Source organism: Aristolochia californica, unplaced genomic scaffold, assembly GCF_029961685.1.
Source record: "Aristolochia californica isolate CCGP_79_NKW_82.1479 unplaced genomic scaffold, dmAriCali1.0.hap1 SCAF_15, whole genome shotgun sequence".
NCBI lineage: Eukaryota > Viridiplantae > Streptophyta > Magnoliopsida > Piperales > Aristolochiaceae > Aristolochia > Aristolochia californica.
In genome coordinates this window covers 25,432,561-25,551,576 of record NW_027181826.1, presented here as the reverse complement: position 1 = coordinate 25,551,576, position 119,016 = coordinate 25,432,561, and the positions used below count along the sequence as shown (strand labels likewise).

Below are 119,016 nucleotides of genomic sequence, written 5' to 3'. Positions count from 1 at the left end.
CTGGGGAATGTACTGCAAAATTTGCCAAAGAACATTTGGTTTTTTTTAGCCGGCGGCGCCTAGCCTGTCCAAAATATTTCACATGAGATTAGGCAAAACATGATTTTTCCAACCCTAACTCAGAAGGTATTGTTATTATACTTCCCATCATTTTATTTTTTTAACGGACTCATAGGGTGCCAACCAACCAAGCTAGTTCCCGAGGAGCTCAAGCTCGTCGTCTCTGTTTGGTTTGGTTCCGTTTAGCTCGATCTTAAATTTTGTTTAAATTAATAAGTCAAGTTTGAATGAACCATGGTTCAACTCAGAAGCTCGGATTAGTCAATATTCAACACTGGCAGGTGAGTTCGAAAATTAAACATGGGGATTTGGGGCTCAGGAAGTTCGGAAGAAAATCGGCTTTTGGCAAGAAAAATTGGACTGCAATTTGCTTCTTTCGGTAAGTTTTGGTTTTTTATTTGATTTTATCTTATTTTTCTTCGATGTTCCTCTCCTATTTCTTTCTCTCTAATCTTCTTCCTCACCAACAAAAGTAAGTTCTTTTATTTTTTATCTTTTGGTTATATTTTGTTTTCGTTGCTGATAGAACAGTGATTTTTTTTTTGCATTTTTATCTTGCAGGTTTTGGTCCCCTAGATATGCTGTATTCCATTCTTTTTTTCGATCTCGCATTAAAACTGATATGGACGAATGCCTCATGCAGTAATGGCTCTTACTATTATGTTATTTTTTCTGTTTTTCAACTCTAATACTTGAAGCTTCTTTAGTAGCCCATCCATTGTTGATAGTACGAATGACTCTATTTCATCTAGAACATAACGTACTTGAATATATGGAGTCGTAGAAATTGGAGGTATAGCCATTTGTTATTTCGTAAATATGTATATGTATCATTGAGTTCAAGATGGTATCCAATCGGCCATCTTGAACTAATTTTGGACTTTATGCTATCTTGGACTAATCTTGGACTGTATGCTATTTTAACCTTGTTCAAGATATTCGGCCAGCCAGCCATCTTGGACTGAATGTTATATTTTTCTTTTTTTAACTTCATTCACAAAATTCACAAAGCATTTTGGTGGCACATCATTTATTCATAAATAGATCTATACCTACATCTATTTGGCATATATGGTTGGTTGACATGGATATAGATGTTATATTGTTAAATAACGAGCCCTCCTTTAGATCATCAATATATCCATTTATAGGTAATATGTGTGCTTGGGAGTCCTTGATAATTGAATAAACCAAGATTTTACCACGATTGCAATTTTAAAGAGACGTGTTTTTTCTTTCATGGAGCTGATGAAAGCAAAATTTTGTCATTGTTTATTGACTTGATTTTGAATATCCAGGAAACATGATGGATCTTTTGTTTTGGTTGTGGTGTTTTAGCCTTGGAGATATTGGGGCAGAGGTGGCGAAAGGCGGAACTTTTAGTTTGCTTGAATTTGATGGTTGAAGCTTCGAAGCTGAATTACCACTCAATTGAAGGTACTGACTAACTTTTTCAAGGATCCATATTTTAGTGATCAAGACAAGATTTAGGATAGTGTGCAATTAGGAATTTAAAGTAGGAAAAATAACTAGTAGTTTTCAGTACTAATCGATTTTTTTGTTTGTATTCGGTTCAATTGGGGCTTAAACCCAGTTTGCATGGAATCACCCATCGTAGTATGTGACACTAGGCCATTGGTGGATAAGTTCTTAATAATTTGGAGAAAAATAAACAACCAATTGGTAGATAATTTCTTTATAATTTGCATGGAGAAAAATAAACATCGGACTAATGAACCAATGTCTCACTCTCTTTATATAATTTACATTATAGAAATTAGAAACTGTTTCTATCTACTCTCTAATCTATATGTCTAGGATTTACCTTTGTTGTTTGGATTTTTTTTATTTATGTTTTTAATTTTTAATTTTTTTTTGTAGCAATAAGAATGTCAACATCTCCTGCTCAATTGATATCAATAGTTAACACTAGTTCTAGTGTAGCCATAGATAATGATTCAACTCCACCAGAGTCATATCTATCTAAAACTATTAATGTGTTAAAAGTGAGCCTAGATGAAGGTACTCTAAATGAGGAAGAAGGTGACTTTATCCATAGTTAAAACAAAAAAAACAAAAAATGTCTCATGTGTAGTTGGAATTTAAAGAAGTCTCACTTATATGGTACAAAAAAGGATCAATGTATTCATTGTAAAACCAATTTGAGTATTATTAGTAGTGGAGTAACCACACATATGAGTCGACATTTGGAACGTTGTCCTAGTAGAAAAGTGACAATGAGAAAACAAAAAACCATAAATTTTCAACCATTGTTGTCTAATGTTGATAAGAGTCCATCTAGTCTTCCTTTTATGGATTTTGGAGGTAAATATAATCAAGATAGAATGAAAGTACTTATTGCTCATTGGATTCTTATGCACGAGCATCTATTCAAGATAGTAGAAGATGAAGGATTTAATTTTGTAATGAAGATGGCAAATGTGAATTATAAAAAAAAATATCTCATAAGACCATTAAGAAGGATTGTATGGAGGTGTACGAGGTAGAGAAAAAGAAATTTAAAACCATTAAAAGAGATTAATAAGATTGGTTTTACCACGGATCTTTGGAAGTCTCAAAATAAAAAGATTTAATGCATGGTTATTACTGGGTATTTTATTGTAATTGGAAACTACAAAAAGAGTTTTGAGCTTTGAGCATATTTTTCCTCCTCGTCATGGTGTTGACATAACATATGCTATTTATATCTATTTGAAAGATTGGGAAATCTAAAATAAAATATTTAATATCTCAATTGATAATGCTATATATAACGATGTTTGTTTGAGAGTTTTGAAAGATGATTTTTCAAGAAATAGGAAATTGGTTTGCGGTGGGAAATTATTTCATGTATGTAATTGTGCTTATATTCTAAACTTATTATTCAAAGATGGTCTTGTTTAGATTAAAGATATTATTAAGAATGTGCGTGAGAGAGTCAAATTCATAAATCTATATGAGGCTATACTTCGTACTTTTTCTGAAATTGTGCAACGACTACAACTTAGTGAAAAAAGGTTGGTTATTAATTGTTCCACTCATTGGAACTCCACTTATGACATGTTGGCTTCTACATTACAATTCAAAGATATATTTCCTAGATTTCAAGATAGAAAACTTATGAAATCTTGATGAATGGGGAAAAGGTAGAAATGGTGTGTGGGATTCTTGAAGTTTTTTATGTAGTCACTAATATAATTTTTGGGAGTGACTATGATACTTCTAATTTGTACCTTAGTGAGGTATATAGGATAAAAGAAGTTTTAAATTTTCATTCTACAAATGAAAATGTTTAAATTAGGACCATGGTTAATAGAATGAAAGAGAAATTTGAGAAATACTGGAGTTGGTGAATACAATTTGTTGATGGTTGTTGCTTCAGTTTTGGTTCTAAGGGTCAAATAAAAATTGATCAAAATGTGTTTTCCAAAGATATATTATGAGGAGGATTCTATAATGAATATAAACTTAGTTCGATGAGCCGTATGTGAGATTTATGATGAATATGTATCCATATATAATGTGGAGATTAGCAATAAAGGGATTACTTCAAGGATTAGCTCTACGGGTGTTTCCACAAGTCGTAGGTTACATTCTTCATCAAGTTCAGGTTGGTCAAAGTCAATGACTTATGTGAAACAAGTGGAAGTAGTGAATTCACCAATATTAGAATTAGAAATTTATCTTGAAGAATGTGTGTATATTTGCGAGGAAACTTCACAATATGATTTTGATGTTTTAGAATGGTGGAAATTGAATAATTTAAAATTTTGGTTATTATATAAGATGACAGTAGATATCCTTGTAAGTCTCATATCTATAGTAACTTTATAGTCTACCTTTAGTATTGGTGGTAGAGTAATAAACTCATATCATTCTTCCTTCGCACCAAATACAGTTCAAACTTTGATTTGTTGTAGTGATTGAGTTCGGCCTCATCACTGTGTCAAGAAAAATCAAAAGGTGAATTACTTTTAAATAATTATTTATTATGATATTTTTTAGTTTTATTTATTAAATTTTGTTTGATAATTACAGCCTGAGAAGGAATTGTGGAGATAATGCTACCAGTTACCTGTTTTTTCATCTTTATCTCATCTTGCTAATTTTAATATTTTCATTGCATTAAGTAATTAGTAGTGGAAAAATATATTTTCATCACACAATAATAAGTTTTATTCTTTTGTTTTTGTCATAGGCGGAGATTTTGCTCATGCGAACAAGGACGACATATATTGTTTTCTAGCATGAAGATAAAAAAGCTAGAGTTTATAGATTTATATTGGATGTATAGTTTTTATTTGGGTGATTGTAAATTGATATTGATATTTTAATGATATTTTTGTGTTTAATTATTAAATAAATTTTATGCATAATATTATGCAATGTTTATGATCAATTTTATGCAGAGTGTATAAACAATTTTATGCAGGGTTTACGTACAGAGGTTATGCCCAATTTTATGAAGAGGTCATACTTAATTTTATGTAAGATTTGTGCAAAATTTTATATACAGTTTATTTGACATGTATTTTATGCAAATTTTTAAATGTAGGTTGGAACTCGAACTCAGCTCAAGCTCGAGTTAGAACTCGATTAAATTTATTGGGTTCAAGCTCAATTACAATTTTAGGTTTGAGGTTGGGCTAGAATCGAACTCGACTTTAAATTATTTAAATCAAGCCTAGATTGAACATAGCCAGGTTCGAGTTTGGCTCGATTCGATGCCACCCCTACGAGCTCATACCCTATTACTTTTAAGCTTAAAAAGGAGATTCATACATCCCAAAGGAAACTCAAGTCTTATTAACATGGGAAGAAACATTATTTGGACCTTTTGAACAACCAATAAAGGGACCACTATGTCAAAATCTTGCATTAGAGACACTTAAGAACACTCAGTGATTCTGGACTTCTAGAGAAACAAAGGTTTATATTCAAAAAAATAATATTTTTAAAGAAAAAACACTATTTTTAAAAGAAAAGCTGCCATTAAAAGCATATAAGAAAACAACATACATTTGTACCTAATTTAAGGATCCAATGTGACAACACTTAATTGGTTGTTCGAAAAGTCCAAACTATTCTTTGATCAAATATGATCAAGACTCGAAAACCTCACCTACAAGTCCATTAATAGCAACCCTACCTAACACACAATTTTTTTGTCCATTGGAACGTAAGTCAGGGAAAAATCTGCACCCAATTTATATTTACTTATATAGTGCTTTAGTTTTTATTAAATTAAAATATTTTAAAATAAAGAAAATAGAACTCGTTTTGTACATGAGTGCATAAAATGGAATATAGGGATGGGTGATGGAAATGCAGGAAATACATCCACATTTAGTTTTGGGAAAAGCTTTGGGGTCAAAATTATCAAGGCAATAATATATTTTTGTAAACCCTAGCCTACCTTGACCCATCATCATTTGTAGTGTAAATACAAAAATATTATTAAGAATAAGAATCTAAATATGATAGCATCTTCAAAATACCTACTAAATTATTTTATGTTTTTTTTATTAAAAAAGTGAGAAGGAAAGAGAAGAACCAGCTTGAGCTCCAGCTTCAAAGTACGGTTTTCCCATGACTAACCATTGAGAAGGAATCATATCACCCTCTTAATCAAACAAATTACAGGTATTTCCACTCAGTGCTCATCAGAAATAGAACATACTAATTCCAGACTGAGGCATAGTAGATTAAAGTTTAAAGTATAGAAGCATAGAAACACAAAACATTTTTTAGGTTAATAAGTACTAGTAAGAATAGAAAAGGGAAGTGGAGAGAATGAGAAGAGGAGTGGTCATTCTAGCTTGACAAGAATGTTGATGGTGCTCTCTCACAACATTTAGGGTATTCACTAAAAAGTAGAATTTCATATCATTAACTACTCAAGAAAAACAATAACACATGACTTCTTTTTCATATTACACCCTTATCTCATGATACAAGTACACAAAAATAGGAAAAGAAAAACCGCATAAAGATGAGAATTAGACAGCCCAGACAAATGATAATATAGACCAACATATGAGAAGTGAATATATTTAAAGTCATCAATAAAAGTAACAAAGTACTTGTAATGCGCATGAGAAATAACAGGTGCAATCCCCCAATCATCACTATGAATAATATCGAAACATTGTAAGGCATGAGATGCATAATAAGGAAAATGTAGAATTTTACTTTTGCCGAGTTTGCATGATGGACATTTAAAAGAAAGATCAAGAGAAGAACATGTTTTATGTCCCAATAAACTAGAATTAAACAACTTACGAAGTACATCAAAGTTTGGGTGGCCTAGACGTCTATGCCACATCTTAGTTCCATAACCAACAACATTGCATGCAATAAAAAGTAAAGGAAAACTAGGAATAAAGGTGGAAGGAAAAACGTGAAGAGGAAAGAGTCGTCCCACTTTAAGCCCCTTCGCGATCATCTTCCCTGACGCTTGATTTGCACGACACAACCAGAAGGAGATAAATGGACATTATAATTATTCTCAACCAATTGACCAACAAAAATAAGATTTGTAGAGAGGTCAGAAGACACAAAAACATTGGTTAAGGAAGAGGAAAAATCACTAATAGCACTGATAGGTAGAGAACTGCCATCAGCGGTGTTAATTTTTAAATTTTCATCATAATTTCTTACGTTTGAAAGAGAAACAACAGTATTGGTCATATGGTTAGGTGCTCCGGAGTCAAAATACCATGGCTTAGAAGAAACTTTATGATTACCTGAGAGCCCAAAAGAAGAAAAAGCAGAGATCATTTGTTGTACCATTTCAGGAGTGAGTAAGTTATGGTTTTCAAACAATGGGGCAGGAATAGGAAAAATAGGCGAGGCAGCAGAAGTAGAGGCACTAGTGGAGGCATGATAAACAGTACCTTGCTTCTTTTTAGGTCAAATGGGACAAGCAGAGATGATATGACCCTGTTTCTTGCAGTAGTTACAAAACTTCTTAGGATAATCCGGAGCAATATGACAAAAAGATTTACAACTAAAGCACTGGACAACACACATGTCTCAACCTTTATTCTTCCCTTATGCTGCATAAGCCACAGTAACAAGGGCACTAAAATTAGTTCAATGTTTTATGCCAGCTTGAGTTACTATACGTTGCTCCTCACGAAGAAGTTCATTGAAACAAACATCTAGAGATAGTACAGGATGACGATTCATCAGATTAGAACATGCAATTTCAAAATCGAAACCGTGCTTCATCAAGAATTGATCTCTCTTACTTGTTTCATGCACTATTTGAACAGCAGAGACAACTGCAACGGGAACATTAGCATAAACGATATTGGAATAGTCAACCCAAAGATTTTGAAAATCAAAATAATATTCCTGAATGGAGAGGCTTCCCTGTGTGAAATTAGTCATCTCATACTCCAATTGAAAATGTTGAGCCGTGTTGTCTTGATGGTAAACATTTTTTAGGTAATTCCATATGTCAGCATCATTTTTATAAGGCCTCAGATTAAGAACAAAATGAGGCTCAACGGAGCCAAGGATCCAAGTCATGACCCTAACATCCTTGATTTTCCACTTGGGGGATCACTCCCATTTATATGGCTCCATAACTCTTTTCCCATAATAAATAAACGAAACTAAAATTACCAAGCAATGTAATTTTTACCTATGAAACGAATAGGGAACGAGTCTAACCTTTAAGATGACATGATAAAATCCAGATAATAAAATCCAAATAGCAACAACAAAATAGTTCTCCTCTGCAAACGAAATTCAATGGAATGAACAACTAGCTCTCTAGACAAAACCCCACGCCAAAAATTCCAGTCCAAGAAATAAGACATTGAACCTCCACCAATAGATCTACTTCCGTACCCTACTCCAAAACCCAGAAATCAACAAACTCCAATAGTAAGCCTGATATAGGAATCGTAAAATTTCGTGAGCCTGTAATGATCTCCACTGAGAGAAACAGTAATGATCTCCTCTGAGTGAAACTGCACAAGCCAGATGAATTCCAATGAATAAGAAACAAGGGAAGAAACTTCTCTGGACAAAACCACCGAACGCCCACGAAAGCCTCTACAAACAGGAACTCCAACGGAACGAAAACGACCAAAAGCCACAAAGAACTCAGACAAACCAAGAGTCTCTGCCGAATGAGATCCTCCGCAAAGAACCTCTGAAATCCATTGCAGAAGATGAACTGAGAACCTAGAATCAAGAACCAACGAATTGAGAAAGATGGAAAAGATAACCCACCTCTTATAGCACCCAAAAATGTCGAAGGAGTACTCGCCGATGTTCTCCAAATGTAACTTAGATGGCGCCGAAAACGAAAGGAAAAGAAATTCAAACCTCTGAACCAAGCTCTGATACCATATCATTATAATTTTCAGAATCATCCTACACAGAGAGGTAGTAAAGTTGTGAGAGCAAGCTCGAAAATGGGTAATCCTAACCCTAATAAAATTACAATAATGTCCCTTCCCTTATATATATATTTATACACGATAACATTGTTAGCAAAGCAAATAAATTTCCATGTCCTCTTGCATTAACTCTATTGCACATGTTCTTTTCTTCTGTTTTGTGTTTCGTCCTCACCAAAGCTTTGAAGGTAAGTGCTATTAAAGGTAGTCATATGTGGAATGGAAATTGGCTACTTATTTTAACCTTTTTCTTTTGGATTTTTTGTTTTTGTAAATTATTAATCCTGACATTGGATTTGTTTAATGTAATCCGTTTCAATTCTGGAGCCAAGTTATATTCGTATTTGTTTGCTCGCAGATAATGAAAGTTGATTTGTGCAAATTGCAAACCATTTTTCAGTCAACATTGTTGGGATTTTTACTTGTTTTCTGGTCTAACTTACTTTTCAATGTTTAGATACTTTACTTCAGTTGCCCCAGTTAGTCTTTCATTTGCAGATACATAACTTGCTGTCATTTAACTTATTTGGCTATCCAGTTGTTAATATATTCAGAACATATTAGTTCTTCTCTGCTATAAAGAACAAACAGTGCGGCCGGAATCGTTCCAAACTTCCAATCTTCGGAACATGCCCTGCCCCATCACCCGACACGCTTTTGGCGAGGCAGGTAAGTAGCAAAAGAAAATGAAAAGGCGAAAACTATCAGTCTTTTCTCTTTCGTTGGGTCTGGGCAACCCAACTGCGCGCGGAGGGAAGAATAGTCGGCGGCCGACGGCCAGTCCCTCGCCAACGACGCAGACGATGCGATCACGGCATTCTGATGCTGTGCCTCGTTGATGGCCTTGCAAATGACTTGGCAGCCCACTCTCTACCGTCGCAAATCTGCTCCTCTAGGGCTCCAAAATCTCGATAACACTTGCTATCTCAACAGCGTCCTCCAGTGCCTCACCTACACTCCTCCTCTCGCTAATTTCTGCTTAAAGAATCAACACTCGTCTCTCTGTAAGTAATTAGCCTCTTCCTCCTTGTCTTTTTCAGCTGTTTAAATCTGTGGTTTCTGCAGGTGAATCGTTGTCGAATGCAGACAACAAACGAGACTGTCCCTTCTGCATCTTGGAACGACGAATCGTCCGCTCCCTGAGCATTGAAGCGCCACTTGACGCGCCCTCCAAGCTTCTGAACTCTCTTCGTATTTTCGCCGAACACTTCCGCTTCGGAAAACAAGAAGATGCACACGAGTTTCTTCGGTACGTCATAGACGCTTGCCACAATACCTGCGTTAAGCTTTTCAAGGAATCTTTTAGGCATCAACGCAACGGCGCCGCCGCCGACCTGCTCTGCCATGATACTGTCGTCAAGCAGATCTTCGGCGGGGCCCTTCAAAGCCAGGTCAAGTGTCTATCCTGCGGGGCCGAGTCCAATAGGACGGATGACATTATGGATATAAGTCTTGATGTGTTCCAGAGCACTTCTCTTAGAGAAGCATTGAGGAGGTTCTTCCAGCCCGAGGTTTTGGATGGAAGTAACAAATATAAGTGTGAGAAGTAATCTCTCTCTCCGCCTGCCTCTCTCTCTCTCTCTCTCTCTCTCTCTCTCTCTCTCTCCCTCTCTCTCCTTACTTCAAGTCTTTCTTCTCACATTCAGGTGCAAAAAGTTATCTCCAGCAAGGAAGCAGATGTCCATTCTCCAAGCACCAAATATTCTTGTCATCCACCTAAAGGTTTTTTTTTTTTCTGATATTAATATGAAACTGTTTCAGTTTCGCTTTTACTATATTTTATCTTAATTTTTTTTTTTGTTATCCAGAGATTTGAGGGGATCGGCGGGAAAATTGACAGACCAATTGCCTTTGAGGAAGTTTTGACTCTTACAAATTGCATGAACAAAGGAAGCCAGGTCCGTCTATGTGTAGAATGTTGCCAATTTCCTGGTCTTCGTATTCATGTTATCTATTAGATACATTAATCATCTATGGTTTACCTGTGCACTTTTGCACTTTATATTTTCTTCTATCCATTACAGTCCGATGGTTTTTATTGGCTAAGTGGGTCTAACCTTTAAAATAAATCAACCAACTCTTCAAACCTTCCTTCCTTTCCCCTTTGTTGACGGCAACTCCAAAAGGAACCTGCCAGAATTGAATTATCATAGACTTATCAGGCTTGTCCTACTCTGGGCTAGCAAGGCACTTTAATTCGGTAGAAGCATAGATCAAAGCATTATTATTTGGAATGGAATTCTATTCCCAGTTTCTCAGCAGGATGGTGGTCATAGAAGTTGACTCAGCATTAGCGGTGAAATCGTTTAAAGCCATTTGCAGCCCTCTTCAGATCTCTTGGCAGTACACTCTATGTGCTGCTAATAGCACAGCTGACAAGTTTGCCAAGGATGGGTTTCCTGTCCTGATCTTGTACTCGTTTCTATACCCCTTTGTGCTGATATTTTTAATCCTCCCTCTCCCCCCCCCCCCCCCCCAAAAAAAAAAAAAAAAAAAAAAAAACTTTACAAGTTCGGAAAAGAAACAAGTAACTTTGCTTGTAGAAAGGACAAGATTTGCAGAGGGCAAATAAAAAATGAAGCACAGATATTGAATACTGTGCAAGAACATTGTCTATTCATTGGTGTATTTATCAATTCACTAAAACTTCAGTGCATCTCAGTCCTTGGTTCTTTTTACAATGATGATCCAAATCTTGATGGTAAAACATCTGGATACAGAACCTTCAAGTCATGCTATTTCATAATCATAGCTATCAACTTAATTTAAAATAGAAAAATCTAAACAAAAGGAAATCCTGTTAAGTGCATGGATTCTTTGCTATATATGGTGTTGAAAGTTGAAACTGTTTGTTCGTGGCATCACAAAAGGGTGCCTCAACTAGTCATTTTTTTTTTTATTTATAAATTGTTGAAACACAATTTCCTTTCATAAGTGTGGATGCTTAAACTCCTATGCAAGGTCCTAGTTAAAACTAAAGATGTTGGAACATTGCAAACTTTAAACACCATCTATAAGTAATATAGGACATGAGAAAAAAATGACTAGAGATAAGTAATATGAAAGCTATTGGCAAAAAGTGAACTCTTAGAGCTCTTAAGCTTCTCGGACTTGCATTGAAACAATGACGAAACTTAACTACACTTGTGTTTACTGATACTTACTACTTGAGTCAATTCCAAAATTGTACATAAGTAACCTGAAGTTTATTGCTCTCCTTCATGACAATCTCTATGTCCATGATGTCTTGGATTTGTAATTTCTGACTGAAACTGCATCAGGACTCCTTCAGTTTCTATCCCAATAATCTGAGTTTCCACTCTGAAAGTCTTGTTGAAACTGCTCACTGTCAAGCTGGATGCTGTGTATAATTATTGACGCTGTTGCTGCTCCAGCTCCTTATTTGATGCATTTTTGTGAAATAAGTTTTTTTTGGGGTACTCATAATCAGTTTTAGTCCTTGAACTTGAGGTGGCTGGTGAGCTGTGAGGAACCTCTCATGCACACTCTTTAAGTTCAGGCAATACATCCATGAAGAGTACTTTCCATATCTCTGCTTGTTCTCTTATATAGGAGATGACGTGCTGAGAAAGTCCATACTGCTGTTTCTTAATTTCACTTGGATGTATATGACTATGATACTTGTAGTGTTTTTTTTGTTTTGTTTTGTTTTGAAAATGATGAGAATACCATTAAGAACAAAATGAATATACAAAGAATACAAAAAAAAAAAAAATTAAAAATTAAAAATTAAAATAAATAAACATAAAAAAATATTATCTAAAGGGAAACAATTTCCAACAACCAATTGTTGACGGGAAATCCTTGACAAGCCAATTGATCTGCCATAGCATTGGTGGATCTAGGGGGGTGGCTGCAAGAGATATGCAAAGCTTTGGAAAGTCCATAAATCTCATCATAGTAGAGAGAGGGTTCTCTCACAAAAACCTTCTAATAACCACCACCAAGTCACTCTTCACCTTGCAAGATGTGTTGGGTAGAACTCAGTTCTATCTCAAAAGGACTAGCCACTTAGGAGTCTTATTACTCAACCTTATAATTAAATCATTTTTCTTAACATTTCTCAATATGGAATTTTTTCCACTCAACACTCCCCTTTCACATCTTGGTTTACACATAATAGGCTTGCAATGTATCCACAACACACAAACAACCTGGTTCTCATCTCATGGAGCCCACACAACACAAATAACCTGGGGAGGACACACTGGCCCTCAGCCAACATACAACCTGTTCTAATACCACTGTTGTGTCAAGTCCAATTCCATCCCAAAATGACTAGCCACTTAGAAGGCCTATTGCTCAATCTTATAACTCATTTTTCTTTTCATTTTTCAATGTGGACTTTTTCCCACTTAACAATGTGGAATGTCATTTTCTCAGGAAAGTGTTCAAGTTAAATGTGGTGGAATGTTTAAGTGGTCGGGGGCATAGATCCCTTGGGTCACACTTACTTGCCTCCCATTATAGGTTTTTGTGTGACTTTGACCTAGACATTAGACCTACTGGAGTATTCTGGCACCTCCAAAAAATACAAACTACTTTTGGTCCTTGGCTGAGGATAAACTCTTAAATATAGTTCAATTGCATTGAAGAGTTGATGAAAGACAAACTTGTAAACTTTGCAATGAAATTGTAGATCATATATTCCTTTAATCCACCTTTGTTTGTCAAATTTGGTGCATTTCTTTGCAAGTTTGGAACTAGACTTTGTTTCCCTTCATCTGTCTTAAACTTCCTAAACAGATTTCTGTGGCCTCGGGGCAAATTGTGCAAAATTTTTGGAAATTATTCTTTGCTGCCATAATCTAGAACATTTGGAAGGAAAAAAGCTAAAGAACTTTGGACAGTATCCATCTATTGGGGCATCATTATGTCATTCTACATTGTGCTTTTTTGTGTTAGTATTGATAAAGCTCAACTTTGATAGCTGCTTGAAGGGCAATTCTGGACCTATTGGAAGCGGAATCAAAAAGTTTATTCTAGTAATGTCAATCTTGTTAATTTGTCCCTTTAGTCATTGTGATTCCATGGTGGTGGAGTTAAGGGTCCTTCTTCACGGTGTTAGGCTCTTTGTGCCCAGATTCTTTTCCCCCCTTAATTTTTTAAGGGGACTCGGTGGTTGTTATGAGCTAGGCCCTTGGAAAAAAATTGTCTCAAAGTGCTTCATACTGAATTTTGATAAATAGTAGATATTTGCAGATCCCCATTTAAATCCTGGTCTCATACCTCTGAAAGTGCTATTGGCATAGCTGTTTCCTTGACCAGAGTTGGGTTAACCTGAAACAACTTGTTGTTTATCATACTCTTCAGCTTATTTGGCTTGCTTTTCCTTGTATTGACTTCTTGTTTTTACTTTTCTGATCTGATGAGATATCTCTGATAGTGTTTCAAAATGAAAAAGTAATGCTTCAATATATCCCCAAAAGATGTATATCTTAGATAATACTCTTTCACTCATAACACCTTCTCTCTAATCAAAGCTTATTTGTCAATTTTTATTTTTAAAAATCACTTAGGAGTATGTAACCCTGCATCTCAAGTATCCCTAGCCTTTCCATTTGCACACACTAATTCTAAAAAATTCTTTCTATACAGAGAGTAAATTGCCGTGAGCTGGACTTTAGCTTCCCCTTTCTTTTAGTGGCTTACTTTCTTGGTGCATTGATCCTCTCTTTAGTGCAATTGCTTAGGACACCTCTTGCATATGAGCTAAGTGTAGGCTTTCTTAAGTATAGCTAGCCTCAGAATTACATAGCCCCCCTTCCCCAATTAGAATATCAATGAGCAAAGAGTTGGGTGCCAGAGCCTAATAAGTTCTACAGGAAAGTTATCTCAATGAGGAGTTTCTATATCAAGCATGCGAATGCTTGATGACTTGACGGCATTTATCCTCTATTGCTGCTTCATGCATTGTATCAAAATTTCAATCACTTGTCATTTGAAATTTTATTGTGAAATTTCATTTTAGGGAGCCCCTGATGACAACAACCATCACCTTTACCTCCAAATTCTTTTGGCTTTTTGGGCAACTTCCCTTCTGCCTCAACCATGTTTGCTGCAGACCTTGGTTGATACACTAAATACCCTGCCTTAACCCCAGGATTTTGGTTCTAGCCTCAGCCACATCTGCTACTCTCTAGATTGAAAAATGGTTATCTGCTACTTGGACTTGAGTGCATTGCAGCCAATTTTTGGGGTAACGGCTCCTTTGGCATCTTGAACGTTTCCATCTTTTTCTTTGCCTCGTTATCATAGTGTCTTCGTAGATATGAGCTAGGTTCAGAGAAAAAACACATGAAGAAGCCAAAGAATTGTATCAATTTCATAAAAGTATATGGAAAAAAGATAAGGATTTTGAGAAAAGAGATGTACTTATGTGGGTGATGATTGAGTTCAAATCAGATGTGAATTTCCTTGCACCTAGGGACTCAAAAAGCAGAGGGAGGAGGGGGAAGCTGTTATGTGAAGGAAACATGAAGCATCTCCTCCAATTTCCACATACTCAGGTATGAATTTCTTTACACCTGATCCAAACTCATGATTATCCTCTGCAAAATTTTCTATGAATAGATGATATAGATCAATCCAAAATATGAGACTCTGAGCCTAAGAGAGTACGTGAAAGCAGTATGCCACTTCCACCAGTGACTTGCATTCTTTCGTAAGAAATACCTCTGCAACCTACATAAGCAGTTGTGGCCATAGGCCAGACAGATTTGGACCAGAGCACCCTACATCCATGTTTTCATTCTACTTATTTTAAAGGATGTGGACAAGTCCACCAGCAATAAATTTGGGCTTCTTTGCACCAAGTTTTATTCTGTAAACAATAGTTTTGTAGAGTTTATATTTCTCTGAATGCTTGGGTACATCTTGTAACAGTAAAAAAAAAAAGAAAAGATAAGGAAGTGTAACTCCTGATCTGTGCTAAAAGACCAGCTTAGTTAGATCAGGCGAACGGGTCAGATCTTTGCTAGATCTGCCTCCATGTCTTTGCCCAGTATAGATTGGGCAATGAATCCTATCTAAGTGATTGGTTTAAGCTCTATTTTTGTAGAAACTCCAGGGCCAACCTGCGTGTTGTGGGTGGAGGAGGTGTACTTTGGGATAATTTTCATCTTATATTCCAAGTTTTTTTTACTTTGTAAGTCTACCAAGCTAAGGTGCAATTTCTTCTGTTCGCTGTCAGAGTTTTCATTTGATCCCTTTGTAGGTCACTCTTGGAGAAGCCATTGCTGATGTTGTTCTCAGTTGGATTTCTTGCAGTACCCTTTGTATGTTTTTATACATATGCTGACAAGTTCCAACCTCTTAGTGAACCGGTTAGAGAAGAGGGGATTTTTTTTCTTTCACTTCTAGCTGCTGGGATTTTTTATTCTCTTTTCATGTAGCTTTTTTTTTTTCATTGTTAGTCGCTTCCCTCATTATGGTTTTTACCTTCCTTCCTAAAGAAATTCTCCCTATGTTCTAAAGAAAAAGGAAAATAAAATTTGCGCCCTTCCAGCTTTAATGAATATATAACGGGAAATTCAGAGAATGATTCGCTTTATAATGTCTTTCTTTTCTAATCTACTTCTGGTGATTGAGTTATATAATGGCTGAAAGATCTCATTCTTATGGGTCAACTGATTATCTGTGTTTTTCTTCAGGACATTAGACCAGAGTATAACCTTTTTGGAAGCATCATCCACTCAGGCTATTCACCAGAATCTGGGCACTATTATGCATACATTAAGGTCTGTGCTTATAGCAAGTCCATTTGTCCTTCTAATTTTTCTCAATTGAGGTTTTTTTTTTTTTGAAATAGTGGTGAGTTATATTAAAAGGCTCAAAAGAGCAAGATTACAAGGAGGGGGAACCGTCCCACATTTTTTGTTTAAACTCTATCAGTTTATTATTTAACATCCTATGTCAAACACAGTAAAGGAGGGTTGTATCAGAGGTCAACAGCCGATGTAAACCTTTCTCAAAACTTAAAACAGAGCTGAGCCAAACATTGTTTGGGTAGAGCTCTCAGGTTGACAAAGGTGCATCATTTTTTTTGTATGAAAAATTGAACTCGGTTTTACTAGAGAATAGGTCTCTTTATCTGACATTCAATTGTTCATCTGCTCTACAGGATGCATCTGGTCGCTGGTATTGTTGCAACGATTCACATGTTTCACTTGCAAATTTAGAGGAGGTTTTGTCAGAGAGGGTCTATATTTTATTTTTTTTCCGAGCTAATCAGAGGCCGAAGACAGCAAGTAAAAGTAATATTTCTGCTCTTGCCTGCAATGGGGCGGTTAAGTCTGGCTATTGCAATGGAAATGGTAAATCTGTTGATAAAGGAGCAACTGTGCCATCGAAACCATCAGTTCCTAGAACTTACAGGCCTGAGCTCTCGCTAAACATTCAGCCCAAACAAAGGACCAGTAACTTGAAAATGCTTGAGACCAATCAAATGGTTGATGTGAATGGGAATGGAATCTTGAAGGCTATCAATAGTAGTTCATCATCCATAGGGAGGCACTGTGAGCAACCCGAGGAAACAGTTGGTGTGAAAAAGATGAAAGTACCATCAACATCTGACAACTCTGAAGAATCTAAATTTTTAAAAGAGAAGGGCGAGTCTTCAAGTGTCTCTGATGGGAAAAATATTTCTGGAGGAAAAGGGCCATCTAGTATTATGGGCAATGGAAGTCAAAAAACATATACATTACCAGAAAGAAATGGAAATGTTTCAAAGAGTTCTGGTGTTAATTCAAAAAAAGTTGGGGTTTGTGGGAGTGAAAATGGTATTGGGAAGATGGTGGCGGAATCCAGAAAATATGTCTCTAGCCATGTGAAACATGTTGGTAAGGGTAATTATAATACTGGATATTCGAAGCGAAAGTATCAGGACACTGAAGAAGCAGCGATTCCGACTGCCTTGTCAAACTTGAGTGAAGTGGCCAAAAAGAATGACAATTTGGGGTCAGATCTTGACAGGTTTAAAGAAGTGTAAGTCTCTTCCATCAGAAGCATAGGCTGTAAATGATCCAAACTAACCAAGTTGACTGTAGCTTGAGTTGGTTTGAATTTGTTCATGGCTAATTTGAGCTCAGCAGAGCTTGGATTGGAAAGGCTATATTATTCTCTCATGTGGAATATGGTATGCTAGTCAGATGAGCTTTACGCATGGAAGCTATGGCGTGGAATTATATAGGCCACTATTAATAATTCTTGTAACGGTTCTCTCAAAAAAATTGTAGTAATGGAAATGTGATATATAATTTGTATAGATTCGACCTATCTTTCCTGTTGATAAGGCACAGCTCAAACATCTTTTCTGAGTGGAAGGTGTTGAATCTTACTGCATGGGTTCTCTGCAGTTGTGGTGGTACTGTGGATTGGGTCTTTGCCTCAATGGCTATATGGGGAGTGTGAGGTCTTGAGTTCAAGTTTCACCAGGAGTCTTGGGTGCAGTATGTGAAAAACAGTTGTGGTGGTACTATTAGTTCAATAGACTGAGCCAGGTGCTTAAAGGACCAAGGTTCATGTAATAAACAGTCTCATTGGGAAACTGAGGTCGTTCAGTGCATGCAATTTAGCTAGGATTTTGGCTTCTTGAGGCATCATTGAAGAAGCATTTTCCATTTAAGACACTTTTACCATCTGTCATGCAAACTGTAGATGGCTGCTCACTATCCCCCCCAAAAAAACAAAAGGAAAACAAAAGATGGTGAAACAAAAATTAGTGTAAAATTAAAATAGACATATAACCTTCATAAGTTTTTGCTTTTGATCCTTCTTCATTTGTTGATGTACTGTGCTTCAGACTGGAAACAGAAACTAAATTTGTATGCTGGGTCTGTGTTTGAGAGTTCAAGACTTCTATAGTATGATGTAGTATTCTTGATTTCTTTCAGGCTTGTAAAAGATGCATCCTTAGAACTGTGTTCTTGTGGTTGGGTTGATGAGGTGCATAATTTCATGCATCAGAGAAAGAGGTTACATGCTCAGGGAACAGACAGCATGGACTTGAGGTAATTTCTTTTTTAAAATTTTATTATTGTTATTATTATTATTAATGTGCATTTGGTCATCATTTGACATCAATGTTTTTTTTATCTTGTTAAAAAGAATTTTCATTTTCTGTATTTGTCCATCTGCTTTACTTTTTAGAGAAAAAGGCCTGTCATTTGTTCAAATTCTCGCACTGCAGTTTGCTACCAAAACATAGTTGCTGTATGACCTTTCCTTGCTGCAGGCTTTGCCATATATCGTGGCAGACTCAATCTCCTGAATTTTTATTTTCTTTTTGAATTTGATGATAAGCAATAGTTAACTCCTTTCTGTATCATCAAAGTCATTTTAACATAAGAAAACTGGTACGAAATTTTTATAGCATATATTAGATCATAACCTTTATGGTGTGTAATATCGACGTAATTGTGGTCTTACTTCAGCCTGTATTTGAAATCATTACATTTTCTTTTTCTGAAGAAGAAGACAGCAAAAATTATATACCAAAGCAAAGCTAAAAGAAGAAAATTTTAGGGAGTGGGTCCCCTTGAAATGAGAGATTAGTGGGATGTGCCTTCTTTAGTTAAAGAGTCAGCCACATTATTTGCTGATTTTGGTACATGATTCCAGAAGCACTGCAATTCAGAACAATGTCCATGATTTAATGGTAAGCCTGCCAGTACTTCCAAGGAGGAGGTTTTACCTTGTAATATCTACCTATGACAACAGTAACGTCTCCTTCTGTCCAAAAAGAACCACTGATAGAGCTCTTGAAGATTAGGAGGCCTTGCCGAAGACTGTGAGGCTCAGTGGTAGTGGGGTCCACTGTATGGATTGGGCTTGAGTAGTTTACAATAGAGACTCCCCATGGGTTTGGAAAATACCACCAATAGCCGAAGGACCCAGGTTCCCAAAGGCACTACCATCATATTAAGTTCAATAACACCTTGGGGTGTGGGGGAGGAGACCATTCAACGTTCTTAACGAGTCCAGACATCTGAGCAGTTCTCCCCAATTCTCTCTGGTTTGAAGTCATTATTTGGTTAAATTATTCTTGTTTTATCAGGTTTTGACTTTATTAGCTCAAATGTAGATAAAACTTTTCTATAAAGTCTTCACAAACCAAAAAGTAGGTTCTCGTTCATGATTAGTAAACCTGCCGTTGCCTGTTTTTCAAATTTTTTGGGGTACCCTTGGATGTTTGGCCGTGAACAATCAGCATTCAAAAAGAAAAGAAAAGAAAGTCTGCATGTTCTTTAAAAGCTCATTAAATAAATATGGAACAATTCTTGACAGATGTGTTTCAAGATGTGGTCTGTTTGCTAAATTTCTATGTTGAGACTTCTCAGTGGTCATTCAGCTTTTGCCTATTGACAGGGATTCACTGATGTCTTTTCCAATCATTTAAAGGTTATTATTATTATTATTGAACTACTACAAAGTGTAACCAAGAAGAGAACCAAGTCTTCTCTTATGTAAAAGGACTGCAACAGAATATCTACTAATGTAGAAGAGAGAAACTAACTATAAAATGTTGCTGCTTGATTCCCTCCTTAGCTAATGAATTTAGTCATCTGAATAAGGGGTGGAGACGAGCCAAGCCGAGCTGAGCCTAAACCCTAAACCCTAAACCCTAAACCATAAGCCAAGCCGAGCTGAGCCAAACAACCAGGCTGGAGCTTGACATTGAGCCTCATCTTTGAGCTTGAGCTTGACTCAAAGTATAATTCTATAGGCCTGAGTTTGGCTTACCTAAAAAACAAAAAATGGCTCAGCTCCATAAAAAACATGGTTTGGCTAAGTAAAAATCTTGTTTGAGTAAAAAATACATAATTTTCAAGCTGGTTCATGAGCCATTGAGCCAAGCTAGGCTAGACTCAAGGTTGGCTGATTTTGGCTACCGAGTTTGGCATGGAGCTCAAGCTCTGTTTTAGATTGGGTGAGAAGCAAACTGAGTGTAGACAAAACCAAGCAACGAGTCGCTCCTGAGCTGGCTTGGGTCAGTGCCAACCCTACTTATGACTAATGAGTCAAATCTTCTCTTTAGCAACCCTTGTGTTAGCACTCACAAGGGTGCCTGTTCTACGATATTGAGTTGGCTAAACCACTGTCTTAGCTCCTAAACACCAGTGTGAAGGGATGCATTGCCTTCATGGATTCTGATACTTCCCCTTTCCACTAGTTCTGAATGTCCGAAAGGAAAGATTTATGCGTGCTCTGTTCTCTTAGTTATGAAATAATTTGCACTATGGGTGATACAATAGACAAATATTACCATTTCTCCTTTTGACGGTAGTTTCTGTTCAAGAACTTGTTAGTCTGTAGACATTCCTAGGTCTGTGAACTTGATCTTTGTGCTTTGTGTACTCCATCTCATAGGGTCTATTCCGAATGTGTCGGTTCTACTTGCTTCAAGACTAGAGGTTACTGTAATTTGTAGAGTTGGTGCAGTAAGTGCAAGATCAAGAGTGAATTCATTTTGTCTTGCTAAATCCTGTTAATTTCTAGATTTTTTTGAATCTAGGGAGGGCATTCTATTTTTTTCTAGTGAAATTTAATTATGTATTTTGTTTTAATATTTTAAACGTGTGAATAGTTTGCAACGGTTTATTTGTCATGTTAGCTTTTTCTTTTTGTTGCAATACAGGAAGGTGTTGATTGCTGATGCCAAGCAGGCTTTTATCTCTCAACTCCCTGAAGCATTGAAGGAAGATCTTATTGGACGTCTCAGATCATTTTTTAAGAAAAAGGAGCTAACGAATTCTTAAAAATCAGACATGACGGTATTTTAGAGAACCCCAACTCTTATTTACTTTCAAGAAGTAAGTCCGTCATCGATTATCTACACTGAATAGAGACTGGCCCTTTTGCAGGTTCTCAACACCTTAGTGCCTTGGCTGTTGAATTATTCTGTATTATAATGCAACATTTTAATTTCGGCAACCGATAGTTTTTGTGTGGTATGATCACTATAGGTATGTGATAGATTGTTTCTATCGACGTCAGAATATTCTTGTACAATTATTTTTGGATATGTGGTGTCAACTAATATTTTTGATGCTGAACATATTCTAGGTGCGCTTGAAGGGCAGATTGGAGGTCATACTGAGAAGCAGGCTTAATCTTTATTAGGATATCCACCATGAGTAGGTTATTTTTCTTGGGGAATTTGTTTTCCTGTTGGAGCTGGAACTTGCATTCTCGGAGATAGGTTACATTTCTGTGTATACTATCCTTCTGTTTCATTGGGCATGAATTTTTTTGGATCTTATCAACCACCGTTGAATTTGAAAAATTAGTTTAATTGAAGAGGTACTTTTTTGTAGCATATTAGGCTTGTATTAGTTTTCCCCAGTTAGTGTCTGTAATTATCTTTCTTTTATGATCAGATTGTACTTCTCGATTTGTAAATTTAAAACCGAAAATAAATGGAAAAATAAAAAACAAGCTGTACACTACCAACAGAATGTGAAATATTTTGCTTGTATAATGTGTCAATTTTAAATTGGATTTTCATTCTTTATTGGGCGTGTTGTTTTACTAAGAATTTTAAATTGTATAATGTTTTACTAAGAATTTTATTTGCAGGGACGAGTGTTGTTTGCTACGCTCTTACCAACAGGAAACAAAAGCAAAAAAAAAAAGGTGAATGCTGTACTCTTTAATAATCAAGTATATAAGAAAGCTTTGAAGTGATATGGACAAGCATTTTGTTGGACTTGCAGATACGGCTTAGACTCGTCTTTGTATACTCTTACGAGTTCTCTTTGGTAACCCATCTCAGATTTCTCAGAAGTCGAATCAGAAATGACAACGTTCGATGGACGACAAAGATCGAGTGTAAAGTAATTCGTAGTCATTAGTCAGATCGCAACCATGGGTGCCTAAGAGAGACGCTCATCAAACTATCTGCTAATTGCTGCCACAAAAAAGTGGATTACAGTATGAAAATCTTTGATGTCACCTCAGCTGCCTGGTGTGTTGTGGAAGAGCAGTCATTTAATCCTTAACTTATTACGGGATAAATGAGGATCAAAAGATGGTAATGACCAAACCCGACGAACCCCTCCCCTTATCTGAATTCTGCAGTCAAACATACTTGCATCAATAAAATACCGAGAGAAAAACATCTGAAGCCATCTGGAAGCCATAAACTGTTTGAACTAGGCTAAAAAAAATTATGTTCAGTTCAATTTGAGCTTGGTTCGAGAGATAAGCTGAGCTCAAACTCGAGATAAGGTTCGTTGATAAGGTTCGTTAAGTACAGTAAATCAAACTTGAAATTTTTCAAGTTTTGCCAGCCCAAATGTCCCTGAATCTCATTGAAAATGACAAAAGCTGCCTCCCGACAAATGCCCGGAAGACCTTTAAATTCGTCTTCCGCGCATTTGTCTTTCATTTAATACCGTAAAATCTATAAACGCTGACTTTGAACTCATACTTGGATTCTTCTGTCCCATGTTATTAAGCAGCTTTGCATCGGACGACCACGTTTACACTTTTCAATAGTACTTTGATTGTATTGAAATCACTGTGATGTGGCCTTCAATGGAGACATATTGATCAGCGCCAGGACTGTTGACCGCGGGACCAGTGAGGAAGACGGTGAAGGAATTACTGCCCAGTAGGCCAGTATGGAGCATCTTCTGCAGTTTTCGAGGGTGAGATTTGTTGTAAATTAAATGATGAAAATCTCAAACCCAGAACAGATAATGATCAAGCAATAATACAGTGAGGATGATTAATGTGAGGTGTCGAGTCGTCTTTCGCTTGGTGTTTTTGCTTTACCACTTCGTGTAAGATGTAAGATTCGAGCTTTCTGAGCATTTGTATTGTCTTCTCACTGTAGAGTGTATAGTGTAACAGTTCCAGACTTCTGGAACTTACTCAAACATTGGATATAAAGTCATGGATTCTAAGCGCTTGCACAGAGATCCAGAGCAAAGCAAACGTTTCACGGGTTCCTTGTACCTGGTAGTGTTTCTCCCGTCCCCCTCCCCCTCCCTACAATGGCACCACCACCCAGCCAGGAGGCGAGTCCACCACAGAAACAGAAGAAAATCCCCACTTCTGTTTATTTCTTCGGCATCTCTATCTCGCTCCTCTCTTTTTCCCTCGTCCTCCTCTCGTTTCGCGACACTAAATTCTGGTTTTTCTTCATCAACGCTATTATCTTCTTCCTCGCTGCCGACTCCGACGCTTTCTCCCTCAAACCCGACGTCTACGACGAGTTTCTCAAACACAGAGACAGGGGGCCCTACTGGGTTACCACGTATAATGCGTACTCTCCACAGGAACCTCCCGAAAACAAAGAGAAAAAGACCAAAAAGTTAGAGAAAACTCCCAAGTATTCAAGGAGAGCAACGGAGAAAACCATCGTTGCTGTCAAGGAGGAAAAAGTTCTGCGACGGTGTGATACAACAAAACTTACAGGTTGGGTTTCGTCCGAAGAAGATGACTGCTCAGGAATCTCGGACGAAGAGCTGAATCACCGAGTGGAAGAGTTTATAAGGAGAGTAAACAGGGAAATCCGTCTTCAGGAGATTCGACAACGAAACGCCTAACGTGTTTAGATTTACGACGATCATGTAAAACTTTCTCTGCGATCAGTTTTCTTTTCTTCTTCCCTCTTGTTGAAGATACTTCGCCTTGATTCAATGGTAATCTTTGTATGATTTCGGGTGATTGTAATTAGCCTCAATTACAGGTTCCCCATTGTAAACTTTCCATTTCAGTTTTAATCAATTACGATATGTAATCTTCTGTATATGGATACGTAAAGGTTATAAATATATCATACTCACCCACCTTCGGAGTATGGTGGTTTTTATCAAATCCTCTCACCTCTTTCCTCCTTCCTCTCTCTTCTTTCTTTCTTCTGGGTTTGTCATATTCTATCCTCAAGGTCACTCTTGAATGAAACATGGAGAAAGCAGTTGTAGTAGCTACATCAGCTCATGAAAATGGAAGCTATTAAGCAGTGATGAAGTTAATCATTTAGCCATGCAACGAGTTCTCTGCATCGATCGAACGGCGACAGAAGAAAAATCGTAGCTGCAAGAACAATCATCAAAGCAAACAAACTAAACAAACTAAACCAAACCGATGGATCACCAAAGAACAGCGAATCCGACTGGTTCACTGAACGAGTTCAATCATGAGCACTCAAGCCTTCACTTTCTCGACCAAATCAAATTACATGCAAGAGACCCACCTCGCAGACGGTTCATAAGGATTCCCTCGTCAATCAAGAGAGTGGACCCTGGGACCTACTTGAAATCAGAACTTTCCCATATGTCTCTCCCTCAAATCAATGATTTGATTGAAAAGACTGAGAAATCCTGTTCTTCTTCCGCCAAAAAAATATCATCAACATGGACGCTTAACGTGGATATATATTCTCTGAACATAATTTCTCAAGTCGTGACTGATTAATCGAAAATCATAAATATCTCTAAAGCAAGAGATCAAAAGTGGCGAGCAGCTTTTATGAGGCTTTCATCCGAGGAAAGAAATGACAAGGCGAGGATTACCACCCACTGAACAAACTATAAGCAACTTGTGCAGTCAAATGTCGTTATTAAATCCTGGCTTAATATCTTAGAGACAGGATTAAATGGTTACCGCTTGACTCTGAAACTGAATCCTCGACGTGAAGGTTGGGGAAGCAGCTTCATTAATGGTCGGAAGCTGAAAGAACATTCAACTACTTGAGGGATAAGTTAATTAGGACGACGATTCGCAACTAATAGCTCTAGGATTTTTTTCAACTACTCCCATTAACAGTAATAACATGATTATTATGTTTATTTGTGTTTAACATAAAAGGTAATGAAAAAATGCAGGGTAGGCATCTCACCAGGACCGTCTCAGATTCTCGTGGTAGGGGAGAGACCCTCTCTTCCCTTGTATAGAAGTAGAATTATACAATGTTATACTCCTAATGTTTTTTTATAGAGCCGGTGGGTGAGAGATGTAGCCTTTGAGACATGTTGCCGAAACCTTGGTGAGACGCCCACCCGTGAACCAGATCGGGCAAGTACTCCAACAGTGACCTACGTATCGCCCAAATTTCCCGCACATGACTGTACTGGTATTTCGGCCGGTAAGTTCCAAAACATAGTAGCACAGAGTCAAGATAAGATTCACAGTTGCTTGGTTGGGAATGGTTGCAGACTGTCCACGGATACAAAACTGGGTACACAGCCGAAGACGGAACCCCAACGAGTACCAACTCAAAAATGAGAGCCAGCAGCTTATCTGAGGAGAGGATAAAAAAATTATTCTTCTGGGTTTAAGCTTCTCTCTGTCTTGCGGAGATGGTGGTGGGACGACGGGTTGGTCTTCTTTCACCTCCAATCGTAGCATTGTCTCCTAAATTCAGTCTCGTTGTTGCTAAATCGACCCCTTTTTCATATAAAACCGTTTTTGGGAGAAGGGAATCTGTTACCCTCTTCGCCTCTGTTTTCGTTTCTACTTTCCTTGCTTTGGACCCCAATAGCCTCAAATTCGATTCGTCCCCTCATGTCTCAGCAGCTGAAGAAGATGAGTTTCAGCAGGAAGAAGAACGGGTCGTCCAGATTTTTCAGGTAAATTCTTCTTTTACTGACCTTGAACACCCGTTATTTCATTTTGCAGCTAGTTCAACTTCTATGTATTCAGCAGATTTTTTCATAGGAAGAACATAGACAAGATAGTCACCGTATTCTGAAATTCAAACGCTCTCGAATTTTGTTCAAGGAATTAGACGTGTCTTCAAACTCCTTAGCTTAATATTAAATGAGAGTGTGCAATAGATTAGACTCTGTTGGATCATTTTTCTGAATTTAACACTAAGCAGACTCCCCTGTCTTTTCTTGCAGAAGGCCTCTCCTTCAGTTGTTTTTATTAAAGATCTCGAAATACCCAAAAACTCCAAAAACAGCTTAGACCCAATCACTGCAGACAATGACGACAATGGAAAGGTTGAAGGCACTGGTTCTGGCTTCGTCTGGGATGAGATGGGTCACATTGTGAGCATCTCTTTTCTCCTTTTTTTCTTAAGCAGTAACGGTTCACTCAATCTTACTTTTCTGGGACACTTCTATTGGGAAGTTACAGCAACTGTTATGATTTACAGGTTACCAATTACCATGTTGTTGCAAAGCTGGCCACTGATACTGGAGGTCTCCAGCGTTGTAAAGTCAGTTTGTTTATTGATACCTGAGTTTGGAGCTGCTGATCCATATACGTCAGACCTCTTTTATGTCTCTTTTGCCTCTTCCAGGTCTTTTTGGTAGATACAAATGGGAATTCATTTGCAAGAGAAGGTAAACTGATAGGTTTGGATCCTTCATATGATCTGGCTGTTCTCAAGGTACCATATTGATCATATATTCTCTTCCACAATGAAAACTAGATTTTTCTTCGAGTGGCCTGAGCTGCAATGACAAGTCTGATTTGTTTGCAAATGCTTAATGGGTACTGTCAAAAGGTTGATGTGGAGGGACATAAATTGAAGCCAGCAGTTATCGGAACTTCAAGTGATCTACATGTCGGGCAAAGCTGCTTTGCGATTGGAAATCCTTATGGATATGAGAACACTCTTACCACAGGGGTACACCCTTTTTCTTTGTTCTTAAAACATGCTTGCAAGTTGATGTCTCCAACTGGAAAAAAAAATGAGTTCGATTTATATCTCCTCAGTCTTTTATGTAGTTTATTCTGATGCAGGTAGTGAGTGGCTTAGGGAGAGAGATTCCTTCCCCAAATGGAGGGGCAATTCGAGAAGCTATTCAAACAGATGCTGCCATTAACTCAGGTGAAAGAAAGCTACCTGATTCGTTTACTGAGTAGGGGATTAATGAACCTAAAACAGGGCACTCCTAGCTGTACATCAATCACATGAGTAATTGCGAATAAGTCTCATCCATGTAAAAGAATAAGACATACACACAGCTCTCCCCATGATAAAGGCGATTTTATTCCTGTTTACTTGATTAATGAGCTCAAACAGTTATATATAATAATCTTGTATTTATCTAGTTAACTCCCCTAAACCCTACATATTTGTCCATCCCAAAATGATTAACTGAAATTAAGAAGCCTTGCTCGAAGTAATAAGCATAGAATTTATCGCAATCAACATGGAACAACTCTGACAATGAAGAGGGGAAGGAGGGGGTCTCAGAATATCTACTATCACTCTCACCTTCTATCTCCAGTTTCCTGATTTTAACAACTAGAGATGCTCCCAAACTGAGACTTACAGAAGACCTCTTGAGCAGGGAACTCCGGTGGACCATTGATTGATTCCTATGGTCACGTCATTGGAGTCAACACAGCTACCTTCACTCGCAAAGGTACATTTTAAGTTTATTTCTCTATGGTTGCCACACTTCTCACTAGTTCCATAATATATGATCAAATTTAATTTAGAACAACGGTTGCTCTGTGCACAGGCACAGGCGTATCTTCAGGTATCAATTTTGCAATACCGGCTGACACAGTGGTGAGAACTGTACCTTACCTGATTGTCTATGGAACACCTTACAGGGACAGGTTTTGAAAGTCAGAGCAGTGGTGGACATATCATTGATATGTAATGGGCTGTTTTATTACAACCTGTGTTTTGCCCCACCTCATATATATTCGTCTAAGATTTGTTGTGACACTCAGAAATATAGTTGGTAATGCCGTTGCATCACTTAGTTCACGTTTATATTTATCAGTATGAAATTCCTGTGTATGGTACAGAAGATGCTGAGCCGGTGTTAATGGTTAGCGATTATGCAATCTATAACCATAGGCATCACAAAGTCACAGATTTTGTGGGTGTTTGGCAGGCTCTTGGAGATGATGTCGATGGTAGTCTTTCTTCCCTGCCTCCTGCCCTTCTCCCTTCTTCGGCCATATCCTGGTTCCGTAGTCCCACATGTGTAGTGATCCATGTACTGGTTTAAAACGCTTAATCAGAAGCAAAAACAAACTTCACAGATTGTCACAGGCGTCTTCTATGTTCCGGTTATCGGGATGAACCGACAGAAACCCAATTATTTGAAATGCTTCAGAAGCCGAAAGTAACCCAATAACAGGTTACTGTAAACAGACTCTTCTAATCGATCACTTATGATCAAACGGAGAAAAAGGGATGTAGGATTCTTGTCAGTGGAGTCGGCCCCTGAACCCGGCGTTGGCGCTTTCTTAAGCCTGTGGGCATAAGGGGAGACTTATGACGCCAGACCTCATCGATATATTGGACGATGATGAGGGATGTAGGATTCTTGTCAGTGGAGTCGGCCCCTGAACCCGGCGTTGGCGCTTTCTTAAGCCTGTGGGCATAAGGGGAGACTTATGACGCCAGACCTCATCGATATATTGGACGATGATGAGGGATGTAGGATTCTTGTCAGTGGAGTCGGCCCCTGAACCCGGCGTTGGCGCTTTCTTAAGCCTGTGGGCATAAGGGGAGACTTATGACGCCAGACCTCATCGATATATTGGACGATGATGAGGGATTCGCAGATGGTTCAGCCGTTAGGGATGAGAACCGGGATTTTCTTATGAACATGGTTCTTTTGCAGCAGCAGGGTGCTTTTGTGAGTGAAGTCTTCGTTCTTGTTCTCGTTGTTGACTCTCGTCAATGCCAATGCGACTCTCACTCGCATCCCGAAGGGGCTCGACCTGAAATCCAGAAGGGTCACCTGGTCTGCCATGAAAACTGAGAGACTGTATCCAGATAACCAAAAACCTAAGTTTCTCTCTTCCTTACTTTCTCGTAACGATCATCAACCTGAAAGTAGAAGTGATGGCGGCAGGAGCAGCAGGGGCTGATGCGTACTCGTCCGCTGCCCGAAGATGAAGAGATGCGCGCTGGATTTTGTTATCTTCTGTTACCAGTTTAAGAATGGCGGCTCATCATCCAATTCCCATCGATTTACACTGACAAGCTAATTCCAGTCTCGCAAGGGGCAAGGGAAAGGATAAAAATGCTACTTTACCCATCATCTGCAATGGGGATTAGTGTATTTCAAAGGGGGCATGGGAATAGAAAGTGAAAGTGAATGAAATATTGAAAGTGAATTATTTTTTTAGTGTTAGTACCCAAAATGAAAAATGTAGTGAAAATAAGGGAATGAGTTATTTTTTATAATATACCTAAATTAATAATAAACCGATTACTTTTATAATTAGTAATTTAATATAATATTAAGTTATATTAACATAACAAATAATTAAGTTGGATATTTTATTAATAAATTAAAATAGATTGTAGTGTAGTCTAAATTAATACAATAATTATGAGTTAAATTAAATTATTAATTTATTTAATTATAAAATATAGAATACTCAAAAAAAATGTTTTCTTTTATAACGTCTAGATATTTTATCAAATTCTTAGTTTAACAATATCTTAATTAGCACTCTTAAGTTAGTAATTTAATATAGTATTAATAGTAATAAAAAATAAATAAATATGGTATTTTATTAATAACATAAGATAGATTTTAGTGTAGTATAAATTAATAATATAATTATGAAGTAAAATAAAAGTATTAGTTTAATTAATTATAAAAAATAAAAAGACTTTCATACAAAAATTGATAAAAGATAAATGATGAATTTTCAAGCTTAGTGACATGGTTAGTGTCTTAAATTATCTCCTTGCGACAAAGAATTTTCCTGACCAACTGCTCTTTGATTGTATTAGCTATACAAAGTGACCTTAATACGATCTTCCAACAATGGAAACCTAAAACACTTTCATAAGCACTACACACGTTCGTGAAACACAATTAGTCATCTTTTATTTATTTTCATTTCACTCGAGCTGAAACAGAGTGATTTCCTCTAATCACTCCCCACCTCTTCTTCAGGGTGCTCCTCACAAAAATGTGGATTTCCAAGAGGCTATTGGAGACATTGTTGAAGCTTAGACATTGCTTCAAAATTTTATTGGGCTCGAACTCGATTACAATTTTAAGCTCGAGGTTGGGTTCGGATCAAGCTCGAGTTTAAAATATTTAAATCAAACCCTGCTCGAAAAAGTGCAGGTTCGGGCTTAGTTCAGTTTGATGCCACCCCTACTTTCTACTGCTTATTGAATTTTCGTGTTGCTTGACATTTGCTTCATGAGAGGATGATTCCTCTTTGTAGAAAACTCCGATCGATAAAATTCTCTTTGAGTTAGAAATTAGACTCAAATATTTTTTTTTCTTTTTATTCTTCTTCTTTTTCATGTTTTTCTTTTTTTTCTTCTTCTTTTTCACGTTCTTCTTTTGCTTCTCCTTTTTCGTGTCAGAATTGTGCCTACTCTAATATCATGTTGATTTTTAGAAAAAAAACATGAAAAATATACGAGGAGAGAGGAGAAGAAACTTGAGAAAGAAAAGAGAGTAAATTTGCTCCTGTGTAACGGGCTTCACCCAACCTAGAAAAACACATCCGAATTGAAGATGGGTAGTTGTTTGCCGATCCCCTTAAGGCCCGCTAGCCTCAGGCCCATCTTTCATTAAACATGTATTACTCATCAGTGTTCTGGGAGATTGTGAAAGTCTATAGCCATATGGGTCCTGGGGCTATTCCGCTCGACGGAAAAAGTTTTGATTGAGCAGCGACTTGTGTTGTCGCAACAGCTTCTGGAGTAGGGTTTTTCTTCTTCTCTCGCAAGGTAAGGCCCTCTCGCGTTCGAAGGTGCTTGCTCGTCTCTCCTCGTCGTCGAAGACGTCTACGTTTAGGGTTTCGAATGCCTGCTTTTGTTCCGGTTCCTTCCAAGCCATGCCATCTTTGTTTCTTGTTACCAAGTATTGATTCTTCTTTTACTTGCAGTGTATTTGTATTTTTCGTTCACCCTTTTACTTCTTCCGCTGGTTAGTCTTTTTCTTTGAAGACTGCACTGTTTCGTTGTTTTACTCGCAAATCCCTGGTTTTCAATTAGCACTGCGCGTTGTTCCGTCTTGGTGCATACTCTTTTTAGAGTTAATTTGTTATTTGTGGGTGGACTGAAGCTCTCTGTCATAGGTAGAGAAGAACTCGCCGCTATTCAATGGAGCTTACATTTCCCCCCCATTAATCTAGTATTTCTTTTTGAATAATATCTATTTCTTCAACTGCTAATGTTTGTAGCTCTCTATAATTTTCTTTTTGTTCTTGTTAACCGCTCGTAAACTTTGTTTAGTTAGTATGAGCTTTTCTGAATCTATTCGTTCGCAGATATTATCTAAGGGTTCTTGGGTTATCAAAAGACATCGTGTAATTAATCACGTGTTTATTCTCTCTCTTTTTGTTGTATTTCTTAACGAAATGTAACGAGCTTGGGTTCTTGGTTAAAATTATTTTACATTGTTTTTGTTTATTTTTATTTTAATGTTTTTTGTTGGCGTTGTTATTTACTCGATTTCAAATCTTGTCCTGATGTTATCTTCGTGCACAGTTGGTTCTTTATGCTTTTCAACTTTAGTTTACTACATATATTGTTCTCTTTTTAACCATAATTTTCAAATAAAAATTAGCTAATTCATTTTTAATGCTATCCTCTCTTTCCATGACGTTTTAGTGCCAGATGCTTGTCTTTAGTGGGCATATATTTATTCTTCTTCTTACGTTTTTTCTTTTCTTTTCTTTTTTTACCCCAGCAGGTAGTCGTGTTTTAAGCTTAAGTGGAACCGCCTTATTTCTGCTAGTATGTTTGAAACTGGCAAGAGGTCGCGCTCTCATAGAGATAATGACGTGGACGAGAAGCACCAAAAGAAAAAATCAAATCAGATCCAGAAAGATACCCATTCTGAAGGAGAGCTAGTTGTATATCGAATACTTTGCCCTGATAATGTCATTGGAAGCGTTATTGGAAAAAGTGGCAAAGTAATAAATTCCATTAGGCAAGAGACACGTTCAAAAATCAAAGTTGTGGATCCTTTCCCAGGATCAAAAGAAAGGGTTTTGACAATCTACTGCTATGTCAAAAGCAAAGATGATAACGAGCTAGATGAGAACGATAAGCCTCTTTGTCCAGCTCAGGATGCATTTCTCAAAGTTCATGCTGCTATAGTCAATGCTGTGGCTGCTACCCAGGAATCTGACAAAAAACGCAAGGAGGATGCTCAAATTCTTGTACCAAGTAGTCAAGTGGCAAATGTTATTGGTAAATCTGGTTCTACTATTAAGAAAATTAGAAGCAAGACCAGAGCATTGATCAAGGTAACTCCAAAGGATCCCAATGATCCTACTCATTCATGTGCAATGAGCTTTGACAACTTTGTTCAGGTAACCGCTTACATATGTAACTTATGCTGCCTGAATTATTTCATGAGACTTTCATGGATATTAAATGATTTTGTGTTGCCGTACTGAATGTGCTAATGTATTTGAAGGGGCCATCATAAACATTAAAGAACTCCTCTCCTCTGCCCTTCACACTAAAAACAGGCTCTAGTTACTGATGGTTGGACTTGGCCAGATCTCTAAATATTGGTGTGGTTGAATCCTTGAATGCAATGTTCAAGTTATTTAGAAAGCTGCCAAAGAAAAAAAGAGAATTTTGAAATTGTATTTTTACTGTTAAAAAATATCATGTCCATAAGTTTTAATCTTTTTCCTTTTCTTGGATTCAAGAGTTTCTTAAAAACTTTGCTGTTTTCCTTCCTCTGCATTACATAGAACACGAATGAATAACTGTGTAGGCATGTAAATAGGCAAAAAGAAATATAGAATCCTAGTTCATCTATATCAGTGTACAGACTTTCTAATTTAGCCTTTCGGTCTTGTTTTTAAAAAGGCCATTAGGTGGAGATCTAATAGCTTAAATTTCATTTCATCTTAGTGTACATATTTCTTTTTGTATATCTATATTTCCTAATTTCGGTTAATTTAATTTTTTTAAATCTTGGTGTTAGAATACGATAATTGCACTATTTAAAATATTAATTCTGTGACTATTTTATCCCCTATACATGGTTATATATGATTGTAATCCATATTTTTGTTACACACTTTTGCTAATTTTTATTCAAACTGTCAATGTTTCTTGTAGATAAGTGGTGAGGCTGGTGCAGTGAAGAAAGCATTGATTTCTATTTCTGCAATTATGTATAAGTTCTCCCCAAAGGAAGAGATTTCTCTTGAAACTTCTGTACCGGACCTTCCACCAAGCATCATCATTCCATCAGACATACCCATTTATCCTGCTGGTGGATTTTATTCTGGTGCAGATGCTTTGGTTCCTCCACGATCCGCACCACCAGTTATGGGTGCAACACCACAATTCCCAGAAATTCATGGATATCCTGATACGTCAGGTGCATGGCCTATTTATTCATCTGCCCTTCCTGTAGTTTCTGCATATGGGGGCCCAACCCTATCGGAGGAGATGATAGTACGAGTATTGTGTCCCTCAGACAAGATTGGTCGTGTCATTGGCAGAGGGGGGAGCTCCATTAAAAGTGTGAGGCAGGCAAGTGGTGCCCGTATTGAGGTTGATGATCCAAAAGAAGACTGGGATGAATGTGTTATCACCGTAACTTCTATGGAGGTTTGGAACTTGCCTTTGCATTTTTAATCTTTTTTCCTCTTCAGTTCACAAGATTAAAACTTGTTCTATTCTGTTGACAGTCCCCTGATGATATAAAGTCCAATGCAGTTGAAGCAGTTCTTTTGTTGCAAGGAAAGATCAATGACAATGATGATGATGATACAGTGACCATGCGAATACTTGTGCCATCCAAAATTATTGGTTGTCTTATTGGAAAGAGTGGTGCAATTATTAATGAGATGCGTAAGAGAACTAAAGCTGATGTTCGTATCTCAAAAAGTGAAAAACCAAAATGTGCCTTTAACGATGACGAGCTTGTAGAGGTGCGTTTGTACTGTGTCGTCATGTTTATTTATTTGTACAGATAACAGTTTATGGTACCCAACTTATGGTGTTCTTAATTAGGTTGATCTACAAATGCGGATGCTGTTTTTATTATAAATTACTATTTTCCTTCTTTATCTCCTGTCGCGCCATGGCTGCTGTCTTGTAGCTGCAAATGGTTAGTTAGAATCTTAAGAGTTTCAAATATAATGAGTCAAACGCTGTGCATCTGCTATTCATTACATCATTAGTGCACAGTGTTATGGTGACTGTCGGGCCAATTTAACTTGGTTGAGCCTGAACCTGAGTTTTTGTTGGTTCTTACTGGACAGAAAGTTTGGGGAGGGCCCACTCAAATGCTTCAACTGTTTGTGAGGTTGGTCCGCTGGCCCAAATGAGCTATATTGCAAAGAATTAAAAAACAGAAATCTTAGGAGAAAAGCCAACCGAGGATCAGCTTAACTGGTGGCTTGATTGGCTTGGACCTGTTTTAGTCAGGCCCGGTCCAATGAGCTTTCTGGTGGCTTGAGCTAGTGATCTCTGAACAGTGAGGTTTGATTCTGTTCTGTCATGCAGGATCCTTAAACGTCTCACCGGTATGATAGAAGTGAAGCAACTTCTAGTTAGCCATAGTGCTCCATTTTCTTGTACATTTCTGCTTTTATTTAGTTTTTTCCTTCTTCTGTTGAGTATTTCTTACTAATGGATTTTCCTCTTTCTTTTGTATGTGTCCAGGTGGTTGGAGAGGTTGGAAGTGTGAGAGACGCTCTAGTTCAGATTGTTCTGAGGTTAAGGGATGATGCTTTGAAAGATAAAAAAGGTGGTCGCAGTGCCCCACCTCCCCTTCCCTCTGTAGAGCCTCCCCTGTACACTGGTGGTGGTGGTCTTGCTGTTCCCTCCACAGTTTTGCCAAGTGGTCCTCCTTTGGGTTATGATCATCGCATTGATCACCCTGCCTCTGGCTTCGGCATGCTTTCAACCAGCAATCTATATGGATACGGATCACTTCCGGTACTTGATGTCTGCTACCTAACAATTTCTTCTATTATGTTAAGTTAGCTCTATCAATTTGGTAGATGAAGTACCTTACAGCTTTTTTTTTTTAAGTGTTGAATTTTGATGCACAATATTCTAACATTGTTGACTAACTAAACTTTCTCTGTGTTCTTAAATGTGGCCTCTTGTATGCAGAAACTGCATTAACCAACTAGATCTATGTTGCTTTAATTGGTCCATATAAGTGAAAACTAACTGAAACAACATTATTGAGACCAAATTATTGGAAGTCTGCAACATTTCTGTCAATGAAGGAACTTTCGTTTTTGGTTATCAATCAGTCAAATGCTATTGTTAGTAAGCATCATTGCTATATTGTCTTTGTTTTCTTGTCCACCTTGATGACTTGTTTGTATTTGATTGTTAGGTTGAAAATGGCTATGGATCCATTCCTTCTTATTCATCAAAGGGATATGGGGGGTTTGTATTTATAACCTGGAAATTTTGGTGTTTATTTGGCATTTTTCTAGTTCTCTCATATGCTCTTGTTTTTGGCTATTGTGCAGATTTCATTCTTCAATTCTTGAGATTGTGATTCCTGCAAATGCAGTGGGTAAAGTGATGGGAAAAGGTGGGGCAAACATAGCAAATATCCGTAAGGTGAGTTTCGTCCCTATATTCCCTTGTATAAAGTTGAAGCAATCTTCCCTTCTTCCCATTTTTGGAAGTCCTATGCTGAATGTACATTTTATCTGCCTCCGAGTACTCATTTATATTTGCTATATATATGTGCTTATTTCACTGTTGTGTTTATAAACTATAAAACTCGACATTGAATGAGAATAGAGGTGGGCAAAAAGAGTAAGAGGAATTTTCAATCTGAATGGAGAAAGACGCAAGCAGAGTAAACGAGAGTGAAAGAAGGGGAAAAAAGCATTTTTTTTGAGAGCGTGGGAATCGTCATTGTCGGTACGAGCTCGGGCACTGTTTGAGGCAAGGGGCTCTGTGAAGAGCACATTCGTGTGACCCGACAAACCAAAATTAAAAAGAAAATTGAGATGAATCTGAGAGTGGGGACCAGGTCGTCTCCGACGCCAGCGACAATCGTAAATAGAAGAGCGTGCCAGTTTCTACACATCGACTGGAGGAGGTAGGTGGGAAGATTACCTCTACTCGAAAGACCCACTATGGTAAGACCCCTTTTTGCACCAACGGCAAAAAGGACTCTTTGACATTCCTCATCACTGGCGACGACAGTAACAAAGATGATGGAAATGGAGGAAGTGCAAAAGAAGATCTCTTAGAAGGTTGGACGGTGATACAAAGAAATTGAAAAGGTATGAGAGACATTTCCTGACGGTCGATGGTCACTTTCTCCTTTGAAGACTCGGAGCTTTCCCTGAAGCGGCTCCTGGAAAAGAATGGCGCATCGATCCGAATCACCATAAGGAACGAATCAAAGTGCGCCTTCATCTCGATCCCAGAGACGGTAGGGAAAGACTTCCTTCAGAACTTTGACGTCATCATTATTGAAAGCGCTTCCTCTCCTCATCAAAAGGAATTTCGATCAAACTCCATATCCTTCTTCCTCTCTGTTTTTCGGTACCGCAGAGCCAAAGAATGTTAAATCATCCAAAGCAAGGGAGACTTAATCATTGGCCCATCCTATTATCCACCTTATGTGGTAGATGGGGCCCTCCCCCTTTCAGATTCAAGAACGCCTGACTTATTGATGCTGAATTTGATGTGCTGCTGAAGGACTGGTGGTCTAGCGTTCAGGCCTGGGGTAGTAGAGCTGAATGATCTCTTCCAATAAAGCTCAAACTCAAAAAGAAACTCAAGGACTGTTTCTTTTGCTGGGGTCAGTCATTGGGTGTTGAAAGTCTTCTCTCCTCACTCTCATTGCTGATTTAGACTCGTCAGAAGAGAAAAGGTATCTAACCCAATCTGAATTTTCCACCGGCCTTTCACTCCAAAAAGAGTTGCAAATTATTCTGAACCAGGAAAGAATCACTTGGAAGTAAATAGCCCGTTTTAAATGGCTAACTGATGGAGATGCAAATACTAAATTTTTTCACTCCCCTGCCTTGACAAGGAGGAGATCCAACCGAATTACCTCCTTATGCATCAATAACGAGGTAACAGTGGATAGGATCCCAATTACTTATGAGCTGCTCAGTTTTTTCACAGATCTATACACAGAAGATTACCTTACTCGGCTCAAAATACAGCAGCTTCATTTTGGTTGTCTACCCCACACTGCTTCTTCGATTCTTGAAATTCCCTTCTCCTAGATGGAAATCAAAAAAACAGTTTTGGGTTGGCTTGCGATTGAGCCCTGGGCCCTGATGGATTCAATGGAGATTTCTATCATCGAGCTTGACCAACCCTCAAAGAGGATATCTATTTGATGGTTGTTTTTTTTTTTTTTTTTGAAAGGGGCATCTCCTTCTGGTGCATGGGTGTCTCTTTCATTTCTCTAGTTCCCAAGAAGAGAAATGTCAAAAGCCCTAGTGACTTTCGACCCATCAGCCTGATCTCGAGCACATACAAGATCATTGCCAGACTCGTTAATCGACTTAAGGCGGTTCGCCCTCTAGTAATCAACCATGGTCAGAGTGCATTCCTGAAATGTAGAAACATTTTGGACTCCACAATGGTGGCTCATGAGCTGGTTGATCATTTCACGCGCTTGAAGAAGTCAATATTTGCATTGAAATTGAATTTGATCTTTGGAGTAGGAACAATGGACAACATTAGAAGAATTAAGGCGGTTCTCGGGCTCTTCGAGATTTGCTCAGGACAAAAGGTAAATTGGGGGAAGACCTCCTTGATTGGGTTCAATATTAACTCGAGCTCTCTCTCGGATATGGCGGAGGTCCTTGGTTGCTCAGTTTCATCCACCCTTGCACTTATCTCGGCCTTCCCTTGTTTTCGGGTCGCATTTGCAAAGAACTCTGGACTCTAGTTATTGATAAGATGGAGATGCGCCTCGCCACCTGGAAGGGTCGATTATTTGGCAAGGCAGGAAGGCTCACCCTTCTAAAATCCAAGTATTGCAGGCATTCCAAATTATTATTCATCTTTTTGGCCATGCCCTGCCTTTGTTTGCTGGGAGTTGGATAAGATGAAGAAGTGTTTTCTATGGAGGGAACCAACTCAGATTTCAAGTACCATTTGGTCAGTTGGGAAGAGGTTTGCTTTCCAAAGTCTCTTGGTGGCCTCGAGATCTGTCTCACCAGAGATATGAATCGTGTCCTGCTCCTAAAATGTATTTGGAGATTCAATTCGACCATTTGAAACCTTTGGAAAGATGTGGTGCAAGCAAAACTTGGCATTTCCTCGGATTGGTGGACTGAGGACCTTTTATCTCATATCTGGAGATCTCTCTATCTTCTTGTCCTGATTTTCTCTTCGGCAATCCGGTTTTATGTGGGTAATGGCCAATCTATTAGATTTTGGGAAGATTGGTGGTCGGGAGATATGCCTCTTCAGAACTCTTTTTCAAACCTCTTTAGAATTTCCAAACTGAGGAGTTCAATTGCTGAAGTCTCCAATAAAGGGGGACGAAACATTCACCCTCACTGGGGTCTATCGGACTTAGAAGCTCTGGAGGCCAGTCACCTTTGGAAGCCATTCAGTTGACCAAGATTCAGGTTAGCAGATCTGATAAATTAATTTGGTGGCCGGATAAGAGTGGCTCTTTTTGGGTGTCCTCCGCCTATCTTGTTATTCGAGGATGGTTTCAATGTCTTGGGTTCATGTCTCACCAAGGGGAAAGGGGTGTGTGTGCACGTTTGATCAACATTAAAAGAATTGAAAAGATTCCATGTGAATTTGTGTAGCTGCTACTTGAGAAAATTGTTTATTTGTTGATTTTATTGACAGTCGATGGTGCATGGGATACTTAGCTGCATATGGCTAATAAAGATAGTTTATATATCTCATGCATTATCAGATTCTCACCTATTATCCAAAGAAAGGATTTCATCTTTTTTCTTTTTCTTTTTCCCAAAGTGGTTTTCAAATGAAAGATCTTTATATGATTTTTTGATCTGTTTATTTCATCTCTGTTCAGCTTTCATGATTTATTCCAATATATTTGTTTTTGTTCTTTGTTCATTTTTTTCTGCTTGTTTTGTAGATTTCTGGTGCCGTTGTTGAGATTCTTGATTCAAAATCATCTCGTTCAGATCGTATTGCTCAAGTATCTGGTACACCCGAGCAGAAGCGTGCAGCTGAGAACTTGATTCAGGCCTTCATTTTGGCCACCTAAATCATGCTTTCTGTTTTTCTAGAGTCTGGAAAGGTGATCTCTACTTTTATTTGGCATATTTTGTCTCAGAGGCATTCCTTGTCCTTAGATCGTTTTAGGTTCTGCCTCTTGAGAGAAGGGGATTGAAAGGTCATCTTAGGAAGTCCTGCCGAGCCACTCTTTTCATTCCATCAAGACAAAGTTCAACTCAAAGACTGCAAAAGATTCATGGCTGCTTGTTTCTGGCAAATCGAATTATTCTGTCTTTGATGCTAATGAATCTGTTCTTTCTCCTTTTAGGGGTTTAGGCTTTAGCCGCTTGTAGGGTCTTTCTTTCTCTGCTCTTTATTTAATCTCAGTGCACTCTGTGTGACTGGTGTGCCTATCAATCATCTCAGTTCCTGTTTCTGTTGATGTTTTAGCCAAATTAATCGTATGCAGTTATCAATTCACTGTTCAATCTATGTGTTTATTTTCTTGTTCAAGTGCTCCCGATGTTCCTGCATCACTGGTATTACGATCTATCTTCGTCTCACTGGATTTAAAACATCACTGCTATTATGATCTATCCTCTCGTCTTGCTGGAGTTAAAACTGTTATTTTTTTTTTAAAATTTCCAGTGCTCTTTGAATCATAATTAATATTAGTAAAATTACTACTACTACTCCACCATGAAAGATTTCTAACTTCTTACCCCTTGATTGAAGCTTGATCATCTCGTTCTTGCTTCTGAAGAATATTTTTGAAGTCTAGAAGAAACTTCATTTTTAGGTTTCTTATTGTATTTAGTTTCAAGACTGTGACAGTCTACTTTCACAAGTTGGGAGATAATGCCCATCCTTTTTACTTTCATTCTCTTAACTCCATTTTGGCTTCAGAGTTGTTGTGCGTCAATCTGCATTTGACATTTTACTCCATTTTACTTTCATTATCTTAACTAATATACAACTGCTTGGATGGATCCTAACCTTTCCGTTTGTCAGAGCATACATTTTTCTTTCTGCTCATTTCCCTATCGGCAGTTATTTGATCTGTGTAAAGTCCTTCATATTCTAAACATCACTGCATTTGATCTGTATACTGTTTTTTTTTCTTTTCAAATTGGTTATTCTCATAGCCTGATTGGTATCTTCTTGATCCAAGTGTAGTACCAACCTAACTTTCATCTGACTGGTAGAAATGTGAGTTCCATTATACAACCGTAGGCATCAAATTTCTGTTTGTTCGATCTGTAGGAACGCATTAGCCTTCTGGTTCTTCTCTAGAGCTATTTCTGTCCAAAAACATGTAAATTGCCACTGCTCTGCTCGCATGTCGAGCACATCATTTGTGCCTGTTGGGGTTCTATTTCTGTTTAAGGTGGTGTACTGCTTGAGTGGGGAGAAAAGGTGGCATGGCTTTGTGAAGCCTATGATTTTGGGGAAGAAAAATGGCTTTATTGTATGATGTGCATGGTTTTGTGAAGCCTATGATTTTGGGGAAGCAAAATGGCTCTATTGTATCATGTGTACATATACGTGTTGTCTGGCCATACTTGTTTTCTATGCTGTTATGTAAATCCGGTCATTCTTGTACTTGTGCGGGTCTGTGTAAAGTTGTATATATTGGAATGGCCCAATCGTCAATGTCTAATGGTTGCTAGGCGAGCATCGCATTCTTGTCTCCTTCACAAAGAATGTAGGTTTTAGGCTTGGGATTATTATCTTGGCCATCTTGTACCTCTGTAGAGCGAATAACGAGAGGATGTATCATAGACTCGTTCTGGTAGTTTAATATAGTTCCAGTTGATATGGTTTACGAATCAGAGTCTAAAGAGCGAGTCTGACCTGGGCGCCCAATCTTACAGGTCGGGGACAGGGCGCGGCAGTTATCTCTGGCTAAATGGCATACCATTCTTCGTCAAATTCATATATATATTTTGTGGAAAGAATGTTGTCTTCTTTTATTTAACAAAAGCAATCCAGAGCCAAGATACAGTTGTTTGTTTCTTTCCTTTAGGTGGTCTCTGATGTCTGCCCAACCGTTTTCCGACCCTGAAATGCCAGGTTTTTTCCCACCGAACGGAACCTGGAAACAACTTCTCCCTTGCTATTTCTGCCACCGAAGGAGAAAACTCAGGCAGTGAAGTCTATTAATACGTCATATTCTTCCTCCGCTTCACCCACTAGTAGGAGTCTACACGTCTCAATTTTCTAACTCTCTTCCTACTCATGGTGCGAGGGATGTGTTGCTTTTTTCCCTGGTCTTCGTTCTCCTTAAGCACTATCACTCGCCGTCTCTTGGTACTCGTAAATTCCTTCTCTCGGTTCTCGTATACTCCCACCAGTGTACCCGGCCTACTATTTCTCCCAGCCATCTAAGACGAACAAAGTCGTTCACCGAGGCGAACGGTAGGGAGAGGCCAAGGGGCAGTTTCGGAATCTTACGACTGTCTGTATTGTCCGAAAATGCGTTTTTAATGCAAACAAGACGAACCAGAAAAAGAAAGCTTCGATTTCGGTGCAGGAAAACAAAAAAAAAAACAATTAAAAAGAGAATTCAGCGAGTGAGTTTGGTGCATGATTAAACTGCTCACTTTCCGAAGCAGGAGAAATTTGCCGTGTCTGTTCAGTAGGATTTGGACAAGGAACTTTAGTGCTCTTCTGCAAGGTAGTCTTTCTTGTTCTCTAGTGCTGATTGGCTTGGAATATAAGCACAGCGCTGACAAGCATATTTTCTTTCACTTGCTACGCCCGAGTTTTCTTCTAGAAGAATAGATTACAGAAACTGTTACATTTCACATAGTCGTTTAAGTTTTTCTAGCTTGATTTTCACATTACTTGAAAGGAAGTCGCATCACCTGATACTCCCAGTTGAGCGGCCAGAACATGTTGTCTTATATCTGGTTGCAGATCAGTCGCATAGGCTGCCATACGATGTAGTATAGTATTATATCTGATTAGGATGCTTTCTTATCTTTTATTTTGTTATTTTTTAATGAAAGATGAAGATGCTTGAAGTTCTTGTTTATATTATATCCATATCTACAGCGTTTCATCAAAATTATACACAAGGGAGTTATAGGCCCCTTCGTGCATGAGGATAGTTAGACAAAGAAAAATGTTAAAATACCAGTTCAGAGGTATTTTGGTCATTTTATATACACAAATTACTCTTAGCTTAGTCTTATTAGACAGAAACATAAGGGAAAAAAAAGGAAACGAATATTTCCTCCCCATATAAGGAAAAAAAAAGGAAACGAATAGATATAATTGATGTTTTTTTTTTATCTTCTCTCCTTTTTCTTCATTTGTATAGATACAATACATTATTTTCTCCCCATATAAACTAACAACATAGTCAGACACATAAGACATAATCAATTAGATAATAAACAATTTGTTGATCTTGATGTATACCTATATTAACCATGTAAAATGGCTGGATTAGAGATGCTAAAGAGCTCATCCACCCTCGCATTCAGAACAGATTCAGGGACCAAGGTTCAGCTAGAGCTGCTCTCATCGACTTCATGAACTGAAGAAACAACCAAATGAATGATGCATCATCTGATTCAAAAAGCCAGCGGCAAAATTGAACTTTCTTCACTAAGAGAGAAGCCAAATACCCAAATGGAAATTGAGCCAATAGGGCAACTGGTTCAGGCTTCTGGAAGGCGACTGATAAAGATAAGCAGATTGTAGCTTCGAGAACCAATCAGTTGGTGGGGGTGAAGAAAGTTTTGGTTTTTAATAGGGTGAAGCCCCCAAAGGCCTCTAGGACTGATTGGATTATGCACGAGTACCACCTCTGGGATGCCGTTGCCAGAGCCTGCATTTCTCCTCAGAGGAAAAACTCCATGCAAAGTTCCTTTATGCCAATGAAGGCCACATAAGAGTACATGCTCTAATACCATGTAAAGTTGGGAAGGAGGTTTTCTAAGATGGCTAGTCATTTTGGGATGGACTTTGGACCCAATTTAACATTTTTTATTTTTTGAAATTAACGAGTTTTTGCAAGCATTGCTGAGTGGATGCAACCAGCAATGCTTGCAAAAACTCGTTAATTTCAACAAAAAAAGAGAGTTAAATTGGGTCCAAGGTCTCTCCCAAAATGACTAGGCATCTTAGGAAACCTCCTTCCCAACTTTACATGGTATTAGAGCATGTACTCTTATGTGGGCCTCCATTGGCATAAAGGAACTTTGCATGGAGTTTTTCCTCTGAGAAGAAATGCAGGCTCTGGCAACGACATCTGAGAGGTGGTACTCGTTCATAATCCAATCAGTCCTAGAGGCCCTTGGGGGCTTCACCCTATCGAAAACCAAAACTTTCTTCACCCCCACCAACTAATTGGTTCTCGAAGCTACAATCTGCTTATCTTTACCAGTCGCCTTCCAGAAGCTTGAACCAGTTGCCCTATTGGCTCAATTTCCATTTGGGTATTTGGCTTCTCTCTTAGTGAAGAAAGTTCAGTTATGCCGCTGACTTTTGAGTCAGATGATGCATCATGCATTTGGTTGTTTCTTCGGTTCATGAAGTTGATGAGAGCAGCTCTAGCTGACCCTTGGTACCTGAATCTGTTCTGAATGCGAGGGTGGATGAGCTCTTTAGCATCTCTAATCCAGCCATTTTACATGGTTAATATAGGTATACATCAAGATCAACAAACTTTTTATTATCTAATTGATTATGTCTTATGTGTCTGACTATGTTGTTAGTTTATATGGGGAGGAAATATTGTATTGTATCTATACAAATGAAGAAAAAGGAGAGAAGATAAAAAAACATCATTTATATCTATTCGTTTCCTTTTTTTTCCCTTATGTTTCTGTCGTATTTTGTTTACTTCTTAAGATGCTTGTTAATATTGTACTGTATCTATAAAAATAAAGAGAAATGAAAGAAGATAAAATGTCTTTTACATCTAGTCCGTTCCTTTTTTTCCTTATGTTTCTGTCCTATTGTTTTAGCTTTTAAGATGTTTATTTTATGTCAGTTTTGTCCGAAAACTTTGCTTGCACTTTTTACAGCTTTATTATGAGGAAACTCAATAAATGGATCTCCAGTTTCTTTTTTTTTTTCATATGGGGCTAAAAGTTTGGTCCCCGCTTGAGGAAAAATGGCCTATTCTCTTTGGATCCGTCAACTATTGTGATAACAAGCTTGCCTACTGTTTCATATCTTTGCTTGGATCAGAATGCAAAGTTTTGTCTTCGGCATCAATCTGGACAAAAGAAGTTGTGTAATCAGGTGAAATCTATTTCAATGAAAAGAGCATTTGGTTTTTATTTTAGTTACAGTATTAGTTACTGCATGGTCATGTCTACTAAAAAAGTGTATTCAGTCTATACAATATTCTATCTCTGTTTTTAAATCACTTTTTGTAGAAGAAGTTATATTTTTAAAAGAAAAAAGGTGTAGAGGTGCTTCAGTGGTTTAGGCTATAAAAAGTCTTTTATCTAATCCTATCTTCTCATCACAAAGATATTTCCTTAGCTGACAGTATTCCTAGAATGAGAATTTAAGGAAGGTAATGTGAAATAGTTGTAAGCAAAGATTGTTGAACTTTATTTTGTTTCAACTTTTTTTTCATGTAGTATGTGAATGTTGTATATATACCTATCTATTTAAAAGAATATAGGTAAAAAAACATCCTGATTGAAGGCCAATTTCATTGTCAATAAAAAAAATTCAACTTTTTCACCTGGCTGACATCTTAGTGGACCCAAATGTAGCCAGTTGGCGTTCTACTTCACCATGAAGAAGTCACTAGAAATTAAAAGTGAGTTATTAGGTTATCGGTACTTATGTTTGGGAGGGCACAATGTTTTTTGTCTTTTATTGTCAGCACCTTTGGAGGAAATCCGTTGGCAAGTGCAGTGGCAATGGCCTCACTTGATGTTGTTGAAGAAGAGGGACATGCTAAGAGGTATCACCTTTTAGCATTACTCTTTCGTGCTCACTATTGAAGAATTGACATTGCAGGATTTCCACGTAGTTATTCATGGTCATATTCCATGATGAATGGAGTAAATATCTGTTCTCAACAAAACCTACCCTCTGTAGAACTCCGAGTATGACCATCTGGGATCCTCCCCTTTGCGATTGCATTAACCTGAATTTTGATGGTACTGCTATTGGATGTCCTGGGCTGGCTAGATCAGGGGGTGTGTTCAGATGTCACAATGGAGACTCTATTCTTTCTTATGTTGGTCCTGTGGCCATTGTCGATTTTAATACTGCTGAAGTTAGTGCTCTACTGTTCGGCCTCTAAATCATCAGGGATGGTTTCCATGGCAAGTTAATCATTGAAGGCGACTCGAAGACTGTTATTAGTTGATGTTCCAAAGACAACTCGCCCCCTTGTCGCCACTAGCCTATCACTGATAGTATTGCTGACATTGTTTCTTCTACTCATTGTAATTGGAACTTCAATCCTAGATCAGCCAACTCTTTGTCTGATAAATTGGCAAAATTAGGAACTTCCCAGCAATCTCTCATTGTTTGGGAACGCTTTCCTCCTTTGTAAATTACTCTTTTGAGCTTTTGACTTAATAAAAATCAGCATCATTTAAAAAAAAAAAAAAAAAACTGGCCTTGGGGAAAGGACCTTAACCTACTTGTTATTCATCTACACCCAATCCTGGACTTGGTAAGGATGAGGCTGTCTGGCACTTGTACAAATATCTCCATTTAAAAAATTCTGCCCATGGCCAGAGCCGTCATCTGTGCTCACTGTGGTATATGTGATAAATGGGCCTGACTTAATGCCATCACTGAGACAGTTCATATTGGCTTCCTTTTTGAGTTTTTTTCCCAATCATAGGTTCCCTTCATCCTCATGAGCTGTGTATGCAAATGCAACATGTGCATGTAATTAATGGTTATGCTATTTGTGAATACTGCTTTCAGGCAGGCTTTTTAAAGGATGACCTACATACTCTAAAACCGTTCAGAGACTGATTTTTTTCCATGTATTCATAATGGTCATCATGTAAACTAACACCATCATTTGGGCCTTGTCCCAACTATGTAGGAGTTGGCAATTTAAATCTTTCTCTTCCTTCATAGTTTAGTTTACTTTCCTTACTATTTCAATTAAATTTTTTTTTACTTTTCTCCATTTCTCTCCTGTTTATTAATTGACACGGTTAAAGGATTTGCTGTGCTGTATAGTTTCAGATATTGTCTTTCCTTCCTCTGTACAGTCTAAGATGTTGCCACTGTCTTTTCCCCCTATTTACCAAGGCCTAGTCCATGGATCTAAGCTGCAAATCTTTATTTCATTCATTATAACTGATGATTTTTTATGCTGCAAATATGGAGCAGGAATTTCGGAACCAAACGAAAGAACTGCAAAAGCAGTTTCCACAAGTGATAAAGAAGTGCGTGAAAGGGAACTTCTCAATGCAGTGGAGTTGAACAGTGAAGCCATTTCCCCAGCCTCTTCTTACGATGTCTGCCTAAAGTTGAAGGAGAGAGGAATTCTTGCTAAACCCACCCATGATGCAATAATCAGATTAGCACCTCTACTCTCTGCAATGTGAGGTAAGGTTACTTAAACCTAATTAGATTAGCTGCTTATGCCAAAGTTTTATTTATGCATAACATGTAACAAATGCTTGTGGACCCTTCTTTTGTTTTCTCTGGTGCTATTTTCTATATGGTTCTTTAAGTTAGGTTTGTTCATGTCGTGTGTTGGTTTCTTCTTGGACCTTCATGTAGCATCTAAAGCATTGACAGATGTACTTGAGATTGATTTACTAAAGATGAGAAAGCAGATGAGAAAACCAGAGACCACATCAGCTCCCCAAGTGTGCGACCGGTGTGAGCAAATTGCATGTGCTTCTGTGGATACTGATGCTTGAAGTATGTCTTTATTATGTATCTCATTCTTGGGAACTGAAATTTATTACTCAATGAAAAAGATTTAATAAAAATTTGAGATACAAGTTGTCCTTTTCACTGTACATCACATTCCTCCTCAAGACACTTGGCCTTGTGGTATAGTCTCCAGACCAGGTATTTGTTGTCGCCACTGTTTTATGAGGTCTGGGCCATCCACTCAATGGACTAATTGTTGGTGGCCTAAACATTTCTAGTAGGGCTCATTAAGAAACTAAACCAGACCACTTTCATGCAATTCATTCAACCTTTTCCTACTTCTTTCTTGTTTCTTTTCTTATTGAATATTGTAAGTGGGAATGATTTATGATCATCAACATCTGTGTCAGACTGATTGACACTGGGATCACCATTTTCCATCTTCCTGATCAACATATGTATAGTCATGCTCTTCATCCTCACTAGCAGATGCACTTTGGCATCCATCTCTATTGGAACCAGATGACTTGGATCGAACCAGATGACTTGGATCGAGCTCCTTCAGATCTCAGACGACATCCCCAAGCTCTGGGATAGGAGCCATTTTTGACCCTATAGATTCAGTGCGAGACATCCATTTGCTCTTCCTCCTCAAAAACCTTACCTTCATACCTCAGAGATGGTCACAATACATCTGGTAGCAAGGATGAAGTTGCCTACATGGATGTTGATTAGGAAGATGGAAATGGTAATGTCTTTGTTCATCAGTCTAACACAGTTGCCGATGTTGTAAATGATTCCCACTATGGTTCCTCAAAAAAGTCATTTATTTTAAAGGTTTTCTATGAGGAGCTAATTTGTTCTGCTTTAATTTTCCTTCTCGAAAGTATTTTTTATTTAACTTCTTCCAATATCATACAGGTATTATTGGTCTTGTTCATTTAATTTGTCTACATTTTTCTTTTTGTTGAAAAATTACTGTTTTATTATACAGTGTTTTAGGCATGTGGAATCTGATACCAACTCCCAACCTGATTAATAATCTGTTTTGCTTCCTATCAGCCTACCTTTTGATCCCCTCTCTTTAACTGCCCCTTGGTAGCTCCCTTTTAAGTGTTGGATGTGTTTCTTGATATGATGGTTAATAGTTTATACTTTTCAGGGTTGCTAATTTGCATGGTCCAAATCGAAATATGGAGTACTAATGTAAAAGCTTAATGTTCTTTGCTAGAGACTACAACTCGGAAGGGATATTATGGGAACTGAATATTATGAAACATAGTTGTACTATGAACCTTACCCAATGTTTAATAGATACGATCAAGCTTTGTTGAATATGTATGTATAGGGGAATTGATTTCAAACCACACAAAACAGTAAAGCATTAGGGGACATGGTAGAGACAACATATTATAGAAACATAGATACTAGTGTCAAGACTGACATATATTACTCAAATATGGAGTGTTTGTAGTGACAGGCACAGCAGGGTGACGTGCGAAGTGCTGGAGAGATTGGAGGGAAATGTGATGGTCTGCTAGAAGCAAATGATCGGCGAGGGGTTAGGTGACGGACTACTGTGACTCCTGATAATGCCTACGAATTTGCCTACTCTCAACCGGGAGATTCTCATTCAGATGGCCCTCCCACTCTTTATGCTGGCATTCTTGGCAGAGAAAGTGTTGATTCTCTTGAGGATGATTCTCCATGAGGATGGCAGGTTGTTGTGCGGCACAACGAGCAGATGACGAATACCTAGATCACATGGATTCATGAACCTCTATTTATAATAGAGGAAGGTAGTAGAGTCCAATTACAATAAAACTACCCTTGTCCCAATTACACCCAAACTCTAACACTTAAGGTAAGTCCTAACATAATTAGGTAACTCAATATTGATAAAAGACAAATATAACTTAAACTAAAACTCTTCTTGGTCGTGACCCTAAGATAAAGATACTTTTGTGAGTTCTTCTTGATCTTCCAACTGATGTGATAAGGATGCCAGCTCTTGGTAATCATTGTGGGTCCTACTTCTTATGAGTTTGGGCCCATCTTGTGGGCCTTCCTTGGTCGTTTGGGCTTGATCTTATCTTCCAATGTGGTATCTTTATCTTAGGGTCACGACCAAGAAGAGTTTTAGTTTAAGTTATATTTGTCTTTTATCAATATTGAGTTACCTAATTATGTTAGGACTTACCTTAAGTGTTAGAGTTTGGGTGTAATTGGGACAAGGGTAGTTTTATTATAATTGCATTCTATTACCTTCCTCTATTATAAATAGAGGTTCATGTGCTCTGATTACAACAAATTATTGATGTCAATGAAGTATTTCACTTTTCTATAAATTCAACATGGTATTAGAGCAGGTCCTGTGAGTTGACTTGGTCAACTCACGGAGGTAATGTGATCCTTTTCTCTAAACCCTAAACCCAATCTAGGTTCGTAGTTATTTTTCAGTCCCTACACCCATAGTTTTCTTTGCATTTTTTTTACCTATATATGTAGTTCTTCATATTACAAATTATATATTGACGGAAAGATATTTGAGTCTACTTTCCAAAGAAAACCTATTTGTTCCAATCAAAGTTATCTACAAAGAGATATCGATATTTGAATGAGCGAAGGTCAGATTGCAGAAAGGTTCGAGCAGCAGCAAAAATCTTCCGATTCCGAGGTATTTTTTGCTATCAAGAGCTAGACTTTATATGGAGAAATATATATCAAAAGAAATATCTGTAAGCCTAGTCTTTTACATATTCAACCAATTTTTTATCTAAGTTATCTACAAAGAAAAATCGATATCTGAAGTAGCAACAGTTAGATTGAAAAAGAGGCTCGAGCGGTAGCAGAAAGCTGCAAATTCCGAGGTATTTTATGCTATAAAAAAAAAGAGTTTATATGAAGAATTATATATCAAAAGAAATATACGTAAGTCTATTTTCTTACATATTCAACCAATTCTCGGTATGATTTTTTTATAAGAATATATTGTTCTTGGAAGAGTTGATGGTCATTCTGGAAAAAAGGAGAAACAGTACTTAGTTCGGCCAGATGACAGAGACCGAAATCTATTAGATTATTTATCTTATGATAATTATATTGTGTGAAGATATGTTATACTTGGATGAAAGATATTTAAGTCTAGTTTCAGACGAAAAAATTTTCATGTCAATCTGATCTATATTTAAAGAAATCAATATTTGAAGCAAGAAAGGTCAAATTGAAAAAGAGGTTCGAGCGGCAGCAGAAAACATCAATTTCCGAGGTATTTTATGTTATCAAGAAAGAGACTTGCTATGGAGAATTATATATCAAACGAAATATAAGTAAGTCTATTTTCTTACCTATTCAACCAATTCTCTGTATGATTTTTTTATAAGGAGATATTGATCTCGGAAGAGTCAATGGATGTGCTTCAGGGATAAGAGACTAGCTTAGAATTTTTCTCGTTTTTCTTTCTTCTTTCTCTTGTTCGTGATCATGGAAAAGGGATCCTAAATTCAACATGGTATCAGAGCAACATATTTAGGATACCTCGACAAAAGAATGCTCTAGAGAAGTGATGATCAACACCACTCAAAGAAGGCTCTTGTATGAAGAAAGAACACTAGCCAAGAGATAAGTGTTCAAAAATATTTTTGTTATGCTACTGGTTTTCGTTTTTAGATGATGATTCAAGGATGAATATGTGAATGCTTTCATCTTATTATGTTATGAATATGCATGCCCCTCTATCTAGAAGGAGCTATCAAAACAGTTTTATCGGTTTGGAAATTTTGTTTGCCGAGACCAGTCCATACTCAAATTATTGATTTTTTTTTTCGTGGGATAAAATTTCCATGATAATAGAAGATTGCTATTGAGCCTCTTATGAGTGGTTTTCTGGAAAAAAAAAATTATTTAGTATTGATGCTATATTTACATATACCGAGTTGATTGAAGAAGTGCTATTTGGTGATATTATTTGAAGTTTTTTTTGAAGAAGAGCCTATCATGGCTGATGAGAATATGAATATCAAAGGTGATATACTGAAAATCACCACCATACCCTTATGTGGGGTATCAAATTTTATGATTTGGTCTACCTCGGTTAGGAGGTTTCTCATAACCAAAGACCTACTTGGTCACCTCACTACCCGAGGACCACCTATTGATGAAGATGTTAGTGTTTGTGGTCTGTGTTAAGACTTGGTTTTCCGCACCTTCATCGACTAGTCTTTTCGGGTTATATTGGTTAGGGGCTTATATGGTATCAGAGCAGGTTTGTTCCACGTCCCGCGTTCGAATCCTCGCGCGTTCGCATGTTTGGCGCAGGGACTTTGCATTTGCATTTGGCGGGGTGGGTGTTAGTGTTTGTGGTCTGTGTTAAGATTTGGCTTTCTGCACCATAATCGACTAGTCTTTTCGGGTTGTATTGGTTAGGTGCTTACAAAAGATGATATTTTTTATATGAAATAGCTGAAGAATGATACTTTGGTAATTGGTTGGCTGATAAATGGCATGGAAGCACATGTCTCTAGTAATGTTATTCATCTTGACACTGCTAAACATATTTGGGAGACATGTACTAAACTATATTCAAGCCCTGATACACTGCATAGACCCTATAGTGCTGGCATAACAGATGATATTAAATGCACTCATTGTAAATTTCGGGGCCACACTATAGACCAGTGCCATTACAGGGCATGCACTTACTGTGGTAGATATGGCCAGTATAAAGAAATATGCTCTAAGGCTAATGACAAGTCAGAATCAACAAGGGCTAATCAAGCCCTCATTAGTGATGCGCAAGCATACCATCCCCCAACACCAGCTGCACAGAAAATTGTTACTGATGAAGAGTATGAATTATTTCAGAAAATAAAGACCATGCTAGGGTCTTCTCCTAGCCCCTTTGCCACTACTGCTTCAGGTATGCTATCTGCCTCCTCTTCATCCTGGATAAGTGATTCAGGAGCCTCTGAGCATCTTACAGGTAACAAAACTTTATTACATTCTTTATCTCCGAGTCTTTTACACAAGTTTGTTACCATAGCTGACGGTTCTCAAATCAAAGTCTAAGGAAAAGGTTCCACTTTTGTCACCCCATCACTTCCGCTCAATGATATTCTTTTTGTTCCTTCCTTTCTTTTAAACTTGCTCTCTGTGAGAGCTTACAAAATATTTTAATTGCTCGGTTACCTTCTCACCTACTTCATGTGTTTTTCAGGATCTTATAATGAAGCACGTGATTGGTGGAGACCATGAACAAGGGGGGCTCTACTACTTGGACCTGCCAAAGGTCAATATGGTGTCTACTACTGAGAATGAGACACAATTATGGCACAATCGGTTGGGACATCCTTCCATACAATCTCTTCATCATATGTTTCCATCTCTTAAGATTAGGTCAGAATTCAGTTGTGAGGTATGTCAGTTAAGTAAATATCAAAGGAGTACATACTCTCCTCGTCCAGAAGTCAAAAGTAACATTCCTTTTTCATCGATTCATACTTATGTTTGGGGGCCTTTGAGTGTCTCTAATATTTCTCAAGCCAAATATTTTATCACTTTTATTGATGATTTCACTCGCACAACTTGGTTGTTTATTTTTAAGGAGCGCTCTGAGATACCATCTATTTTTAAATTTTTTTATGCGATGGTACTCACACAATTTGGTCAGAAGATAAAAATCCTCCAATCTGATAATGCCAAAGAGTATATTTCAAAAGACCTTGACTCCTTTTGTCAAGAGAATGACATTATCCATCAGACATCATGTGCCTACACTCCTCAACAAAACGGTGTAGCCGAATGGAAAAATCAACATATTCTTGAGGTAGCTCGAGGTCTATTATATGCCATGAAAGTTTCATATTTTTATTGGCCCCATACTGTCCTTACAGCGTGTTTTCTTATAAATCGTCTACCGTCTACTGTTCTTGGGAATAAATCCCCCTACTCTAAACTTTTACCACATGATGATCCGTTTGCATTACCATTGAAAGTCTTTGGTTGTCAATGTTTTGTTCATAATACTTTACCTAGACACAACAAATTTGACTCTAAATATAAAGTGTATTTTTTTGGGATATTCTCGAACACAAAAGGATTATGTTTGTTATAGTCTCTCTTTGCAACGTTTATTTGTATTATTCTGATAGCGCTCCACCTGGTATGTCATCAGTACCAAGTTCTCCTCGACCGGTTGTGCCTCGTGATACAGAAATTGTTCAGCCCCCAGAGACAGTGGCAGATACCACACCTGCCGAGTTGTCGGATCCACCAGAGGTAAGTCCTTCATCATCAGTCATTTTTGGTTTTGAATTTGATACTCGTCCTATTGCTATAAGAAAAGACCCTCGTTCATGCACTCAACCTTCTACTTCTCATCCTATCTCCAACTTTGTGTCTCATCATCGCCTCTCACCTCTATGTTGTTAGTTTCTTTCTTCTATTTCCTCCATATTTGTTCCACAGTCATATCAGGAGGCTCTACAACATCCAGGGTGGAAGGCAGCAATGGATGAAGAGATGAAGGCCCTTAATGATAATCACACATGGTCTCTGGTTCCACTACCTACAGATAAAAAACCCGTTGGTTGCAAGTGGGTTTATACAGTAAAACATAATCTGGATGGGTCCATTGCACGACTGAAGGCTCGACTGGTTGCAAAAGGTTACACTCAATGCTATGGCATTGATTATGATGAGACATTCTCTCCAGTGGCAAAAATGACATTGGTACGTATATTATTATCCTTGGTAGCTAATTCTTCTTGGCCCATATATCAACTGGATGTTAAAAACACATTTCTCAATGGTGATATCAAAGAAGAGATTTATATGCAACAACCACCTGGATATGTGGTTGAGGGGGAGTCCGTATGTCGCCTTCAAAAATCTCTATATGGGCTAAAGCAATCCCCATGGGCTTGGTTTGAGAAATTTAGTCAAGCCATCATACGGGCAGGTTTTTACAGATGCTCTGCAGACCACTCAGTCTTTATTGAGAATACAGCAAAAGGTAAAGTGATTCTAGTTGTTTATGTTGATGATATTATTTTAACTGGGAGTGATTCTGAGGGCATTCAAAAAATAAAAGATTGAATATGTGCTGAATTCAAGACGAAGGATCTTGGATTACTAAAATACTTTTTGGGGATTGAGGTCTTACAATCCAGACATGGGATTATTCTATCCCAAAGAAAATACGCACTTGATCTGTCAGAGTGGTTCCGTCTACTCTTGTAGGCGATAGCTTTCTGCACCTAACAGATCGGTCTGTTGGGTTGTATTGGCTAGTTGCTGTCATGGTATCAGAGCTGTCACGGGATTCAAACGCGGGACGTGGCGTGCCCAACTCTGATACCATGACAACGGCTAGCCAATATAACCCAACAAACCGACTTGTTAGGTGCGGAAAGTTACCGCCTACAAGAGTGGACGGAACCACTCTGACATGATCTACTAGAAGAAACAGGTATGATGGGATGCAAACAGGTATGATGGGATGCAAACCGGTAGACACTCCTATGGATGCAAATACAAAATTATGTGGAGGCACTGGAGAAGATGTTGATATTGGCAAATATCAAAGGTTAGAGGGACAACTTATTTACTTATGTGTAACGAGGCCAGACATTTCATATGCAGTAAGTGTGGTAAGTCAGTACATGCATAAACCACAACTTAGTCATTGGCAAGCACTTGAGAGGATACTACGTTATCTGAAAGGGGATCCTCTATAAAAAAACATGGTCACTTCAACATTGGGGGATTCACGGATGCAGACTGGGCTGGATCCCCAGATGATAGAAAATCTACTTCTGGTTTTTGCACGATGGTTGGAGGAAATCTCGTGACATGGAAAAGCAAAAAGCAAAATGTAGTAGCACGATCAAGTGCAGAAGCAGAATATAGAGCCCATGGCACATACTGTAAGTGAACTTTTATGGATAAGGTCCCTTCTCACTGAATTGGGATTTTATAAAGAAGCTCCAATGGACCTATATTGTGATAACCAAGCAGCAATACATATTGCATCGAATCCAGTTTTCCATGAGAGGACAAAGCACATTGAGGTCGATTGCCACTTTATACGAGAAAAATTCCAAGCTGGTCTCTTATCCTTGAAGCACATCTCATCACAAAATCAAGTTGCAGGCATCCTCACCAAACCAGTCACTCACAAGATTATGTCTACCATATGCAACAAGTTGGGTGTTTATGACGTCTTCTCACCCCCAGCTTGAGGGGGAGTGTTACAATGTGGGGCCCACCATGAAGATGTAGGTCATCAAGAAGAATCCTAGAGGACTTGGGACACCAAGAAGAGTCCTCTCCCAAAGCAAGCACGAGTTAAGGAATTAAGAAGCACAAGCTGAATTGATTTAGAAGACTTGAAGATCAAGTGGGACTTACAAAGATCTCACGAGCTGGTGGATCATGAGGGGCCCACAAGGATAAGGCCACGAGCTGGCTTATACCTTATAATCTCATGGGTAATAAAGGACTCCTAGTTCTATTCCAATTAGTCTTCTAGGAGTTCTAGTTTGAATAGACTTACTTATATTGAAGAGTTAAGAGTTGTAATGCAATTAGGATTGAATGACAAGTTGTATAAGGACTCTACCTCCTCCTCTACTATAAATAGAGGAGTTGTAATTCGGAATTAATCAAGTCACACATTCAATCCCGAGTTGGTTCTCTCTCTCCCTCTCCTTGTTGTGGCTCACCCTTTTCTTTTTTATTTTTTCTTCTCTACCGAGAGTTTTCCTCCCCTTTTCTCGTTTTTCTTTCTTCTTTCTCTTGTTCATGATCATGGAAAAGGGATCCTAAATTCAACACATCAACCCGGTGACCACCTTCAGAGTAGGAGCTACTACTTTCTCCTCTTCTTGTGCCTCTGATCATGCTGGTCAGATGGTTCACATCTTCTCTACTACGAAGAACAATCGTTCCTTCTTTTCCATCCCATTCATTGCCTACGATGCCTTCATTGCCCAGTTTGATGCTACCATCCGAACGCAAACTTTGGCAAGGGCCTCCAAGGAGCTTTGGATTGGAAGTATTGTTTTCCATATCTCGGTGCATACGTACAAAGGAATCAATGAATGCAAAATTGCTTGATGCAGAAGTTGGTCGATGATGGGGAGAATCTACATCCTAGAATCATCTAACTATGGCTTTGGATGGGAGCAGTTCAGATGAAACATCATTCGCATTCCCACTATCCATGTTGCCAACCCTCTTGAAAATCCTCAAACCAATCCTTTTCCACCTTTGCCAACTTCCAATCCCCACACCCCATCCATCCTCCATCCCCTCCACATTAACACCAGAACTGAATTGCTTTCTCACTCCCTCATCATTTCCACATACCAACCCACTTTTGACATTTTTCCGGCCCTCTCTTGCATAGAATTTAGAAATTGAGAATAATATTTTTCGTGATTTTCATTGATGAGGAGACGACTATTTATAGAATTACAACAGTGACTGTAGAAATTACAACTCTTCAGAGTCTATTTGGTACTTGTATTTTAATCCTTATTCTTATCTCTATCATGCCCCCGCAAGATGGAGCTCCGAGAGGAGGGTCCAATCTGGGTCTTCAAGAAGAGGAAGCATACTCGCGGAAGCTAAAGGACAAGAAGAGCATTGTCCGGTGGAAAAGGAAGAGCAGTGACACTGGTAGCGGTTGGGGCAGACGGAATTACATCGTTTGGTGGAAAAGTAGTGACACTAGTAGCGGTCCGGGCAGATGGAATCGCATCGTTCGGTGAAGAGATGTGGAAGAGCAGTAACACTGGTAGCGGTTGGGACGGACGAGGAAGAGATGGAAGAGCAGCGACACTTGTAGTGGCCGAGGCCGACGGAATCGCATCACCGAAAGGAAGAGCAGTTGTATTTGTAGCGGCTGGGGCGGACGGAATCGCATTGTTCAGAGAAGAGATGTGGGAGAGCAGCGACACTGATAGCGGTTGGGGCGGATGGAATCGCATCGTCCGATGAAGAGATGTGGAAGAGCTGCAGCATTGTTAGCGGCTGGGGCCTTGTGGAAGAGCTGCAACACTGTTAGCGGCTGGGGCCTTAAGTATAACCTATTCTTCAGAAGAAGTTGATTATTCAATATAATACATTTGGTAAAAAAACAATTTATTATGTTCAAGAAGAAAATTCATCACTTGACAAAGGGAAAGCTAAACAATAAGAAAGTGATCCAGAGCCATGGGACTTCGAAGACACTATTGCAGAAGAAGTTGCCAAATAATAACATTATTCTTGCAAAAGATATACTTGCAGAAGATTTTGGCAAAAGATTTAAAAGGCTTCAACCAAAATCTGAACCAGGAACTTCTAGAGAAAAAGACTTTGTCTTTGAGGATATTATTCACAACAAATATTCTCATAACAAAGTCCCATTAGGAGAACCAAGATACTCAACAAAATACACTTTTGTTGACCCTAACCATGCTAACAAAGTGTAGAATTTAGGACTCCATATTGATCTCGAGGGAAGTGGGAGAGGAGAAGGAGAAGAAGGAGAAGAAGAAGAGAAGAAGAGAGAAAGGAGAGAGAGTTTAGAGATTGGATTCCAAGAGAAGGAGGAGGAAAGTTTGGACGAGATTGAGAAGTGATGAGAGAATTTAATGCTCTACCTCTTAACCAAGGGCCTCTATTTATAGTTTTTACAATGCCCTTAGGGCTACAGCATAACAAGAGAAGAGACTTAAATAGACAAGTAATTGCATCTTCATGCCATCTTTATGACAAGTCTTCTTATTTACCAATATGCCACCTCTTGGATGTGTGGGCTTTCTTCCTTGGACGTGTGGGCTTGAGCCCATCTTCTAACACTCCCCTTCAAGTTGGAGGAGAGAAAACATCATAAATACCCAACTTACCACATATAAAAGATAGGAGACGTAACCAGTTTAGTAAGAATATATGCTACTTGCTCTTGTAATGAAACATGTTTGAGGGAGATTATACCATACTGAAGGTTATTGAAGATGTCAAGAGAAAAATGCGCCTTAGAAAGTTTCCCAGCACGAAGGCAGCAAAAGAAAACTTTTGTGCCCTCGCACAGAAGCACTCGAAGCTTGTCACACGTACAACTTGTGCACGACAAAGCTTTTTGAAGATAACCTGTTGTAGACCATCACCAAACAACTTTTGCTGCAATTAACATGCCCCCATCAGCATGATAAAGGTAGAAAAGATGCTTCTAAATGACGTCAAAGCAAGAATAGTCCCAAATACCCTTGCTTTTGGCACCATCACTCAATAATGCAAGGGTAACTTTGGAATATAAGAAAAAGTCAAAAATGCCATTCTTCTTTTTCTTAGAACTGTTCCTTTAAGGGATAAAAGAGTAACTTGGTTGGTCATAAAAACCTATAAAAACCTATAACTTGGTTGATTTCCGACGATAAGCTCAGTATGTTTCTCTTTAGCCTAAATGGCTAAGTAAAAAAGGGAACCGACCAGTAACCGGGGGTGTAATGTACTATTTATATTATTTCATTATGTATTTTCTTTCAATATGTATTTTCGTTTGCGTACTATATGACTGAATGCACTTTAGGATATTTTGTATGATCTTTATGTGTAAAAAATGTGTTTGATGTACCTTAAAATATTCAGTTACGCTCCGAGGCAAAAAATGAAACAGAGTTGTATTCTACCTTCCTGGAGTAGTTAAGGAACCGCGTCGGTTAACATGTATGGTTTGAGGATCTCCGAAACCCGTGGTACATGTGATAAACACATAGGTTCCCTTTACCCTCATGTGCTTCATATGCAAATGCAACATGTTCATGTAATTAATGGGTATGATATTTGTGAATCCTTCTTTCAGGCTTTTAAAGAATGACCTACTCTAAGACTGATTTCTTTCTCTGTATTCATTATGATCATCATGTAAATTATCACCATTATTTGAGCCTTGTCCCAACTATGTTGGAGTAGGCAATCTAAATCCTTCTCTTCCTTCATAGTTTAGTTTACTTTCCTTACTACTTCAATTAAAATAGTTTTTTACTTTTCTTCATTTCTTTCCTGTTTATTAATTAACACTGATAAAGCATTTGCCGGTGTGTAGTCGTTTCTGATATTGTCTTTCCTATCTATAGAACACATTTATGTTGGCATTCTCATTTACTATAGGTGTTGCTTCTCTATTATCCAGACATTCCTCTGTAAAATTTACGATATTTCCAGTGTCTTTTTCCTCTCTTTACCAAGGCCTAGTCCATGGATCTAAACTGCTAATCTTTATTTTATTCCTTATATCTGATGTTTTGTTATGCTGCAATTTCGTAGAGCTGCTGATATGGAGCAGGAATTCAGGAACCAAATGAAAGAACAGTCAAAAGCAGTTTCCACAAGTAATAAAAGAAGTGTGTGAAAGAGAACTTGTCAATGCAGTGAAGTTAAACTGTGGAGCCCTTTCCCCTGCCTCTGCTTGTGATGTCTGCCTAAAGTTGAAGGAGAGAGGAATTCTTGCTAAACCCACCCATGATACAACAATCAGATTAGCACCTCTACCCTCTGCAAGGTGAGGCAAGGTTACTTGAACTTAATTAGATAAGCTGATTATGCCAAGTTTAATTAACGCATAGCATGTACAAACAAATGCTTATGGTCTCTTGTTTTGTTTTCTCGGGTGTTATTTTCTGTATGGCTTCTTTAAGTTAGGTTTGTTCACGTGGTGTGTTGATTTCTTCTTGGAGGAGTTTCATGAAGCATCCAAGGCATTGACAGATGTGCTCCAGATTGATTTACCAAAGATGAGAAAACCAGAGATGACATCAGCTCCCCATGTATGCGTCCTCTGTGAGCAAAGTGCATATGCTTCTGTGGATACTGATGCTTGAAGTATGTCTTTATTTTGTATCTCATGCTTGTGAACTGAAATTTATAGCTGAACGAAAAAGTCGATAAAATTTCTAGATACATTTTGTCCTTTTCACTGCTACATCGTATTCCTCCTCAAGACAATTTGGCCTTATGCTAATGTCTCCAGACCAGGCATCTGTTATCGCCACTATGGTATGAGGTCTGGGCCTTGCACTCAATGGGCTAATTGTTGGTAGCCTAAATATTTCTTGTAGGGTTTATTCAGAAACTAAACTGGACCTCTTTGTCCTACTTTTTTCTCTTTTTTTTTTTTTTTTTAATTTCGTTAGTTGGAATCATTCAACATCTATGTCACATTGACGGACACTGGGATCACCATTTATTTTCCATAATCAACATTCGTATAGTCATGCTCTTCATCTCAACTTTGGTGTCCCATCTCTACTGGAACCAGATAACTTGGATTGAGCTCCTATAGATTCAATATGAGGCATTTGTTTCCACTTTTTACTTCTGGTTTCCTCCTTAAAAACCTTACCTTCATACCTCAGAGATGGGCAAAGTAAATTTAGTAGTGAGGATGAAATTGATTATATGGATGTTGATCAGTGTTGGGAGATGGGCCCAAATTTACACGATCAAGGAAGACCGACATATCTAAGTATGTCAGAAGATGGGTTCAAACCCACACGATCAAAGAATGTTCACACATCCAAGAAAGGTGGAAGATGGGTTCAAGCCTACACAGACCACGGAAAAATCTCACTCAATGGTGGCATGCTCGTAAATAAAAAGTATGTAATTAGTTTAAGTTTCTAGAGCATAATTGTAATATTATAGTTTATTTATTTATAAATTGAGTTTTAGGGGGATGGTTAGGATACAAATCCATATCTTCTTTCTTCTTCCTATTTTCTCTCCAATATGTCGTCTCTCTTTTTGTCCATGGAGTTTTGAAAACCAACAATCAAGAAAACAGAAACGGTAATGTTTGTGTTATTCATCGATCTAACACAGTTGTCGATGTTGTAAATGATTCACACTAACAAATGTATTAGTATGAATTTCAAATACTTGGTTCGACAAAAAAATCATTTGTCTTAAAGGTTTTTTATTGAGAAGTTAATTTGTTCTGCTTTAATTTTTCCGTCTCGAAATATATTTTGTTTAATTTCTTCCCACATTATACAAGTTGAGTCAGGTGGGAAGATCAAATCCCAACCTGATTAATAATCTCTCTTGCTTCCAATCCCTACCAATATAAAAGCTTAATGTGCTTTGCTAGAGACTACAACTTGGAAGGGATAATATGGGAGCTGAATATATGAAACATAGTTGTACTATCAACCTTACCTATTGTTTAATAGATATGATCAAGTTTATGGAATATATATGAACAGGGGAATTGATTTAAAACTACACAAAACATTAAAGCATTAGGGGACATGGTTGAGACAATATATTATAGAAACACTCGTACCATATAGTTGGATCTTTTTTATATTAAATGGAGGGATTTTTTTTTGAAAGGCTCATTCTTTTGTGATTGCAAAATCAAGTTAGTATTGGCTAATAATGGTGTTTGTTAGAGACTGGAGAGTAGTTTAATTGACTTCTAAACAGGACTAGACGATCACGGTTAGGAATTAGATGCCTTAATTTTAAATTAACGAGAGTAATAATAATAATTACAGAATAAAAACAACACAACAAGATTTATACAAATTTGTTTCAAAGTGAGACTTCGTTTTGTTTTGTGCTTCTGCAGTAATCTAGTTGTTTTTCTCTAACCTTTCTGAGGCGGTAACTCAAGATCCTTTTTTGATTATAAACCCTAATAGTGGCGCCTAAAATATAAAGAGAAAACTAACCCTAAACCCTAAAATTCTCAAAGTGATTTTAATGAAACAATAATCAATATATCGTAGAAAGGGTAAAAACGTAAATTATTGAACCGGATTGATTTAAGGTCGGGTTCGGTAAAGGCGAAGAAAAAGATCCTAATGAGCGAATAGCATTAAATATTGATTACGAGAAAATAGGGGCAAAAAGGGTTTGGCTTTTTCCGATTCTTCTAGCTCCTCGACCTACATCTGACAAAACACCAAGAAGCTGCTCCAGAAGAGGCATACGATAAAAACACATAAATAACTCGAGGAAAAGAAAGATGCAGGAGCCTCTCCCCTTTCTCTCTCTCTTAGCTCTAATGGCCTCTTTTCCATTCTAGGGTTAGGGTTTGAGTGAGGTGAGGTCTCTCCTCTCTCTCCCTCTCTGCAATTTTCTCTTCCCTCTCGCCCTTATTATCTCCCTTCTCGTCCTCTCTGTAGTTGGTACATCCATCGGAAGGCACCGGAGTTTTTTAATTTCTTCTTCATTCTTCCGGTTAACGGCTTATCCTCTCTCTGACTCTCCCTTTTAGGTCCGTCTGACTCCATTCTGTTTGGATTGAGGAGATTGGGAAGTCGGCATCGATTAGGTTCCTTGTGTTGTTTTGTGTTTTTTTTCCAAATCTTATCTCGGAGGGAGAAAGGATGGCATCGCCTAGACAAGATCTGTTCGTGAGGACCCATTACCACCAACCGGACCGCTGTGAGCCCTCCACCCCCTCGGCGCAGCCCATCGACCACTTCGACAGATTGCCGGACTCTCTCTTGCTTCTCGTCTTCAACAAGATCGGCGATGTCAAGGCCCTCGGCCGCTGCTGCGTCGTCTCACGTCGATTTCACGGCCTTGTCCCACAGGTTGACAACGTCGTCGTCAAGGTTGACTGCGTCATCTCCGACGACGACGCATCCTCCCCGAATTCCTCCTCCGACAAGGGTAAATCCGTCTTCTCTCTTCTTGTCCGGTTCGTCCTCGGCGGAATAGTCAAACCCCTTCAAGCCCTTGGCCAATTCCTAGGCCCCAAGAGATTCGATACCCACCCAAGTGCCGCCTCCGCTACCTCCCCCGAGGACCACGCTGACGTCTCCCACCACTCCCCCACCGAGGTCCTCAAAAACTTCAAGGAGATCCGGCAGCTAAGGATCGAGCTTCCAGGCGGAGAGTTGGGGATTGACGATGGAGTCCTTCTCAAATGGAAAGCTGAATTCGGATCCACCTTGGACAATTGTGTCATTCTGGGTGCTTCATCGGTCCTCTCCTCTGGCGCCAAAAATTCCCTCGTCTTTGATAACAACTCAAGTCCCGGAGAAGCTATCTGTTATGGCGGGGAAGATAATGGAAATATACCCGAATCCTTCTACACCAACGGAGGCCTGAAATTAAGAGTGGTATGGACAATCAGCTCTTTAATTGCCGCATCTGCTAGGCACTATTTGCTCCAGCAGATAATTTCAGATCATGGGACTCTGGAGAGTTTGGTGTTGACGGATTCGGACGGGCAAGGGGTCTTGAAAATGAACAAAGAGCAATTGGAGGAGTTGAGGATCAAGCCCCTCTCAGCTTCTGCTTCAGCAAATAGGACGTTGGTGCCTGCTCTCAATATGCGCCTATGGTATGCTCCCCACCTGGAGCTACCAGATGGGGTTGTGTTGAAAGGGGCAACGCTGGTGGCAATAAGACCGAGCGAGCAATCGCTTGTGAAAAAGGAGGTTTCGGACATTTGTTGGATCTCTGGTGCTTTCGAGGAGCCATACGGGACAGCAATGAAATTGCTTCTCAAAAGACGCACTTACTGCCTTGAGATGAATTCTTTCTGATGCAAACACACAATCTCTGCGACTTGAGGTAACTGCTCTTTGCTTTCTTTATGTGTTAACGAGGAATCAAGACCAGAGTGAATGATTTGATCTTTCAACATTTCAAGTGCCAAAATGGTGTTAACTCTGCTGATGTTGGGTTGCCACTGACATTCCTTCTGGGATAAAAAAAAAAAAAATTGGCACTGAAATTTGTGTATTACCACCTATAAGAAATGTGAGAAGCTTGAAAATTGGAGACAGTTGCTGTATCTTCCTGTTTCTCATCTCCTTACTCTGTTTTATGAGAGTGAAAGGTTCTAGTATTGCTTCCTTTCTATATGTAGATGATCATAGTACAGTTGTCTTTGTGTGGATTTGAGATAGATGGAAGGGTCTCCTTTTGCAATGATATCATATCACTTCCTGAATTTCAGGTGATAACTCTTCTTATTCCATCTGAATTGTATATTCTAAATAGTGAATTCGTCCATTGAGAGAATACCAATACAGTGGTGGTATATGTTTTTGGAATTTGATTTCACAACTTCTGCTATTCTTGTAATCTCATTCTTGAATGCAAGAAAATGGGAGAAGACTCATTTATGAACTTTGCTACGAACATTTTCAGGATGGCTGATCAGAAAAATAGGTGGGTTAAGTCTTCAAGGGGGTGGGCAAAACTCACTTCAAGCCTGGGCTGCTGTTGTAAATGTTCCTCTCGTGGAGAAGCTTCCCAGGCGTATTTTGTAAGAGTGTGTACACATCCATGATCCGTCTGTACTCTAATTACAGAAAGATATAGTAGTGTCATCTTTTTTATCAAGTATGATCTCATGATGTCTGTATATGTTATTAGCATGAATGCGTTCTACTAAAGCTTCTTTTCCTTTACATTTATGTTCTTTTAAGCTGCGCTTCTTTACTCTTTTGAAGTTCATAAAAACAGTACAGTATCTGTTGGAATTTGACGATGTCTTCATGGTTCACCCATGAGAGCTTGTCTCATAATGATCCCACCGGGCCTTCTCAGCCGACCACAAATAAATCATGTTATAGGCATCAACATAAACTTCGTTTCATACACCAATCGCAATGAAGAAAAACCAAAAGAACAACAAAATTCATTTAAATGGCATAAACTCCTTTTTTTTTTTTAGCCCAGAGGTTGGGGAAGGCGTGTACTCACTCTCCGCCGCTCCCTGCTTCATTCACACTTGCTACCTGCCTGTTCAACCAATATTCAGCCAGAAAGAAAGAGTTTACATGACAAGCAACGACATCCGGTGTCTCACCTAATAATTTTGTGTATTAAATGGGATGTCTCACCTGCTATATTTGAAATGCTTTCGTTATGGACTTAAAAAGGTCTAAAAAGCTGGAGATAGCAACCTCCGAGCTAATGACGACCCCCCTTTTTGTAGATGGTCCAACAATATGAACCACCGTACTTTGGGTGACCTCGGATTTGGTTATCGGTTCTAATTCACTCTGCACAGCCAACCTCCAAAATGTTGACGGTGCTGATGTATACAGGCCTAGATGTTACTGTTCGTGGTCCATCTACTGTCCAGGTCTATAAACATGCAGGAACAAGCTTATATTCATTTAAAGAGCTACGAATGAAGCCATAGATACCTTACCTTCCCAGAATTTGTTGATTTGTCCCCGAAGACCTCAGGGTTTTCCTCCCTAAGGTTATGTTGCCTTCGGATCTAGGAAAACAATCTGCTGAAAAGAGGCTGTCACATGTCATTATTTTGTAACAGGCAAAGGGAAGAAAAAGTCCCATGTACAAGTCCACGTTTCATCTATCACACAAAGCTTATTCATTTAAAGAGCTACTAATGACTTGTGACTGACTCTACTCAACTACACACATAAGAAGGATGCCAAACAGCAGTAAATGAAAAATTGAAGAAGAAGAATCAACTACTTGATTCTGTCATCCTCGTTTTTTTATATAAAAAAAAATACGTATGATTACACAGTCACACTTTCCTCTCATCTGTATACAATCTCTGTCTATTTCAGCTTCTTAATTCGATTAAAATATGATTAGCCCGTTTTTATTCGATCGGTATTTCTATTTTCTAAATGATCTATCATTGTAAACTATTACTTATTTATATAACTGGTAATGCAGATAAACGAGAGAATCAATGAAAATTACATGAATTAATAAACTCAATGACCAAACATAAACATAACTCATCTCCAAATAAACACCATATTAAATAAGTCATTCATTTTAGAAAAAATATCTAATAAAGCATCTAATCTTAGCAACATTATTCGCAATATAAATGAGTAATAAACTAACAGAACAGGAAATGCAATTTACTCATCTACATTTGATTAAAAAAATTGTAAACAAATCAAATATTATTTCTATACCCAGTCACATTCGAATAGTTAACAAAAAAAATGACAGAACAAGTAATTGGAAAATTGTGAACCTTACCTTAGGATAATATAACAATTCATTTAGAAATACACCATTGTTCCAATAGTTACAGAACTTTTCATGTTAAGCTATCATATACTTTTAGTACAGCTAAAGGCAACCAATGCTTTCATGTCCAGAGTGATCAAATGTAAGTTTAGAGTACGAGATTGACAATGCTAAGGATCTTCCTCTTCTTCTTAACCTTCTACAAACGTATGCACAATGTGTTTCATTTCTTATTTTCTTTTCCTGAAAAGATTTTTTTTTGCTTTTTTGTTTTTTGAAAGTAGTGAGAACTAGAACTCATCAAGATGGCTCAAGGGGCAAAATTATGTAGAGCTTTCTTAACTAGGTCTTTTGATCCTTTTCAACAATGTCGTTTTATATATAGTGATGCCCTTCTACTATCCAAGGTTCCATTCTGTATATGTAGCCTAACAACAACTTTTTTGCCTTAACCCTATTGCAATTACATATCTTGCTGCTGATAGTCTAAACCTTAGTCATCTTGATTTTCTTATATATGTCAAATTCTTGACGGGGGTAAGTTTTTGGACTTATTTTTCACACCTTCCAAAATCCATAGGTTCAGGGATTTTCAAAGGGGTTGGTAAGAAGGGATTGTTACCTTGTAAAATTCTAATAGACTGATTGTTACAGATGAGCAATAGGAACCCTCTCTATTAGAAGAAGAGTTGGGGGAGGCCTTCCCCTCATCTAACTTCTATTTTAACTTTAACCCGTTTTAATTTTTCTAGTTATATAAAAAAATCCATATCTAAATCACTAAAGAAATTTTCAAAAAAAAGATCCTAAGGATTGATTTCAAAATTCATAAGAATCCTTAGAACTTAAAAAATCTCCATAAATCCATGTGGATTCTTAGATTTTCTTAAGCAATGTGACTCATAATATGGTATGATATTGCAGCCATGTCCAAACTCATTGGCATTCATGAAGAATGTCATAATTAGATGTCAAATGCCGCTCAAACACACATAATTGGTTCTCAGTTAAATACGTTCAAGAGTAATAATCGTTGATTGGACATCCAGGGATAAAACACTATCTAGAAGCAACCATCTTCCAAAGAGTGCATAATAGTTCACTGAGAGAACACTCTTGCATTGTATGCCACATCATATAAACTACCATATTATCAAACACAAAAAACCCAAGCTTTTTCTCTTCTCTCATTTTATTCATCTCCTCACAACAACTCCTCTCCCTTTTTGGTTGCATTTCTAATCTCAATTGACCTTCCTCTTTTCATTACTTCTTCTCCTTCTCTTTCCTTCTTCTTCACATCACTTTTTGCCTCTTCGTGTCCCACATTCTACCATCTGCATCCACAACATAGAGCAGGCTATGCTCATTGAAGATTACTAAAAATATGCTCCTTGTTGAAAAATAACTTTATGGTTTTGAGTCTGAATCTTAGAATTCCTCCAACATATTACTCAACTATGCTCTGTGAAAAATAAGTTATACGTTTGAGCCCAATTTTCATAATTCCTCAAAATTATATTTTTTTTTATCAAGTGGCAAGATAGTTATCAAAAATACATTGACGAGAGTATTCCATTACACACTACCGTTGAGAAGAAGTTTCCTACAAAAAAAAAAAGTACTCCATAGAACTGGGGAGGTGCTCATGAAAGCACACGTAGTGGATTTGTGAGATTGTGTACATGAAGGTTTCAAGTAGTTTCTCCAGAGACGAGAAAGGGAAGAAGAAAGGAATAGAGGATAAAAAAAATGGGAAGCAGCTCATGAAAGGAGGAAAAGCTCATAAGAAGGGTAGAGAAAAGAATAGAAGAATAAAAGACGAGAAAGAGAAACAAGGAACAGATAAAAATCATAGAATTGTGTAATGCCACACATCAGTTTTTATTCTTGGAGCTGGCATTTTTCTTCTCAATAGCATGGTCTACTCCTTTAGTACTAGAAATAGTAACAGATGCCCCCCAAACTCCTAGAACAAACCATTTTAGGATTGTAAACTCCATTCTGCATCTAATAGTAATTTCATTTTCATCTTCAAGGTGGGAAAAAGGAAAACGAGATGCGAATCCATAGCTTTTGCCATAGGTTAGAAGACTTTCAAGAGTTAAAAAGAGAAATAAAATGCATGGTAAGAGAGAGGGAGAGCTTTTATTCCCTCCGTCTCCTCTCTTCTTTGCCTATTTCTTTTCTCATTTCTCTTTCGTTCTCTTTTATTTTTTCCTCCATGAAGTAGTTCCAAAGTGCGTACTAGATCTGCATTTCTGTTCCACAGAAATATGGGCTAAAAACTTGTTACTTTGATATATATGTTAGATCTGATTTCATCCATAATCAACCAGCCACATTGGAAAGTCTATAATCTAAACTATAAACACAACAACATCACTAGCCATACCTGATGTAGGATTTTTACCCACATTAACAAGCTTAATTAGAAAACTCCAATATTTGCATGTTAATAATCCCATCCAAAAGACACCAATCTTCCACCACATCAAATTACTATTTATAGTTACGCTCATTATGCATTGATTATCATATAAGTAATAGGATAATTTCATCAAAGCCATCCAGTTACCCAGATTGCCTTCAAAAGAACACAATTCATATCTACATTGAAAAGATAGCCTCATCCAGACCTCTCTCTTTTTTTTTTGTGCAGGGAAAAAGTCAAATAAACTGCTAAGAAATGACTAGAACCTTCAAAGCACGACTCCTAGTCAAATGTTCCCATTTCCTAAAAGTGTTATTTATTCTTTGTAGGTTTACATTGACGCCACCATCTTAAGCTCAGTTTTCCCTCTTATTATTGCAATTTCCCAAGACAAATAATTCAAACAAATTAATTTCATTGCAAGGACAACAGCGTGACTGTTTCCAAGAGCAAAGAAATGTATCTTGGAGACTAATTGAACGTCAATGAATATCATCTCCCATCCTCCGATGCATCATGTTGCATATGATCGCTCAATTAAACCTCCAGTAACGCTAAGCATTGTTAAATGCTATAGAATTTCCTCCGACAATTTTGAGTCCTTAACTTGTGCCGTATGAACCTTTCACTTGCTGATCCAAGCATCCCTTCAGCAACCTACAGGTCATTTACACTTCTCTTGCAACCTCTCCCCACCCCAAGGACACAATCCGAATTTATGATCCTTTATTACTTAGTTCTTTGGTAAGATGCTAATCTAATTAGTACCATCCAAATGTGCATTGGAAAACATAGACCATTCCACTTTCCGTAAATTTTTATTGGCTTGGATCCCATGCAAGAAGATTTCTTCGTGTTAGAAATATTAAAGTCAACTCGCAGACAACAGTTTGTAGTTTGACGCATGGTCTCTAAATTTCACAAGTCTCGATAAGGCAGCAAACAAAGAAACAAGGGGGACACCTGTCGAGACATGCATCAATAAGAGTAGGAATCATTTCGGAAAAGCAAGACAATCCAGTAGCTGCATTAACATGCTATCCCGACAACCACTGGCTCAAGAGATGCAGACGGCGCAAAAGTACCTACCGCGTGAAGACAAAGTGCACGAAACAGTTTCCTACTTTGAATCTTTAACCAACCCAAAACATGCATTTGAAGCATAGACGGACTCGACGCAACAGACAGCAACAGACCGGCAGATTTATTCAATTTAATCAAGTAGAGAAATGGATAAGAAATTAATATTAGTTAGGTCTTTACCTGTATGAATGAAGGCGAGCAGACGCTTCACTGCTCTTTCGTGTTTTCAGCTTTTACCTTTCCCTTTGAGATCTGACTGCCTACCACCATCGCCATAGTAGAGTTGAAGACGGCCATCAAACCCGGCAGGGAACTGATTCTCCGGTCCAGGAGGTCCAATGAAGAATGGAACTGGTCCATCAACCGGAGAAGAAAACCTCTGAACATGAGGCAGCGGAGACTGTGAATTGGACTGAAGGGTCCCCCTATTAAAACCAGCCAGGCTGGAAGAAATTGAAAAGTTCAGATTGTAATCACTAGGTGGTGGTGAAGAGGCAACAGGTATTAAGTGATCTGGCAAGAACGAAAATTGCTGCAGCTCTGAGGGGTCACTAGCGTTGGTGGTGGTGTTCAGTGGCACCGCGGTAAGAGGAGGGCTACCAAAGTGCGTCTGACCAGAAAATCCATAAGGGTACTGAGGTTTAGAGATGAATGGTCCCAACATTGTGTGCCCCAGGTAATCCATAGGGGCTGAAGGGAAATGCCGAAACGGCTTGTTTACCAAATTAGAGTTATGGCCGTGCTGGCTGCCACTGTTGTTGGCCCCAGTAAGCAGTTCCGTGAAAGAGCCTTGCGAGTTGGATTGCGGGTTGTGGTCACGAAGGAGATGAGACGCTTTCTCTTTCTCTCTACCCTTGTCTTGATCCTTTTCTTTCTCCTTGGCAGCTCGTTCTCGAGCTCTTTCCCTTGCCTTGACGCGGATCTCCGATCGAGATAGAGACAACACAGACCCCTTACTCGTCTCCGAAGTACTGCTGCCAGTAGACTTGGTTAAAGAGAAGAGCTGCTGCTGCTGCTGCTGCTGTTGATTATATTGCAGGTTCTGGTAGGAGTTGAGTTCGTTTTCTGCCTCCAGTTCAAAGCCGGTCTCAGACCGCTTGTCATCGCTTGCTTGCTGTGGTGTTGGTGGGAAAGCCCCATTGAGAGAGGGCAGCTCAGCTATGGCGTCGGCAGCTTTTTTTATTAGCCATTCAACTGCTTTGCTCGGCTGGTCATAACCTAACCGATCTTGAAGGTCGTAGAACTGAATCGCTGTGGGCACTGAGAGACGTACTCTCCGATCTCTCAGCCCCTTAGCAGTGAGCACCTTACTGTGGCGATCTTTGCCGCCTGAGGCTCGAGAGACCCTAAAAATCCTAGAAGAATGCCAAGCCAGGAGCTGACCTTTGTCCTCCACCCCTTCACCCTCTCCATCATCGTCGTTTTCATCTTGGTACGAATCGCCCATCTTTTGCCCTAATTTGGCAGCTTCATTGTTTCTTCCGTTTCTCCACCGCTTGCGAGGCTGCGAATGGATTTCCTGGACCTCCATGACGCTTTCATGCCGAAAAATGCGAGAGAAGAAGAGCTTTAGCTTTTGAAGAAGGGAGAGTGAGGATGATTGAGGTGTCATACGCATTCAAGAGGTGGTATAACAGTACTTTCATATGCAGATGATAAAGGCTCTTTTGGTGGTCGAGATATCGCTTTCGGAGCCGGAAACTGTCAGCCCTACGTGATAACTTTTTGCAGTATTGCAAAAGCACGCCTGGAGAGATGAGCTGTGGCTGTTAGGTTTGATGCGCAGACGCAGAGACGGACCCAGAGAGAGCTGGTCAGGGGAGAGAGACAGACAGACAGACAGAGAAACTGATCAGAAGCAGACGGTGAAACGTACGGCTTTGTTTAAAGTGATCGAGATCGAACGGTCTAACTAGCCTTAAAAAGGATCAGTTCACCGTGCTTTAAAGATGACGAAAGCAAATAAAAGCTGGTAAAGCTTACAGTGAGCTTTGAATTTCTGTGGTTTGAGCTTTCGATCCGTGTAATTCCGCTCTAGATAGAGCTACAGCTTCCTGAGTCCTGACCTAGAAAATAAAGAAAACGCAAATTAGTGCTGAGACGTCTGTATTTTTCGTTTCCACCGCCAATAAATGAAAACGAACAAAGATTGTTATTCTTGAAAAATACATCTTAAAACTTCCTCTACGCTACTATAGTCGCACATATACGCCCACAGTCCATCTGTATTGCCGCAGTAAACCTCAGATGAAATTCACTGATTCCAGACAGCGCCAATTGTTTACCACTTTGAACCAGTTAAGCTTCGTTGCTTCAGAAGTTGAGACTACCAAGATTTTCTCAGCCTTTTCCTCTGTCGCAAAACAAAAAATAAAAATAAAAAAAAGGTAAACAATCGAGAAGCTCATCTTACCGAAATCTTCTCGTTTTCACGAGTCATGCAAGCGAGAGGAACCCGCAGAAACTCGTAGATCTATTCCACCTCTTCTGGTTTAGATCTCCATCTGCAGAAAACACTTGGTAATCAAAACAAAAGGAAGGGAACAACTTTGCATAAAAACGAAGACGAACTCACTTCCGAGCTACAACCAAAATTCACAGCTAAGCAACACCAAAAACCACAAATTCGACTAATGGACTTACTATTCCAGATTTCAGAACCACTTCTCAGCTGTTCAAGCTGGCTACAACCGAGAACAAACGTAATCGGAAGCCGGAAGCAGATCCTTGAAACCTCCAAGCTCAAAATCGAATCCAGGAGAGGAGGCTGGGACTTTTAAAAAACGGAGGGATTTTCGGATAGACGCAGCAGCTTTACTTCCGTTCTCCAGCCTTTTTCTCGAGATTCTTGCACGGACAGATCGAATGAGCGAGGATTTGCGTGAAGAAATCGAAAACAAAGAAACAGTTTTTATCCGAAATCAGGGCGGAGAGAGCTCGTCTACCGACGCCCTAGGCCTTGAGACCCTGAAATCCCATTCGAGCAATCACCGGGCTCATCAGGAAAGCACTGACACTCCGCCGCTTCAATCCCTATCTTATTTGCCAACTTTTAATATTAACCCCCGTTATTCTATAGTAATCTCAATAATGCCACTAACACACGACCTTCCTTACGTAAGTCACGGCTCGAAGGAATAAAATTAGACCCCGCCGGAGATATTTTGGATTACCTTTTTTTTTTTTTATTTAGATCTATTCGTCCAGCATGCCATCTCTGCCGTCCAAAAAGTATAACCACCACCGTACTCTCTTACCTTTCCGATTAATTACGAAAATAATTAGAGCAGCCAAGATCGTACTATTGCCGGTGGGGCAGATTATTAATGCTTAATTAATTAAAAATTATTTGTTAATTTTTATTTTAAGAGATATATTCAATTGTTTGCTTTTTTTCATTGTGCACCTTCAAGTAGGGGTGACTTAGAAGCCGGCTCGAGCTCTGCTCGGTGTCAGCTTGGTTCGATTTGTATCCCTAGATTTTGAGCTGAGGTTGAGATCCAGGATCGGCTCGTATAAATTAAAGAGCTGAGCTCGATCGAATCCAGGTTCGGTTCGACAGCTTGTGAACGGGCTGAGTCAGAACCGGGGGGGAAGATTCTTCCTCCCCTTGTCACCACCAAGCCCCTCCCGTCCACTATTGTCACCGTCGACCACCTTTGTAGCCGTCCGTTTGATTTCTTCCTCCCTTCGCCTTCACCTCTGTTTCCGTCACCTCCGTCATCCTCGACAATTGGTCCTCGCTAGCGCCGTAACCCCCTTCCATCCGTGTCGTCTCAGCGGAAACCCCCCCCCCCCCTCTGCGCGAAATCGCACATGCAAGATCATAAAGTGAAAAAAAAAATCCTTAAACTCTCCTTCCTCATGGCTCTTGAAGAAATTGAAAATACATTTTAGTAGAAATAAGTTTCTATGGACTATTAGGGTCTCATTTTTTTTGTAAACATTTTTTCTAATTGAAAATTCTTATTAAAAAATCATATAATTTCTATTTTCCTGCCAATATGGGCTAGAAAACCGTATAAAATTTTTTTGAATAAGTATTTGACAGTTGATGTTGTAATACTTTTAGCATGAGGCAATTTCATTGCAATTCTGTGTTTGACATTTTATTTGATTAAAAATTTATCGATAAGTATAGTAATATATTAGATTGATTATTAATGTTTATTTATTTCCCTAGAAGAGGCAATAAGAGGTCCATTTAACTTTCCTAAGAAAATTTTAAAATATTTCTTGTAATTTTCTAATAAGTCACTAATAGTAATAGGATTTTATTTAAAGGTTTTTTTTGGAAATATGTGTCATAGGAAAATTATTTCTAGTTTTTCCTAGAATATAAATTTTCTCCAGGGGCACAAAGGAGGCCATAGTAAATTTATGGCCAAATTCAAAAATTACAAAACAAACTAGACAACATTTGGAGTAAAAAAGATTAATATTGGTGTGTTTTAATCCATTATTGAAATTCAATCTTAAACCTCCCCTATCATTCTTTTTAAAAAATATATGCATAATTTTATATATAATTTATTTGATATATATTTCATATAGAGTATTAAATGTAGGTTAAGCTCGAACACGGTTAGAGCTCGAGCTCGAACTCAGTTAAAATTATTAGGCTCGAATTCAATTACAATTTTAGGTTCGAGGCTAGGGTCTGCTCGAGTTCGAGTTCAAAATATTTAAATCAAGCTCGGCTTGAACAAGGTTCAGACTCAACTGGATTTGATGTCACTCTTATGCCCAATTTTAAGTAGTAATTTGATATGTATTTTTTGAAAAGTTTTAAATGTATGTTGGAGCACGAACTCGAGACATGTATTTTTTGAAAAGTTTTAAATGAATGTTGAAGTTCGAGCTTGGCTCAAACTCAGTTAAAATTATTAGGCTCGAACTCGATAACAATTTTAGTCTCAAGCTCAAGTTCAAAATATTTAAATCAAACTCGGCTCGAACATAGGCAGGTTCAGGCTGGACTCAGCTTGATGCCACCCCTACCTGCAATCTTTGGGCATCTATCGAACAACTTCAAACATTAACTATATGAGGGCTAATCCAATAGAAGAAGCTATTTGGTGTGAAGGGCTACATATAAACATGGTTGGACGGTTGTGATAGTTGATGATCATGATCAAACGGTTGAGATAGTCTGTCTTACATGTTTTACATTAAATGACTTTTCGTATTGGTTCACTCAACATGTGTGTGTAAAACAGTTGGAATGATTATTTTTTATCTATTTAAATTAATTTAAGAACTAAAGTAAATCAATTTTAATTAAGACACTACTAGAATCTCTAAAACTGCAAAGGTGAGGGCAGAAGGAATTTTCGACCTCTAGAATCTGGGAGTTAATTGAATATTCAGTTTTGCTGTGAGCGATCTTCTTCCTCCTCCAGGTTTCTTCCTTTTTCATCTCATCGCCGACTCGTCGGCCCTTGAATTTTGCTGCCAAGTGTTTGAAATTTTCCCTCATTTTTAGCTGACTATCGGAAGCAGGAAATTAATTCTGCTAATGACTCATGCGTTGACGTTTACGATAAGACTGACACTGTAGGTGGCGACGAGGACTTGTCCTTCTGTCTGATTTGTTAAGGAAGGCTGAGACTTTTGGCTTTATCCAAGAGGAAAACGACCCTGCAAGGGACTGCTGAAGAGATCGATCCGACCCGAGTTCCGCTCAGATGATCAGTGGAACTGCAATGCGGCTCTCCGTTTGCGGAGGAAGAAAAAGATGGGATAGTTCTAATTTTATTCAGGCTTGGATGGTTGAGTGTTATCTGTTTAGTTGTTTCATGAAATGGGTACGCCCGGTTGCTCGAGGATTATAGTTTTTGCTTCTGTTGTCATCCAAATTTCGGAAAAAAATTGAAAGAAAACCCCATGATCCATCCATTCAGGTTTCAGGTTCTTTCTCCCGGGCAAACATTCATCCTTTTTTTCAGAAGAAACTAATAGTGCATAAGACGTAAGGAATAACATTTTGGATCTGAGCACAGAAATCCGAGTTGAAGCCGGAAATAAATTCAACTTTCATCGATATCTCACAAATGGACAGTTATGGGAAGCGAAGCGAGTTCTATTTTTCTACTGTGATGCTAGGAAGAGGCTGACGAAGGTGATTGGATCCGCCATACAGGAAAGTAGGTGGTTGGAGCAGCAACATCAGCTATATCAGAAGAAAACATCGGCGAGGAGAAGAACCCAGAACGCCAAATCGGAGGGCACAATGGATTTCCTTCCCATAGGGCTGCTGCGTTGCGCCCTGATTCTTACCCAAATCATGGCGATGTCCCCCAGTCCGTTATCAAAAATTCGCGAAAATCGACCTTGAAATCAGCAGCCACTGCGTTTCGTGGAAAGCAATGCTTCAGCACCTGCCGGCGTTAATGAAGCCAGGCATTAAAAAACCCAGCCGAGCAGCAAAGCAAACAAAAGAAGGGCGATTAACAAAAAAAAAAAAAAAAAAAACTGGATGGAAGAGAGCAGCAGAGCACTTGGGAAAGAGGAAGCATCAAGCATGGCTATTGGCTTTTGTTTTTTGCCGGCTTGTTGGGCTGACAGCTTGCTTTCGCTTTCCTTGTTTTTTATGTAAAAAAAGGGGCACAAAGGCGTGCCCTAATAAAATGTACCCTTTTGTGCAATGCCCGCACACTGTTCTAGCAAAGGAGGGTGTGGAAACACCACATGCCATGATGCTCTTCATAGCTACTCAACTCTAATCTTTTGTTTACTAATATATTAACTTTAGTCTAGTCTTTTTTAGTGGCTCGAAGAAATTATATGCGACTTATTGATATGAAAAATGAGTCTTATCAATTAACTTTTTGATAGAGACAAATTATGATAGAGACAAAAATCAAGTCCGATGTAAACACTTTATCTAGCTACGATATGTAGCTAATGAGTTAGTCTTTGTAATTAATTAGAAAGCTCTATAAATTTGTCTATAAATACCTTACTCCACATCAATGAAGAAATGATAATTAATTCTATTTTCCTCATCTTCTATATGGTATCAAAGCTCGATCAGCAATCCGTTCTTTTTTTTCTATCATCTTACCAAAGCCATCGCCAGAAATCATCATCATGCCAAATATGAGGGACGTCCGAAGCCACCACTGTCGTTGCCGTCGCCGGTGTTGGTATTTTCTTTTTCTCCTTTCTTTTCTATTAGATTCAATCAATGTAAATCTTCATCGAGATTGTCGCCGCCGCTATTGTGGTCGCAGTCGTCAGTTGTCCCCCCGCACCCTAAGCATGGGAGAAATATTTTTTTCCCCCTGTGTGCAAAGCTAAAGCTCGTGAGAGTTCACATGTGCAGCCTTCGCATGTGCAAAAAAAACTCTACTTCTTGACTCCCTCATGGCTCCTGAAGAGACTCAAACCACTATTCCCAATTCCCATGATTCAACCAAACCTCTTATGATGCTCAACATCCACAATTTTGTCAAACTCACATCCACCAACTATCTTTGCTGGAAGCTTCGAATGGAAGTCATTCTTATCGGTTATGATATATACAAGCTCATTACTGGTTCCTATCTTGCGCCCTCAGCTATAAAGACGGTCAATAATCTCGTCGCTCCTAATCCAAAATACCATACATGACTTCATTTGGACATGCTAATTTTTTGTGCCCTGGTCAGCTCTCTCATGCCATCTTTCATTCCGCTTATCACTCAATCATAGACCTCTCATGAAGCCTGGAATACTTTGGCCAACACTTTTGCCCGGCCCTCGAATGGTCACATCAAGAAGATCAAGGAACAACTCAAACATGCACTAAGGGATCTCAATCTATTACAGATTATATGCAATTTATTAAATCCCTTGTTGATGAACTTGTGGCCCTATGAACACCTATGGATGCAGAGGATCTCACTGAGAAAATTTTGCATGAACTTGACGATGATTATAAACCACTCGACAATATTATTAATGGTTGTGACATGTCAATTTTTTTAGAAGAACTGCATGAAAAACTCATTAACAAGGAAATTTCGTTGCATGTCCATCAAGCTCACTTGTCTCCACTTCCAGCTTCAGCAAATCCAGCTAATTCACATGCCAATTTTGGGAAGTCAAGTAATCGTCATCAACAACAACTTGTGGCATCTTCCTATAGCCCATCGAAAGCTCCAACCTTTGGTCTCCCCAACACCGTCACACAGAATGGTTGATATCAGCCTCAACCCCACCTTGGTTGTTTTTAATGGTGTCTGGAAAAAAAGACACACCATTCCATATTGTCCTGTCCTTCATTAGATGCAACCACACTTGCCACCGCACTAGGCTCCTCGCCAATCTCCTCACTGGCAACCTCACTCATCGGATCCATGGCAACCACAAACTCATCTTGCAACTACCAACTCGTCTACTGGTTCTGCTTGACTTCTGGATAGTGGAACATCTCACCATGTTACTACAGACTTGAGCAATCTCTCTTTTCACACTCCTTAAGATGGCACTGATGACACTGTGGTAGGTGATCGCACAGGTCTACCTATTACTTATACTAGTTAAAAATCTCTATCTACACCCTCATGTCAATTTTCCTTAAATAATATTCTTTGTGTTCCTACCATATAAAAGAAACTTATTTTTATTTTCAGTTCTATCAAGCTGACAATTCTTCCATTTAATTTTTACCAACTTCTTTTTGTGTGAAGGATCTTTGCACGGGGGAAACACTTTTACAGGGTCAAACTAAGGATGGTGTGTATGGATGGTCATCGTCCTCAATCAAGTCACCACCAATAATCGCCTTTTCCAGTGTGAAGACCACTTCGTCTGCAAGACATCACCACTTAGGTCATCCATCGTCTACCAATCTTAGGCATGTAGTGTCCACTTTTAAATTAGATTTATCGCATCCTTTGAATTTTAACTTCAATTGCAATTCTTGTCAGTTCAATAATAGTCACAAATTACCATTCTCATTATCTTCTCTTGTGTCTTCATCCCCTCTTGATATTATTTTTTTATATGTACTTCTCTCATTACTTTCATTGATGGTTTCAAATATTATGTTATTTTTGTCAATCCCCTCAAATATTTTTGGTTTTACCCTCTCAAAAGAAAATCTCATATGTTTGATACATTTGTCCATTTTAAATCTCTTGTTGGAAATTTCTTTGGTAAACGGATTAAAACACTCTATTCTGATAATGGTGGTGGTGGTAGTGGGGAGGGGGGAATATACATCAATGTCCTTTTTTTTTTTGCTACCAATGATATTTCTCATCTCTCGTCTTCTCCACGCACCTCTGAACACAATGGGTATTTGAACGATGACATCATCATATTGTCAAAACAGGTTTGCCTCTTCTTTCTCATGCATCCACACTGTTATCATACTGGTCATATGCATTCTTCATAGTTGTCTATCTCATCAACCGTCTTCCTACTCCCACACTTAATCTTATGTCCTCATATGCCAAACTTTTTTGCACCCCTCCCAACTACTCTAAACTTCACAGTTTTGGTTATGCTATCCGTGGCTCAGGCCATACTCTTCCCACAAGCTCATTCCTCGTTCATCCCCTTGTATATTTCTTGGGTACTCTACCAGTCAAAGTACCTTTCTATGTTTTGAACCCACCACCTCTCTGACAGTGGCTAGCCAATACACCCAAAAGATCGATCTAATAGGTGCGAAAAGCTACCACCTACAAGAGTGGACGGAACCACTCTAACACCCACCCCGCCCATTCTTGACTGCCTCTCATGGGATTCAAATGCGGGACGTGGTGTGTCCAGCTCTGATACCATGACAGCGGCTAGCCAATACAACCCAATAGACCGATCTTTTAGGTGCGGAAAGCTACCGCCTACAAGAGTGGACAGAACCACTCTGACACTTGTCTTTATAAGTCAAGTAGTGTTAAATTTGTTAAGTCTATATTTCCCTTCACTGCACTTATGTCTCACCTAGACCATCTTTCATCTGACACATTATCCCACTGGTGTTCATCTGTGTCTTTCCTTTCGGCTACCAACACATCAACCACATCTTCGATCCTTGCGCCCTCTGCAAGCTCCAGTCCAGACCTCACACCTAACCCCACTCAACCACCAAACCCCACTCCCGCACCTACCTCATTCACTGAACCACATCTATCATCCCTACCTACTTCTCCCCTCCCCGTGTTATTGTCACTAGATCTAGGAACAACATTTACAAGCTCATCCAAAAATTAAACCTCAAAGCCTTCTTCCTACATTTGTGACCAGTGAACCATCAACTGTAACTCAAGCTCTCACCGATCCCTAATGGCGTCAAACTACTTCGGATGGGTATGATGCTCTTGTTCGGAATGAGACATAGGAACTTGTTCCCTCAAACTCCTCGCAGAATCTGGTTGGTTGTAATTGATTTTTTATACTAAATTTATATCTGATAGCTCTATTGATAGGTACAAGACTCGCTTAGTTGCCAAAGGGTTTCACCAATGCCTTGGGGTTGATTATCATGAAAATTTTAGTCCCGTTGTCAAGCCTTCCACTAATCATATTGTTCTTAGCTCTGCAGTAAGTCGTCGGTGGTCGCTTCAATAACTTGATGTCAACAACACATTTCTCCAAGGTACCTTGTCTGAGGAAGTTTTTTATGGCACAACCACTAGGCTTCATTAATTGTAATTATCCCCACCATGTTTGCAAACTTCGTAAAACTATCTACGGTCTCAAGCAAGCTCCACATGCTTGGTATCATAAGTTATGCTAGTTTCTTATCTCCTCTGACTTCACCAACTCTCATGCAGGCTCCTCTCTATTTATCTCTCTCATTGATACTGTTGTGTTGCATATTTTGGACTATGTGGATGACATTATTATTACAGGAGACAATGATCAAGCTATGACAACATTTATCAAATGTCTTGCTAAGAAATTTTCGCTCAAGGATCTTGGCTCATTGATCTACTTTCTCGAGATTGAAGTTGTTCCTCATTCTCAACGATTGCTTCTGTCTCAATGCCAGTATATTTCTAATCTTCGTGCTCGCACATGCATACAAATGCAAAGCCTGTAGTAATACCTCTTGCCACATCCTCTACACTCATACTTCAGTTTGACACGTCACTCTCTGATCCATATGAATATGGAACTGTTGTTGGTAGTCTCCAATATTTGTCTCTTATACGCCATAACATTACTTATGTTGTGAATAAGTTATCCCAATTTATACATTGTCCTACTACTTACCACTAGGATGTTGTGAAATGCTTGTTGCACTATCTTTGTGAGACTTTGTATCATAGTGTTGTCTTACACCGATAATCTTCTTTGTCTCTCCATGCATTTTCTGATGTTGACTGTGCAGGAATTAAGGATGATTTCACTTCTATAAGTGCTCATCTTATTTACCTAGGTCGCAATCCTATCTCTTAGAGTTCTAAAAAGCAACAGACTGTGACTCACTCATCTACTGAGGCAGAATATTGATTTGTTGCAACTACTGCAGCCGAGATCCAGTGGATTGGCTCTCTTCTAACTGAACTAAGTGTTTTTCTTCCATAACAACCGGTGCTTTATTGTGACAATGTTGGTCCTATAAATGTGTGCTCCAATCCAGTATTTCACTCTCGCATGAAACATGTTGCTTTGGATTACCACTTCATTGGCGAACAAGTTAAGGGTGGCATTCTTTGGGTTACTCAAGTCTCCTCTAGTGATCAATTTGTTGATGCTCTTACCAAACCGCTTTTGCGAACATGTTCATCTTCTTGAAGAACAAGATTGGACTCTCCTCTCGAAGCTCCATCTTGCGGGGGCATGATAGAGATAGAGACAAATTATGATAGAGATAAAGATCAAGTCAGATGTAAACGTTTGTATCCAGATATGATACGTAGCTGAAAAATAAATCTTTGTAATTAATTAGGAGTTTCTGTAAATCTTTCTATAAATACCTTACTCTACATCAATGAAGAAATGGTAATTAACTCCCTTTTTCTCATCTTCTACACTTTTAACCTATTCCTTTATTGAACGTTATATATAGTTGTTCTTCGTCAGTAACATATCGAGTGTAAGGTTAAACGATAATTATTTAGGATCCCAAAAAATTTGAAACATCAAACATAAAAAGGGAAATGAAAGTAATTTATTGTGCATTTAATTGATGAGGAATAATGTATTTATAGAGATTGTAATGTAATATTACAACTCTTTGGCTAGCGTGTTGTAGATGGGTACAAAATTTACAGTTTGATTTGGAGTCTATCTCGAAACTCAATCAACCTGTATCAACAAATTGACCAAATCCATGAGGGATCTTTTCTTACGTGTGAAACAGCTTGGTAAGCAAATCGTAACTCTTCCTGAGGCTACTTAACAAATCTACGGCTTGGCACTCAACATGGACTTGTTCCCCATCTAATCCTGCTTCGATTTACTGTTGCGTACATTATCCGTCATTCGCCTTTTCGTACCTCCCGCACAGTGCAAGGAGAAACGAAGAAACGAAGCTGCTATCCCCTTCTGTTCGATGACGACACATGCAGGAGCTTCTTCTCCAGCATGGTCTCCACCTCCTCAAACGGCAGCCCCTTGGTCTCCGGTATCAGCATCACCACAAACACCATGGCGCCCATCGAAATCAACCCGAATATCATGAAAGTCCACGCCACCCCGATGGTCTCAGTCAGGCTCAGGAAGGTTTGAGCGACTATCAGGTTCGAGACCCAGAGAGTGGCGGCGGCGATGCCGCTGCATGTTCCCCTGAATCTCAGTGGGTATATCTCGGAGTTGACGACCCAGGGTACGGTCCCCATCCCGGGAGAGAAGAAGAGGATGTACATTGCCAGGCCCAGCAGTGCCAACCACCCGAAATTGCTCGGACAGCCTCTGGTGTACCACAGCCCCGACCCTCCCTCGCATTGATCCTTCAACGTGGAATTTGAAACAACGCATGCTCCGGGAAGCATCTGCGGAGAGGACCAGACAGCCAGATGGGTCAAAAATCTTATTCTGGATCAATCTACAAGTATTGTTTACAGATAGAATTACCTTTTCGGTGCCAGAAGCACAAAAGCCACATTCAGCAAAAATGCATTGCGCACAGTTCCAAGTCGCAGAAGGAGGCTGGTAAGTTGGGCAGGTATTGCCACCAAAACTAGCAGTTACTGCCCTCCCGACCGGTGGCGACTCAATGCTAGCCTGGTGGAAAGCCCCCGTGAGGATCGCAAGCGAGATGATGACGCCCGCAAGACTGATTATCAAGAGTTTTTTCCTCCCCGTCCTGTCGATGAAATAGATGCTGATAATGGAACCGAAGGCATTGATGCCGGACGTGATCAAGGAGAGGAGGAGAGCCGTCTTGTTCGACGCGAAACCAGCCAACTGAACGATGGTGGGACTGTAGTACATCACGGTATTGATGCCCACAAACTGCTGGAAGACCAGAAGCCCGATCCCTATCACGAGCGCTCTTCGCACCGACTTCGTCTTGAATATCTGGCCGATGCTTACCTTCTCGGTAGAGTTTTCTTCACTCTCTGCGTTGACTGAATCCTGTAACGCTTGTATCTCTGCTGCGACCTCTCTTGGTGGATAGATTTTCTCCAGTATGACTTTCGCTTCCTCCACTCTCCCCTGGGAATTATTTCAGGTCGAAGATTATTTCTTTCAAACTCATCATCAAAATCAGAGTTTCATTTAAAATCGGAAAGGGAAGACGAACAGATTAGCGAATTCATACCGCACGGAAAAGCCAACGGGGTGATTCCGGGAGAGACAGCATGAGAATGAATTGCATGAGTGCCGGAAGCCCAGCGACTCCCAGCATCCACCTCCATGTTCCAGGCACCTGAAATCAGAAACCCAAGTGGAATTAGCATCTCATGTACGAAGAAGGCGAACGGTGTCGACTCAGATGAAAGATATGGCTGACCTCGGTGAAGGCGAGATTGATGAGGTAAGATAAGAACTGGCCGGCTGTTATGAGGAAGCCGTTGGTACTAACAAGAGCGCCACGGATCTTAGCCGGAGAAGCTTCTGATATGTACAGCGGGGCGGTCATGGACGCGATTCCGACGCCGAAGCCGACAAGAATGCGACCGGCAATGAGAACAGCCGGATTGGGTGCCGTTGCCATGATTATGGACCCAACAAAAAAGAAAAAATCTGCAATCAGGATTGCAGTTTTCCTCCCAAATCGGTCGTTCATCCATCCTCCAGCTGCAGCTCCAACGATCGCTCCGGCGACCGCCATGCTCACGATGCTCTCCTGTTGCCACCAAAAAGATTGAATATTAACCATTGCAGAGCCAAAAAAAAAACAAAAAACGGGTTTCTTGTGGACGAGAAACTTTTGATCACCATTTTTCGCACATAAAAGCAAGCACATGAATGCACACCTGTAAAAAGGTTTTCCGATCAACCTCCTCAAAATCGTCTCTGATGTACAGGAGTGCTCCCGAAATAACTCCTGCAGAGAGATAAAACAAATTTAGCACATTAAAGAGAACAGATCTAACGAATCACGTACATGAAAAATATCAAAAGAAGAAAAGAAAAAACAACCTGTATCGTATCCGAAGAGAAGACCGCCTACTCCCGCAGAGAAGGCCATGCGAAGAACATAAGGGTTGGTCCGTACAATAGAAATACAGTCCTTAAAAGCGACCCCATCGGTTGGTTGAATCCCTCCTTCCATGGCGAAATCCCAACGTGAACTCCAGTTGTGATTCCTTCCTTCTTCTCACGAGAGCAAGACGGGCCTGGCCGCAATTAAACGACGAGCGGAAGGACGAGAATGAAGGAGGGAGATACGAGGAGAGAGAGAGAGAGAGAGAGAGAGAGAGAGCCTCTGAATCACCCAGTTTATCTCTGATGATCTCCTTCCTTCTTTCAATGCTTTCTGAAGAACATGCGAGGGTCAGCTTCCCCTTTATGCTACCTCGAATCACCCATTTTTGCTCAATTTGCCCCGGTTATTTCGTGATCACCAACCCTGTAAAACAAAGCTGCCAAAACCAAGAGAAACAGATAGATGTGCGTATCTGAGGATGCAAAGTGTAGAATCCACGAACGGCATATAAGAACCACTCATCAACCCCGTAGGAGACGACGAATCTCACCCTCCGGCCCCCAACGGCCAAACTAACTGCTTCGCCCACCTCGAACCTCAACCGCCACTCTTCTGCATAGATCGTATATTCTTCCGTATGTAGCGAAGCTCCTCTCTTTTTCCAAAATTGCTCCAAGGTTTTAGGCTACTTTGCTAAATACAGATAGCTTAGAGGGAAGACGACGAGTACCTTGAATCTCTGCAATGAAGTTTCAGACAACTACACGCATGGTTTCACAGGTTCAAGAGTGTGTGTATTTTAAAAATATTTATCTACATGATTTAGGGATTGAGCATTGTGAGACCAATTTAATGTGAGCTCCTGAAAAGTGGCAAAAAGGGGATTTTTATGTCACTTGTGTGACACACATTATCAAAATCATAAATCAAAATCAAAAGCATTGTGAGACCAATTTGCTACCACATGAACAAAAATTTTATAAGATTGAGTAATAAATTTTATATGTGACTAGTTATTTTAGGACGAAATTGGATTCTTTAGTATGATGAGGCTCATTTTATCCTCCTCAAATTATTTGTATCTTCGGGATCTAGCGGGAGTTTTATGAGTTTATACCCGTGTCGGAAGTCTATCATGGGGTCTGTTTGGAACCCCATGGAAAAGAAAAAAAATTAATTTGATTATTATTATTTCTAAAAATAGTTATTTAAAAGAAGAATTTGATTATTATCTATTTTTATTAATATTTTTTTAAAATAATAATGGTGATTTTTTTTTTTAGGGTTAGAGAATTAAATTAAAATAAATAAATAAATCAGCCCCTATTCTTACAGCATCCCTTTGACTTCTTCAATTCATTCATTGCTACATGAAAAAAACGATCCAACTGCCTAAAAGCTGATCAGATTTGGCTTCCTCTTCTCTTCCCTGAAAATGGGGTGATACTGAACATCAGTAACTCTAGACAGAACAGTTGATAGTACTGAAAAGCTCACCGTGACAGTGGGAATACAAATCCAGGTAAATTAACCTTTCTGTAGAGCCAACGTGGTGACTCGGGAAGAAGCAACATGAGGAGGAACTGTAACAGAGATGGAAGCCCAGCAATTCCCAGCATCCATCTCCATGTTCCCGGCACCTGCAAACAGAGGAATCCGTCACCCGTGTCGAATACAGCTCAGACAGGTCATATGGAACTTATCCTTTCTCTGAATTAGGAAGGGAGAAGAGAAATATGGAGGGTGACCTTGGTGAAGGCCAGATTAATAAAATACGACAAGAACTGGCCGCCGGTGATAAGGAAGCGGGGAAGTCATGGATGCCATTCCGACGCCAAGGCCAACGAAAACACGACCTAGGATCAGAAGAGCTGGGTTTCGAGCAGAGGCCATGACGACGGAGCCGACGAAAGAGAGGAAATCTGAGACCAGTAACCAAACTCTCCTTCAAAATCGGTCGTTCATCTAACCTTCGATCGCAGCCTCGATGACAGCACCGGCAACCGTCATGCTCACGATGCTCTCCTGGTAGTTTTCATGTAACAGAAATCAGCACAAACTTTATAAAACGGCATCATCCAATTATTCATCAATCATGATTCAGATTACCCTTAATTCTTGCAAATATAATTCAATAAGGAGAATCGAAAACGTGTCAAGTTAATTACGTATCAGATAGAATCAAGGTTTTTGAGTTTTGAGTTTAAAATTTAACAGTTGTTTGTTCATCAAGACTCACTATTATAGGGGTGGCTTCGAACCGAGCCGGCTCGAGCTCTGCTCGGTTCGATTCAGTATCTCTCGAGCTCAAACCGAGCACGAGATCCGGACTCGTCTCATTTAAATTAACGAGCCGAGCTCGACCAAATCAAGGTTCGGCTTGACGACTCATGAGTCAGCCCGTTAACGAGCTAAGTTGGGAGCGGGGGAATAGAAGCGAGAGCGAGAGAGGGGGGGGGGGGGGGGAACTCTTCCTCCCCTCGTCACCACCGAGCCCCTCCTATCCGTCTGCTCGTAGGCCATTCGCTTTCTTCCTCCCCTTGCCTTCGCCTTTGTTTCTGTCGATGCGGTTTTCGTCACCACCGTTATCCCCGATGACACCGGCGCCGTAACCGCCCTTCCCCCACGTCGTCTCGGTGGAATACCCAAGTTTTGAATAAGTATTTAATAGTTGATGATGTAATACTTTTAGTATGAGACAATTTTTATTGTAATTTTGTGTTTGACATTTTATTTGATTAAAATTTTATCGATAAGTATTGTAATATATTAGATTAATTATTAAATTTTATTTATTGCCCTAGAAGAGGTAATAAGAGGTCCATTTAACTTTCCTAAGAAAATTTTAAAATATTTCTTGTAATATTCTAACATGTCACTAATAGTAATAAGATTTTATTTAAAGTTTTTTTAGGAAATATGTATCATAGGAAAAATATTTCTAGTTTTTCTTAGAATATAAGTTTCAACCAGGGGCACCAAGGAGGCCATAGTAAATTTATGGCCAAATTCAAAAATTACAAAATAAGCTAGACAACATTTGGAGTAAAAAAGATTAATATTGGTGCACTTTAATCCATTATTGAAATTCAATCCTGAACCTCCCCTATCATTCTTTTTTTAAAATGTATGTATAGTTTTATATATAATTTATTTGACATATATTTTATATAGAGTATTAAATGTAGGTTAAGCTCGAACTCGGGTAGAACTCGTGCTCGAACTCAGTTAAAATTATTAGGCTCGAGTTTGATTACAATTTTAGGTTCGAGGCTAGAATCGGTTCGAACTCGAGTTTAAAATATTTAAATCAAAATCGGTTTGAACAAGGTTCGGACTCAGTTGGATTCGATGTCACTCTTATGCCCAATTTTAAGTAGAAGTTATTCCCAAATTTATGTAAAATGTATGCATAATTTTATATACAATTTATTTAACATGTATTTTTTAAAAAAATTTAAATGTATGTTGAAGCTCGAACTCGGCTCGAACTCGGTTAAAATTATTAGGCTCGAGCTCGATAACAATTTAAGGCTTGAGCCTAGGCTCGCCTCGAGTTCAAATTCGAAATATTTAAATCAAACTCGGTTCGAAGATAGGCATGCTCGAGTTAGACTCCACCCCTACATACTAATACATAAAAACACAATTCTGAAACCCAGGCCATGCATGCCCATGATAGAAATGGCGTTGGGCCGCTAGGCCGCCCTCTTGAAATTTTTGGTACATGGCTACGTGCCAAGGTAAAAGCCGAAGAAAGAGACAACCAGGCACACGATAGCCCTTTCTATTCTCTAAACCCAGAAGCAGAATCTCAATCCGCATCTCCAACTTCAAGTAAATCCAAAAACCCAATTTTAACCGACAGAATCAAAACCAGACAGCAGAAAGGCTCTCGTTTCAACAAGCCTGGACTGGAAAATATATACACGAGAAACAGACAAACACACAGCAGAGCTGGTGCAGTGCTGAAGCAAAAGGACTGGAGCGAGTGGAGACCGGAGAAATCTCGTATATTATGGACGGATTTGAAAAGAGATTCCGGCAAGAGTCAATCACCTGTGTCGTTTAACCTCCCACACAGTAACAATAAATGCCTACAGATAAGATCGAAGTGGGTCCTCAGAAACGGAAAAAGTATTGGATTCAATAAAAAACGAAGATCGAGGGGACGAATTATAATATCTTATATCTGCTTTCCAGAAGAAATTTACAGGGATTATATGGTTGTCGCGTTCAGGCGCCATTTACTGCTGAAAAACAGTGACGAGTTCTGTTGCTTCCAACAAGTGATGTCAGACGGTTTTGGCATCCCGTAAGGGGGAGTATTGACATATAAAGTCCACGCTTGGCCCAGACCTGTTCTTATATCAGTTGTCGGTACTCCAAGTTTTTGTTGAAATCAACACGTTCTACCATCTCCCCAAGACCCACAAATTGCCCACTAGTGTTAACAGAGAAAAACAAAAAAACAGGACAGCCACCAGATTTCTCCTGGGCTTCCTGGTATGCCACATCCAGCTTCTTGTTTCCACAAGGAGTGCTAGCCTTGTGTATATCATCTTCACTATAAGACTTGATAACAAAAAATTTAGCATCAATATACTTGACAGCGAAGTCTTCACGATTATACTGGTTTCTGTCTTGAACCACAATTGAATCCTCAGTATTTCCATTTGAAGGAAGGTACTGTCCCTTCACTGCTACTGCAACTTGCGGCCCAAAACCCTTCTGATTCTGGAAAGGTCGAGCTCGAGATCCTCTGTTAAGCTCATTAAACCCATCTGAATTTTCATTTCCATAACCAAAAAAGCCATTCCCTCGACTGCGTGATTTGTATTTATTATCAACAGACAACCAGCCACGACCATTAGATCTTGCATCGTAGCCATTAGATCCATAACATGGTCCCGTTCTAACTGCATTCCCACAGTTGCCATATATTCTGTTATTTGGATATATCCTGTTCAGGAATCCAGGTGTGGAACCCATCCCAGATGTTGGTCTAGGAGGGTGCAAACCTATAAGATGTGGCACAGGATGAAGGTTATGATTTCTAGCTGGGGGGATGCTGCTGATATGTGAAGCAGGTGAAGACCTCGAAGTACTTGTAGTAGCAGGCCTGTGTTTCCCATCAGTAAAGACGGGTCCATCTAACCATGAGCTAGGTGAAGGCTTCTTGGCAACTTCAGGAACTTCAAGAGTCTTTGGTTGAGAATCCAATGAGAGCTTCTGAAGTAAATCTGCCGTTTGGTCAGAGGCAGGAGCCACGGTTGCCATGTCCAGATCTCGAACCGGAGGCGCTCTGAGGGTGGTGGAGAAATCCCAAGTCCTAACCCTAATAGAGACAAGAGCGAGTTGCGAGGAGGAGAGAGAAACCCTAGAAAAGGATTCGGGTCAGAATAGAGGAGCCGCCACGGGAGAGAAGGGGAGGTTGGAAAAAACCCTGAATTTTCTTCGTGAAGCAGAATGAAACCTCTCTTTCTAGACCTACACCATTGCTCATAAGAGAGACGAAAAACATGAATATGAAAGAAGGCGAGACGTGACCCGAAGCTGCATCTGTATTCACGGAAGAGACGACGGACAGAAGAGATTCCTTCCCACAATTTCTCCTACAAAGCTCGTAAAGGTTTTGTAGATCTCGGACATGCAATATTCAACGTGCGTAAGTGGTGACTTAGCGTGAATCAAAAGAAGCTTGAGATTCCTCTTTCAGGAAAGAGGTTGAGCTGAGAATAATCTCTCTTTTTGACAACTACTGGTTCATTTTCTTACTTTCTCTTTGCTCTTTCCCAACGTTGTTATTATGTGGATGAATATGGTGGATGAGTATAGATGTAGACAATTGAATGGATACGATTGTGTAGGGTTGTCTTGTCTAAAAACCTTGTTTCAACCCCTAGAGAGCTTGTGCGAATAAGAAAGATTTGTATTTTATATGATTATTGTGTTGTTATTGTGTGGATGAATACGGTGGATGAGTATGGATGTAGACAATTGAATGGATACGATTGTGGTTCGGCAGTGTGCCTATGTCCACCGAAGCGACTGCCTGTAATTTTCACTAATATTTCAATTAGGGTTACATTTGTATTTTATATTAAACCTTAGACATATTTGTATATAAACACAAATACCCCTATACAAAAATCCCCCCCAACCTAAGTATATTTACGCCATATACTCCAACAAAGATGAAAGGTAGCAATTGGGTGTGTTAAAGAAACTCTCTTTGTTCAATGAATTGGGCTCCTGAAGCATGTGTTTTCTTAGAAGCCAAGCCCACCCATCAGTTCAACCCAATGGGCTTCAAGTAGTTTGTTTGAGTTACATGTATAAGCCTAGACGGGCTGAGATGACTTGGACCAGACCTAGTCCATTGCATCTCTCACCCGGATCGTCGCCTCCTGGTGACCTTCCGTTCGCTCTCTGAATTCTTCTCCCTCATATGGTAATCGGAGGTAAGCCAGGATTCGACCTCACTGCTTACCATCTGTAACACCCATGAAAGATCACCGTCCAGTTTCGTTCAATCGTCAATTTAATTTCTTCCTTCTGATAACAGCAATTCATCGTCCTCACCGCGACATCAGCGGCCTACCAGAAAGGCAAGTAGGTAACTATCTCCTGCGTGCACCCCGAAACTTTTTCCTTTTTCAGTTCTTTTTCTGCTGTTCTTTCTCTAATTAATCTTTCTGGTTCAATGAATCGTGAAAACTGGAATAAGAAAGCCCAGAACAGTGCCCTTTTGTCTCCACGTTTCTCTTTGTAATGTCTGTGTTAGTTTCATGGAGTTCAATGGTCCTTCGTTTCGAGTGCAAGATGATGCAAGCTCATGGTCATCCATGGAGTAGCAGCAGGGGCAACTGAGGTCTGCTTTTCTTTACGTTTTCTAAAACTCTTTATGGGATTTCAGTGGCGGTCTTCGTTTTGCTCAAGAGAAGCACCCAGAAGCCAAGAATTGAACTAGAGGATTCCTGTAACGTCTACAGACTTGATGGGGAGAAATTATAGATAACTGTCATCCTGAAAACACTCTCACCCATCAATTTTTCCCCCTGTTCTTGAAACTGTCAATTCGACTAATTTGTGAAAAATCCATGAGCAACGACGGGTCTTTTGATCTGCATAACATCGTTTTTTCTGATATCTCAGATTTTTTTAATTTTTCTTTTTTTCTTTTCTTTTCTTTTCTTTTTTGTTTCTCCTCTAATGGACAATCAACCCCAGAAAAAAAGAAAAAGAAAAAGAAAAAGAGGTCTTTTATCTTCTTCTTCAGCTTCTAATCTTCCTCTCCAAATCTTCTCATCTCTCCCCGCTTCTGTATTTGGAACACATAATTCACAGTTTTACTCACCAGATTCCGCTCTGATCCTTTCATGGCTTGTTCCAATGGAAACAGAGATGCAATACATGGAAATGTCGCCCAGAAGAAGAACAGATATTGATTACGCCATCTACGAGAACTCCTACTTCAATGGCGGTAGCAGCCCGCGGTACACGAGTCTCAAAGACATCATCTCAAGTCCGCAGTCTGCTGGAAGCCTTCTCCCGTTCGAGGCGGGAATCGGCTTCTCCTCCACCAACATCACCATCAAGAACCAGCTGGTGAAGCACGCGGCGTCGATGTACCTGCAGTCGACGGCGATGCTGGCGACCAGGAACCAGAACTGCTTCCCGAGTTTCTGGACAAGGGCAGTGCGCAGGAACCCGGCGTGTACGTGCCTAGACGCCATCACCAGATCCATCTGCTCGTTTCTGCAAAACATGGCGAATCAAATCGGAGGGATTTGGGGTCGCCGGAGTATATTCGTATGAGCTTAATCAATTCACTCGTTAGGATCCTTCTTCAATTCTCTTTAATTTCCCTCATAATTGTTTAACATCTTCGCCTTCTTCCGTTGTCTTTTTGTGTTCTTCCGTTTCTGTAGAAAGTTAACATCAATGTCGATTTTCTTTCTTTGTTCTGGAGTAGAAAAGCCTTTTCAGATTCGGGAATATGGAAGATCATGTTGAAGCTTGTCCGTTCGATGATTGTTGTTTTTTATTCATCTTGGTTTCATGAAGATCGCCAAACTCAGGCTGAGACTATCAGATTCATCGATGACTGGTGGTGCGATAACAGAGGTGAATATTGGATGATTTTCTTCAAATAGATCAAGCTGTTGAATCTATCTACTCCTCTGATCTTGGTAAGATTTCAGAATGCTAAAGCGAGGATAGAAAGACGCCTTAAACAATCAATTCTATCGAATATAAATAATCTTCACTGCACTCTGCATGTCAAAACTCAAAAGCTGACAAAAAATAAAAAAGAAAACGAGGGTGATTAATAAAAATTAGATCCATGCAACTCGGGTTTTACGTGCATGTAAACCAGGGTTGCACATAGCACAGATAAGTAGGGGATATCAGTTGATACTAATGTGATTTTAGGGCTATCTGATACACCCCATACAGGCCAATTAGGACACTTGATATATATCGGATTTTGAGTTCTTTGATATGTATACGAAATTCAATACAAAAAGTACCGAAAATTAGAAAATATCAACCAATGTCCATTTTTTTGAGATGTGTCATACATCCCAAAATGATTAACCAATTTAGAAAATTTTGTTCTCAACTAATAAACTTAATTTTTTGCACTCATTAATCTATATGGGACTATTCCTCTTTAATACCATGTGAAGTTGAGTCCAATGCCAATCCCGAAATGACTGACCAACTTAGAAAATTTCTTTTCTAACTAATAAATTTAAAATTTTTGTACTTACTAATCTATGTAAGAATATTCTTTCATATTAATAATGCGAAAGAATAATAATAATAATAATAATAATAATAATAGGAATTTTTCCTTAAATACCCATTTAAAATAAAATATTTTCAAAAATACCTACGTCATCAAAATATTTCTAAAACTACCCAACTTTGACTAGTCAAATGCCTATGTGTGCAGTCAAAAGCGACACGTAAGCTTTGACTGCTTATGTGTCGCCACGTCATTAGTGCAGTAAACATAGATCGACACGTCGTCTACCATGTCATTATTTTACCACGTCATCTGCCACGTAAGCTGACATGTCGTTAAATAAAAAATTAAATAATCCTCACCATATTCCACCACATTGTTTTTCAAAAAATAAGTTATTTTAAATGCTTTATGTGTCCCCTCTCATCTTTCTCCTCTCCTCTCGCCCTCTCACCGCCACCGCTAGGCCTCCTCTCCTCTCCTCTCACCGCCACTCGGCCTCGGCCTCCTATGGCCTCGCCCTCTCTCCTCTCGCTGTCGTCGCTCAACCTCGGCCTCCTCTCATCTCCTCTCCTCTCCCCCCCTCTCCTCTCCCCTCTCACAGTGGCTGCTGCCGCTGCTCCCCACCGCTTGGGCTTAGACCTCACCCTCGACGCCCCCCTATCAATTAAAAAATTAAAAAATATTTTAAATCGATAATAAAATATATTAAATTAGTAAGAGTAAGATTTTTTAATTAATTTTATATTTATTTTATTTTTAGTTATTTTAAATATAAGGTAATAATAATTTTGAAAAAAAATGTATTGATAAATTTGATTTTTAAACTCAAAACTAAAATTTTCAAAATTTTTTTATTAAAATAATTTTTAAATCTATAATAAAAAGGGGTTAAAATGGTAAGAGTAAGATTTTTTATAACTTATTATTTTAAATATAAGGTAATAAAAAGTGTACCGGTACATTTATTTTTTAAACTCAAGTAAAATTTTCATATTTTTTCAGTTAATAAATATTTTTAATTGATAATAAAAGGTGTTGTAAGATTTTTAATTAACTAATATATATTTTTAATAATTTATTATTTTGTAAATAATGTGATAAAATTATACAAATAAATTATATTTTTAAAATTTAAAATAATTTTTAGGCTTCGAGACATAAAATTTATTACTTTTCCCAAAGATAAATATCCAATATTGTAGATATTAGGTAATAAAAAATGTATCTGATTTTTTATTTTTTTTAAAATTATTTAATGTCAACTTATGTGGCAGATGACGTGGTAAAATAATGATGTGGCAGACGACGTGTTGATCTATGTTTGTCGAACTGAAGACGTGGTGACACATAAGCAGTCAAACTTTACGTGTCGCTTTTGACTGCACAGCATTTTACGGGTCAAAATAGGGTAGTTTTAGAAATATTTTGATGAGGTGGTATTTTTAAAAATATTTTATTTTAAATAGGTATTTAAGGAAAATTCCCATAATAATAAGCACGAGACACGAAATAAGCGTGTGTTTTGACCCTAAAGCATGCTGTCTGTTTTTTTATTTCATGCATGGTCGCCTTTTTCGTCACGCCCGTCACCTTCCTAAGTCTGACTTTTTGTGACTCACCCGAGTCGACTCGTAACTCCTCGATAAACTCCTTAAATGGTAGAATTAATCTCATTAATTCGCTCCTCTTCGATCTTCCCTGCCTGTTTTTTCTTATGATGGATAAGAAGCACAAATCCAGAGCGAAGGAAAGAAAAGAAGTAAACCATAGAAGGCAAAAAACGGATGTCTACCATGACCATTAAAATGCTGAATCATGGCAGGAGGTCTCCGCCAGATCAAATCAGAATTGATCAGAACATCACCTCTGAAGAAGATAAAAGGCCACAGCAGCGGCGCCCAGGTGAGGTTAACAGAGATTTGACGGCGTTACTGTTTCCGAGGCCCCGATTAAAGTCCACCTCCGCCGCCGGCCGTGGCGTTTCTCTGTCGGCCTGTCGGCCCTCCCCTTCCCGTTAACCATCTTAATCACGTATCGTTTGCAGGGAAAAGAGAAAAAATAAAACGTCTCGTCCTTTCTTCACAGGAACCTCCCGCCCGCATTATGGAGCCTAGCCTGGGTTAAGTTGTGTTCATTTCTTTTTTTGAAGTTATTAATTTTAACGATGTAAATATTAATCTAAAAATCACGGATAAATAATTTTTTGCAACAATGGACAGTCGCCATTATCGAGCTTTCCGCAGAAACAGTATAAATTACACGAAACCCCAGCAGAAGCACGCGTTAAAGACAGATGATTTTTTCCGCAGTCGGAGAAGACGAGCAGGCGGGACGAAGAGAGAGCTCAAAGGTGGTCAGAGATTGTCGGTTCCAGAAAGAGAACTGTAGCAGAGGGTAAGAGAGAGCGTACTCTCCGCCAATGGCTTGTTTCTTAATGTCGTTTTTGTTCTTCCATAAAATCCCTCGTCTACCTTGTGTGTAAAAACATATATACACAGCCCTTGACAACGATCTCGCTCAGTAAAGCTCTTATTGTCTGCTTGTTTCTTCTTCTCCCTCTCGGAACTGGAACCAGATTCCTTAAAAACGACTGTTTGTTGTTACTATTTTTGCTCTCCTTACTCGATAAGAGCCACCCTGGCGTGGCATCAAGGGGAAGGAGTGGGAATCGAGAAGTGAAACATCCAAACGGTATTTACCTGGGCATCTCCTACGATTCTGTTCTCTGCTTGTGTTTAATACTTTTAGGAATTAATCCCCTTTTTTTTGTTTTTCTTTTCTGGAAGAGACGAACAGTTTCTGCTTTTACAGTCTTACGTCGCTCCGCATTTGCTGCAGCTTTAAACTCCTGTTTTTTTCAGTCTTTTTACACGTCCATCCTTTGTCTCTTCTTCAAAATCCTCCCTACTTCCGATTTCTTGTTCTTGAAACACACTCCTGAACGTTGTCTTCGTGTTTTGTCAAGGTGAACGGTATCGAAGGAAGAGGGGGGGATCGAGGGGCTACTTTTGTTGTTCATCTTCATTTTGCAGAGAGAGCTCTGGTCTTCGGTCTTCGTTTTCTCTCTTTAAGCATCTGTCAGCTCGTACGTTAATCAGGCGCGCTTGCTGTAATTGCACAAACCGCCGTATCGTTTCAGAAACAACCGTTTCCTCTCTCGGCAAAAAATAGAAACTACAAAAAAAGTGTACTTTTCAGTCCGAACGTGATATATATCCGATCTTCGTCTTCCTTTCCCGACGGTTTTACAATCTGGGTTTTTTCCTCCTAGCTGCTTTAGTTCGTCCTGTCTTTCGATTTTCCAATTCGAGCCTTCATTTCATCACTTTGCCTTCGTTTCGCATCTTTTAATACCACATTCAGTTTCGCTTCCGTTACTGTTCTTCCCTGAAACCGAACTGCATTTCGTGTTTCTCCTTTCTACCTTTATTGCTTACGCTTACAGTTTGGTGTTCGTCTACTAAGAGAAAAGCTGCCTGTTCCCTCGTCTTGTGTTTTTTTTTCTGCAGAAAGCTCCGTAATTATTTGTTGGGTTGGAACAATCGAGCCTCGGTCTACCTTTCTTCGATCGTCAAGTACTGTAAGATAGAGTACCGGGTTGAGGTATTGACCAGGCGATGCAGTTCGTGGAAGAGTCAGGGGCGATGGTGGGTCGGTACCTGGTGATGGGCAAGAGGGAACTGCCGGCGGTGACGCCGTACCACCGGCTGCGGTTGCTGGCTACGGGGAACGCGGTGGTGGTGTTCAGTCACAGCGGGTGCTGCATGTGCCATGTGGTGAAGCGGCTGCTGTTTGGACTAGGCGTGGGGCCGGTGGTGTACGAGCTGGACGAGGAGAAAGGGGGGTCGGAGATGCAGGCGGTTCTGTATCAGCTCATAGGGAATGGCCAGCAACCGCCGGTTCCGGCGGTTTTCGTCGGAGGGAAGTTCGTGGGGGGTCTTGAAAGCGTCATGTCTCGCCACATCAACGGCACCTTGGTTCCTCTCCTCAAAGAAGCCGGAGCACTTTGGCTCTGAAATCTGAATCTCTTGCTTCTTCTTCCAGTTTGCTTCGAATGTATCCCCTCTTCTTCTGTTTTTCTCTGCTTTTTTGTTTTTAGTTTACGGATAGAGAAAACAAAAGCAAGAACAATTATATACAGCAATATATCTTCCTTTCTCTGTTAAATCACCATATGCTGTTCTTTCACCTTCTGCATTGTTATGAAAAATTGAAAAAGACCGAGATCGTCTGAGTCAATAATATACAGTAATATTTCCATCAAATTAAATCGTTACAGAGACAGTACCCATAAACACTTCTTTCTTTTTCTGTTAAATCATCATATGCTGTTCAAAACCGAAAGAAGACCTGATCTTCTGTGTTTTGTTAAAGATCGACAGTAGCCATAAACACATTTCTTTTTCTGTTAAATCAACATATGCTGTTCTTTCCTTCACCTTCTACACCATTTTGAAAAAAAGAAAGAATACCTAGATCGTCTTCAGTTTCATCACAACGATGATTCCATTAAAATGATTACCCATAAACATATCTTTCTTTCTCTGTTGAATCAACACATGCTGTTCTCTCACATCCTGCAATATTTTGAAAAATAAAAGACCACAAACCCAATTCATTCTTCCTTCACTGCATAATCTAGAAACAGGATATTTTCAGGACTGACGGAGAATCTTCTCTCTCTCCCAACTAAAAAGAAAAAGAAAAAAAACAAGATGTTGGTCGGGGAAGACGAATACTATGAAGTCGCAGAATCGTTTCATGATTATCAAAGGTATGAATTCAAAAAAAAAAAAAACTGTAGCCGACGTCATGAACTGGAGGGAGATAGGGAAGTAAATGGGAGCGGAAGCGCCGGTCCTTTCCTCTGCTAACGGTCTTTGACGGCCTTGGAATAAATGAAAGTAACTCCATTGTTGCTTCACGGTCTGCACAAGAATGAGCAAATGTAACCAATCTGTAACAGGAGATGATCACTCATTCGAACAGACTGTACTTGAAGATTCCCATGTCCATCGGCTCTTCTGAATTTTCTCTTGTTTGATGAGAAACGATGTGAACGACAAAACCATAAACAAGGATTCGGCCGTATCAGTTATCACTGCATCAATTACCAAAAAAATATTGTACAGAGAAAAGAGCAGCACAGAGTTTTTCCTTTACTAAGGTTCAGAAGATTAGATTTTATGCACTCAAGCAACCTCTGCTTGATGGAGGATCATCTAACAAAACTAGGATCAGTTTCAATCTGTAATATCACCAAAATTGTTTTGGCTTCTTCCCATGCTATATGGGTCATTAGCAAAATTTGATACTAAAAATTATTTTGACACAAAATTTTGATAAATAGTAAATGCCTTAATAACAATGACATTAAGATATATGATCCAATCTTGATCAATGACTGAGAAATTTTAGTATATAAAAGAAATTCTCATCTTTTAACGACACCCGATTACTTTATTATTTTCAGGAATCGGATATCACTTTCTTCCACCTCTCAACATTCAAAATCTTGCTCTTTGTGCAGGCCACCGAAGAAACAAACTGCTCCACTGCGAGTCTCCGCCGACCCAGAGATCAGAATCAAAGAAGACCGTCGACCGAGTGACACCACCCGAATCCTGTGCAGCCGTACCCTCCACTGTCTCAGTTTTCAGCGATTGGCAGAGTCGCAGTGCCCTGTCCGTCCGGCCGCCGGTCGGTCCCTTACTTCGCTCACTGTCTACGCAGGACAAGCGATGACGAGAGAAAAACGGAAACCCAAAAAAAAAAAAAAGAAAAAAAAGAAAGACGACGGGGACCGACCACGCATGAGGTTTACCGCAGAGGCGAGGACCGTACGGTGCAGACCGTTAAACCCCTGCTTTCGTGTTTTTCTTGTACGACGAGTCCACTCCACTGCTTCTTCTCCCTCCTCCCGGCATCCGAGATTTATAGTTTTAATAATTCGGTTTTTGATGGATTTATGGAGTTTGAGCTTGACCATACCTTTCGTTTTTCCAAAAGAGGGAACTGGGATTGTACAGAAACAGGCCCCCACTTTTGGGTCTCGCTCAGAAACCAGAATTGCGAGCTCCAGATCTCCATTATTGGTGTACAAATTTGATTACGGACTTAAAACAATCTTCTGTAATGGATAGAGATGAATGATGAATTTGAGAAGGAGATGGACCAGTCGACGGTGGTGGGTATAAGATGTGTCAGATAGATGAGTGGTGGTGGTGACTGAACTCGCGAGAATCCCACCTGAAACCAGTTGCCGAAAGATCTTTGGTTATCATTGTGTCTTACTCTTGGCTGAGTGGTTGAAAAGTTTTTGCTTTGAATCATCAAAGCTATGGACCCGCGAGAAATGCATTTGCCCTCACTCATAAGAAAAATAACAAGATGATGAAGACAGAGCAACGAAAAGATCTCTCCGATTTTGCCCTCCTTGGTACCAAGCAATCTTACACTATTTGTTTGAAAATGATGAACCAAGGAGGTGCTTTTTAAGTCCAGTATCCAATAAAGTACTGAGCATCATCTCAGTCCTCACCAGATCCTTTGTACCGAGTCGTATTAGCAAATTTCAATTAAGATCGATCACGTTTTTAGTATAAAATTTAGTAATTTTGAATAATATTTACCGTGATTTTCATTTACTGACGAGACAGGAATTTATAAAATTACAATAGTGACATGTAGAGATTACAATCATCAAGTTTGAGTTTGAGTCTATTTGGTACTTGTATTTTGATCATTATCATTATCATTATCTTTATTATGACCCACAAGATGAGCTATGAGAGGAAAGTTCAATCTTGGTCTAAAAAAAGAGGAAGCGATCTCACGGAAGTTAAAGGACGAGAAGAGTAGCGGCACAGGTAGCAGTTGGGGCGGACGGAGTTGGAGAGAATATATTGTCTGGTGAAGAGATATGGAAGAGCAGTTACACTAATAAAGGCTGGGGTGAACAAAATCGTATCGTCTAGTGAAGAAATGTGGAAAAATAGCGGTTAGGGCGGGCATAATCGTATCGTTCGGAGAAGAAATATGGAAAAACAGTGGCACTGGTAGTGATTGGGGCAGACTCATTGTCTTATGAAAAGATGGAAGATCAGCGGCACTGGTGACAATGGGGCGAATGGAATTGCATATTTCGGAGAAGACATGTGCAAGACAAGAGCATAAGGGTGGGGGGGGGGGGGGGGGCGGGGCGCTGGTTGCTACAACGATGAAGGTTGACAATGACAAATTGGAAAGGATAACCGGGAGTGATTGAGAAAGATGGCAATTGGCATGTTCGGTGCTGTCGAGATGCAACAACGACAACCATTGGGATTCCGAGTAGGCGACGAAGATGCTGCGACTCAGGCGATGGTCAAGAAGGCTAGAGGATGGAGGAAAATTGTGTGGCACAAAGACTAGAATGTCATGGAAGTGACGAACTGAGACCAGTGGCGGCATACGAGTGCAACTAATAGAAAGGATGAGGAAGTAACTCTACAGAACATTCAAGGAGGAGATCATCGAGGTGGAGTGATTTCCACAAGAAATCAATGACTGGAGACGGAATCAAAGAGGAGGGAGAGAGGCATGGAGGGGCACCGAGTCCTTGCCGGCGATAGGAAGCGGCAACGGCAATGACAAGTGACGGATGAAGAGTTAGCCTAGGGTTTGGCTTCGGTGGCGATTTCCGGCAATGGCAAGCTGGTTCTAATTAAACAACCGAGAGCTCTAATAACATATAGAATTCAGGAATTAAGAATAATAGTTACTGTATATTTATAGAATTACAACAGTTACCATAAAGATTATAACTCTTGAGTTTTCTATTTTATACTTTATTTTCATCCTTATCCCTATCTCTATCATTTTGTCACTTCTCATCTAATATCTCTCCAAGGACCAGTCACCTGCATTCCTACCCCTGCAAGATTTTAGAGACTTGCGCTGGAAACAGTCTACCCTTAGTTGTGATAGCCGACCCCCCTCCCTCTCCTCAGTAAGGAACAGACGGAGAAGGGTGCTCATGTATCTTACATACCCCTCGCAGCAACAGACAAACGAAGATGGAAACCCATCACTGTACCATTCTCCTTGGGGTAGAAGGCTGCTCTCCTCTTCCCCACCAGGAACTCCTGCAGGCAAATTAAAGGGGGAGGGGGGCACACCTTTTTCCCTGAGATGATTGCAGGCCAAGAGGGGGAGAATCAGATACCCCTTCTTGTGGAGAATGGACAAAGGCAGTATACCCTCCACCATGGAGAACGAAACGAAGACAGCTTTCCGTCTCTATCTATTCTTTACAAGAGGGTCACATAAGCTACACATTCCCCTTACTCATTGGAGGGGCTAGCGAGTCCATGCAGAAGAACAGATGTGAACCCTTCTATTTAGGCCACTATTCATATATGAATCAAAGAAATGTGCAGCTTTTTGTTCAACCAAACTCATATCTGTCCACTACCGGTAACCACTTGAGCCACCGAAATTAGGATGACAGCAATTATGATAATCAGATGCACATTTAGCAACTCTACAATCTATGCAATTGTTTAGTGAAATTTTTTTGTAGATAACAATGACAGAGGGACTTTAGGTTACCTAGTTCAATAATGAGCGGGAACCATTAAGGGGAGATTGGATTTTTTACAATGACAATCGAGGATCTTATAGAGATAATTACTCCCTTAACGGGTCTTCTTTGCACGTTTAGGTTGCCTCATCACCTCCCTTCTGGGCTCGTCTCGGGTTACCATTTCGGTATATGGCTGCATTAAAGAACAAGATCTCCTTGTAAGTGAAGAACATGAAAATTTTCATTGGCAAGTAGTAAACAAGTACATAACATAAGCACCATGAAAATGAACTATTATTCATGTCAGATAAGCAGATTTGATACAAGCACCCAATTTCGAAACAGATACTACTGAAACATCTGGGCACAAATTGATCCCCAGATGCAACTTTTTATACCAAAGCAAAGTAAAAACAGCAGCACCAAATATGTAGGCAGAGCCACACTAGTTGTTTCTGTAGATGCAGTTCTTTATAATAGCAGGTAATTTAGAAGCTTCTCATTCCCAGAGGTGACAAATTTCAGAAGCTTTTTTCAGTTCAATTATTCAGGTCTTAACATTTTTTTGTAGATGTGAGAAAGCCACTTCCACTCCCCGAAAAGCACTCCCCGAAAAACATGTTTTCTAACAATAAACCAAATTTGACCTAAACTTGAGAAAGTAGAGGTCATTTTGACAAGAGTAACTTGGGTGAAGATGGAAAGTTGGATTAATAAGGCTAGAGCAGTTCTTTCAAATGCAAAGCAAAACCACCAACAAAACGGACTCATGAAAATAAAATACAAACAGTTGGGTTAATATATATAAATTAACATTAACAAATATCTATAAGATGGTTCATGAGAGCATCAATAAATCCAAAATCAAAGACCAATATTGTACAAGTGGTTGAGTTAGAATATGTAAAGACCTCAGAACCCTGTCTACAATCCATTATCCTATCAAAACTACAGTTAAGTGACTAAAACATAAGGGAATGAGCATATCGAGCATACATCTCTATCATATTCAATAAATCATCTCATAACTTAGTCAACCATATATTTATTAATCCATTGCCAGACATATTAACTAACCCAAGAACACAGGTATGTTTTAGGATGTGATAATTGAATGCCAGAATTCATTAGCATTGGAAAAAAAATAACTCCTTTTTTTTTTTTTTTGTGTGTGTGTGTATGTGTGTGTGTGCACCCACATGGTTGAAAGTTTCAATGTCAGTAACATATTTTTTCCTTTATTCGGGAAATAACTCCCCTAATTTTGACAGTGAATATGATTTCTCATCAGCAATAGAACTGTAGGCAACAAAATTAATTTTTTCATTTCACCCTCAGTTTCATTAAACTTGGAGATTGACATGTTACACTTAATTTTCTCTAACACCTATTTTTAGGTTATCCAAGCAACTTCAAAACCTACAGAGTGACAACAAGTGTTCATTGGCATGGACTTAGAACTAATGAACATGAAGAAGAGAAGAATAATGTGTCAAACTTCCATTGCTCTGCATTTCTAAAACAACTCAGTCCTTAGTCTGAATGTCAGTTCACAAGCATAAGAATATCAGGCAGTGTTAAAACAAAAGCTACACCGACACACTTTTCTGTGTGGAGCAGACAGCTGGATAGTCTACAATGACCAACTGATGCATCATACTTTCAGAGAGCCACAGAGGCATAAGCCCAGATGATTATCAGATTTGTTTAACATCAAGGACCAAAACTTGACTTTCTAAAAAAAAAAAAAACAAAAAAATCAAAATTTGACCATAAACTTATATCTTATAGATAAGCCATAACACTGAAACTGTTTCAATGTAAGAATAACCTCAGCCATTTCAAACATAATAGAAATTAAGATGGTTAGAAAATCTAAAAATAACATTTTCTCCAACCTCCTCCCATTGTTTTTGGAGTTCCAAAAGTTCCCGACAGTATTTGAGACATTCAGCATGGTATACAGCAGCAAGATCTTTTATCAAGGCCTTCCGTCTGATAATGCCAATCACTGCATTCACATTTGAAGCGAGAATAAGTGTTGGATGATATGGATTCTACAAAAATCTACTGAGTTCAGATTGGACATTTTCTAGCATTACAAAACGTGTCAAAGAACCCAAAAAAGGGGAATACGTTTGCACATAAAAAGCAAGGTATTATCTGATTTAGACAAAAAACCCATCGATAAACAGAAAACAGACTCAAGAAGATCTACTCTTTATGGATTCAAATTGAAGTCCAAATGGTAATTATGAATTGAGAATGCAAACAGGATCAATTGAAGTCCAAATGGTAATTATGAATTGTGAATGCAAACAGGATCCAGCAGTCAAGAAACTTGTTGTACCGGTTGAGCACTCATGAAGAAAAACACAATCCAACATGATCAATTTACCACGAAATCAGTTAAAAAATTTTTTAAGTCACAAAACAAAGCAATGGAGGAGCAACAAACCAATGCTTTCAAATATCAATGGCCGGCAACTGATTTTGCATTGTCTCCTCAGAGACTACTATTTTAATGGAAGGCTAACATTGTGAAGTTGGATCAAAGACATATCCCAAAATGACTAGCCAAACTTAAGAACCCTCTTTCCCGTGGGACTATTACTTAACACTCTCCCACACGTGTAAGCCCTTTTTTCTGTGGTTCTACATATGGATAATTTGGGTAGTGGCCCACATATGAGTACCTGCTCTGATACCATGTGAAGTTGGGTCCAAGGCTTATCCCAAAATGACTAATCAACTTAAAATCCTCTTTCCCGTAGGACTATTACTTAACAAACATAATCTACCATAAAAAAAAAACTTTCCCCGCTAAAATTTTTGGGAGGTGTCTTGATCAGGAAATAATTGTCAACAATTTTTATGGGTTATAATTCAACAGCGTAAAACTTGAAATCGAAACTGAATCCAAGCTTGAGGCCACATAACCAGCATCGTGGCCGCAATTCAGTGAATATACAAAATAAGAAAATTTTAATAGGAACTCATTGGAATTAAAAATGTTGTGTATTTATAATGATGTCGAAGTTAAAATCACAGAAGAAAGAAGAAAGGAAAAAAAAAAAAAATACATGAACGTGAGCGGAAAGAAATTGAAGCAAGCAATCTCCGATCAAGAGAGAAAAAAGCAAAAAGAAACAGAAGAGTTCGTATTAAATAAAAGAGGATAGATGAGCAAGTTATATGACAGAGAAAAGAAGCTAGGTCAACGGAGAACATAGAGGTGAAGGTGAAGAACTCGAACACGCGAACGTGGTCTAAGATAGAAAGAAACAAACTACGGCGTCATAAGATAGAAAGAATCAAGGAAAAGCAATTTTAGGGCAACAAGGATGGACAAAGAGCTGAAAGACATACTTCGGCTGGGATTGAATGTTTCAACTTTAGGTGGCGGCTCCTGGGAAGGAGGAGGGAGAGTGGCGACATCAGCTGAAGGATCCTCTTCACCCATCCTCCACTATGCACTCCCGCCGTCCACTATTCACCCAACCCAGTCACAGGCGTGGAATTGTCCTCGCAGGCGGGCTTCAGACGAGGCGCTTCCTGGTAATGTAAAGTGAATTGCCTGGCGAAATTGACTGCGCAGCCAGGACGAGCCCAGAGCCCTGAGGGCTTTTCATTGCTGTGAATAAAACTCAAAAGCAGAGAGAGAAGCAGAGAGATGGCGCGAAAAGAGGCTCTTGGAGGTTTCTGCAAGTCGTGTTTTAGAAGAAGGGGAAGGCTCAGGATGAAGTAGTAATCTAGACTGAACAAATCAGAGTTTTTAGATGCTAACAAAATCAAGGTTAAGATTGAGATCTCATGGAGACTTTTATTTGGGTCCCGAAAGGAATTACTTTTTTTTGTGTTAGCATATGCAATGATAATTACAGTGTAAAATATTTTTGTATACGTGTGCATAATGAAAATATAGTATAAAGTGTAGTGAAAATTTTATTAATTAAATATTTTAATAGATTTAATTTTTATAATTTTTACTTAAACTTTTTATTAATAAACTTGTGATAAATTAATAAATAATTTAAAATTTGAATTTGAACGAATTAATTATATAAAAATAAAAATTAAACAATCAATATATTTAATAAAACTATTATTTTTATAGTGTTTAAATTCTCGCTCTTAAACTAGTAATTAAACATGATATTAACTATTATTAATTCATTAAAAAATATTTTTTATTGATAAACTAAGATAAAATTTTAACTAGTTATGAATAAATAAATAATTAAAACTTTAAACTAATTAAATATATAAAATAAAACAATTAAACAAATATTTAATTTTATAATATCAAAATAGTTAATCAAAATATTATTTGTACAATGTTTAAATTCTCACTCATAAACCATAGGTTAAATATAATATTAACCACCCTATTTCTATAAAAAAATAATAGTATTATATAAAATTAGTCTATTAACTCTTATGAGATAGTTGTATTTTATTTTTATTAATAAATTAAGATAGATTTTAACTTGTGTTGAATTAGTAAATAATTAAAAAATCAAATAAAATTAATTACTTAATTAATTAAAAAACTAATAATTAATCAAATTATTATTTTATAATATCAAAATCTATGTAACCACCTCAACATAACCTCTGATTTGTGAGACCTATACAAAAATAAGATTCTTCTAAAGTTACAAGCTCTAATATGATGTCTATACCTCGGTGGTAATTACTAATTAGTATACGACTCGTGACATTTCCAGATATCCTTCCCAAAATTCGAACGCCTAATTTGACAATTATAATATGATCAACAAAACTGCAAGTCTGATTACGAAACAGTAAAAGCACAATGGTTCTGCTCAAACAATAGCATTAGCAGCACTTGCAATTCTGGGCCAAAGATCAGCACACTCCTTTCCAATGGGTCCAGTGATTGCAGACCCTGTCAAAACAACCAACAAAAAATTAATGCCTAACCTAAAAATCCTTTTAGACTATGGCGAGACAGTGAGATTATTCATCTAGTTATACCTTTCATTTCACCTTTGGGGTTTACAATAACACCTGCATTATCTGCATTGATGGAAAAGAACAAGATTCAGTTTCTTGATTTGGATGTAGCAGCAAGCAAAAGAAAAAGAGTAGGGACTTATTCCCTAACACCAAGGAAAACAGTATTATCCTGCCTTCGATATTCCTATCAATCCAAATGTTACATGAGACTTACATTCAAGCTAACAATAATAACTGGTGATTCATAGTCATGAATTCGCAAGCAGGCATGATGCTAGAACCATAAAGATGTACAACCAGATGCAGGCACTAGATAATGATTAAAGATAGAAATGCCAATTGATCAAGACCAACTAATTTATGACTAAAGGCAACTAATCTGAACCCAGCACCATTAGCTAGGGATTTTATGATCCTGCAGTTTCTGATAATCTGAAACCCCATTTCCTCCATAGATTTCCCCAATCCAAACAGCAGAGAAGATTACATATTTTACCGTCCATTGAACTATCAAAGAGAAAAGGGTTAACCAATGTGATCATGACATTGTAGGTGCTTACAATGGGACGGATGCGACTTCCCTCATAAGTAATGGGTGACATAGACCGTCGTGATAATCCCCCTTTTTTTTATCCATTTCTTTAGAGAGCTTCAAAAGAAGGCCCCCCAAAAAGCACACAAGCCCTAAGGCTCAGGCCCCCAAAGTAACTCAAAGCTTTCCCTGAGAAAGAGAGTCAAAGAAACACAACAGAGTGCACCTACCTTCAAAGTACATAAAAACACCATCCTTTCTCCTCCAGGGTTTCCTCTGGCGAACAATAACAGCAGGCATCACTTTCTTTCGGAGGTCAGGCTTACCCTTTTTCACAGTAGCCATCACCATGTCTCCCACACATGCTGATGGAAGCCTGTTGAGCCTGCCTTTGATACCCTTGACAGAAATGATGTACAGGTTCTTCGCACCAGTGTTATCAGCACAATTAACAGTGGCTGCCACTGGGAGACCCAGGGACATCCGAAACTTGTTTCCAGCAGATCCTCCACGTCCTGCAAAGTACAAATCCCACACACTAAGTGATGCTCTGGATGCAGCAACAAACTAACCTGTCAATCTAACCGTATACAAGGTCTACATGAAATACAGTGTAAAAGAGCTACATTAGAAACAAGAGTGTGACCAAATACTAACTTGATACTTTCCTCCCAAGGTGGTTTAATAAGGCAGGACAATACATAATCAAATTCCCTCGTAATCAAAATTCTTATATTTTATATATAATCGGTGCAACAATATATATATTTGGAAAGATAAAATATGCAGGCCAATTCTAATTTGATAAAAGCACATATAAATTAGAAAAAAAAACAAGTTAGTGAATATCTACGAAAAGCTGTTAAGCATATCTGGAAATAAACACTTCCATGTTACGTAAAGCCATCCATAATCTCATAGCTAAAGGAATTGAAGCACAGGATACAACACTTCAGCGTAGACCAAAAAAAAAAAAAAAAAAAAAGTTTTAAAAAACCGTAAGCATTCGAAGCACTACAGTCAGCAGAGCAGTACTGAAAACCGCCAATGACCAAGCCACCAGCGTACAAAACTAACTACGGGGAAGGACCAAGGATGTCCATAGCCATCGCAAGATAATAGTACCGAAGTAATAAAAACTACAAAAAAAAAGTCTACATTGACGCATCGAAGTGAGAAGAACGACTCAACACAACTATGCATGAATCAAACACGTAAGAACATAAAATTCACAACAGAAACTTCAGCACTCGCGCTAACTTGATCAAATAGATTACTCGTACCAAACGTGAACTACAGATGATTTGCAACATCCGGCAAGTAAGAATAAACGTAAAGACAATAGCAGAGAAATAAACTAAAAACGAAAAGAAAATCTTCCTTGACGACATAGAATTAAACTTTTGCCCACGCAGAGAACGCACCTCGCTTCGACATCGTCGCAGCTGATTAGGGTTTTGGAAGTTGGAAACCTTGAGGCTTTATAGTTTTAGGTCGCGCTACTCGTTCTGAACGAGGTTTCTCCACTCGAGGCACGGTAGCGGTACCCTACCCACCTGGTGGGCTCGAATCCGATACGTAACTATACAGTAACCATCGGCGATACGTATCAAGTTCTCTATGGAGTAAGGCCCTGTTACGGTACCAAGATGGGCCCTCACTTAACCCGTCAAAAATACTAAATAAATCAAGCTTTACATAATTTTAAAAAAGGGGCTCCAATGACTTTAAATTACTTTCAAGTAGCCACCCCACGCCCAAGGCTTTAGAAAAAACCGTCTGCGTTCTTCCTCCCTTAAAACCTCTGCAAAACCACAGGGAGAAGGAACATCTGCCCGCCATGTCTCTCCTCGCTGGCTCCTACGAGAAATTCATCTGGGGCTTCGCCCTCAAAACCCAGTCTCAATCTCATACCCTGAAGCCCCTGTTCTCGTTCCCTTCCCATTTGGGCCCCATCAAATCCGTAGCCGTTGCGGGTCCCGTCGCGGCTTCCGGCTCCGCCGACGATACCATCAAAGTCTACGACCTCTCGGCCAACACAGAAATCGGATCCCTGGTTCAACACTCTGGCGCCGTCACGGCTCTGTCCTTCTTCACACCTGCCTCTCTCTTTTTTCCTCGCAATCTCGTCTCCGGCTCCGAGGACGGCACTGTTGCAATCTACGACGCCGATCCCTTTGTCCACCTTAAGTCCATTCCTGCTCATAAACGTGGCGTCATCGACCTGGCTGTTCATCCTTCGGGAAAGCTTGCGCTTTCTGTGGGAAGAGACTCGTGTTTGGCGATGCTGAACTTGGTTAGAGGTAGGAGGAGCTTTTGCTGTAGGATGGATAAGCAGGCTTCGATCGTAAAGTTTGATTTGGAGGGCGAGAGGTTTTTCATGGCAACGGAGGAGAAGGTCACCATTCACAACTCCGAGGATGCGAGAATTGTCTGCGAGATGGATTGTCAGAAGCGTGTATTATGTGCTTCCCAGGCCGAGGTTTTTCTTATCTTTTCTTACTTTTACACACCACTTTTCTAATGTTTATTTATCTGTGTTGTATTTAAACTTTATTTTTTTTCCTTTTTCTAGCTCCTAGCAGTAGGCAGTTCATCTAGCTTACTACTCTACTCTTTCAATGGAGTGGTTTTAGATGCTAACTAGTTGCCTGGTGCTCAGTGAACCAGTTCTGAAGTAATTAGAAGAAAAACCACTTTTTTCTTTGCAATTTCTCTGGATCTTTGATTCCCATTCTATACTTATAGCACCAGGAAAGCTCATTCAGTCTTTAGCTCATGATGTCACACAAATAGTACCCAATAGGAGAGTACCTGTTAGTAGGTTTTAGTAACTTCTTTAAGTCTCTTAATGTAACCACATAATGTTGTGCTGGGCCTTGGACGGTAGCTCGTACACATTTATTCTCTTGCCTGTGTAAGGGTTGGTTCCATTTGCTTTAGAGAAAAGAAGGTAACTTGTTGGCTGGATTCAATTTGCTCCCATCACATTGTCATTTTTGAAATCATATCTGCATGAGCAGGCTAAAAGATTAATTTGTGAGTCCAACTTCCAGTTGCAGTATATCAGACGATACAATATTGTATTTCCTCCCTAAAATTCAATTTGTATTGCTGGTACTACACAGCCAACCATGCTCTAAAGACAGTTCGGCATCAGTGATATTCAAAACTAAACGCACTGTACAAAAAATAGGTGTTTGCAAGCTATGAAATATCTTAACTTAGTCACTTTCAATATCTTTTTTAACCATTTAAAGGTTTTTTGCACTTACTTCCATAAGACGTGTTGATAGACTGAAAGCTAACCTAAGAATTCTTTGCTTACCCCCCAAAAGCAAAAACATCTTATCTCTATTTGCATGTTCTTGTTATGCTTTCTTTTGAGGACTAGTCAAAGAAATGGCTGCATCTTAGTTGTTCTATGTTCTCATTTAGTTGACGCTGATGACAGAACAATCTTTTGTTCACTGGTGGAGACGATTGTGGTATTACTTCATGGGACACATTGACTGGGAAGGCTGCTTATCGCATTGAGAATGCACATTCTGCACGTGTAAAAGGACTTGTTGTTTTAGGTAGTAGACTTGCTGGGGATGCCTTGGAATACCCTTTTCTAATTGCATCCGCATCATCAGATGGAGTTATACGGGTCTGGGACATACGTATGGTCCACAAGGAGAAGCCATATCCATTGGCTGAAACTAATACAAAGTCAAGAATCACATGTCTCGCTGGATCATCCCTTAAATGTGAGTGGCTTCTTTCCTTTTCTTGGTCGGGTCATTTATTATCATTCTTCTATTGAATAAGTTCTGCATCAAACCAGAAGGGGATGGGTGATGGTTTTCTCGAAGACTCGAACATAACCAACTCTCACGAAGTTTGAGAACCATGCAACACTTGGAACTTGGGATAAACTGTAGAGGTTGGATTGCAAGTATTAGTGGAAATTCTCAATAGCTGCACTTCTGCTATATTAGTGCAGATCGTTTGCATTATATACTTTACCTTTTATGTATTCATCTCTTTAGCACTGCCTGCTATCTTACCTGCATGGTGTCGATACCAATTTTTTATGTTTCTTCTAAATATGTAAATAAAAAGGAATATAGTATCAGGTATGGAAAAGAAGTTATAAAGACTTTTAGTGTGTGTTCTGGACTTCATTTTTGTCTAACTAAATGTCTGTGTTTGTTGGGGGTTATATCTTAATGTTCAAATTATGTTCTCTGAGAAGATTTACATGTTTATGGTACTTAGTAATCATGTTCACTCATTTGTTCTCCTGACAGCTTCTAAGAAACCCTTGACTGGAAGCAATGGTGGGGAGGGAAAACAGGATGGTTTGATGAAAGATGACTCATTGATATGAGCAGTTCGGTCAAGAATCAGAGGATGCAAATAAGTAGTATGCCATCGCTGTCCAGGATAAAAGTGCTTAAAATCAGCGACAGACACTTTCTCTAATTTGCTTTGGTGGATTAGTTGCTCAATCCATCGTCAGTTTTGACCTATTACTGAATTGTAAAATTATTTGATGTTTAGTCATATGATTATGCACTAGTGCAGTTTGTGATTATAAGAATAGATGGTTGAATTTGTTAAAAGCCACACGATTTGTTTTGTTTTCTTGAAGTTAGAACTCATTTTTGCATCTAACAAGGATATGAACGAGTCTTTCTCTTTCCTATAAGGATATAAAAATGATAATTTAGCTGTCTTGCATGGCACATGCAAATGAGATATCACCTGTGCTATGTATTGCCACTTTTAGTTTACTGTTACAACTGATTTGTAAGCTGATCAAGAACATACTGAAGTATGTATTGCTCTTCTAGTTCCATTTATGGTGCTGGCAGGTTAAAGTAAAACTGGATGAGGACCTGAAACATTCAAACTGTATCCTGTTGTGCAGTTTGTGGTTGTAAGAGTAGATGGTTGAATTTGTTAAAAACAACACAGATTTGTTTTGTTTGCTTGAAGTTCGAACTCATTTTTGCAACTAACAAGGATATGAAGGAATCTTTCTCTTTCCTATGAGGATATAAACATGATAATTGGGCTGTCTTGCATGGCACATGCAAATGAGATATATGTATTGTCAATTCTAGTTTACTGTTTACAACTGATTAGTAAGCTGATTAAGAACATACTGAAGAACTATGTATTGCTCTTCTAGTTCCATTTATGGTGCAGGCAGTTTAAAGTAAAACCGGATGAGGACCTGAAACATTGAAACTGTATCCTGTTGTTGCAGTCATACGAGAAAAAGAATGCAAGGCACAAGTTTAAATCACAATACAACGTGTTAATAATTCCTTAATAATCCTAAGTACACTAGTAACACTGCATCACACTTGAATTTAATTACACAAAGTGCTATCACCCACACTCCTCTTAAGCAAATGAATGGTATGTATGAGAAAAGGCAAGAAGCCTTTCAAAGGTCAGTATCCGATTTTCTGTACATATGGGAAAAACTGTTTTCAGAGGAAACTCTTCACTGTTCCATGGTTCCATCCCCTCTCCTTTTCCTTATGCACTAGTTGCTTCTCCTTCCCTGTCTTTCCAGAGTTACTGACTAACACGCGCTGTGTCATCCTTCCTTGGCTCCCAAAGGACACTCTGACCCTTTCCATTGCCCCAAATGCACTAGTTCTTTTACTGTGCTGGGGTGGTGGTAACGGTGACTTAATGTAGACCTTCTTCTGAATGCTTCGTCTGAGAATGTTATTTATCTTTGAACTTCTGCACCCCACTTTGGAACTCCAAGGTGTCATCTCTGAGAAATTATCACCTGCATCTGCATTTCTCTTGTCAGCAGCTAGTGGGAGTGGTCGTGGCAATGGGGGTGGGATTAGAGTGGCCATGGGACGGACTGGTGGGTGGAGTGGGGTTGCAGTTGCAGCTGAAGGCAATGGTATCAATGAGTTGCGCCGCTGGGGTACTGGTGTCACTTGGATGCGGCGTGCAGTTGTACATATAGATGCTCTGCTAGGTCTTCTTGTCATCGTGGGTTCTTCAGCGACCTCAGGCTTGTTTTCCTTCTGAACATATTTGTACTTGAGTAGACCAGAGATAGGAGGTAACTGAGACTTGTTGCTGTTGTAATCTGTAAGAGGTCGGATTACATTTACAAGATCCTTGATCGATGTGGTTGGCGGATCAGAGACTTGTCTGGTCCCAGTCTGACGCATTGCCAATGGGGGCTTTGTTATTGCAGTCTGCTGTTCCTCTTGCTGCTGGTGTTGCTCGGCAATTTTTGTGTCCACATGCTGTCTTGCAAGTCTTCGCTCTATCAGGAGTTGGGATTCTAATTCTTTCACCTGCACAACAGAGGATCTTGTTAACGTCACTGATACTCGTGTAAAGATGGTCATATTGGATGATATTTTTTCATTGGAAAAACCAATCCAAACGGCAATTAGCAGATAGTGTATACCTTATCCTGTAGGTGCCTGCAGTTTACATCTCTTGTCCGAACCTTTAACTCAACGCTCTGAATGGTCTCCTCCAGTCTTTTTATCTGGTCATCTTTGCTCTTTGTATCTTGCTTGACCCTGTCAACCTGATTGATTTGGGAATCATATTAGAAAAAGACAGACGAGAATGAAGGAGACAACGGCAAGAAATGTAGGAGAAGTATCCTTGATGGCAAATGAAAGTAATAGACAATAACAAAGTTCTGTTTACAGCACATAGTAGAGAGCATTTGCTGATTCGTGATCATAGCAACAACAGCAATATCATTTACCAGGTGAAGTGTGAATGAAAGGAATATACATTAAAAAGTCTGCTGTACCATCTGTTTATATCTAAAAAGCTCGCTGACATCAACTTGCTTCTTGGCCGGGCCAAGCTCAATTCCCCTCACTCTACTGGCAAAGTTCAGTGAACACAGAGTCTCACTCAAATCATTCTCATTTGGGCTTATCTGCACAAACATTAATGTCTTGGAGTCTCCCCCTGCAATATTTAACTAATCAAATATGTAATACATTGATACATGGATACAAAAACTTGAAACACAAAGAAAAAACGAATGTACCTAGAGAGTCTTGTAGCAAATGAGTGAGCTTTGAATTCCTACATGATTTAAGGGAATGGGTGAGAAATCAGAACTCCAATTTGATAATCAAAAGATTAATATAGGAAGGCAGACAATGATACCTAAAAGGAATATGTGAGTTCTTATTTGAAAGGGCAGATATTACATCACCCAATGCAGAAAGAGATCTGTTAATATTTTGTGCTTCCTTGAGACGGTCACCCTGAACTTCGGTCTTCGCTATTCTCTCACTCCCAGCGAGATCAACAAGCCATAGTTTACTTCTCGTGCGTTCTCCATTTATCAAATTCTGTCCCTTAACCATCACACAGTGAATGCTGTGGATCAAGGAATGCGACGTCCTTAGACCAGTCCAAGTTTCAATAATTATGTTGAAAGCTTATTAGTTAGCAGTCACTCACCAGTGTGATCTGCTACTGTGCTCATTAGCATTGGTTGATCCAACTGCTCTTGCATTTGTCCCTGTTTGGAGAACTTCCCATACTTCATTCATGTTCTGTACATTTGCCTCAACTAGTCCAGGGACATGATGGACCTCCTCTGCAACTTGCTTTATTTCAAGTCTGGTAATCATAAAAAAAAAAAAAGAGTTATTAAGCAGTCCAAGCACCATAAGAAGATGGTTGATCTGAAACTAAAAAATATTTTTAGAGTAGAACCTTTTTGCAGCTGCTCCAGGTTGAGAAGCAGACAAGAGCAGATCACGTATCTGTTCATTATAAACTTCCAACACACTAACTGAAATTTCATATTTGAAAAGGCCCTTCCTTTCATCAATGATTCTAAACAACTCCTCAAGGGTGCGGTAATTCACTCCACGTGCTTCTTCAGTTCCCTCCATTGTAAATGTCTTTCCAGTGCCTGTTTGCCCATAGGCAAATATGCAGACATTGTAGCCATCCAGAACGGATGCTGCAAATGGTGCAGTGTCTTCAAATACATCAGCTGTTCACGCAAAAATCAAATATCATCTTAGTCCAATTATTGTTAATATTACTACTAATATTCTCCATAGGAGATGTTACTACTACTTTAGACACAACCATTTATTTGAACCATTGTCCCTTGTCACAACCATTATACTAAAGATCGTGGTTCTATTCTCTACACCATATTACCTTGATCTGCCTGAGGGCTGAAGACTGCATCAAATTTGAACGCTTTCTTTGGTGCTCCACTAGCCTTCACAGCAAGCTCACCATCTTTTGCTGACTCAAAATCAACTGCCATTGTAGCCCCTACAGCTAATTCTTCTTCATTAAGTGGTCGGCATCTACAGAAGACCCTTATATTTCCTGAAAGATAGATGCCCAAGCAGAAGCTTCTTATATTGTAACATGCCTTGACTGCATGAATTATAAAAGTTGTTTGTTTGCAAACCTTTGAGCTCCAATACTTTATTGTATAGTTCTTTCCGCTCCTTAGCCCCTTCAGTGTACTTGAGTTTGAGTTCTTCGTGTTGCTTGTCCAAGTCTACTTGTTGGTTCACTATACAAAAATATAAAAAAGAAAACACATTTTGGTTCTGTTCTTGGCCATACTGGCAAATGACAGTAAGGGGACCAATTCAGATTGCACAACTTACATATAGACTGGATTTTGGTTGTGATGTCGCCCACATCTGCTAGGCATTTCTTACATTCCAGAGCTTCCTCTGACAGCTTCTGGTGTTCTGTCTTTAGGGTCTGCCAGTTACACAAACAGAGAGATGAAATGAGCACCATGCTTGATGAATTTTCACTTGGATGCTGTCTAGGATAAAAAGCATAAAAAGAAATCAGAACCTTGAATTTCTTGCTTAACTCCTTTAACGATGAAAACCACCTACTTTTCTCCTTCACCTGCCCCTCCACTGCATAGGCTGCATAAGGATGTAATTTAGCAGATCACCAGGTTGTACAACTGACAATAGATATCAGTAACAGAAAATTTCTACCTAAGGAGCCAACATGCATTGACTTGCGCATAAGCTCATTCTGAAGCTCCCGCAGAGATGTCCAAGCTTCAGTACATTCCTTGTTTTTTAGTTCATTCTCCCTTTTTGCTTCTTCTAGAGATCTTTTAGTTTCTGTTTGCTCCATGCATAGCAAAGAATAATCCCTCTTCAGCTTCAAGACTTCCATTTTGCAATTGCAATTGATGCATTCTTCCTGCCAAATACCATCTCATCAAGAATTTTGACCTGAAATTCTCCAAACAAAATAACTGTAGTTTCAATAACAAACTCTTCAGTGGAATTATCTTTCGAAAGTACTTCATTTAGTTCGTGATCCCCTACATAGGAGCTTTTCAAGTCTTGTCCTTGAACTGAAAGAATATTGTCGGCAGCCAGACTCTGACATGATTTGCCTATTAACAACAAAGATAAGCGGCTTTTTATCAGATAGAGTGAGAGAGCACAGGTAAGATAGATAGATAGAGAGAGAGAGAGAGAAGGATTACTTGGACCTTACCTTTGCAAGAATGTTTCTTTATTGCAAGGCCGCAAACAAGTGGATTGCCGTTTACACCTTGAAACCTGATCGATAGCCCCTCTCTGCCATTAACACAAGCTTCCAGGTTGGACAATACAAGAGGCTGATTAGAACCCACTTGAGCATAAATATCAATGCCGGAAGCAACCTAGAGGCAAAATCAGCCCAGATGAATCATTACTAGAGTCTGCCAAATACTGAAATTTAGCCTGTATGGCATGAAAGAAAGAAGTCTCACCTTCTCTTCCTGTATGAAGATGTCAAACACCCTCATCCCTGGAGGACCTTCCGTGAATACAATCTCTGCAAAATGTAAATCTACAAGATAGGATCCGGCTTCCAGGTCTTGAAAATGGTAAGAGAAGTTCCCATAACGAGCTGTTTGATACAGCCCAACCTCTCCTCGGTCTCCAATCTTGGCGTCTGTTGAAATGACCTCACCCCCAGTGAAAAAATTGTCTTCTTGGAACTGAATTCCACCCTGAGCTGCAACCCTATCTATTCCCCCTACATTTATGCTCGCCACAGGCAACCCAGATTCTAATGAATTTTCTCTGTCAGGCAGAAGCTCGAGAGAGGCTACCACAGACCCGGTTACGTTCAAGGCTTTTACTTCCGGGAACATTTTATTTGTCCTTGAAGATAGGCCTGGTTTGGCTTCTGATCCAATTCCATTTTCTAGGGAGAGCTCAACGGAAGATATCAGATCTCTTCTCCGACTTGCTTTAGTGATAAATTCTGGCGTTTCACCGCAGCTACTTTCAGGGAGGTCTGGGGAGCCGCCGCACACTATCAGATCGGGCGATGATAAAGAGGACCCCAGAGAGGAACAAGCTGAGGAAGAAAACAATCACAAATGTGAAACCCATTTAAAGTCACATCTTTCGTACTCCACCAGAAAGAATCTTCAGAAAGATAAGAGACTTACCCCTTCGACATGTATCTCTCTCCCCCATTTCGGAGGGCTCGAGTTGCCAAGAAACATCTGTTTGACGAGTAAAAGTCAAATCATCAACACCCACATAGAAGAACCAAAGAACGTAATTCTTGTTGCCAGAAAAGAAAAAAGAAAGGTTGAGATTACGTTTGCTAGAGGCGCCATCAGTTTTCTGTCCGTCGTCTTTAGGCGTGCCTTCCATTTCAGAGCTCTTTTCTTGCCAAGAAATATCTGCAAAAGAGATCCATCAATTCCCATGCTAAGCAAAATCGAACACATTACACTCCAGAAGAAAAACCAACTTACAGTCCATTGCGTCTACAGCAAGAGGGCATTCATTCTCCATTGTCACCTATTACAAATCCGCCTTCCTCTCAACTCAAGTCTGTCAAGAAGATGAATTCAAATCGCACGAAAGTCCACCTTCGTCAGGTTTAACAATCGACGAAGCAAAGCAATCCTGCTCGAAGAAAACGCCACGAAAAAGGAAGAAACCACAGGGATCCAGTTGACAACAACCAACCTTGATGACACATGGGTTTTGCGGGAGATGTTCGATCGACAAACAGAACTAAATAAATATTTAGCGGTGGAGTGTGTATATAGAGGGAGAAGATTTGAAATGTTGAAGAGCAGAGAGCTTTTAAAAAGGAGCTTTCCCCACGGGGATGCCGATAATTTCTGAAAAACGGTCGAGAAGGAAAGCTTTTCATACACCGGTTACACTTTCATGGACGACCGTTGAAAATTTGAAATTTGAACGTCAATGGTCCACGCAACCAGAAAGAAGAGCCCGGTTCGGATCCTGGAAGAACGAGTGGACCCAAAGGTTCTCCATAAATTTAGGTTCAAAATGTTAACTGATAACTTTTTTTTTATTATAAAAAATGAGTATAATTCTACACACTGGCAGCATGAGGTTGAACCAATGTCAAAATGAATTCTCAGTGCAAAGATCCTGCAACTGGGTAGTGGATTCAACCATAAAAAATGCTACTTCAAAACTCAAGTCATCAATGAGTTTGCTCTCCTCTTCCAGATTGTTTAACATGGCATAAATTTCTTGTGACCTTGGATGGGATCTGTCTGCAACACGGAATTCATGAGTACACCCACTTATCTCCAACCAACTACATCCAGGAACCTTCTTCAATCCTCTGTCCCTAATATGTGCCCTCATTCTGGCGACGCCATCCCATTTCCCTGCTGCAGCGTAGATATTAGAAAGTATCACATAGTTTCCAGCATTCTTGGGCTCCAATGCTATGACCCTTT

General features: G+C 39.1%; 13 protein-coding genes and 1 long non-coding RNA gene across 27 annotated transcripts in view; 8 read left to right on the top strand and 6 right to left on the bottom strand.

The window, feature by feature from the left end:
• The first annotated feature begins 9,171 nt into the window (after positions 1-9,171).
• Positions 9,172-22,131, top strand: LOC137951390 (ubiquitin carboxyl-terminal hydrolase 25-like). 2 transcript variants are annotated; one of them, XM_068798009.1, is made up of 11 exons: positions 9,172-9,481; positions 9,543-10,023; positions 10,124-10,199; positions 10,286-10,375; positions 16,151-16,237; positions 16,621-17,483; positions 18,392-18,508; positions 21,136-21,271; positions 21,362-21,463; positions 21,564-21,634; positions 22,077-22,131. In XM_068798009.1, the coding sequence occupies exons 1-8, from the start codon at positions 9,316-9,318 to the stop codon at positions 21,254-21,256; spliced, it is 2,001 nt and encodes a 666-aa protein (XP_068654110.1). In that variant the 5' UTR covers positions 9,172-9,315; the 3' UTR covers positions 21,257-21,271; positions 21,362-21,463; positions 21,564-21,634; positions 22,077-22,131. The 2 variants fall into 2 exon arrangements, with proteins under 2 accessions (XP_068654110.1, XP_068654109.1); XM_068798008.1 differs by lacking the exon at positions 22,077-22,131 and having other exon boundaries at positions 21,564-21,941.
• Positions 22,132-23,497: 1,366 nt separating this feature from the next.
• On the top strand, positions 23,498-24,052 carry LOC137951314 (uncharacterized). Its single transcript, XM_068797897.1, has one exon. The coding sequence runs from the start codon at positions 23,498-23,500 to the stop codon at positions 24,050-24,052; it is 555 nt and encodes a 184-aa protein (XP_068653998.1).
• A 1,626-nt stretch (positions 24,053-25,678) lies between these two features.
• Positions 25,679-28,451, top strand: LOC137951881 (protease Do-like 5, chloroplastic). Of its 4 annotated transcripts, XM_068798851.1 has the most exons (9): positions 25,679-26,077; positions 26,351-26,500; positions 26,608-26,670; positions 26,755-26,844; positions 26,962-27,084; positions 27,201-27,288; positions 27,755-27,829; positions 27,929-27,946; positions 28,023-28,451. In XM_068798851.1, exons 1-9 carry the CDS (start codon positions 25,808-25,810, stop codon positions 28,070-28,072), a joined length of 927 nt encoding a protein of 308 aa, XP_068654952.1. In that variant the 5' UTR covers positions 25,679-25,807; the 3' UTR covers positions 28,073-28,451. The 4 variants fall into 4 exon arrangements, with proteins under 4 accessions (XP_068654952.1, XP_068654951.1, XP_068654953.1 ...); XM_068798850.1 differs by having other exon boundaries at positions 25,680-26,077; positions 26,354-26,500; positions 27,929-28,451; XM_068798849.1 differs by having other exon boundaries at positions 25,681-26,077; positions 27,929-28,451.
• A 2,585-nt stretch (positions 28,452-31,036) lies between these two features.
• Positions 31,037-41,304, top strand: LOC137951623 (KH domain-containing protein At4g18375-like). Of its 3 annotated transcripts, none has more exons than XM_068798413.1 (8): positions 31,037-31,137; positions 32,105-32,729; positions 33,496-33,993; positions 34,074-34,316; positions 35,053-35,328; positions 35,741-35,793; positions 35,880-35,973; positions 39,458-41,304. In XM_068798413.1, exons 2-8 carry the CDS (start codon positions 32,151-32,153, stop codon positions 39,587-39,589), a joined length of 1,875 nt encoding a protein of 624 aa, XP_068654514.1. In that variant the 5' UTR covers positions 31,037-31,137; positions 32,105-32,150; the 3' UTR covers positions 39,590-41,304. The 3 variants fall into 3 exon arrangements, with proteins under 3 accessions (XP_068654514.1, XP_068654515.1, XP_068654516.1); XM_068798414.1 differs by having other exon boundaries at positions 32,102-32,729; XM_068798415.1 differs by lacking the exon at positions 31,037-31,137 and adding an exon at positions 31,252-31,270 and having other exon boundaries at positions 32,102-32,729.
• Positions 41,305-46,886: 5,582 nt separating this feature from the next.
• Positions 46,887-60,453, top strand: LOC137952384 (uncharacterized). Its single transcript, XR_011112233.1, has 3 exons — positions 46,887-47,097; positions 59,689-59,923; positions 60,064-60,453. It is a non-coding gene; the product is annotated as an uncharacterized lncRNA (long non-coding RNA).
• Positions 60,454-62,365: 1,912 nt separating this feature from the next.
• On the top strand, positions 62,366-64,799 carry LOC137951986 (F-box protein At5g46170-like). Its single transcript, XM_068799016.1, has 2 exons — positions 62,366-63,954; positions 64,537-64,799. The coding sequence occupies exon 1, from the start codon at positions 62,757-62,759 to the stop codon at positions 63,924-63,926; it is 1,170 nt and encodes a 389-aa protein (XP_068655117.1). The 5' UTR covers positions 62,366-62,756; the 3' UTR covers positions 63,927-63,954; positions 64,537-64,799.
• Positions 64,800-64,937: 138 nt separating this feature from the next.
• LOC137951985 (transcription factor TCP24-like) lies at positions 64,938-72,873 on the bottom strand. 6 transcript variants are annotated; one of them, XR_011112181.1, is made up of 7 exons: positions 72,521-72,873; positions 72,291-72,381; positions 71,861-71,943; positions 71,518-71,687; positions 70,058-71,412; positions 65,549-65,636; positions 64,938-65,133 (listed from the first exon to the last, which is right to left on the bottom strand). XR_011112181.1 is itself a non-coding variant. In XM_068799015.1 (5 exons), exon 4 carries the CDS (start codon positions 71,493-71,495, stop codon positions 70,104-70,106), a length of 1,392 nt encoding a protein of 463 aa, XP_068655116.1. In that variant the 5' UTR covers positions 71,496-71,687; positions 71,861-71,943; positions 72,291-72,381; positions 72,521-72,873; the 3' UTR covers positions 67,251-67,697; positions 70,058-70,103. The 6 variants fall into 6 exon arrangements, 1 of the variants encoding a protein (XP_068655116.1); XR_011112177.1 differs by having other exon boundaries at positions 70,058-71,687; XR_011112178.1 differs by having other exon boundaries at positions 65,549-65,633; positions 70,058-71,687.
• Positions 72,874-82,356: 9,483 nt separating this feature from the next.
• Positions 82,357-84,542, bottom strand: LOC137951313 (probable inositol transporter 2). Its single transcript, XM_068797896.1, has 6 exons — positions 84,410-84,542; positions 84,244-84,314; positions 83,778-84,113; positions 83,586-83,693; positions 82,895-83,479; positions 82,357-82,812 (listed from the first exon to the last, which is right to left on the bottom strand). The coding sequence occupies exons 1-6, from the start codon at positions 84,540-84,542 to the stop codon at positions 82,357-82,359; spliced, it is 1,689 nt and encodes a 562-aa protein (XP_068653997.1).
• Positions 84,543-88,781: 4,239 nt separating this feature from the next.
• LOC137951312 (YTH domain-containing protein ECT2-like) lies at positions 88,782-89,696 on the bottom strand. Its single transcript, XM_068797895.1, has one exon. It carries the CDS (start codon positions 89,694-89,696, stop codon positions 88,782-88,784), a length of 915 nt encoding a protein of 304 aa, XP_068653996.1.
• Positions 89,697-96,821: 7,125 nt separating this feature from the next.
• On the top strand, positions 96,822-97,193 carry LOC137951311 (glutaredoxin-C9-like). The gene has a single exon (XM_068797894.1). It carries the CDS (start codon positions 96,822-96,824, stop codon positions 97,191-97,193), a length of 372 nt encoding a protein of 123 aa, XP_068653995.1.
• Positions 97,194-106,476: 9,283 nt separating this feature from the next.
• LOC137951689 (large ribosomal subunit protein uL14) lies at positions 106,477-108,767 on the bottom strand. The gene is made up of 4 exons (XM_068798531.1): positions 108,683-108,767; positions 107,489-107,773; positions 106,745-106,786; positions 106,477-106,655 (listed from the first exon to the last, which is right to left on the bottom strand). Exons 1-4 carry the CDS (start codon positions 108,693-108,695, stop codon positions 106,573-106,575), a joined length of 423 nt encoding a protein of 140 aa, XP_068654632.1. The 5' UTR covers positions 108,696-108,767; the 3' UTR covers positions 106,477-106,572.
• Positions 108,768-109,070: 303 nt separating this feature from the next.
• LOC137951344 (uncharacterized) lies at positions 109,071-111,917 on the top strand. Its single transcript, XM_068797935.1, has 3 exons — positions 109,071-109,740; positions 110,713-111,010; positions 111,554-111,917. Exons 1-3 carry the CDS (start codon positions 109,099-109,101, stop codon positions 111,631-111,633), a joined length of 1,020 nt encoding a protein of 339 aa, XP_068654036.1. The 5' UTR covers positions 109,071-109,098; the 3' UTR covers positions 111,634-111,917.
• Positions 111,918-112,524: 607 nt separating this feature from the next.
• LOC137951342 (kinesin-like protein KIN-14R) lies at positions 112,525-118,396 on the bottom strand. 3 transcript variants are annotated; one of them, XM_068797933.1, is made up of 19 exons: positions 118,265-118,396; positions 118,048-118,126; positions 117,889-117,972; positions 117,733-117,789; positions 117,043-117,638; positions 116,784-116,952; positions 116,585-116,679; positions 116,267-116,480; positions 116,115-116,191; positions 115,916-116,015; positions 115,711-115,818; positions 115,449-115,625; positions 114,990-115,275; positions 114,732-114,893; positions 114,432-114,647; positions 114,310-114,347; positions 114,064-114,227; positions 113,704-113,829; positions 112,525-113,587 (listed from the first exon to the last, which is right to left on the bottom strand). In XM_068797933.1, the coding sequence occupies exons 2-19, from the start codon at positions 118,085-118,087 to the stop codon at positions 112,748-112,750; spliced, it is 3,549 nt and encodes a 1,182-aa protein (XP_068654034.1). In that variant the 5' UTR covers positions 118,088-118,126; positions 118,265-118,396; the 3' UTR covers positions 112,525-112,747. The 3 variants fall into 3 exon arrangements, with proteins under 3 accessions (XP_068654034.1, XP_068654033.1, XP_068654035.1); XM_068797932.1 differs by having other exon boundaries at positions 118,048-118,396; XM_068797934.1 differs by having other exon boundaries at positions 116,609-116,679; positions 118,048-118,396.
• A 276-nt stretch (positions 118,397-118,672) lies between these two features.
• Positions 118,673-119,016, bottom strand: part of LOC137951310 (pentatricopeptide repeat-containing protein At4g19191, mitochondrial-like) — a 2,199-nt gene continuing 1,855 nt past the window's right edge. Inside the window, exon 1 of the mRNA XM_068797892.1 lies at positions 118,673-119,016. This exon is cut by the window's right edge and continues 1,855 nt beyond it. Coding sequence (XP_068653993.1) covers positions 118,673-119,016 — 344 coding nt within the window.

What these genes read in the sequence shown, in the direction of transcription:
- LOC137951390 (XM_068798009.1), top strand. Translation starts at nt 9,316, where the DNA reads ATGGCCTTGCAAATGACTTGGCAGCCCACTCTCTACCGTCGCAAATCT. An exon ending in TTCTTGTCATCCACCTAAAG is followed by an intron (nt 10,200 to 10,285) that starts GTTTTTTTTTTT and finishes TTTGTTATCCAG; the next exon opens with AGATTTGAGGGGATCGGCGG. An exon ending in GCATGAACAAAGGAAGCCAG is followed by an intron (nt 10,376 to 16,150) that starts GTCCGTCTATGT and finishes GTTTTTCTTCAG; the next exon opens with GACATTAGACCAGAGTATAA.
- LOC137951344 (XM_068797935.1), top strand. Translation starts at nt 109,099, where the DNA reads ATGTCTCTCCTCGCTGGCTCCTACGAGAAATTCATCTGGGGCTTCGCC. An exon ending in TATGTGCTTCCCAGGCCGAG is followed by an intron (nt 109,741 to 110,712) that starts GTTTTTCTTATC and finishes CGCTGATGACAG; the next exon opens with AACAATCTTTTGTTCACTGG. An exon ending in CGCTGGATCATCCCTTAAAT is followed by an intron (nt 111,011 to 111,553) that starts GTGAGTGGCTTC and finishes TTCTCCTGACAG; the next exon opens with CTTCTAAGAAACCCTTGACT.
- LOC137951881 (XM_068798849.1), top strand. Translation starts at nt 25,808, where the DNA reads ATGGTGGTGGGACGACGGGTTGGTCTTCTTTCACCTCCAATCGTAGCA. An exon ending in GGGATGAGATGGGTCACATT is followed by an intron (nt 26,501 to 26,607) that starts GTGAGCATCTCT and finishes TATGATTTACAG; the next exon opens with GTTACCAATTACCATGTTGT. An exon ending in GAGGTCTCCAGCGTTGTAAA is followed by an intron (nt 26,671 to 26,754) that starts GTCAGTTTGTTT and finishes TGCCTCTTCCAG; the next exon opens with GTCTTTTTGGTAGATACAAA.
- LOC137951342 (XM_068797932.1), bottom strand. Translation starts at nt 118,087, where the DNA reads ATGGAGAATGAATGCCCTCTTGCTGTAGACGCAATGGACT. An exon ending in GAGAGATACATGTCGAAGGG is followed by an intron (nt 117,639 to 117,732) that starts GTAAGTCTCTTA and finishes TTTCTTCCTCAG; the next exon opens with CTTGTTCCTCTCTGGGGTCC. An exon ending in AAAGAAACATTCTTGCAAAG is followed by an intron (nt 116,680 to 116,783) that starts GTAAGGTCCAAG and finishes TGTTGTTAATAG; the next exon opens with GCAAATCATGTCAGAGTCTG.
- LOC137951313 (XM_068797896.1), bottom strand. Translation starts at nt 84,542, where the DNA reads ATGGAAGGAGGGATTCAACCAACCGATGGGGTCGCTTTTAAGGACTGT. An exon ending in TCTCTTCGGATACGATACAG is followed by an intron (nt 84,315 to 84,409) that starts GTTGTTTTTTCT and finishes ATCTCTCTGCAG; the next exon opens with GAGTTATTTCGGGAGCACTC. An exon ending in GTGCTTCTGGCACCGAAAAG is followed by an intron (nt 82,813 to 82,894) that starts GTAATTCTATCT and finishes TCCTCTCCGCAG; the next exon opens with ATGCTTCCCGGAGCATGCGT.
- LOC137951623 (XM_068798413.1), top strand. Translation starts at nt 32,151, where the DNA reads ATGTTTGAAACTGGCAAGAGGTCGCGCTCTCATAGAGATAATGACGTG. An exon ending in TCACCGTAACTTCTATGGAG is followed by an intron (nt 33,994 to 34,073) that starts GTTTGGAACTTG and finishes TTCTGTTGACAG; the next exon opens with TCCCCTGATGATATAAAGTC. An exon ending in ACGATGACGAGCTTGTAGAG is followed by an intron (nt 34,317 to 35,052) that starts GTGCGTTTGTAC and finishes GTATGTGTCCAG; the next exon opens with GTGGTTGGAGAGGTTGGAAG.
- LOC137951311 (XM_068797894.1), top strand. Translation starts at nt 96,822, where the DNA reads ATGGTGGGTCGGTACCTGGTGATGGGCAAGAGGGAACTGCCGGCGGTG.
- LOC137951689 (XM_068798531.1), bottom strand. An exon ending in TGTTTTTATGTACTTTGAAG is followed by an intron (nt 106,787 to 107,488) that starts GTAGGTGCACTC and finishes CCATCAATGCAG; the next exon opens with ATAATGCAGGTGTTATTGTA. An exon ending in CCCCAAAGGTGAAATGAAAG is followed by an intron (nt 106,656 to 106,744) that starts GTATAACTAGAT and finishes TTGTTTTGACAG; the next exon opens with GGTCTGCAATCACTGGACCC.
- LOC137951985 (XM_068799015.1), bottom strand. Translation starts at nt 71,495, where the DNA reads ATGCGTATGACACCTCAATCATCCTCACTCTCCCTTCTTCAAAAGCTA.
- LOC137951312 (XM_068797895.1), bottom strand. Translation starts at nt 89,696, where the DNA reads ATGGCAACCGTGGCTCCTGCCTCTGACCAAACGGCAGATTTACTTCAG.
- LOC137951986 (XM_068799016.1), top strand. Translation starts at nt 62,757, where the DNA reads ATGGCATCGCCTAGACAAGATCTGTTCGTGAGGACCCATTACCACCAA.
- LOC137951314 (XM_068797897.1), top strand. Translation starts at nt 23,498, where the DNA reads ATGGCACCACCACCCAGCCAGGAGGCGAGTCCACCACAGAAACAGAAG.